General features: G+C 33.2%; 3 protein-coding genes across 3 annotated transcripts; 1 reads left to right on the forward strand and 2 right to left on the reverse strand.

Annotated features, from left to right (window-relative positions):
- Positions 1-39,368: 39,368 nt before the first annotated feature.
- On the reverse strand, positions 39,369-97,608 carry LOC123665371 (formin-binding protein 1-like). Its single transcript, XM_045599685.1, has 14 exons — positions 97,331-97,608; positions 61,498-61,613; positions 60,705-60,755; positions 58,510-58,654; positions 55,982-56,133; positions 53,476-53,632; positions 52,310-52,447; positions 49,431-49,634; positions 45,626-45,724; positions 45,032-45,125; positions 43,949-44,102; positions 42,887-43,173; positions 41,868-42,041; positions 39,369-40,142 (listed from the first exon to the last, which is right to left on the reverse strand). The coding sequence occupies exons 1-13, from the start codon at positions 97,352-97,354 to the stop codon at positions 41,872-41,874; spliced, it is 1,791 nt and encodes a 596-aa protein (XP_045455641.1). The 5' UTR covers positions 97,355-97,608; the 3' UTR covers positions 39,369-40,142; positions 41,868-41,871.
- Positions 97,609-98,108: 500 nt separating this feature from the next.
- Positions 98,109-101,795, reverse strand: LOC123660793. Its single transcript, XM_045595832.1, has 8 exons — positions 101,728-101,795; positions 101,110-101,297; positions 100,877-101,024; positions 100,622-100,799; positions 99,496-99,709; positions 99,229-99,362; positions 99,056-99,139; positions 98,109-98,260 (listed from the first exon to the last, which is right to left on the reverse strand). The coding sequence occupies exons 2-8, from the start codon at positions 101,279-101,281 to the stop codon at positions 98,141-98,143; spliced, it is 1,050 nt and encodes a 349-aa protein (XP_045451788.1). The 5' UTR covers positions 101,282-101,297; positions 101,728-101,795; the 3' UTR covers positions 98,109-98,140.
- Positions 101,796-107,608: 5,813 nt separating this feature from the next.
- LOC123660804 (myotubularin-related protein 2) lies at positions 107,609-116,311 on the forward strand. Its single transcript, XM_045595843.1, has 13 exons — positions 107,609-107,734; positions 108,101-108,289; positions 108,570-108,644; positions 108,716-108,901; positions 109,188-109,403; positions 109,902-110,038; positions 110,119-110,244; positions 110,783-110,864; positions 112,044-112,214; positions 112,638-112,845; positions 113,599-113,816; positions 114,928-115,113; positions 116,206-116,311. Exons 1-12 carry the CDS (start codon positions 107,609-107,611, stop codon positions 115,072-115,074), a joined length of 1,881 nt encoding a protein of 626 aa, XP_045451799.1. The 3' UTR covers positions 115,075-115,113; positions 116,206-116,311.
- Positions 116,312-121,876: the final 5,565 nt, after the last annotated feature.

A 121,876-nucleotide genomic window follows, 5' to 3' on the forward strand; every position in this document is an offset into this window, starting at 1 on the left:
GAAATTCTTTTCATATAAATAAAACTAGCGACCTGCTCCGGCTTCGCACGGGTATAAAATATAATTATAACCTATGTCATTCACTGAAAAAATGATTAAAATCGATCCAGTGGTTTTGATTTATTCATTTACTGCCGTGGTACGCGTTAACTTTAGAGTAAAAGCCGGCCGGAACCGCCGCAAACGCTACGTACCGCCGCAATTTTTAAATCTGTAATATTTTTGAAAATATTCATTTAAATCATATGCTGTAAAAGGCCATATAGATCTATATTAAATCAAAAATGTATTTAAGGTATTTAATTAGATAAGGATTAATGCTGTGTTTGTTAAAATCACTTTGAAAATTAGCCATTATTTGTCGTAAAAAGTAAATGACAAAAAAATGTTATTGTGGGATATCCATAAAAGATAGACATATACCATAGTGGAGTTTTCTGTAGACCTTTTCAATGTGTGCAATACTTAGTACATTATTTTGATAAATCTCGTAGGATTCAGGCTGCGTATGCAATGTAAGCTGAAATAATGTAATTATTTACGACATCACATTAGAAACCTCAAAAATAACAGTATTTCTTCACTATTTAATGGATGTTATTATACATATAAACCTTTCTCTTCAATCATTCTATCTATTAAAAAAACCGCATCAAAATCCGTTGCGTAGTTTTAAAGATTTAAAAGCATACATATAGGAATATAGGGACAGAGAAAGCGACTTTGTTTTAAACTATGTAGTGATGATTAAATGATCCTCAGATTAGCATTCTGATTCATTTGTAAGTTATTCGTCTGGATAATGACTGGATATAAACGTGCAATTTTTGCTTATCCTACGGTTATACATTCATTTTTTGATATCAAAAGTATATAAATCTATTCAATATATATACATATATGTATTTCATGTTATGTCTGTATCAATCATTGTGAGAGTATAATATTAGGTACTGTATGGTAATTATGTACATTCAGTCAACCTCCAAATACAACCCGCATTAGACCAAATTTGTATATAAAACGAAAATCTTCAGGAATCTTCCGAAAATCGAAAATGGATCTTTATTCAGCACTTATACTATTTATACAAGTAATCAATACATATAATAATAATGTAACGGATCGCTGTCTGTACATTTAAGATATATTTAAAAAAATATTACTGGGACCTTTATCAACGCAAATAGCACCCAAAACATTGATTGTCAGAATTATTGTCTGTTCGTCTGTGCATTTATGCACGGTAATCTCAGAAATGGCTTATCCGATTTAGATGTGATTTTTACTAATATATTGCGGCAAGCTCAGCTTAACATTTAATGTTTGTTTAATGTCAATCGGTTCATAAATAAAAAAAAGTTATGCTAATTTAAAGAATCACGTTGAATATGTAAATTCACTACTCCACGCGGACGAAGTCGCGAGCACAGCTAGTTGCAAATAAATTGCCGTGTGGTATCCGGCGTTAGAATGGAATCGGAGCCATTTGTGATTTTCTGCAAGAACCAAATCAGTTGATTAGTTATTATTGTTCTATGGTCGATCATTAGTCCCTAAACAAGCTACTAAAAGGCGCTACCAAAGCTATAAGCAGCAAACAATAGTTTTAACGGAATGTGAGGAGACGCGCATGCAGTTTTGAATTTTCCTAATTTTATTATTTGGTCACAGGTGACTATGTGTATTAAATGTTTTACGAAAATTCAAAATCAAAATCAAAATCAAAAACAGCTTTATTCAAATAGGCTCCAAGAGCACTTTTGAATTGTCATTTTACAAATTAAAACTTTAAAAATAAATTATTACATTTGTACAAGTAAAGCTACCACCGATTTGGAATGTAGATTCTGCAGAGAAGAATCAGCAAGAAACTCCGCAGTTACTCTTTTGAAAAATAATATATAAACTGTGTTTTAGCACAAAATTAGTAACATGTTGCATGAAATACAGCGTCACTAATAGTGTTGCCCAAATGCAAGAACAAGACGAGACTTAGCCAGTCTTGGTCTTGGTCTTGCGCCAATACACCAGCCGGCCTAGCATGCATACAACGAGATATCTCTTAACGAGAGAGAGAGATAATGTCTACATCGAGTATTTTCTCGATTACCCTAACATGCGCACTACGAGAGACAAAATTCTCTTCCGAAGACTTCGCCTTGTCAAGTAGAGAAACATTATCAACCATAATCACAACTGAATATCATTCTTATTTCTTATAATAATAATAATAATAATAATTTATTTCAGACGTAGTCCATATTTTTGTTAGTTACATTTTTTTTTTCCTTAACTATGTTAGTTTCAATAATTGTGACAAAACAAATTATACTAAATCAAAAATTCAATTAAACAACACTAAAATTAAAATCATCATCAATTAACTAAAATTCAATTAATACCGAAATTTAAATCATCACCGAATTCAATACCAAAATTCAATCAATATTATACAATATTTAAAATTAAAAACTAAAACAAATGCTAAAATTCAACCAAAATTACAATATTTAACATTAAAAACATAATCAATACTAAAATTCTATCTAAAATGCAATTAAAATCAAAAACCAAACAAAAATTAATATTAAAATTCAATGAAAATTAAAACTAAAAATCGAAATTCAATCAATACTAAATTTAAATAACAATTTCAACTAAATTAAAAAGTAAAATTCAATCAATTAAAAGCTTAAAATAATGACTTACTCAATTTAATTCAAATAAAAATAAAAATATGTCAATATAATAAATTGTCTCAAATTATCACCGTATTGAATATAAATTCAAAATTAAAATCATAATCAAATATCAAAACTAAAATCACGACTACAATCAAAACTTAAATCAAAATTAAAATTAAATAATAATAATAATAACAATTATAATTTATTTAAAATTTTCATGCATAAAAATTGTTAGTAACATTCTAAAACCTAAAAAAAAAAAAAAAACCTAAAAAACTAATGTTAGTACGACACAGTCACACAATTCGGTCTTTTGTGCAGTTGCACCCACCGATACATCAGTGGCGATTCCCAGCGGTCAACAAACACATTCAGCATTCCGCTGGAGGAGCCGCGGAGGCGGGCTAACATGGAGGCGCACCGTTTTCTCATAATGGCGTAAAAGTCATCTGTATGCGCCTCCGCAAACATGCCTGAGGCACTGCACTGCCGCGGCAGCCCCATCAGAATCCTGAATGCGTTATTATACTGGACCCGTAGATCGCTGTATGCCCGCTGTGTGTAGTCTGCCCAAAGACTGCAGCCGGCCTAGCATGCATACAACGAGATATCTCTTGACGAGAGAGAGAGATAATGTCTACATCGAGTATTTTCTCGATTACCCTAACATGCGCACTACGAGAGACAAAATTCTCTTCCGAAGACTTCGCCTTGTCGAGTAGAGAAACATTATCAACCATAATCACAACTGAATATCATTCTTATTTCTTATGTCGTAAAGTTGAATTTACAAGGTTATTGACCAATTTCAAACGAGTGACACATGTTTTATTTAACAATGTTCTCGGCCTATTGGGTAAGATAAAAAGTGTATATCTAATTTAAAAAATCTAATATGGAAAATAAAACGGCGTAAGTAAATGAATTTAATTATATATGTAAAACAATATGCTCGTGTTGTGCTTTATATCTTGTCGCACATTAGATAATTGTAATTCTATCACGCATTGTTTTTTTTTTTTTTTTTTAATTTTTAAAATTTTTTGAATTTTTGAATATTTTTTTTTTTTTGATTATTGATTTTACTTTTATTCTATCTAATTTCATTTTTAGTTATTGATTTTTTTAATATAATTTTGTTTTGTTTTTTATTCTGAATGTTGTCTTGTCTTGTTGTACTAACCCAATATGGACTTATACTTTGGTCTGAAATAAAGTATTATTATTATTATTATTTAGAATAAGAAGCAACAGGACGCAAATACGTTTTTTGTGTCATTATATGGCACACTTCACTCGACTTTTCGCATTTCCCGCTCTTCGTATACCGAAATTATATAATTATAATAGGGAAACGCCATGGTATACAAAAAATAGGCACCCGGTTTTATTTATTTTTTATTTATCGTCTTTCTCGTCGATAATATTGAAGACGAGAAGTTTCTCTTCCTAAAACGACAAAATTCGACAAAATTACGATGTCATGTTAGCTTCCGTAGAGATAAATATCACAGATCACTAAAATTTAATGATTATCTCTTCTTGACGTAACGAGAAGAGTATCGCGTGCACGCATGTTAGCTACTGTAGACATAGAGAGATAATACGAGAAAAGGGGTAGACAAAATTTTGTCGTGGCGCGCATGCTAGGCCTGCAGGTGTAAAATGACTGCTATGCTCTAAAAAGCGTTAATTTAACCGGCTTCGTACACCTTGCAAATCTACGTGCTAACATGTTGCATCGGACAGACAGCGACCTACGTTCCCTCTCAATATCACAGTCATCTTTTAAACTGTCGGTAACCCAGTGGCCCAGATATTTGAATTTATTGACTCGGCGCAGCGGTGTGCCACAGAGTGTGACTCCCGGTATCTCCAAATAGCTCTTAGAACCAGACTTAAAAACCATAAGCTCACTTTTCACTGCATTATACCTTAGCCCGTGAGCTACCGCATAGGATTCACAAATTGCCAATAGATCCCGAAGAGCGCCAATGGATGGGCTCAGCAGCACCATGTCATCCGCATAGCTGATATTGTTCATACAAACTCCATCAACATGACATCCGACCTTGGTGCTACTGAGCTCACCAATCAGCCGGTTCATGTAGAGATTGAAGAGCCGGGGCGAACTCAACCCCCCTTGCCGCACCCCGCACTCCAATCTGTACATGTCCGAGTACGCTCCATCCCACCTCACACAGTTTGTTTGGTTTTGATACCAATATGCAAAGACAGATATTATTTCAGGTGGCAATGTGGTATCATTAGACAATTTATCCCATAGCACATCGTACGATACAAGGTCAAATGCCTTTGACAGGTCCAAAAAACATGCAAAAACTGGCGTTTTTCTAGCTGTGTAGTATTGTACAGTCTGCTTGAGACACAGTATGGCACTTTCCGTAGACAGTCCGGGCCTGAACCCAAACTGAGCGTCATGGGGTTCAAAGTGCTTAGCCATCTGTTTGTCAAGCAAACTGTCCAGTACCTTAGCAACAACAGTAGCCAAGGATATGGGCCTATAATTGGACATGTCAGAGGCATCCCCAGTCTTGTTTTTAACAATAGGTACAACTACAGTATGCATCAAATCCCGCGGTAGGTATCCGTGATCAAGACAGATATTAAAAAATAAAGCAAGGACCCGTGGTAAATGCGTGCCAGCGTACCTAAGGTGCTCAACGCTGAGACCATCGTGTCCTGGAGACTTTCCTCTCACCATAGTATTAATAACAGACGCAACTTCCTGCGCCGTGAATATGTTAGAAACCCTCTTAGCTCCGGACTCAGCGCCGAGCATCCTTTGCACGCGTAGCAAGGGTGACTCGACTTTAAAATGCCGCTGAAATAGGTTGGCAATATCTTTAGGCTCACTGAAACCCCCAACACTCACAGGTAAGCTCGATTTTACATTAAGTTTACTGGTAGATTTCCAGAACTTACTAAACTGTTTTGCTGCATGACATTGTGCTAGCATGTCCATTTTTATCTGTTGTTCATTATTTAAACAATATTTTAATTTAGCCTTAAATACTTTTCTAGATTCACACATTTTGTTATAAACATTTCCTTTTGTAGGTTTACCATACAGAAGCCATTCCTGATAGCATAATCGAGCCTCCCTGTGAGCTGTCCCTACATGTCTGTTCCAGCCTACCACACGTTTACGTTTTCCTATTTTATTATTTCCTACATACGTACAATATGAACCCTCCCTCAGTATACACACTATATTTTTATACATGTCGTCTATTAATTTATGATGACTAGGGTTTTTACATATGTTAAATGAACATTCTATACATTCAGGGGGAAAGTCAATTAATTTTAATTTTGAATTACAAAATTCTTGATATTTATTGATTTGTATGTTGTCTCTTTCACCCCATTTCACCTTATCACAAATAAAATTAGTAGTAAATACTTTCGGTTTAACAATAGTAATGTCACATTCAAAAGTAACAGGATAATGATCAGATGCGTAAACTCCGTATAAAACAGATGCTTTTATAAACAGATTTCTCGCTGCACATGTTACTATACAGTGATCTAACCACCGCTGAGACCCACTAGCCTGACAAACGAAAGTGTGTGTATCACAAGGTAAAAGTTCCGAGTCTATACAACACCACGATTGATCAGCACATGTACTCAGCAATTCCCTCGAAAATCTTTCACCAGGATGTGCGTTGAAATCACCGACCATGATAACCGAATCCACATTCTCACTGTCAATTATTGCGGACATTTCACTGAGACATTCACTGAATTCTATTAAATTATCACTCTGATTATTATCAAATGGCATATACACGGAAAACAACAATAATGTACGGTTCTCATGCACAATTTTTATTGCAACTAGGCGATTACTATTACACGTCACCAAGGACACAGACTGGAAAGCTCCTTTTCTCCACAACCAGGCCACTCCACCGTAAGGCCTCCCCTTGACGACTCCCACCGTCGTGTCCATAGATGACTTGCCCGTGTATGCAAAGTTGTCATCCAGGCTTCCCAGATATGGTAATTCATGAGGCCAGAGCCAAGTTTCCTGTAAAGCGATGACGTCAGATGTTTTGCATAATCTCCGTACACACTCCGTAGATCTTATAATCGATTTACAGTTAAAAGTTGATAGAATAATTTTTCTTGTATCCAGTTTATCCATTATGATGGTGAAATATCATTCATAATTTGAGTGTTACCTCTTTCCAATTGTTTCTTAAAGAAAATAAAACGTCGAAATGTAATACCTTCTGGCCATAAATTGTCATTAAGATAAATATCTAACTTATTTTTAGACACAAATAACTTAAAAGCATTGTAAGGCTTTTCTCTTTTCATAATAATCTTTTCCAGGTGTACAAGTTCCTGTGTTTTACTCTGAATATATTCACAGATGTCGTGTTCAGTAGTTTGCTTATTTACATTTGATATTAACAAGGGAATCTTCGTCTCCGCCGCTTTAAACTTTCCCGAGGGAGATGCCGCTGCCTTTCCTGTTTTGCCAGTAAAACGATTCCGCGACTTACGTCGCTGGACTAAAGTCCAACCATCATTATGTTTGTTCTCAATAAATACATCTTTCTTTAATATAGGAGTTTCGACATGCGATGCAGTCGGAACAACGGTATTATTATCGTCGTAATTCGCTTGAGAGCGAAAGAGAGAACGATACGTAGGCATATTCATTGAAACATTGTTTTCATCGTTGGTGTGAGCACTCGTAGCTGCGGCCGACTCATTGCCCTTGGCAGGCGCTGTGACGTGCGTATCAGCTGTTAACTCCGACGTCACGTGCGGTAGGCCTATCGGTCCGCTGTCTCTGAAATACCCTCCTCTTCGCGTATTAATATTATCGTCGTTTAAAAACGATAACGGCTGCCTTGGTGTTTGAAAATTTTGTTTCATGCCCTCTAATAAATCTGTAGTTACATAGTTGCTTTTTATCTGCTTAACTTCAGCTTGTAAAAGTAACAAATCCTTCAATATTTTTGTGACGTCTACATGATCGAAACAAATGGGCGGTAATTTGTGTAGATCATAAGCCACAAACACTGGTATCTGCTCAGGATCGACTGTTTTAAATACAGTAATAATATCATCCAAATCCTTTTGCTTCTTTTGTTTCCGTCTAGACACACATTTTTGTTTTGTCTTAACGGATGTAAATAACAACTTCTTCGCCTTGTCAATCTCCTCTTCAGAAAAAGCAGACTCACAGATCCGAATTATACTCTCATTGTCCATAACATCGTGTTTATTGCGTATAAACGCCAATACTTCTGAAATAACCACATTACAATTTACACATTTAATAGTATTCACAGACATTTTTACAGACGTAACACAACATCGACCGATTCGCTGCGCACGCTCGCATCGACTGTCGACTTATGTCGTAAAGTTGAATTTACAAGATTATTGACCAATCGTGCCAAACCGGGATGAGCCAACGTTTGTATAATTTCAAACGAGTGACACATGTTTTATTTAACAATGTTCTCGGCCTTTTGGCTAAAGGGGCCTACTCAAAGCACTGTCTGCAGGGCCCTGCTTGCAGTACCACTGCCGATCGTATTGTATGTATGCATGCAGGGCCGATATTTTAATTGTTCACCCTGTCGCAGGGCCGCCGTGTCGTTCTGCCAGCCCGACACACGATCTCCCCACTCCGTAAACTGCAATCAGGGACATGTGTAGCTCGGTCGGGCCGATTTAGACCACCATTCTGTTTACGTCGGTACATTGCGACGTTTGTCTACTCTATTTGACCTGGGGTTTGTCTTGTCAGTGGTTGTCATTTAGCAATTAATCAGTTAGTTGGTGGTTAGTTGGTTTGGTTTTATTATATTATTTGTTTGGCTCTGTTTTCTTCAAGAAAAATGAGCCAGCGAGAAAAAGACGTGTGGAGGGACGTAATCTAATTGTATAGGGATTTGCCATGTCTTTGGAAAATTAACCACGATCATTATCATAACAAAGATATGCGGTCGCAGGCTATGTCGCTTTTACATGAAAAATATAAAACTTTTTTACACCAGTGCTTCCTTTTTTTCTTTTGAACGCTACAAGTACTCAATACAGTCAAACCCAATGCTATTTTTTGGTGTTTGAATAATGTAGGAGCCATTTATAAAAACTGACGAATTTAGGCAAGTACAAAGAGACCACAAGTGAACACGACAACGTATGCCGCGTAAATGATTTGCAGTGCTTTGTGGAGCAACATCCTCTGCGGCAGTAACTGCAAGCAGGCCCTGCAGGCAGTGCTTTGAGTAGGCCCTTTAAGATAAAAAGTGTATATCTAATTTAAAAAATCTAATATGGAAAATAAAACGGCGTAAGTAAATAAATTTAATTATATATGTAAAACAATATGCTCGTGTTGTGCTTTATATCTTGTCGCACATTAGATAATTGTAATTCTATCACGCATTGTTTTTTTTTTTTTTAATTTTTAAAATTTTTTGAATTTTGGAATTTTTTTTTTTTTTTTGATTATTGATTTTACTTTTATTCTATTTAATTTTATTTTTACTTATTGATTTTTTTAATATAATTTTGTTTTGTTTTTTATTCTGAATGTTGTCTTGTCTTGTTGTACTAACCCAATATGGACTTATACTTTGGTCTGAAATAAAGTATTATTATTATTATTATTTAGAATAAGAAGCAACAGGGCGCAAATACGTTTTTTGTGTCATTATATGGCACACTTCACTCGACTTTTCGCATTTCCCGCTCTTCGTATACCGAAATTATATAATTATAATAGGGAAACGCCATGGTATACAAAATAGGCACCCGGTTTTATTTATTTTTTATTTATCGTCTTTCTCGTCGATAATATTGACAACGAGAAGTTTCTCTTCCTAAAACGACAAAATTCGACAAAATTACGATGTCATGCTAGCTTCCGTAGAGATAAATATCACAGATCACTAAAATTTAATGATTATCTCTTCTATTGACGTAACGAGAAGAGTATCGCGTGCACGCATGTTAGCTACTGTAGACATAGAGAGATAATACGAGAAAAGGGGTAGACAAAATTTTGTCGTGGCGCGCATGCTAGGCCTGCTGGTCTTGGTCTTGGTCTTGGTCTTGCGCTCCCAGTCTTGGTCTTGGTCTTGGTCTTGCAGCAAGAGTCTTGCAAGTCTTGCAATTACCTATTAGTCTATTACTATTTATTAAAGTTTACTTTAAATCTTAGAAAAACGTATTAGAATTGGAACATTGTGAGCTTTAATTAACATAGCCATAGTAAAGATCAATACTTACGTAAGTTAATGGCGTTTTTGAAAGTATCGCATGAATAGCTACGCAGAGTTAAAATTCTTTTAACTGTTAAAAAAATATTCTTACCTGTCCACTTCTTCCAGCGGTTACTAAAAAGCTTGTGATATCTCCACTTAATTTTGGTTTAACAGGAAGAAATATTTCTGATTCCTTTTTGTGGAAAGATATTAGATGTTTCCTTAAGCCTGAAGTGTTTCTGTTTTTCATTTTTATTTCAATCTTTTTATGTTGGCACAATTTACAGAAGGCAGTTTGGGATGCATGAATTATTTCGAAAAACTCCTCAAATTTGCTTTTGGGTCTTTTAGATCTGTGACTCAAACTCTCGTTACTCGGACTAGAATAATTTGAATCTTCGTCACTCATATTAAATTGTACACGTGATACGTTTTTAGAAAACAACGATAATTAGTAAAAACAATTATTAAGTTAGACTCGAAGCACAGCTCAATTGGAAATGACTGGAATTAAAATAATTCCTTTATTTATAGTACGTTTCCTTGCTTTCTACCGCGCCGCCTCGCCACGTGCCGGCTCTATGAAAAGGATGCCGCCGCAAATCAAACAATGCCGCGTGCGGCGTACAAACACACACTAAATATTACCTACTTGTACAGACGCGACGCGTGAATAAAATATATGTAAAGAATTAGTGCCAATCACTATTCTTTACATATAAGTGAATGTTTTGGCGGACATCTATACTAATATTATAAAGCTGAAGAGTTCGTTTGTATGTTTGATGACAGAAGTTTTAAAATAAATAAATAAGTCCTGAACGTCACTATACCTCCAAAGTTACTATTCCTCGTGGACGAAGTCGCGGGCACAGCTAGTAAATACTTACTCTCAACATCTCTCTCAGAGATATTCGGGCTGGTAAGTAATACAAAACTCTTATCGCAGGCTTTTTATTTTATTAGTAGGTAAGTACCTACGCTTTTTATATTATTTTATTAGTTTTGTAAAAAATTTTTACACGTTTCAAGTATATTTAAAAGTGGCTACAATATTTATTAAACGGGTGATATTTGAACACTTTTTGTTATTTTTTTTGTAAAAACTTAAGAAATATAATGACTAAATGTACAATAATAGTACCTAAGTAATTAGTTTAAAACCATATAAGTAATCAATATTATAATATATACTTACTAGAATGAATTAATATGACATCTACTACCTATCCTTACCATTTTATCCTAATCATAATACTACTTGCGTGATCAGTATAATGTATTCATTTTCATTCTAAGCACTCTGAAACTTATTTATTCTTTGGAACACCTGTAGGTACTCTTAAAATTCGAAATTATTTTGCATGAGTATACCTACGCCCTATGGCGGCAATCAAATAGTGTCAAATGTTATGATTTCGGCGTGGCGGCAACGATTGTTTTAGATTTCAAAAGAAGCCGCCGGCGCGTGTATCATAACCATGTACTTCCGAAAAGCGGCAAATTTCTTTGAGAAGTAAGTACAAAACCTTTGATGCCGCATTATCAAAGTGCCGATGGTTAAAACATAACTATGCATGCACTCAGTTTGATTTTAATAGATATTTTTTTATTCGCTATCATCATCATCTTCCTGCCCTTATCCCACTTATGTAGGGTCGGCACAACATGTTTTTCTCTTCCATTCCTCTCTATTATTCGTCACTTCAGTGCTTACTCCTTTCTTTCTCATATCCTCACTCACACAATCCATCCATCGCTTTTTCGGTCTGCCGATCGCTCTTCGTCCTTCGACATTCATCCCTAACATTCTTTTACCGACATAGCGGTCATCCCTCCTCATTACATGCCCATACCACGCTAACCTATTGCTCCTTATTTTCTCTGTCACAGGTGCTACTTTCAAACTTCCCCTTATATACTCATTTCTAATCCGATCTTTCCTCGTTACTCCACACATCCATCTTAGCATTCTCATCTCGGCTGCGTGCACTCTTCTTTCATCCGTCACTTTTGTTGCCCAACATTCTGATCCATACATTACGACAGGTCTTATGATCGTTTTATAGATTTTCCCCTTAAGTTTAAGGGGCATTCGTGGATCACAAGCTGTTCCAGAGACCTGTCGCCATTTCATCCATCCCGCATTTATTCTATTTTTCACGTCACGGTCTATGTTGCCGTCATTTTGTATTAATGACCCAAGGTAGCGGAAGTCGGAGCAGACTGGTAGGGATACACCATCCAAGGCAATATGGGAAAAACTGGACGAACCGCTGAAATCGCAGAACAAGTGCTCGGTTTTAGACCTACTTATCCTCAATCCCGCGCCCTCCAGTCTTTCCTGCCATTTTCCCAGTCTGCTCTGTACCTCAAGGACATTATCTCCGACAAGAACAACGTCGTCAGCAAACAGCATACACCAGGGTGCTTCCTCCTGTATGTCTGATGTTAGAACATCCATTACCAGGAGGAATAGATACGGGCTTAAAGCCGACCCCTGGTGCAAACCTACAGCCACACTGAACTTGTCAGTTACCCCGGCTTCGGACCGGACGTGGGTGCTAGCTCTATCATACATCGCCTGAACAAGTCATACATACTTCTCTGGCACTCCTTTCCTTTTCATAGCCCACCACAGAACCTTACGGGGGACCCTATCGTATGCCTTTTCCAGATCCACGAACACCATATGCAAGTCTTTTTGTGCGAGTCGATATATTTCGCAGAGTTGGCGGAGTGCAAATATGGCGTCCGTAGTTCCCCGGCCCGGCATAAATCCAAATTGGTTCTGTGTGACCTCACATTCTTCTCTCATTCGTCGCTCTATCACTTTCTCCCATATCTTCATGCTATGTGACATGAGCTTTATTCCCCGATAGCTGCTGCAGTCCTGTATGTCACCTTTATTTTTAAAAATGGGCACCAGTGAACTGTAGCACCATTCCTCGGGTATAACCTCTTCTTGCAGCAACTTATTGAAAAATAAAGTCAGCCACTTCCATCCATCCGCATTCAAAAACTTCCACACTTCCGCTGGTATACCATCTGGCCCAACTGCTTTTCCATTCTTCATACTCTGCACTGCCATCTTCACTTCCTCTATACTTACTTCTTTCACCATTCCTTCATTACTTCGTACATTTTCCAACACTCCGCTCCATTCATTTTCTTCGTTCATCAAGTTATTAAAGTATCTCTTCCAGCGTTCTTTTATTTCCTCACTGTCCGTCAAGATCTTCCCCGCTTCGTCTTTTATACATTTCATATGGTTTACATCTCTTGCATTCACCTCTCTCTCTCTCGCTATTCTAAAAAGATTTTTTTGACCTTGTGGGCTCTCTAAAGAATCATACAACTTATCTTGAACCTTGGCCCTTGCGATTGCGACTGCTTTCTTAGCCTTCTTTTTACTATTTTGATATTCTAATCTTTTTATTTTCTTTTCTCTGTCATTTCCATCTTCCACTCTTTTCCATTCTTTGAAAGCATTCTTCTTTTCTTTCAAAATCGCCTGTACTTCCTCATTCCACCACCATGTATCCCTCTCTATCTTTCTTTTCCCTTTCGTTTCCCCTAGGACATCCCTTGCTACACTTCGCACCCACGTTGCCATCTCACTCCAGCACTCGTTTACTCCCATCCCCACCATATCTCCCATCTCTATCAGTTTACCAATCACTCTTTCCCGGAATTCTGCAGCCATCTTCCTATCATCCAGTCTGTACCATTTCGTTCTAACTGGGGGCTTCGGGCTCTTATTTAAACTCTGAACTCTCAGAGTTAAATCCAGGAGCAGTAGCCTATGCTGGGAGACAAGACTCTCACTCGGTATTACCTTGCAGTCCTTGGCCGATTTTAGCCTGTTTCTTCTTAAAAGAATGTAGTCAATTTGGGTAGAGTGTAGACCACTACGGTATGTGACAAGGTGTTGTTCCCGTTTTTGGTAGAATGTGTTGGCTATTGCTAAGTCAAAGGCCAAGGCTGCTTCCAGTAGAGCTTCACCGTCTCGGTTCCTGACTCCGTGACCTCGGCCCCCATGTACTCTTTCATACCCGTCATTCATCCTTCCTACATGTCCATTAAAATCTCCTCCAATGTATATTTTTTTATTCGCTATGTTTATGGTATTAGTCGTAATGCGCATAGGTCCAGTTTTTCATATTCTTTGATACAGTTTTTTGCGTCTCATAGAATTCCTAAGCGTACCTACCTATACACCGAACTGTTACACCTAACTACTCAGTGAAATAGCGCTAAGTCCTAGCTGCAAGACGCAAGAGTCTTGCAGGCTATGTCTTGTTCTTGCTCAAGTCTTGCACGGTCAGTCTTGGTCTTGGTCTTGCTAAAAATACGCGGTCTTGTTCTTGGTCTTGGTCTTGCAAAAACGCAAGAACAAGACCAAGACTGCAAGACCAAGACTGAATTTGGGCAACACTAGTCACTAAGTCCACACATCTTTATCAACTATGTAATTCTGCACCGAGTAATAAGCTTTATCTATTAATTTTTTTTAAATAAAAACTTTAAATTTATGTTGAGATAATTCCAAAATCATTTGTGGGATTTTATTATACATGCGAATACCATGACCCAGAAAGGAAACGTTTACTTTGCGCAGCCTGAAACTTGGAGTTACAATTTTGTTATTCCTTCTCGTGTTTACAATGTGATTATTACTATTTATTTCAAAACAATGAATATTTTGTTGAATATACATAATATTGTTATAAATATACTGCGACGCAATTGTTACTATGTCTACCTTTTGGAAAACATCCCGTAGGGAGACTCGAGCTCCAAGATCCTAAATGCCGCGAATAGCCCTTTTTTTGCAAGAAAAATATAGTCTCAATATCTACAGCATTACCCCACAGTAACAGGCTGTTAGACATAACACTATAAAAATAGCTAAAATATATTAAGCGTGCTGTTGCAACGTCGGTCAGTTGTCGTACTTTTCTAACTGCGAATTCTGCGGAGCTGAGTTTACCATTCAAGGATGACAAATGGGAATTCCATTGAAGTTTTGAGTCCAAAAATGTATCCTTAAGAAAACTGTAGTATCATTGACAATAAGCCTCTCGTTATTTATTATAAAATTATAATTTGGATGCTTAACATTGTGTAACGAAAACACAACGCACTTAGTTTTTTTCAAAATCAAATAGGCTCCAATAGCACTTTTGAATCGTCATTTTAAAATTTTGGAGTTTGTTACGTACAATGCCTACAAGGGAATCGCTGACACCGCGCGTCGCCACAAGTCGCCGCTGCAATATATGACGTCAATCAAGACCATCATCAGCATTCTCATATTTTAATTTTACATTTTTAATAAATAATAATTCAATTGAGCTTCTAGTATCGAGCACTATTGTTTCTTAGATTAAGTTTTATTATAATTTAAACTCTATTAATAAAAATTTATAAAAGTAACTGGTTTTTTTTGGCTCCATCGGCTGTAGTAAACGTAATTGGTTCAAAACCAAGTTGTTTATTTTAAACCAATCTTGAATTCGCGACAAAGAAGTGTTCACTTCATCATAATTTACTTTTTTCCTATCAACTTTAAATATTAGTGAAGTGTCATCTGCAAATAGAACTATGTCACAAATATATTTAACATAAAATGGCAGATCATTTATAAATATTAAAAAAAGAAATGGACCCAGAATCGACCCCTGTGGAACGCCCATTTTTAGCACAGATCCAGAAGACTTTTTTCTGTTTATTGATACATGTTGAATTCTATTAGATAAATATGAAGCAATTAGATTAAAAGCTTTACCATTAACGCCGTAATACTCAAGTTTACTTTATAAGATCCCGTGGTCTACGCAATCGAATGCCTTTGATAGGTCACAAAATGTATCAATAGCATTTTTTTATCTCTTCCAAGCGTCATATATATGTTTGTGAAGTGCCACACCAGCATCTGTCGTAGAGTGACCTCAAATCTCAATTGGTTATAGTATAATGTTTTATAGCAAAAAAAAATATTATTAATAAAGTCAAAAATTTTATAACTAAGACACACACATAGTCCGAAAATATAATTTTTCATTCTTGCCTTTTTAGTTGTATTTTACATTATTACACAAAAATATTTAAAGATTAATAATGTGGGACATCGCGGTACAGATAGTTATTCTATTTTTGTTAGTTGGAAGCATCATGTATATTTCCCTAGATGTACCATTCGTGAAATGAATCATGTAAATGTGTACGATCATATCTAGTTTAGAAAGCCCTAATATGAATTGTTAATAAGTTTTATTTTTCTAATGTTAACGTACAATTCATATGACCCCGCGATATTAAGCCTACAAGGAAAATATAATTTGCCTACTTATGCAGCAAGTACATTAGTTAGGAATGTAACGCAGTAAACAAATAATATATAATGGATATTTATCTGTTTTGGCCTCCTTTCGAAATCCTTGATTTTGTTTTGCATTAAAGTATGCCATGGCTAGTCACTATTAAGTATAAACACATTAATTTATATCTAGGTTCAAGTTAGGTCTCCTCGTCCTGAATGCCTTTGCCTTTGCTCATTTTTCTTATTACTGCAACAGTATGTTACAACTTAGAAATTAGACATATTTGTCAAAATGTTTCTTTTAGACAAAGGGGATACACATTTTATTATTGCTTTTAAGAATGAAAGGGCCCTTCGTCACAAAAGAATTTTGTGTATCTTACGGCTGACCTGTGAAGGATATTAAAAATGGATTTAGGGTCTCGTAATTTTCTTTTTGTTGCTTCTTTATATAGTTTAGTATATATTTTTTTGTATATACTATAATGCGATGATATATATGATGCTATTGATATGGCTAAGGCTATGTTAAATCTATACATACAAATAAATAAAATTGGAGTGTCTGTTTGTAATATTAAAATAACCGCTTTTTACTAAATGCATATGGATGTATACTCGGTACATATACCAAAATGAATTTTTGTTTCAAAATTTTTATCTGTCTGTCTCTTTGTTCCGGCTAATCTCTGAAACGGCTGAATCGATTTTGTCGGGACTTTCATTGGCAGATAGCTGATGTAATAAGGAGTTACTTAGGGTACTTTTATATTTAGAAATTTATTTATTTTATGACAGCAAACTGAACAATAACTTTTTGTTAAATTCCACGTGGACAAAGTCGCGGGCACAGCAAGTTAATTAAAAATCAAGGAATATTCTTTTCAGTCTATTGCAGTCTGGACATAAGCCTCCCAAAGTTCGCACCAGACATTATGGCGCGAACTCATGTGTTTTGCTCATAGTCGCTTCGTCGCACCGAAGACACTCAAGGAATATTAAATATGGAAAGAATATGAATATTGTATATGTACGAGTATATTTCTATTTTATGCAGATGCATTATTTATGTACAGATACAGATACATTTTTTTAAGTGATTGCAAAGATAAATGTTGAAGTTGAAACTAAAAATCAAACTTTTTTTATTATCTACTAGCGACCCGCCCCGGCTCCGCACGGGTACAATGCTGATACTAAATATACAACAGAATATCTTTATTTATAGTGTGAAGCTAGCTTATAGCATTAAAATATGCGTCGTTAGAATACGCGTTGTTACAGAATGCGTTGAAGAAATAAAGGTTCACTGCACGTTCCCCGTAGGTGATAGTGTGATAATATGTAGCCTTTATATTGATCCGACTTCTTAATAATATTCGTGCCAAATTTGAAGTAAATCCATGCAGTACTTTTTGAGTTTATCGCGGACATACATACAGATAAACAGACAAAAATTCTAAAAACCATATTTTTAGCTTCGGTATCGATTGTAGATCACACCCCAAGTATTCTTTTAAAAAAATTATTCAATGTACAGTTTTGACTTTCCTATCATTTTACTATATGTATAGATGCTTACAAAAAGACGAAGATAATACACAATGCTCTGACTACGTTAGGAGGCCCTGTTTATTTTTCGTTTACTAGCTTACTTATATTTTATTTTACACTGCTTAAAAATTAAATATATTTAATATTACATATACTTTTTTCCGTTTTACCGCTCTGGTAAAGTGGTGTGTGTGCCATCTACGCGCGTAAATACCGGCGGTTTGCATTATATTTGTATTTATGGATATCTATCCTTGTGGGTCTCCTCACCTTGCCTCGGAGAGCACGTTAAGCTGTCGGTCCCGGTTGTTATCATATACACCTGATAGCAATCGTTACTCATAATAGATATATTATTCGCCAAATTGCATTGAAGCAGTGTGGTAAATTAAGTTCAGATCCTTCTCCTACATGGAGGAAGATCCCTATGCCCAGCAGTGGGATATCACAGGCTGAATCGTGATCGTGATCGTTGCATTTTATCCTTTAATTTAAACAGTGTTAACTACCAGACAAGAAGGGTCAGACTTATCTCTAAAACATCACCATCTCAAAGTAAAAGGTTAACAAAAGAAAAATTAAAAAATATATACAATTTTCTTTAATATTGTACCGCTTTTATTCGTGCTTTTCAAAGGCTTTAACAAAAATAAATATATCCGGTATCACAAAAATGAAAAATTCTTTTATTTAATACAGAATGAATAAAATATCAGTAAAATAAATTTACACTGAACATTTTCACATCTTGATCGACGTCTTATTTTTTTAAAAACTTCTTAAACGATTAATTACTGGAAATTATGAATTATGTAAAGTTATCCTGTGCAACTCTGGAAACAAAAGAGCTTTACGGTTCAGAATTAGTTCTCAAAATCAAGCATAAATAAAGACCAGCATTTCTTACCACATATCACTTTACAACTTGAAAAAAAAAAAACAAAATATTTGTCTACTTTAAATTTCTTATAATTATTAAGTTTTACACAACTTTTACCTGTTTCATGCAATAAATTTTATTATTTTCATTTCACTAAATTTTCATTTTTAATAATAGCAACATATAATTTAATTTATAAAGCCATACAATATAACATATTCATAATTGAAATGAAAGTCAAAGCGAACGTAATTTGTTACGACGACTTTTATTCCTTTGTAAAAGATATTCTAAATCGTTTTCACGTCATATAAAAATAATTCAACAAAGTTAACCAGTAAAATAATTTTATACTTTTGTATCAAATAAAAAAGTATTTTGAGCCACTTACTTCTACGGCCATCTTGAAACTTCAAAGGGACACCACGTCCGAGAAAAGGGAGACAAATTATTTTGATCACGCAAACGTGACGAGAGTAATGCTTTGTAAACACGTTTCATGTACGCAATCAACGCGAGAGACATAAATAGCTGTGCCCCTCAGTTTTACTTTTACCCCTATTAGCCCAACATAATTTCGCGATAAAATGTAACCTCTGTCTTGATCAGGCTGTGAAAATTTTTTTGTACCAAAATTTTATTAACGCTCGTAACTTCCGCACACCTATACCGAATTGGATTGGATTGGAATTCTTTTTTGAAATGTATTAAAGAAAAAAAAAGAAAACTATATATTCACGAAACAAATTATTGCTATGGCTTAACTTAAAAACAAGAAGAACTTTAAAAAAACATTTTCTTTTCTCGGTAATTTCAATTTTTATAATATGTACTAGCGGACCTAGCAGACGTTGTCCTGCCGGAAAATAGGTATCAAATTTGATTGCTTATATACCGATAGCAGTGCCACCTATCGGGTCCAATTGAAATAAAAACTGCCCTATCTGCCAAGTTGGAACAAATTACAGATTCTTACAAAATTTGATAAAAATTGGTTCAGTACTTTCGGAACATATCTGGAACAGTCATCGTGACAGGAAATTTGTACTATAGAGTATATATATATATATATATATATATATATATATACTAGCTGACCTAGCAAACGTTGTTTTGCCATATATTTTATTAACCCCCTTAATTGTTAGCCGATTCTTAGTCCTACCCGATATGCACACAAAATTCCATAAAAACAGGTCCAGCCGTTTCGGAGTAGTATTATAACTAACATTGTGACACGAGAATTTTATATATTAGATAAAACAAATTCTAGTAGAGTCGAGTGATATTAATAGACAAATGCCTCCAGTTGTAAACAAATCGTTTTTCTCTTATTTTTTCAGCTTCACAGATTTGCGGACATCATTCCTCCTCCTTCCTCGAGATGCCTCCTCACGAAGAGGTTTCTTACGATGTTTCCCTTAACGTTGAGTAAATATATGTATATACATTGATATAACATTCATGTTACATAAAGAATTTTATTAAAAACTAAGCTGACCTAGCGAACTTAGTATCGCACTTTTTTTCTTAAATATAGTAATTACATATATCAAAATAAAATATAGCCTATCTTTCAAGTTGGATCAAACTGCACACGGTATGCAAATTTATTCAATCAATCAATCATTACAGCCTATACAGTCCACTGCTGGACATAGGCCTCCACAAGTTTACGCCAAAAATAACGTGAACTCATGTGTTTTGCCCATAGTCACCACGCTGGGCAAGCGGGTTGGTGACCGCAGTACTGGCTTTGTCGCACCAAAGACGCTGCTGCCCGTCTTTGGTCTGTGTATTTCAAAGCCAGCAGTTGGATGGTTATCCCGCCATCGGTCGGCTTCTTAAGTTCCAAGGTGGTTGTGGAACCTTGTTATCCCTTAGTCGCCTCTTACGACACCCACAAGAAGAGAGGGGGTGGCTAAATTCTTTAGTGCCGTAGCCACACAGCACACACTGCAAATTTATTAAAATCAGTTAAGTGGTTGAGGAGTCCATCGCGGACAAACAACGTGACTCGTAATTTATAAATATTAAGATTAACGTTGTTGTCATTTTAAGTATGTCACGTTCAAGAAATATTTGAGGTTTGAGAACGACCTTTTATACTGTACTAGTGAATTTTACATCAAACAATCATTTAATATTAAAAACATTATTTCTTTACTATGTGTATTAATTTGAATACTAAACATCCCACGTGGCTTCAGCGTCTTTCAGTTTCGACATTTGACAGATTTCTTCTGTTCGTTGCAGAGCAATATTTTAAATCCTGTCTCACTAAACAAGCTATCAGGCAGAGTGATACAAACGTGATGTCTAACATCGACATTATTTCTAACATGGCCAAGATTCCGCATGTGCATATTTTTATATTTAGGTGCAGATGTAGACATTAGTATCTTCATTTATAATAAACACATAACGTTAAAGTATTAAGGTAAAAAAATCAGACAAATAAATAATAATAATAATAACAAATTTTTAAATGACTCTTATGTATTTATTACACGTGTAACAAATACTACGATTAGGTACATGTGTTTGTGTATGAGACGGCTTATTTGAGATATTTTTTGTCATGTTTTATATATATATATATTTGGTATTTTTTAGTCGTTGAACGCCAGTACCTACCTAACGAGGTCAGATACGCCTCGAGCGGGTAAATGCCAAAAATGTTTGTTATAATAGACTATTTCAGCCATTTTCGCTTGTATGAGGGAAATTCCTTTTGATTTTGATTTGATTTTGATTGTAAAAGTATTTCTACTGTTGTTTGTATATTGTGATTACTATTATATTGTGATTGTGAGTAGTCTGCTTTGATTTTTTTCTCACTCTTTTTAATACGCGTGCTACGGTTTTCATTTTTTTTACGCACAGATAGACTCGCTATAAAAACTCCTCCGAAACATAATAAAGAATTAAAGACTCCAGACTCTACATTTTTTGATATTTATTTCTTGACTTTTGTAGGTCGTTGTGTATAATTTTCCTAAGTATTTCTTTTTCATAAATATTTCTTTTGTACAGCCATCGGAATTTTATTACATACATGTGTATCACCATTATATATTGAAAGTTATTGAATTTTCTAGAATGATCTATAATAATCGAATTTAATTGAGAGACCCTAAAATACTTCAGAATGATCGGTCATCATCTAGAATGCTCTTAAACGTTCTAAAATATTCTCAAATATTCTGAAATAAATTAAATTCAAAGACTCTAAAATGATTTTAAATAGTCAATCGTCACTTAGAAGGCAAATGTTTTAGAATATTCTATTGTAATCCAAAATGAGGTTGAATATTCAAATATACGCATACAAATGGTTTGATTTTCATGAAATCTATTGGATTTCCGAAATTGAGCACATCTGAAAATTCTATAGTATTCTGATACAGGAAAATTTGATTTTCGATTGTATATAAGCAAAAAGTCAGTGAATTTTCTTCAGTTTCATTTTGGTATTAATCGAACGACAATCAGCGGGAATCAAAAGTGAAAAGTGAACAAATTAGAGTATTTTCTGGAACATGGTAAAGAACTAAGTACCTATCTGACTATATTCTATATTATATAATTGTATTTATGTGCTTTATATAGACCATTATTTCATAGTAAATAGATCTCTATATATCCGAGTTAAACATTTGTACATCTAAGTTAAAAAGGTGTCTTTTTTTATATAACTAGGTCAGCATACAAGCCTACGGCTCTCTTGATGGTAAGCGATCACCGTAGCCTATAGACGTCTGCAATTACACTACACTAGAGACATCGCAAGCGCGATGTCGACCCTATTCTCTATTTCCCCAAAAGCTCTGGTCTCTTTACTCACCAACAGGAACACAAGACTGCTTGAAAGCAGTATTATTTAGCTGTGATCTTCTGTAAGATCCGAGGTACCACCACAGTCGGGCTGCTCCATATTTTTAGCAGGTAATTTCCTGCTGTGAACTACCTCAGTCTGTGAACTAGTCATACCATTGAACATACGATTTTTTTTGCCAAAGCAACACCGGGTTTCGCTGCTAGTTTATGGAACAAAAAAATAATTGATTACGGTAGGATTTTTAGATATTTTGAGATTCTGATTAAAATACATTAATATAATTTTAGCATTGGTATGGGAGGGATTGACAATTAATAAAGTATTACGATGACATCCATTGTAATATATATGTGTGTGTGTGTATTAATCAGTATTTCAACATCTATTATTGCATTCAGCCTGTAACATCCCACTGTTGGGCATAGGCTCCTTTCTCAATGTAGGAGGAGGTTACTTATGTATTTGTTACATATTTATAAGTTAAATAATTAACTTGCTTAATTTATAAATATGTAACAAATACATAAGTATGTAGTAACCAAATATTTTACATAACTAGGCACTTATAAATGAATTGTAATAAAGTAACACTTACATTGCCAAATAAAGATTGCAATAAGCGATGGGTATCCCAGATTTAATATCTTCGAAAGTGAAATGTAAGCCTTGAAGTTTCAAATAGTGTAGTTATTGCAACACGCTATTAATGACGTGATATCAATTACTGTTTTAGTGAATGCCCGTTGCTTTAGTGTCAAATTAAGTAATTGAAATCTTAACCTATATGTAGTACCTGTATAATTATTATAGATTTTAGAGAGGCTGTTTGTTTGTTCTATCGAACTATGCCTAGAATCTGCCTATTTAAGGTATTTAAAGGTTTTATTTAGGATTCTTTTGAATGGAAATATTTTGTAAGACAGCTAATTTAATTTAAAAAATTATATAAGAAATTAATATTTACGATTTTTATTTTTGTGTTACCCACACATTAGGAATTCTAAACATTTTTGAATATCATATCAAAAATCCCAACAGGTCAATAAATTTTTGATATGATATTCAAAAAGTCAAGTCAATTTTTGATATGATATTCAAAAATGTTAAGAAATTAATATTCAACATGGGTAAAAACGCCAGGATATTAATCTAAGTTTATTAATTATACACATGTTGCCGTAAAGAATACGATTTGACTGAAAATAATTATATGACTGAAATTTTTAATCTCTTAACAGAGCTGAACAATAGATATAAATAAGTATATAATATTCGTGTTGAACAAAATAATTTCGATTGTTAAAAAAAGCAACAGTTAATATTTTATTTTCAAAAATAAGAGACTCTTATTGACACATAATTATTTTTTATTTAGTAAAGTTATTGTCAATAACGTATAAAAAAAATAGCAGAAAATTATATATAGACACGGTTACTCTAGATATATTAAATATATTCGTTACCAAAGGATTAAAATCAGTTGATAATAAATATTTGACGATCATATCCGAAATAGAAACAAAAAACAAAAACAAGTATAACTTAATTAGTTCGTAATAAACTAACCAACAACCAAGAATTCATGTTCCTGTGCCCAAAAATATACAACCACTAATATTAGTATTATTTAGTTTCCAAGCGAAAAGAAGAATAATTTCTTAATTAAGTTTATTGTCAGACTACAGCCAAGATGTAGATTAGCATGACAATAGTCAGTTTGGAACTCACAGGCTCAATTATTGCGGTGAATACGGGATCAACATGGAATACGAAACGTGATTAGAACCTAAAATAAGGCTAATAAACTGTTACCTTCCTGATATGCCAACAATTTATACGTTTGTGTAATCGTATTACTATTTTAGTCGATCTAGATAATTATCAATGGATAACTAATTCCCGACACATATAAATGTTGGAAAACTATCATTTAGGTAAATACATTTCATTGACAAGTGATATTGATCTAATGATATTAGCATGAAAGCTCGTTTAATTGAATGGGGGTTTAACTGAATTATTGTTATAGGATCGTTAATGGTGTACAATGTTTTTCCACTTGCGTCACATCGTATGTATAAAGCATAATAAGTCAGTAGCATCCCTAAATATAATTAAAACATTAATATTTAGGGATGCTACTGACCCATTGTCAGTTGAGTGACCAACGTTGTGATTAAATCAAATAGTGATAACACCTACTCGTATAAGTTGAACGCGGACGCGTTAATGGTTAATACTCCTACATCACCTGAAGTATCAATCGCAATGTGTAGCATCGTTTTGAATCGCTTCCTATTGCTTACCTAGGAAAGCGCCCGAGAAAAAAATGCAGACATTTAAAAATAACATATACCTTTAAAGTTGTGCTATATTAACGTGTTACTTTCTATCATATACTAGCTTCTACGCGCCACTTCGTCCGCGTAGAACCATTAAATATCATTAAATGTCAGAAGTTGAACTCGAATATTCTTTAATATGTCTACAACAGAATCAGGAGTTATTGCAATACCACCAATGTTTCATGTCGAACAATCTAGACACCAATAATGCATTTACAAGCTAGTGCTCACAAGTATTTGCAGGTTATTATCAATACGGCTAGTGATGACATTTTCAGCGGTGCGGTTTGTTGAAATCGCAATATTCAATGCGTTATTTGACCTACTTGTCATATAAACGACAGACGGTTACCGGTGCCCGCAAGTGCTTCGACGTCCTGACATTTGCATTAATGCGGCATCGTGTATGCTTTTGTCGGAAAACGTTAGAAAGGGATAGTCGAAATATGACAGGTCGATACGGGTCCGCGGCAAAATTGATATATTTGGGAAATATGAAAGAAAATAGATTTATGATCTAACATCACAGCATTTTTAAACATAATGTCTATACATATATAGGCACAGTTTAGAAAAGTTAGTAATTTCGATAAATACTCGTAGCATAAAGAAGTTGGTACGCGTAATTCATCTTGCATTCCACAATAAAAAGAAAAAAAATGTAAAGATACTTTAGTATATGCCAAACATTTTGAAGCTGTGATATAATTTCTATTTTCACGTTAAATTGGTTTATATCGAACGCTACTGAGAAAGATAACTTTACTCTTGTATAAAATTTTCTGGAGTTTTTAGTAAAATTTCATCTTGTATTCTTGTTAAAATTTTATATGAAATATTTGCATATCACTAATGAATCTCAGTCTTAAAAAGGTATTCTTGTTAACTTCCTCTTCTGTCTATTTTGTTAACAGTATGTTCTAATTTAAGTGGCAAGTCAAAATAGATAATATACTTTTCGGAAAACAAAGAAATTAAGACTGTATTAAATAGTCATACTTTTAATTTACTAGTCCATTTGAGTCAAACAGTATTAGATAGGCTAAGAATGCTACTTAAGAGAATCGAAATGTTATCTTTCGCATTTTCAAACTACTATTTATCAAATAGAGAAATTTATAAATATAATCATTAATTACTGTTTTTATTTAAATCTGTTATCATGTCCGTCTTTCTCTTTACGATCCAGTCATCCTTGAGAATTACGAAATGAATAAATTGTGAAATGCAAACAAGTAAAGTCCGGGCTGGCACCTCTCGCTAGCTCCAATTCGTAAGAATCGCATATAAATGGTGGACTTACTCTCATTTGCATTTTCATTTACTTTTTAGTATGTAGTATGATTTAAGTATGAAAATTATATTTTACTCATATTTTTTTGCATAGTTTATTAACTCTTAGTGAATTTTACAAAAGTTTCGGGAAGAAGACTAGTACTGTTAGTGATTTTATTGTACACTTTTACGAAAACGATTCAGCCTGTAACGTCCCACTGCTGGGCATAGGCTTCTTTCTTCATGTAGAAGGGTCGCTTAATCAACCACGCTGCTCCACTGCGGGTTGGATTATATGATGATATATCCCTACTATGAGCAACGATCGCTATCAGGTATTGACGATAACAGCCGGGGCCGATGTCTTAACGTGTTCTCCGTTGCACAGTAGAGAGACCCACAAAGACAGATATCCAAACTAGAAACAAAATATTTGTACAAATCTAAATATCGATCGCAAGCGGGAATCTTAAACGTTGCAAACCGTCGGCGTTTTAAGCAACTAATCGCACCACTACGCCACAGCGGTTGAATAACGTTTATTTTTTTTTTATTGGAACGAAGTTCCTTACGGCAGGCTTGACATTTGGCTGGGCGACCGAACTGAAAAATATGTGATACTAAAACCGTAAGAAAATATAGAACGGAAGTGACGTAATATCAGTCACACGACTGTATAATATGACGTTTGTCAAACTAAAATATTACAAGTAAGCTTTTTTAAATTATTTATGTAATTTTTTATTTCCCTTAATAGCTTGAATTATTATTATTATTATTTTGTTTGATTTGTTTTATTTTACGGTATTTGTTATTTTCTAAAATATTAAATTTCCTAAAAACTTATATGTACTTAATTAAAAACCAATCAACAAAATTAAAAATAAATCAAGAACTAGAAAATATATATAAAATTCAACATTTTTTTTCAAGTTGTGTTGCTTCTATACCATCCGAAGGAACTTCGTTACTACCTGGTGTTCCATGTTTTATTTATTTATTCTTTATTGTACACCACATAGAGTAATTTAATAAAGAATTGTAAAGAAAAAAGTATAATGCACAATGAGGCGGCCTTATCGCTGCATTGTAATTTCTTCCAGGCAAACTTAGGGTTAGGATTAATGGTAAAAAAAAGAAATAAGTAAGTGGTGTATAATAAAGGTACATCAAACAAAATAAGATACATATAATACAAATAAATTATATACAATAAACTATTAAATATTCCTATAGGTATAAATATACACGTATGACCGAGAGGCTACAAATCCACGATAGTGTGCCTCATGCGGTAGTAGCGTTAACAAGACACACTAACACCTGTGTCTACTACACTGACGACGGTGATGACGCAATCGGCAGGTTCGTTAGCCGAGCGCTGGGTGCCTCGACAAAAACAATCTTGGAGCACAACCTGAAAAGAACCATCCACAAGCGTGATATGTCGTTGGCAAGGGCTCTGCTCAAGATGCTGCGATCAGCCGTGGCTCATGATATAGAAATAAGAAAGTAGATATATAAATATATAAATTCTTATATCCTTTTGGTTTATCAAATAGTTACAAATAGCAGTTTATTTTGCATGTTGATATATTTATTTAAATTTTAGTTAAGCTAAGTTTGATTATTAATATTATCTCAACTTTACACTTTATATAAATTTGATTGATGACCTTTTTAAATGAATTTTATTATTAACAAGTAGTATCTTTACTGTTAATTTTTTATGCGAAGTAATTTTAATTATACTTGCTACACGGCATTAATATATTGTGGAATGTTGTGTACCCCGTGATGGGATACATATTAGATAATAATGTAATAGTGAATTATATGTAATGTTCCATATGTATTTTGTGGATGTACCTATAAAAAAATAAAAAATATAGATAAATAAATAATTATGTAGTGAAATTTAAGTAAATAACAGAAATAGATAACTTATACATAGATAAACAAATAATAACTATATAAAAAATAATATATATATAAGAAAAAACCGTCGGCGTCGGACCACGTCCTAGTTTTACTAGGCAGTCACAGGACTGTCGATCTGTAGTATAATAAGTAGAAAAATCGCCTGTAGTATTATAATGCATGCATGATAAACAAAGGCACGGGCATTTTGAGCCCGTGGATCAAAATTTATAAATAAAAAAAAAAAAAAAATATATACTCGTATGTACATAACAATAATATATGTACACGGTAAATAATACACACGTTTACGAAGTAGTTACACAATTACAAAAAAGGACTATATATTTACGTTACAATTATACTAATTTTATAAGTTATATAAAAGTCTCTTATATACAAGAACGTAAGTTTTGAAACTACAAAATACATGTAAAATCCTAAAGAACAAGACTTCGCTAATGAGTTTTTTTTTTTGTCTTTTTAATTTGGTGAATATATTAATAAATTGCAGCCGGCACAAATGTAAAAGCTCTACATTTCAATGGAAACAAACGCAAGAGACAAGAGCAATATGAACTGAGGCGTATATCTCTTTATAATAAATGAATCTTTCATGAACGGGCGGAATCGTGAAACAGCAGTTTTTAATATCTTTAGGCAAATATCTTCTTTGAACGATCGAAGATTGGATCGAGATGTTGGAAATGTTTTTACGTTAATTATCCTCATTAAACATCCTTTAAATTTTCTCTTACGTAGGAACTTTTAAAATATAACATTTAGTACAAGATTTTAGCCTACTTAATTAAAACACAAACTGATTAATATGTACGAAATTAAAGAGGGTTCCATGAAAACAAAATCAAGTTTCACAACGAAGAACTTTGACTACTACTATAAAGTTCTAATATTTCAAGTAATTCAATTATTTGATGATGTACAGAAATCACCAATTTCAAAACTTTGTAAGAAATCAATACCTTAATTGCCTGTTGCCATTGTAATAAATTGTTACCCCATTTGATTACTTTTTTTTTAAATAAATGTTATATCTAGTCAATAACAGCGCAATAAAACCGCCTATTTTTCTAATACTTCGATTTAAACAAACGTATTCAAACAAGTGTATACTAATACAAACAAAAACAAGTATCTAAAGCGCTGATATCTTTAGTGATATGTGAAGTAAAAGTTTTCTTATGATGACATGTCAAAATATTTATATTCACATAGAAAAGTTCATTGATCGTGCTTTGATTTCACGCCTAATTTGTAACGTCTAAAACCGACCTTTTTGTTCAATAATAATGTCTTTTTATTCGTGTTTTCCTTTTTGTTTTGGGTTCTTTCTCGTACCTATAACTCTTCATTTGTTTTAAAGGACCCTTTTAACCCATCCTTTCATAAAAAATACAGTAGGATCAGGGCAATAAAAGTACACAAACAGTAATAAAGTGTAAATATTTAAAATGTTCCAACGCTTCAATGAAAACAAATTTATTTTTATTTTTATACAGTACTTTACGTGTATGACATAAATTTTAACTTTTTGAATATTAATTGACATAACTTCACCACTTTCTAAAGCTAATATTTCAAGATCAAAGGTCAGTGTCGTTAAGAAAGCTCCGTTATTATAAAACTAGCTGTACCGTGCGATAATTTGAGGGAAAATAGCCTAGGCATAGCCTTCATCGATGAATGGTGTATCCGACACAAAAATAATGTTTTCTATTTGAACCAGTAGTTCCTGAGATTAGCGCGTTCAAACAGCAAACAATCATATCGGGTAGGTCTGAGAATCAGCCAACATCTATTTTTCATGCTCCTAAATTATAAGGAGAGGCTTTAAGGGGGTTAATAACATATATGGCAAACCAACGTTGCGGGGTTAGCTATTTTATCAGTATATATTTGCTCGCAAAAATTGTCTTATTTCATGAAAACGTTTGGTTATTAATATCTATCTGCGCGGTATGTAAGCGCAGTTTCAGTCAGGAAATCCGGGATAAAAATATCGTAAGTCTTCTAGTGAAAGTCGCATAAAAATCGATTAAGCTCTTTAGAAGATTAGCTCAGACAAAAAAAGAAAGATAGACAAAATTTTTAAAATTGTTTGTTTTAGTATCATGTAAATAACTAAATGTATATATATTCAGTTGTATAGATGTATATATGCATGTAGTGTACATTACAACGGTGAATCATAACGTAATAGAAGAAAAATATTTGTTGTATTTGCCGTTGGGAAATAAGACGAGTTATGTTAAGTAAAACGATATACATATGTACACGACTACACGCAATCCCTTGGCATTCGTAAACCTATCGAAATATACGAAAGTATTCAAGTTTTATAAATACCGGAATAAATAGATCAAATGTTTCTGTTATTTAAGTATATATTATTCATGATGCATAATACTTTATATTAAATAATTATATTAACAAATGTTTGATATTTTACTCATATGTTAATTCGGTATATAGGTACTAGGTACTACAATTTTAAATTTAACGTCGTTGTTGCTACAATAACAAGTAGCAACGTACAAAATAGACAATAACAAAAAAGGACGAAATGTCAGTAGATTGGATGTCCGAAAGGACAGCTATAGGCTGAATGTGCGTAAAGTTGCAATCAATCGTCAAGATGCACGATGTCGTAATTCATGGAGCGCGAGGGTTCGAGTGCTATCGCGTTAATGGCGTTCATCGCTCACTGAAAAACCGATTTCTACGCCTCCGACTTACTATTACATCGATATCGTACAGTGAAATTTAACGACCTCGACGATATTTCACACAAATAAGATGTGCTTAAATAGAAATCTATATACCTCTTGTGACATAAATGATGTAAGAACCGTGTCATACCCGGCAAAGCTAACAAATGGTGAAAGTTCACCGTTGTGGGCTCGCCTCATATCTACGTTTCGAGGGAATCACTTTTACGCGTTGCTACCATTTATACCATTTATATCGATACTCGTAATTACCTACGTCGTTAACACATCTCTACGGACGTGTAAGAGATACGGTGCGTACGAGTAGGTCGTTCGATATTTTCTTCGAACTCAATGTTACACTGTACTAGAGTACATATCGTCTGAAATGGAGCGGCAATTTAATAGGACCAGTTCTTTTGCTTCACTTACGCAATTAAGACGATGCAATATTTTCGCCTCGATTCCGTAGTACCAACTTATTAATTCGGTTATGATAATGCTACCTATATTTAATTTGTACTTTTACAGTCGTACATAATGTTCAATTTACTTATTTTTTATCTATACACATTTTTATTTAACTAGATTATATATTTTAATTTCAATAAATTATAAGAACGTAAATATGTATTAGGGAAATAATTTTTCATTAATAATGAGAAAAACACGAGGGAGTCCACACAGTGTTTCTCGTTCATATCAAACATGTCAAAAATATTTTTTCTACATTTCTTTATGTATTATTTTTTTTTATTTCATTTTCGATTAAGGGTATTTAATCGACTTCCAAAAAAGGAGGAGGTTGCCAATTTGACTGTATTTTTTATGTATTCCGTCCGAACTTTTTACTGGGTGGACCAATTTTGATTCTTTTTTTTTTAATCGAAAGGTGGTTGTTGTCATGTGGTCCCAATTAAATGAAATCGAGATTTGACAAGTACTTTTCGAGTTGTAACTAATCACGCGTATTATCATTTACTTGACTATTCTTCTATCTACTTACGTTATATTACGTGTCGATGTATTTGAAGTCGTTTTTTTTTTTCGATTGCGAGCAAACACAATTATTAGATAAGAAATTCTCTTCCATGTTAAAAGAAATCCTTTAAGCGTATGTAAGTAAAGTTAGTTAACCGTCTAATTGAATTAAATTTTACATAATTATGGAAATTAATCATATCCATATTAATTTAAATATATGTTAAAATAAAGTCTTTTGTCTAAAATTCAGTAAAAATCAGTTATCATGCATGTTCAAAAAACGAGATTTGAATTTTTCATTAGGTTTAACTTTGCGAGTAAAAACTATCAAAAGAAAAATATGTGAGCTGCTTATATTATTAAAAATATATATATTAAAATGTTTAAATATAGAAAAAAAAAAACGTACAAAACTACACAAACCTTTTAAATAATCGTCCAATTATATTAATACAATTTTGTTCAACTCGATTATGACACGCGAACAGCACTTCCTTATAAACTAAGCAAGTTGTTTGAAATAAATATTTCGCGAAGAAAATAAACGAATCGGATGAGCGATCACTGGGCACTGAGGTGCGCAGGCGCCGGTTGTGCGGCCACTGAGCCACCACCTCCCGACCGGTATGAAAGTATGCTGCAAGTTTCAACAAATTAATTTGTATTTACTTTAATGTCTTAACATTGCCGCTTATTATGACAAGATATTTGAAAAAGGATCGACGTTACGATTTCGAGTTTTTGACTGATCTTTGCGCCCTCCACGACAAAAAGAAAGCGGTACTGATGCGACGGAACCGTGGAATTCATCGCCATACGTCAACGATGTTTATGCGTACAAAAAAAATTAAATGAATTTAAAAAATCGCGTATAAACTCTTTCGTTTATTTTTATAGAAGTAGTCTTTGACAACAAACCTTAATAATGTTCAAACATATAATTTAATATAGGGGAACACCGGGCAAGACGGGGTGGTGGGCAAGACGGGGCATCAGGCTTTTCAGGTGATTTAAATTGATCAATCTCATTCGCTCTGCCATCTCGCTACTGGCCGCCACGACAGCTCTTAGTCACACGAGTACTAACACGGTGGCTATTCATTTGTTTTAGTTATCATCGAAAAGTAGATTTCGTTTGTTCGTATTAAAATTTCTTATATATACGTTTCGTAGTACATGAAACTTGTATTTAGTGAATTTTAAGTGGCACCTCGGTTAATCCTATCTACAGTACATTGCAGTATCAGGTAATAACTTGTTTTGTTATGAAACATTATTCATTTTTTTTTTTGTTTGAATATTAATGTTGAAACGAATCAACGGGCAAGATGGGGTATCTGATACCCCATCTTGCCGACACGATTTTGACTCTTTATATTTTTTTATATATTGTTTTAGGATGGTTTATATTAAAAAAAAGTCATATATGTTTATAAAAGAAACCCAGGAAGAGGAAAACGGTCAAGGGAAGCACTGAATAAGGCGATAGAAGTTGTTTTGAAGCGAGAAATGGGATATATGTTGGCTGCAAAATTTTTCTTAGTCCCACAAACTACATTGGAATGAAAGGTAAAAAAGGCAAAAAAAAAGAATGTAAAGGTACCTTTGGGTACCAGTATTCTCGCAAAAAGAAGAAGAAGAGGATGGGCTTGATGGATTATTTATTAGACATAGAAATCGGTTTTTTTTAACTGTAGATACTGTGGCAGCACCTCTTACAACAACAGCAACGAGCACTGCAGTTGTTGTTACAGATCCTGCTACTTCAACAGTTGTGACAACTAGTACAACTGAAATTAACACATATTTAAATTTGAGTCCTTCCCCTAGATTTTCTTATTGGCCTAATTTAGTGCATTAGCCAGCCCAAAGCAACTATTGCCTCTTCCAGTGACCAAGAAGACATTAAAAGTGACGAAAAAACGCGGTAAAACTACTAACATAACCTCTTCACCCTATAAACAGAAGTTGTTAGAGTTAAGTTAGAAGAAGTTATTTAAAAAAAATGTGACAAAAAAGTTAAAAAAGCAAAACAAGGAAATCAGACAGAGAAAAAAGGAGCGAAAACAGAAAAAGGAAGAGTAACAAAACCTATTTCAAAACTAAAACCACAAAGAAATATAATCCAAAGAAACGTATTAGACAGTCGTCTTCTGAAAAGAGTGATGTTGAAACCGAAAACACTCCATGTCTACATTCTACAGGGTTATATTTCGGCTCCAAGAAAGGTTGGATTGCTTATTCTTCTTGTGGTAAATGGTTACATTATGGCTGCGCAGGAGTGGATGATAATGATGCCGAAGCAACATTCATTTGCGAGTTCTGCACTCCTGAATAGTCGAGAGAATGGCTATACCCCATCTTGCCCATTAGGCCCACCCCATCTTACCCGACCTATCGGGCATGATGGGGTGATATGTCATATTTTACATTTTGTTATATTATTAACAATTCTGTGGTGCTGTGTTCCTGATTTCAATTTAATATGTAAGATTGATAACTACAAGCCTGATTAAGAATAAATATGATTATGAAACCATTAACCCCTACGATTTCTGGAGCTTTAAACCTTAACTACCCCATCTTGCCCGGTGTTCCCCTAATTTAAATTTAACTCTGTTCATTATGATGATATCATGATATTTTTAATACAGATTATGACATTATAGCAAACGTCTACCAAAAGGCGAAAGGAACTTCGTTCGTCCATAGCCATACCCTTATGTCGTTTTTCTTTTTGGCAATAACAAAAGCGTCTAATTAAGGTCTCTGGAAGAACAATAAACCAGAACACTACAAGTATTCTTGTTCCATAAATACACGTCTTCAATTATCTTTTGCGGTCGCAGCCTGGTCCCACATCGGACACGACACCGACACGATGTATTTAATTTACAAAATGTTTCATGTTCGCTATTTATATATTAGTTTCTGGAAGCGATGAAATATTCACTTTTTTTTTAATTTAAATGCCCATCTCAACTAATAATAATTATTTCACGCACTTTTTTTATTTACTCAACAATAGGAAAAACTTTTTGAGGTTCTTCTGTGGTTTGTTGTTCTTTGAATTTCAAGATTCTATTTGACGTATATTATATTAAACATTATACATATTTACAATTCACAACTTAAGAAATATTTACAGATACCTAGTTATGGTAGAAATTATGTCCGCGTTGAATTGTGCCAAGTATGCTTGAATTTTTCTAATAATTTTTTTAAAGTGGCATTAGATTTTTCGGTCAGTCCAGGAAATTTCCAAATTGGGGCTACGCGCAAAATGTACATTAATTTCGGGACACATAGAGAAGATTTTTCCTAGATTTATATACAATAAAATGATTCACACATAAATCTGGCACTGAATACGAAATACACATATTAAAAAAATTAATTTATTATATAATAAATTATTTTTATGGTAAGCCGCGACTACACTACGACTTTAAAACTTAACTTTACCTACAATAAAAAAAAAACGACCGTGAGGGATGACTATCTTCTTTTATGCTTTATTTGAATCACACATTTTAGTATTTGATTAAAGCTTGGTGTTAGTTAAACTTTTCATAGAGAAATATCAAAAAATAAAACACAATAAATACAGTGACTTTAAAATCTTAAGGTGTAGAGATTCAAACTGTTTATAATAAATGTATTCATTTGTTCTTTTTCGGTGTACTTTAATAAAATTATTTCAGAATAGTTGATAAAAAAAACAAATATTACCTACTAAAAAAGATGTAATCGGTGTAATACAGGCTTTCCTACTTTAAACAATGGAGACATGATTGTGCATATTTACATAACATTGTTAACCTTTCCGTAGGATTTCTAAAAAAGTTCAATTGCGCTTGTAATACGCGTAGCTACTACTTTCCGCAAAATTTATGTAAGACGTGCTCACTATTTTTGTGCACAACAAAATGTTCATAAGCGAAATCAGGTGTAGGTAAGAACCCTATATTATTAAAATTTCTGTTGTATAATTTTAAATTTTAATAAGATATTCGAATGTCAACGTTTTCGTATTATTTATATTAGTGTAATAACATTTCTCCTTTAAAAATAAAGTCGTTTACTTAAAAGGATAATTCTTATCACGACGCTCATCACCCATTAGATGATATAAATGATTACGACAAAACCATGTTTATTTTGTTACAACTTTATGTAATAACTGATTTCTCAAACAAGAAATTTAACCTAAGTAGTAAATTCCAGTATCAATGTTTATCGTGGAGCGGTGTGACTAATTTCAATTTTCTGTCTCCATCATCTTGAGCGGTTAACCTAACGTTAAATGATCATTGCTGGGCATCCATGAACATTTGCAACACCAACCACAAACGCGTTGCCGGCCTAAAGGAATGAAGGGTAATTGGAAGAAGCGAATAATGAGAAAGGGAGAGATGATTATGTTTCTGGGTCAGTTTGACATTTTTACATACATCGTAAGGACTTTTATGTCATATATCTAGTTATCTAACATCTGAATGAGTACACCCCACGATCGGTGGGTATTGATGTACTCTATAGAAGCTAATGTATTGAAATGATTTCAGCATTCGAGTCACGCGGGCTACAATTGGCGCAAAATGCGTAGAGAATTGCTTATTTCCAAGTGATCAATTCGTTCTTCAACGTTATTCTTTGCCGTAGTTCTAAAGTTTAATAAAATTACCTTATTACATTACCTTAGTTTACCCTCAAAGATACAATTATTATGGGATATCAGCGTTTTTATCCGTCAATACATAGGCACAAAAAATCATATGCGAGCGAGATGAAAAATAAATATGCTGCGTATTTTGAAATAACTATTTTTAGAAACTTTTTTATTTTTGTATGTATTTAGTATACATAAGGAATTCAAAAAAATTGCCATTTTACTTACGACAAAAATGCGATTTTCTTACGGTGACAGGATTTAATATAGTTACCTACTTACAAAATACTTTCCCATAAATTCCTTTATTTTCTTGTTTATTGAGAAAGGTTACAAATAAAATATTTCGCCACGGATCGTTTAGCAGACCAGTTACCCTTAATTTTAACTCTGGTACTTCCCGGGTTTGTTCGTTACTAATGTAGTGTTTACTAATTGTTTTGTTTGTACAGTTGAGAATATCTACTTATAAAGTATTTGTTTGTATTTGACTTCAATGTATATTAGTAGAATTATTATTTATTTAATTACTAAGTTTTAGTTTTTAAAGTCTGTTGGACACCCATTAAGATTTGTCTTATTTCAACTACTTCAAAATAATTCCAGATTTATGAAAAAAAAATCTACGTACTTAGTTTTTAAATAATTTTTCTTTGCATTTAATAAAAAGTAAATAAGTTAAAAGTCAGACTCTCAAGCCGTAAATTACCGGCGGACACGTGTATTGTACTAGGACCGACCCGCTTTAACTTTTAACTTTATTTTATAAAAAAAGTAGATATAGTACATATATATGTATATACATATATAATATATTCCGCAAAAATGTCAAGTGTCTACCTATTACGATTAATGCTTGTGTCACACGAACGGAAAGCGGAACCTTAGTACTAATACTAAGGTCCTGTTGGTTCCTTTTCGATACGGAACACCAAAATGACTTATTATAAAATAATCATGTATGTTTTAATTACTTAACGTAAAAATGTTAGTTAGAGAATAAAAACCGAAATGCCGTAAAATTTGTATGAATGTTTTTTTTTTTTTTTTGAGAAATTAAATTTTAAACATAGAAAAATAATTCTGTAAATGATGTAATGATCAATACAATATTAACCAAAGCAGGAAACCCATTTTATATTTGCGCAAGAACAGCTCGGGATGGCGTTCAAATCCCGCAAAACTCGTTTCATATTTAAAGCCCAACTTGCCGCTACTTTCAGCATACGGTTTGATTCGCCAAATAAATGTATAGTTATCCATCGATTCGCGTCTTTCTGTCATGTTATACACGTTCTATGTAGAACAGTAATGTATGCGAATATAAGATAGGCGGCTTGCGGTTGTAGCGGTTTGTTACGCAACCGTTGCGTGGCGCGACGCGGAAGGCGCTGTACTCGGCCAATGGAGCACTGCGCAACATAAGCACGACTCGTGCAGTTACCACGTTATAATGGAAAAAAAATATTTTCATCAACCTCTACCACAATTTACAAGTAATTTTAAACATTAATTCTTCGTCACTTGTTTTTATATTTGCACAAGCGAAAGCTATACAGTATCGTTTTGTTCCTTTATGCTCAAAGTACATATTCCGATTGATTTCTTACACTCAAGTGAAATCTAGTGTATAAATTATTATAGCTTCACTATTGTGTAAGATCCGAACTAGACACGATCTTCAAACATCTGTTTAATTGATAATAATTATTTTATATCTTCTTTAGTATAATAAAAAATTAATCGTAAACGCATTGGCTGATAATTCCTGGCCAGGCTATATTATTTGCACAAATCTCCATTCAAACTAGATTTTTAGCAGTCAACCCTATATCATCGTATTTGCAATAAAGCTTTCATTTTACTAAACACATCACATCACGCCCCGGCTTCGCACGGGTATTTAACGAAAATTTCAAAATATTTTTTCCCTAATTAAAAAAAATTATAATATATATAGCCTATGTCACCAGCGGATATTGTAACTTCCCAACAGTGAAAGAATTTTTCAAATCGGTTCAGTAGTTTCGGAGCCTATTTAATTTACAAACAAACAATAAAATCTTTCCTTTTTATAATATAAGCATAGATGTGGGTGAAAATTACTAGTATCAATATAACTGTATATATCTGCAAACCCGGTATTTATGTCAGAAAAATACAAGACAATCCAACGTTTGGATTTGCTATAGGCTTCGTACTGTCGATTGATGCAATTTCATTCTTTAAAGTCATCAAAAGTAAGTTTTCAATATAGAATTAATCATAGCCTGGTCATGAATTTTTCAGTCAACTCGTTTGTGATTTTTCCTGAATGTAAAAAAGTAAATATAAAATAATTTTTATCCATTAAAAAGATGGGTGAATGTGATCTCTAGTTCGGATCTTCTACTATTAGTACAACACGAATTCATTCGCTGTAAACAGACAATTAGTGCGGGTCTTATTTTATTTATAATGGAATGGATCGCAGACGGTCGCTCTCGTTATTTTTCCGAGCAAATGAACTTATTTGCGAGGCGGGTGTTAGTTTGTGCAATCCCCTTTAGAAGTGGGGTAACAGCCAAGGCTCTTCTCGACGTACTTGACCCTAATGATCGCGCAAACATGTCCTTTCGGTATTAAAGCAACATAATGCTGCTCAAACGCTACACGACTGGTTCGCTTTACTAGAGCTTTGATAATTCTAGACTTTTGCGCACCATTTATTTGGCTCCTAATATTTGTTTTGTTTTTTTTTTGCTATTTTCTCTGCGAATGTTATTTAAGTTATATACAAAGTTTTCTTAATTAAATACTACTTTTTTGATAAAAAATACAACAGCGCATCATTGTAGTATATCATCAGACAACAACAGAAGTTAGGTAATAAGGTGTAAAATAAAATATTTTTTAAGTCCTCATATAGTTTTATTTTATATAAAAAATCAAATGCATTCATTCATCCCTCATCTCACTATATATAAATACAATAGAGTTCTTGCATACAGCAAATATTCAGAAAATAGCATTGGCTAATAACCACATTCAGCTAGCATTTAAAACTACATAAGATTCATTTAACATAAGCAATTTATAATACATCATGTGATACGGATACTTTATTCCATTAATACTAAACGATAAGTCGATTTGATATTACTTTTTCTATTTTCAGATATTTTCAATGTTTACATATATTACACGTATAATAAAATCTATTTTTGCTATAATTTCGAATACTTAATGGCGGGATCACATAAAAGCAGTAATGACTATTATAAGTACGAAAAAATCTTAACACGTAAAGAGCTGGCACAACGAAGATCTAAATGTGTTATAATATTAAAAATAAAATTTTAAAACTATTTTGCACGACAATACATGAAAATATGTACGCCACGCAACAGGCAATATACACAATAAATAAGATCATGGAATGTTATTATGATTTCCTCTTCTTCTGATTCTGACCACTGCCGCAGGACAATCAAATACACGATAAAAAAATAAGTCTAATTTCAATAATGATAAATTATAGCAAAAATACTTGTAAATATATAGGCCACAAATAACTGATAGACAATTGCACAAAGTCCGAAGTGGCTATAGTCCGCGAACACTATATCTTCACACTGAAAGCTTAGTGTTATCACAAGAACGCCACCTTTTTCTGAGTACACCTGAAAAAAATATACCAATTAATATTTAGTCTTGATCACCAATTAAATCTTAATCATATATCATCATATACATGTCTATAAACGTTATTAAAATAAATAAAGTTTTATTAAAAAGCTAAAAAAGGTAGATTATTTACGTAAGACCTCATTACGTATAAATGTATTTATTGCAAAATATAGTATACCATACAAAAAGACAACGCATGTATAAGAAATCTTATCTTTATCTATACCTTTGATTTTTGATCGGATATAATTATACAGCACGAGGTTATGATTTGTTGTTAGGTAATCTCACGTTCAAAAGTTAAACTATTATTTATTTGAGCAATGATTACTGCTGCCTCGTTTCACGGCATTATCATTATAATAGAGCATGCGTGATGTATATTGCAAAATTGATAGTTGCGTGAAATAAGTATGAATAGGTGCTTTATTCGTTAACATAATATAATATAGTGGTCATACATAAACAAATTATTCTGAAAGTGGGACAAACCATTTATACTCTGATTGTTTTAAAGTACGAAAACATATAAAAATATATTGCTTTTTTATTGCCGCATCTGAACGCAGTAACAATCGATTTCTATTGTTTCTGTATTGTTTACATTCGTGATTGATATACGTATTTTTTAAAGCAATAAGAGTGGACATTATAATGGAAATTAAAAGCAATAAAAACTAGGAAACTTGTCTTAGAGAACATTTGCGGTTTTAAACCACTTCGGTACATGTCATTTTAGGCCAAGTGAGGCTTGCCCTTCGTTTCGTTTGTCGGTTAGAACTATCCTAAATTCGCCACATTATGCCATTATCTAAAAAATAACTGTTAAAAATATACGTGTAGGATTATTTGAGGCTTTCGTGGATTTAACACTTGGCCAAAATTGAATTATTTGAAAGTAAAATATTTTAAATTTGACAAGCGTTCAGTTTCTAACAATCTTCATTTCTTGTTGAAACATCTGAATTCTTCTCACGGTAGTCTTTATCGAGTATAGGTTACAAATTCAATAATAAAAAAAAAAATATTTATAGAAGCCAGTAATTTGCAATATTATTTACTCTAAGCTCCAACATTGAGTTTTTTTTCAGTCTAATTAATCACCGATAAAAATAAATATGTGTATTTCGATGTAGGTGTAAGATGGTGGGCACGAAGCGCTCCTCGCGTGTGTGTGTGCGTGTGTGTGTGTTCGTGTGTGTGTGTTCGTGTGTGTGTGTTCGTGTGTGTGTGTTCGTGTGTGTGGGTGTGTGTTCGTGTGCGTGTGTGTTCTTGTGTGTGTGTTCGTGTGTGTGTGCGTGTTCATGTGTGTGTGCGTGTTCATGTGTGTGTGCGTGTTTGTGTGCGGGCGTGCGTGCGTGCGTGTGTGTGAGTGTGTGTGTGTGTGTGTGTGTGTGTGTGTGTGTGTGTGTCTGTGTGTGTGTGTGTCTGTGTGTGTGTGTGTGTGTGTGTCTGTGTGTGTGTGTGTGTGTCTGTGTGTGTGTGTGTGTGTCTGTGTGTGTGTGTTACTGTGTGTGTGTGTGTTACTGTGTGTGTGTTACTGTGTGTGTGTGTGTGTGTGTCTCTCTGTGTGTGTGTGTGTGTGTGTGTGTGTGTGTGTGTGTCTGTGTGTGTGTGTGTCTGTGTGTGTGTGTCTCTGTGTGTGTGTGTCTGTGTGTGTGTGTGTGTGTGTCTGTGTGTGTGTGTGTGTGTGTGTGTGTGAGTGTAAATGCCTGTACCGTGCTAGTGGCGCGCGTCGGCGTAGAGCGTGGTGGCGATGTAGGTGGTGGGCACGAAGCCCTCCTCACGCGTGTGGTGTCGCCGCACACGCGTCCAGCCGTCGCCCGCGTCCGTTTCCAAAACCAGCAGCCGCTCGCCGCACTCCATGCGCATCGTCGACCCCGTGCCGTTCGCTAAAAGAACCATATTTTATTTACTTATTTATTAATCATTACAGCCTATACAGTTCACTGCTGGACATAGGCCTCCACGAGTTTAGGCCAAAAATACCGTGAACTCATGTGTTTTGCCCATAGTCACCACGCTGGGCAGGCGGGTTGGTGACCGCAGGGTTGGCTTTGTCACACCGAAGACGCTGCTGCCCGTCTTCGGCCTGTGTATTTTAAAGCCAGCATTTGGATGGTTATCCCGCCACCGGTCGGCTTTTTAAGTTCCAAGGTGGTAGCTGTGGAACTGTGTTATCCCTTAGTCGCCTTTTACGACACCCACGGGAAGAGAGGGGGTGGCTATATTCTTTAGTACCGTAGCCACACAGTACACTTATTTATTAAAAACAATTATAATTTTGATAAACACATAATTTTATGACTCAACGTAAGTTACATAGGCTAGTTTACTTTGCTATTGATAGCATAGTGTATAAAACACATTTTGAAATTCCCCACCGTCTTTTTCTTCTAAGTTAAAACAAAATTTAATCAACTGATCTACCTAGCTACCCTGGGCACAGCTAAAACGGGTGCTCAAAAATAATATAGGAATAAACTCTTCCATTTAATTAAATTCAATCCCAAAACCTATATTCTGAAATCGTTGAGTTTTGGTGTTACAGCGGAGAATGTCATATAAAATTCAGGATTTGTCATAATTTATGTTAGTAATATTATCTACTTAGATATTTTTTGGCCTTTACGTTTAACTCATAATTTTGTCTCCAAAATTAAAATATATCGAAAGTAATAAAAAATAAAATAGAAAGTATGTACTCCTAAATTCCTCGTCCTAAATAGCGACAAACCTTCGAACGCATAAAGTGCCTTGCAATAGCCCAGCGGCTGTAGATCCGGCTCATAGTAGTAGTCGAAGTCGGACTCGTGGTCGTTGTCGTGGTCGTGGTCGTGGTCGTCGTGGTCGTCGTGGTCGCCGTTGGCGTGGTCGGCGTGCGCGGCGGCGAGCTCCCCGCCGAGGCCGGACTCGGGCGAGCCGCCGGCCGCGCGCCCGCCGCCGCCCGCGCCCGCGCCCGCGCCCGTGCTCACCGACGACTCCGACGCCGAGCGCGACAGCGACTCGCTGTTCGAGCCGATGCTGTGCGAACGTAACTCATGTTAGACACTCATCTACTGATGCAGATTGTGATAGCGTTTTAATTTACAACTAATGTACACCCCGTCACGTGAATAGAACCACCCTACTTTTCTGTTTTTATTAATCATGGCTGCGCTGGGGGGAAATTCGTTGATCGTATTCAAGCGACACCAGTGATCGTAGTCAAAGACACGCTGAGTGATTGAGATGTTAATCATAAATACTTTCCTAAATATGTTTATATTAATACTGTGAGACTGTGATAGGCTGAAATGATGATAAATGATGAAATATGCGATGACATAGACATAGTAAAAGCAAAGTCGCCAGAATATTTTGTCGATTCGGGAAAGGTATAAAAGATAAAACCAACTAAAAATTATTAAAAAAAATTATATTAAAAATACTAAGAATATTTTTTTAAGAACCTACTTTAAATGCCTCAACTAGATAGGCGAAGGATAATCAATTCTATTTTCTACACCATAAACGAATTATGTAAGCATAATACTAATAATAAAAAGTATATGGATCATAGACGTATCCATTTCTCTTTGAGAATTAGTTTATTGATTGAGATACTTAGTAATTTAAAACTGTTTTTGTCCAACTGTTTCCTGTTAATTTTTCTGATTTTTAGTAACTTGTTAGTTAGTGTAAGTTTTTACATTGTAATCTTTCTTACTAATACTAAAAAAAAAAAAAAAAAAAAAAAAAAAGCATCAATTATTTTTTCACTATAAAGTAAACCCTTCCCTCCCGACCCCGCACGCACCTGGTGGCGGGCGCGGGCGCGGCGCCGTTGGTCCGCGCGGCGGGGTGCGGCGGCGGCGCGCACACCTGGCTGTTCGCCTCCTCGAGCAACTCCTCGTACTTTCGTTTTTGCGTGAGCAACTTTTTCAGTTTATCACAGCATTCGTTCAATTGAACTGTCATAAAAACACAGTGACAAAATTAATATTATTTTTATTGGTACACGAATTTTATTGAAACGACTAGGGTGGGAACGAGCGTACGGCCCACCTGATGGTAAGCGGGTACCGCACTAGAAACATCGCAAGTTCGTTGCAGACCCTACCCCCGACCCTCCCTAGGAGCTCCAGCACCTTACTCGCTACAGTAACACAATACTATTTTTGAGCGGCATTATTTTAAGATCTTGTGTCGCGCTGCTTTAGATTTTAAAAAGGATATTATATCCTGCAGTACCCCACTTTAATGAAATAGTGACTATGACAGTAAGTTTTGTGACTTTCACGATTACTATGAACACTTTTACTATTACGGAACTCACCGCGATTGTCACTTTTTTGAAACTCCCGATCTCATTTGATATTTCGTTGACGTTGCAAGCACCTAGGTCACGAGTGAATCAATTGTCAAAATAACAATCTCGGCAAAACCCGTAATAGTGGAACTGTATGGTATAATAAATCACCAAGTGTCGGTATATATTCCTTATCTTGTAAAAGTTAAATATCAAAAAAAAAAAACTTGTGATGCATAAAAATATATATATTTAGGTATATAGAGAGGCCGTACAATGAGGTAGGGCACAGCAGGAATTTCCTGCTCAAAATATGCTCCATATTGCCCGACGAGCCCGACTGAGGTAGTATCTCGACCTTACAGAAGACCACAGCTAAATATGTTACTAGCAGTATCGTGTTCCGGTTGGTGAGTAAGGTGACCAGAGCTCCTGGGGGGGGGAATTGGTGATTGGGTCGGCAACGGGCTTACAATACTTCTGGTGTTGCAGGCGTCTATAAGCTAAGCCGTACGCTCGTTTCCTCACCTAGTTGAATTTAAAAAAAAATGCAAAAAAATATTCTAAATAAAATTGTTGACGCGATCAAACCTTCTACCGTCATTGGATTTCCTAGACTGGGATTTGTTTCGTATACACCTTTCATTTTCATAAGACCTTCCTTCGCAGCTTGTTCCTGAGTAACCTGAAATATTATTTCTATGTCAACTATAATTGTCTAAGAATAAGTTCGGTTCACTTAAACCGAATATAAAAATCATCATATCAAAAATTTCGATCTAGTAGGTACATCGTTCCATAGCCTAATTGGATAGAGCGCCGACACGGTCAGTCGGAGACGCGGGTTCGATCCCCGCTGGAGAGATCAATTTTTGATATGATATTCAAAAATGTTAAGAATAAATTGTTTCTTTATTCACTAAGAAATTTTTCAATTAAATATACGAATAACTATATCGTAGTTGCAAAACTCGAAAAGTTTTATAATTTATATCAAAACAATACAAAACAATGTTACCTATTTTTTAATTCCCGATTGCTGAATTGCGTTTTTATCCGTATGTACTCATACTTTTTTTGTATACAACCCTCAACAAGCTCAGTAGATATAGAAAACATAGATTTAATAAATATTTGCTTTTTAACTAGGCAGAAATTTTATTTCGTTACTTTGTAAAATATTACCTGCTTGGTCAATTCATCCACTTTCGCTTGAAGTTTCTTTTTCTTCTGATTCGGGGGCAGGTCTGAATAATCCTCCTTTCCGTCCACAGACATGTTGTTCTGTAGAAATTATATATCATTGGTATATCTCTACATAAACCGACATGTCCAAACAAATAACTGTTTTTTTTTATAATTTATGTATATATATAATATTAAAAAATATTTTCGACACAAAAAAAACATCACAACTAAATTTGCCATTGCAATTTAAAAAGAAAAATTAAATAAAATCCTTATATTATTGTACTCTATACAACTAGTCTTATTATTTGACAAGAAAAAAAAATTTGACGTTTAACAATAATAATAAAAACCACAAACAAAATAAAATATCAATTTTCAATATTCCCAAAGATAACTGTTTAAAAAGATAGCCTTTATTTGTGCAAAATACTCGTGTATTAAGTCGAAGTTCAAAGAGGAAACATGGAGACACAAGTATTAATAAAGCTAGCTAAGCAACCAAGGATGGATTTAAATTTGTTATTATCAAAAAAGTTAGATTTTTAATTAGTGTTATTGTTTTATAAATACACCCTATCACATTTAAAACAAAATTTAACTATATATAACTGTTGGTGATTCATTAAAAAAAAATCTCCCTTCCCATCAAACTGAATATCTTTAATGAAATAATAAAAATCATTAACAATAAAATCTATATTTATAAGATAAAATAATTAAACCATCTTTCCTCAAGGATATTTTTTCCAAAAGATCCTTAAGGGTCTCGGAAAAAGACATTAACCATTTTTATATTTATGTAATATATTGATGATCCAGTATTACTATTACTACTAAAAACAATTTTAAGTGCCAAATTTAATCCACTTTTACTTAGTTTCGGCTTTTATCAAATTTCTTGTAACCCACAAAATAAATTTATTATTAAGAGCCATTTCACAATTTTACGCTCTGCAAGTTTAGGTAAATTTGGTCGCATCGCGCGAGTCGTACGAGCCGCGCGATCTTTGTGCTAGTACGTATAGTGTGACAACCAAAAGACCATCGTGATCATTTTCTGATGTATAATAAATATTATAACTATGGTATAAAATGTTTTTTACATAATTAATTTGTTAAAAATTTCAAGTATGTTATATAACAACAGTCAATAAATTTAAAATAAAATTAAAAAAATCAATTTTATGAAACAATTTTTTTAAATTGATTTAGTTTTTTCAGTTTACGAATGAATCTAATATTTACGATATGAATAAAAAAGCATTCAATGACACCGACACCGACAAACATATTAATTAACAAATAACAAGACAAACAGATTGAAATGCCTATTTGTATTGATAGTGTGAGAAAAGAAAATTAAATTATACATTTGTTTACAGAAATTATCATTATATTATTTTACAGTCATTTTCGTAATATGTTTATTTTATTTATATTTTATTATGAAAGTATCAAATGCGTTTTATCCGCTATAACAACAGGCGCTTGGCGCGTGTGAGCGAAAGAGACGGCTGCTCAGAATTTGGCGTGGACCTTACCTCTAAGAGCGCTAGCGCTCGACTGATTTACCGGGCTTGATGCGTTCCAATATATACTATCTTTTTATTATTTAATATAAAATGTATTAAAAATGATTACATCTTTTAATTATTTTTTTTGTATTCCTTAATGATGTAAGTTTACTTTGATGAAGATAGTTCGTTAAAATTTCTTAGTTTTCTAAGAGTAATATCGCTTTTAAAATTGTACTTATTTGGAAAATATTCGTAACTTTAAATTTTTTTTATCGTTTAATAGAGATACAAATGGAATAAAATTCTATGATAGTGGACAACAAAATTATATTCCACATATTATGATATTTTTTTAAAATGGTTTCAACGTAGAGGTTATTGAAAAGTAGGACTTCAAAGTATACATTGCGACCGTTTACCCAGGGAGGAGGCTGATGAAAAGGTTAATAATTTTGTACACATAATATAAATCAAAATTCTGATCTGACTATGGACTACAACAAAGGTTGCTCTATTATATTTCAAGAATATAAATTACATTATTGCATCCAACACTGAGATTAACGACGTCAAAATATTACAATTTCGCGGATTGTTACCGATTTTTGTGAAATGGCTCTTAAATATATAAAGAGTATCATTCTCGTGTGAAACATCATTCACTATCCTGTGCATTTTCTTGTGCGTATACGTGACAGAGTTCTGCCAGTTGAACCCGGTAATGTGCTATAAAGGTACAAAACAAACACTCCATTATATTGTAAATATCTTAACCCTAAAATTGTCAACAATTTTAATTAGCCACATTCTAAACGAAGTGCGTGTGAACAATACATTACGCTAGTGACCAATAGCCGATATACCGACACACAAGACTGACCTTGAAGGAGTGGCACGCCTCAATAATCTTCTGTAGCCAAAGCATTAGGCAGCGAGCACGAGACGAGGAAGCAAATAAAATATATTAAATAAAGAATAAGAAATAATAGAACGAACGACTTTAACCGCTCCAGAGGAAAGTAGTCAATTAATTTAAAAAATAAAAAAAAATCATGAGGTTGAAATTTGGAAAACATTTTTAGGGCTTATCGATACGCTCAATGTTAGTGTTTATATTTCATAAAAGTTTTTATATGTACATAAATCATATACAGCTTGATCTTAGATTTTTTTAAATTCCTTTTTATAATTTGTAACTAAATTAATTAAATCAAAATCAGAAACAACAAATAATAGATTTTGGGGATTTTTATTGTCGTCATCGTATCGTAAGACGGCTTAAAAAAATTAGCTATAAATGGATTTCATTAACATTTATACGTCGTGTCTACTAATTACTAAAGATTAGTATAACATGTTATTTGTATAATTTCACAAACAAACGAGCGTATCTCAAGGCAAACAAAGTTTAACAAAAATGGGTTTTAATCGTGTTGTTACAATGTTTTAATTAAATTGAAAACGAAATATGAAAAAATATAAAAAGCCTGGTGTCATGCATAACTTACATCCCCACCACCGCGGGTCAACTTACTTTATTCCGTGTTAGACGGCCGCCGCCAGCCAATAATATGTATGGATGTTATGAACCCGAGTTAGGTAGGGGTCGAGGGATAAGACAAAAATATATTAGTATCTCCAAAGTATAACAAACAAAATAAATGTAAAACATATATAATAAACCGAACATATTCCCAACATGCAAATATAATATATCATTTAAGCACTTTTAAGCCCGCAACAGCTCTTCAGCCTAATATTATAAAACGTAAACAATCTCAATTTAAAATTTCAAACATACATTACAATAATCTACACTACACTTTTTATAAAAACTAATTAATGTTAATTAAAATATAATACTTCATTCAAAATACCTACCAACAAATACAAAAAAAATGTACTTAGATGAGAAGGCAGTAAATAAAAATAATTAACATTAGATTTTAAAATTCGTGTAAAATTCAAAAAATACATATAGCTTAATAATATAAGTTAAATTTCAATATGCCATTTTATTTACATACTTCTCAATCGAATAAAAAAATCTACATACAAATCTACAACGACGCGATACAAATCGATCAATCATACTAAAACCTCGCCTTATTGGATCTAAATGTAGATTACGCTAATAGGTCTACACATTCGAATCTAGAACATTCGCTATAATCCGATTAAATAAACAACCTCATCGCTTGTACCTGAATATCGATTACATTATAGTCTGCGTAGTTAGGTATAACTTTCGATATGATCCGGTCAAATGTAAAAGGTCTCACCTTATTGGAGCTGAATATAGAGAGCAGGCCGCCTCGCTTCTTGATCCGGTTGCCGGAGACGGTGCCGCGCGCGGCGGTGAGGTGGTTGTGCGCGTGCGTCGTCGCGGCCGAGTCGGTCGCGTCCGCGCCCGTCGCCGGCTCGAAGCGGAAGTCGTCGGGCGGCACGAAACCAGATTTATACCTCTCTATCACTAGCTGTGTATCCTGTAATAATAAGACAATATTTAAAAAAAAATTAATCCATACCACGCGACTGTTACCTAAGAGACGAGTATTATATTATCTACCTTAGTACCGTATTTGTATGTTAAGCCTATTTATTTATTAACTCAAGTTATACGAAAGATATGACATTTTAAAGTGAGTAAATTCGATATAAAAAGTCTTTCCATATAAAAATACAGAAGTATATTTAGTGTATCTTTTTTTTATGTCACTAGGTCGGCAAACAAGCGTACGGCTCACCTGATGGTAAGAGATTAGCGTAGCCTATAAACGCCAGCAACACCAGAGGCATCGCAAGCGCGTTGCCGACTCAATCCCCAATCCCCCAGGAGCTCTGGTCACCTTACTCACCAACAGGAACACAATACTGCTTGAAAACAGTATTATTTAGCTGTGATCTTCCGTAAGGTCGAGGTACTACCCCAGTCGGGCTGCTCCATATTTTGAGCAGGAAATTCCTGCTGTGCCCTACCTCAGTTATGTGTATCTATATGTATGTGTATGTATGTCTATAGATATAGTATCGCTTCAGCCTGTAATATCTCACTGCTGGGCATAGGCCTCTTTCCCCATATATGACAAGGATCAGAGCTTAATCCGCCGCGCTACTCCAATGCGGGTTGGCGAAGATATTCCCTACTATGAGTACCGATCGCTATCAGATGTACATGATAACAAGTATATATCTGTATGTAACATACAAATGTCTAGGCTTGATATGACACGTGTATAAAACTAATTTTTGTCGTATTTAAATATGTATTATCTTTTATTTATCTTATGAAGAAACTATTATAGTTTTCTATGAATAAGGAAACAAATATCAGATATATATTTATATTACAATACTAGCTGACCCGGCGAACTTCGTATCGCCTAACACAAACTTTATCGTATGGTATTAAAGTTCAAATTGACTTTTAAGTATTATCACAAATCTTTTGTATGGGAGTATAGAAAAGTGTTGTTTTTAGACTTCTTAAGGAAATTTAATTTTTTTTTTTTAATTTTTCTCTCCGTAAGAACCATCCTCGTACTTCAAGGAATATTTTAAAAAAAGAATTAGCGAAATCGGTCCAACCGTTCTCGAGTTTTGCGCTTAGCAACACATTCAGCGATTCATTTTTATATTATAGATAGATAATATTGAGTGTCATGAAAATCCGTGTTTTTAATATACAATCTACGTAAATGCGCTTTTGATTTTTATCACAATGATAGACAATACAACTACTAAAACAATACAATACACTACACTACAATTTTAAAATAAAAAATAGCAAAAATATTTCTTGTAAAGATATAATTATGAATGGACAACATTTTAAATATTATTTATGTTTATGTTATGAAATAATCGATAAATAAGTTTATTATTTATAATGTGAATTACAGTTAGAATAATGACAATTGAAATATAATTATTATATTGTCTTGTCACTATGTTTACTGCATATATTCATTAGCATATCATCATCAGATCATGTAGAACAGTATGGGTGCTATTAATTTATATAAATACTGGCTGACCCCGCAAACGTCGTTTTCTATATACCTATGTTCTAAACCCCCTTAATTCCGTCTCCCTTAGGGGTATGAAAGATAAGACTTACCCGATATGCACACAAAATTTTATAAAAATCGGTCTAGCAAAAAGAATTGTAAACAGAAAGAAAATAATTGTGATATACGCACTATTACGCGCGAAACGTACATTTACTACTAATTGGATAAACTTCGCGGCCACGCCACCATTTTGGCTTTCATTTTTTTATGCAACTGATGGTAAGCGATTACCGTAGCTTATAGACGCATGCAACACCAGAAGCATCACTAGCGCGTTGCCGACCCCAAATCCCCCAGGGGCTATCCCAAATCTCCCCAGGAACTCTGGTCACCTTACTCACCGACAGGAAAACACTAGTTGAAAACAGTATTATTTAGATGTGTTTTTCTGTAAGGTCGAGGTACTACACCAGTCGGGCTACTCATATTTTGAGTAGGAAATTTCCTGCTATACCTCAGGTAAATATTTATTAGTTAGATGTAAATAAACAAAATGTTGTGATTTCAAATATTTTCTTTCTATTTACTTGTATTTTTCTTACTTCTTAAAAATGTTATAGTATCTTAGATCAAATCACATCTTTTGTTTACAGGGATTATTTACAAATTTACAAGTATTATGTGAATTTAAACAGACTATAATATTGTGTTAAACATAAAAACATTTCAAATATATTTTTTAATAAAATTTATTTTTCCTATTCTAAATAATGTCCTAATAATAAATCAGACATACCATGTACGTCGTAATATTGGATAGTTTAATTTGTTATAAGTCGCGATTAAATACGTATCAATAATTTTGTAACTAGTTCTCTAAGCATAAATGTAATTATTTGAATAAATAATTCCCCAATTCTTAATTATCATTTATAATGCAGCTTGTTCATAATGGGCACTTTCAGCAGACGAGCATTATGAATAATGACAAATTAATTACCTAGTCCATAAAATACACATCAAGCTATCTACCAGTAAAAGTACGTCAAATTTCACGATAAACTAAGTACAAATATTAGATAATAATAATACAAAGAATAGGTGAATGAAAAATCATCATATGTCAGGAAGAAGTGAAGAAAATTTACCTCTTTTTCATTAATACTCTTAGCCGCTTGCTCCATTCCGTCAAGGCACTGCATTATAATGGGGAAGACCTTTCTTTCGACATCCACTGAACTTAACATGAAATTTTTTATATTCTTTATCCTTTTTTCATCTAAATCCTGTAATGAAAATAAAATATTTTTTAATAAATTATTCTTAAAATAAAAAAATAAAATAAAAATAATTACGTGTCACAAATAATTTATTTAATTCGTAATAAGTACTAAGAACACTATTATTATTAACTAGCTGCTCGGACATACTTCGTTCTGTAAATATATATCTGTATATGTGTGTTATAATAACCTTTCATGGGCTTTAAGGAACATACAAAAAAAATGCCGAATTGGTTGAGCCATTCTCGAGTTATGCGCATACAAACATTCATTTTTATTTATATAAGATAAAAAAATAATCATAAACGTATATTATATTACAAAACGTTTAAACAAGGCGACAATGCAGTTTTGTTATGGTCCAATTATATATTTATTTCAAATGACTGACCCGCTTTCGGGTACAAGTTTAAATTTCAAGATTACCTTTTATATTTCTATGGTAGCCCTACAAGTGACCTAGTTGGCGTAGCGCCAGAGTGCAATCCGTGGGCGCCTCCGAGACATTTCACAGAATCGTGTCAAAGTTTAAATTACTTCCTATTATTAAACATTGTTATGTAAGCATATGATTCGAGCCAAATAGGCCGTCCAATGGAAACGGAAATATTTTATTTCTAAATTGTTTACTTTTGCTTTTTTATATGAAAAATAAAATTGAAATTAACTCTTCGCTGTCGTAAAACATTAATATACGTAACATTAAGTGACGGATATATATAGATGAAGCTTCAAACTCTTCGCTTATCGTGTCTGGCGACAAATTCTTTTGCGTCTCTTGGATGGATGTAAAAAAAATAAAAAGATATTTCAACGTAAAGTACTCAACAAAACTTTTATAAGTAGAGTTAACAATGACGCTGAATTCCGCTAAGCACTCATTTTGTTTAGGTAAATACCAAAGGGTAGTTGACTCATTTACCAACGAATGCTGTTTATGTAGTTCGTTTTTTCCTCAAATTAACCCGGGTGAATCTGCGGGGCACAGCTCGATCGATTCGATTATAACAAAGCTACCGAAGGCGACGCACCTGCAACTGTTTGAAAACGTGCGGTAGCCTCTGTTCATAGTGCTGCCGCTGCGCATCGTTCGTCTTCCGCAGCTGGTCCATGTACTCCTGCTTCGCGTCCTCGCACGCCTGGCTCCGGAGCTTCATGTTCGTCTTCTGTTTCTCCACTTCCGCCCGGCTGCAACGAGAAAATAAACATTTGTACTTATGTACTTAATTATTACTCAGTGGCCGTGCAGTTGTCATATCGAAATCTCGACATCGACGTCATACAATTGTTATAATACATAGATTAAATTTACAGAGCAATGTGTTTGTTATCCCGTACTTCTATTGTAATATAAACTTCTATTCATCGTATATTGAACACGAAAATTATTATCACTTACATAAACATAACGTCTGCAGAATATTTTGATAATTACATAATATCCGGTAAAATTATATACTATAAAATTAAGTCAGGTGGAGAATTAAATAATTAGAAAGGTAATTATTTAATTATATAATTACGATTATTACGTAACCAACGTCATGCCTATTTAATTAATATACATTATAAAATTATTATTTTTTTGACCATTTAATAATGGATCGTTACGTTAAAAAATTGTATATTAATTACGATATTAAATTAAATTAATTTAATAATTTTTGATAAATCGTTCGAATGATAAATTCAATTTGAGAATCAATTTATTTACTTTATAGAATAATGTTACAAGTGTGCAATAACAACTTGTTTTTTTCTTTGCGACGTGTTCAAGCGATTACCTTTTCGACTTTCACTCGTATTTCGAAATGACTTTTTTCCAAACAAAGTCGACTTTTATCGATATAATATTTACATATGCATTTGTTTGGTGTGTTTGTTTATTTGTTTGAATGCGCATCAATATCTAATGATTCAATTTTAAATATAGTGTATGCGTTATGAAGCCTTATTATTATGAGTTAAGCTTTGAAATATAACATTACAACTTATGAAAGCGGACAGTAACTGTAAATATTAACTTCCATACATAACCAGATAAGAGTCAGTAATAAGAAAAAGTTTCTTATCTATAAATATTTAAAGTACTTTTATTTCTTACTTACTTAATCTATCCACAATTGATAATTCCTGTACTCATTGATAACATCACAATAGTCACAAAGAATTTCTTTTATTTATGAAGCAATCTGATTTCTAAACAAGATAAAATTTCTATCAAATCTAAATAATTATAATGAAACATCTCTCAATATGCCTGTAGAAAAAGTAATAATTAAAGTTTCACACTTTACTCACAAAAATACTACGAAACCTGTTAAGAGAACACATTAACCTGAACTCAATATATACTTATTTTTTAACGCGGTTAATGAACCCTACTGTCATAGTAATTATTATTGTAATAAGCGCAGGTACACACAAGTGTACTAGCTGTACTGCGTGTTAAGGATACGGTAAGCGGGTCAGTAAGCTTTTGTCTTCAAACTGCATGCTTTATTAACGTCATACTCTTGGGACGTAGAACAAATCTTGTCATTAAGATACTAACTATGCAAAGAAACTCGATTGAGATTAAAAATAGGCGTCTACCCTCTGTAAAACCTCGAGTGCACTCGACTCCCTCGCGCGTTTTATTTAAAGAATAATAATTTTTCATCGTGTCGCCGTTTTTTTTTTTTTGTACGTTGATGAAAGGAGGCAAACGAGTTAACGGATAAATCATACGACAATATTATGCAAGTACGATGACTCGCATATCCTCAACACCGAAATAAAATTTTAATAGCTTTTCTTTAAACAAATTGTATTTTATACAGTGACCAGACACGAAGAGTGCTTGTCAAAATCAAAAAATAACCAATACCTCATGTGTAAAATATTATTGAAACTACATAAAAACGACAAGACTAAAGAAATAACTGGAATTTATTTTCGAAATATCTGAACACAAAAATTACCTTTGTTTACACTTTTTTAAGCGACTTCAAAAAAAGGAGGAGGTTACTAAATTCGACCGTATAATTATATATTTTTTTAATGTATGTTCGGGGATAACTCCGTCGTTTATGAACCGATTTTGATAAAAAAAAAATTTGTTGGAAAGGAGATATCCCTAGTTTGGTACCATGATAAGGAAACCAGGATCTGATGATGGGATCCCAGAAAAATCGAGTGAAACTCTCGAAAATCCGCATAATTTTTTACTGGGTGTACCGATTTTGATAATTTTAATTTAATCGAAAGCCAATGTTTATCACGTGGTCACAATTAAATTTCATCGAGATTTGATTACAACTTTTGGAGTAATCTTTGATAATGCGTATTTACTTGAGTATTTTTTCGTCTACCTACGTTGTATTACTTGTCGATATAATTTAAGCCGGTTTTTCTTCGTTTGCCTACAAACACAATTATTGTTCATTTAATATTGTGATAGCGGAATTATTTTTCAATCCGATTTGAAGTTTTTCATTAAAAAAAATCGCAACAAATGCGGCTAAAACAAATCTTAGCGTATCTAATGTTTATTACCTTAGATTGAAATCGGCATCAGCCTTCTGGAAGGCTTCGAGCGCCCGTTCGGATTCCCTCGCGGCGCGCTCGTAAGACCTCCGCGTCCTTTCTAAAGCACCCACCGCCGTACTCAGTACCGCCATTTGTTTCGCGCCCTCGTTTAAATGTTGCTGAAAATTAAAAATGACTATTTTATATTATTCTTTATTTCTATTTAATATTTATATAGAGTAATTGATAATTATTTATTCATATTGGTGTGATCCTTTCTTATGATTCTAATCTTTTTTATGAGGAGATCCTACTCCGCGATTTCAGTAATTAAACACAAATAACAATTCTCAGACTACGACAAGCCATCGGGCATCGATCAAGCAAAGAGCCAGGTGATGTAAACACGGCGCTATCGCGTCATAAAATCAATATGATTCATGGAAATGAAACAGTAATCGTAAATGACAAAATTTTAATCCTAAACAAATAACGAATTAATATCGGATCTAAGGAATGATTCATAATTAACAAATGAATCACAAACATGACAATAAATACAAAAACTACAAAAAATTCTCTTCAAAACTCATTTAAAATTTCATCTGTAAAGTATATAGTAAATTATATAAATAACAAACAACTTTAAAACAGACGTGACTCTTTTAAATATTTCCATGTTGTTTACGTATAATTAATATAACATTATCAATAATGGTGTTGAATATAGATAATATACTGTAATTAGTTCAAATTACGCCTATATTTTACTGAAATAGATATGTCTGTATTGATTACTATAAATAATTTATATTAGTAATATAATATATAATTATATTTTGTATTTAGTAAATATTAGGACAGGGAAAAAGTTTCTCCGTTATTCAGATTAAAGAATTTTGTTCGATATCTTGCCGCCATCTATTAGGCTGTTATAGGTTTCCCTTGCTGTAGAAGTTTTTAGGTTTCTAATTAAACAACTATGACAAGTAGTTTTCCTTGACGACAAGACAGCCCTCTTTTGATTTTAGCTTTACACTATCTAAAGAATTCTGAAGAGATGGAAACAGATCTGACAGTTTAAGCTCTCTAAATAAAGACGTCTACGTTCTACTAGTCGGGCGTGTAATGAAAGACCACGCCTTTCTGTTGATCGATTCTGGCCGCTTATTCTCAATTTCTTGCTTAATTCTCATCAGCTGTTGACAGTAGAAATCCGAATCGACGGTTTTGCACGGCGGTAAAAGCTCATAATGAAAGATGGCCTTCAAATACCACCCTGAACTCAAAATCGCCTTATAGCGTGTCAATGCGGGTTTCGCGATAGTCTGTGCAACTTGACCGATCTTTGACTACGATCTCTTTCGTACATTCTTATCGTTGGTAATCAATCCACTTTTCGTCACCAGTGACCAAAAATCTCTTCAAAAATAATTCGATATCATAATATCGCAAATGAGTACATGGTTCATTAGGTTTCTCTCAGTGAGTTCATGTGGCACTCATTTAGCTTTTTTGTATAGCCAGCCAAACGGGTTTTTCAAATGGGTCAAAACTGTTTTATGGCCAATTCTCAGATCTTCAGCTACATCGTAACTACTCAAAAGTCGATCATAATTATAGTGAGATTCGCGTAAACATTAGAAAAAAATATTTTTATATCATTTTTAAAATGTAATCTTTTCATGATCAAAAATACAATCAACAAGATTTCATTGCAACTTTTTATTATAAAATACGAAAAAGACTTTTCCTCCGACCTATCTATATATAAAAAATGAATGTTTGTCTGTATGTCCTTTATAGAATCGTAAACTATGAATTTGACTATGTCATGATCTTCAACAAAGTGTTGTGCATGAGCCCACAAAGGTTTCTGAGTTGGTACAACCAAAAAAAAAGCGTAACAATGCGCGCAGGGTACAGCTAGTTACAAATAAATACTGTTTCTTAGGCATTATTTGTACCGTAAAATTAATAAGAATTTCGCTTATAAAATAATTTAATCCCACTCGGACCAAATTGCGGGTAGAACGGCATAAAAATATTCCGTTTAAGAGAAATAGTACATACTTCCGTTATAAGAATAGAGGATATGACTAAGACGTGAAGGGACAATTGCATAAGCTTATACGTTGAGATCAATTTACTCGTTTTAATACATATATGAAAAACCAATTTTGTCTACAGATATAACCTTTATGCTTAAAACTGTAAAAATATTATAATTAATACATAATTAACAATTGTCTAAAGTTTTATACATATGTATGTATGTTGCATAAATGTATAAAATTAAAAATAGATTTTAAAATTTAAGCACATACATAACTAAAACGCAACCTTATAATTGTAGATAGTAATTTTCTATATTTAGTATGATAACATACTAACGCAGCGTATTGTAAAATTAATTTGTAATTATTTTTAATTGTTTGTATAAGCTAGATTAATTAAGAGATCGATGGTATTTTGAATTGCTATTATTTTTTTTAAGAAATGAACAATAGGTTAGATTAGCGTTCATTCTGTTTTATTTAGCAATCAGAACAAACCTTTCTCTCCTCCCGAAGCTCCTTGGCAAGTAAATGCAGCTCACGAACAACATTGGACTGTAAATTTTCCGCTACCACTTCACGTTGTCCCGCAAAGTCTCCTAACTCTTGAAGGAGCTGCCTGAACGCTTTGCATCCTGTGTACCTGCGCATGTACGTACACGTTTAAAAATATAATAACACAAATAATGGACTTAATTTTAAATCACTGTATCAGTATCAAAGCTATTCTTAATACTTTAGAATATTAAAATGTCTTATTTATTTAGTGAAATCGAAGCGAGGTCAATTTTGTACATTATCATTTTTGTAATTATTATTTTTATGTGTTATGCTAATATTAATGTGTTCAATAACATTTAGTTAAAATTTGGCCGTCTGTTTGGTATAGCGTTTATTACATATCTAAAAAATGCATAGACGATTTAAATCAAACTTAGCATAATTATGATGATGACTATGTGGTGACTATGGGCAACACACATGAGTTCACGCATTTTTGGCGCGAACTTGTGGAGGCCTATGTCCAGCCGGCCTAGCATGCATACAACGAGATATCTCTTGACGAGAGAGAGAGATAATGTCTACATCGAGTATTTTCTCGATTACCCTAACATGCGCACTACGAGAGACAAAATTCTCTTCCGAAGACTTCGCCTTGTCGAGTAGAGAAACATTATCAACCATAATCGCAACTGAATATCATTCTTATTTCTTATGTCGTAAAGTTGAATTTACAAGGTTATTGACCAATCGTGCCAAACCGGGATGAGCCAACGTTTGTATAATTTCAAACGAGTGACACATGTTTTATTTAACAATGTTCTCGGCCTTTTGGCTAAGATAAAAAGTGTATATCTAATTTAAAAAATCTAATATGGAAAATAAAACGGCGTAAGTAAATGAATTTAATTATATATGTAAAACAATATGCTCGTGTTGTGCTTTATATCTTGTCGCACATTAGATAATTGTAATTCTATCACGCATTGTTTTTTTTTTTTTTTTTTTTTTTAATTTTTAAAATTTTTTGAATTTTTGATTTTTTTTTGATTATTGATTTTACTTTTATTCTATTTAATTTTATTTTTAGTTACTGATTTTTTTAATATAATTTTGTTTTGTTTTTTATTCTGAATGTTGTCTTGTCTTGTTGTACTAACCCAATATGGACTTATACTTTGGTCTAAAATAAAGTATTATTATTATTATTTAGAATAAGAAGCAACAGGGCGCAAATACGTTTTTTGTGTCATTATATGGCACACTTCACTCGACTTTTCGCATTTCCCGCTCTTCGTATACCGAAATTATATAATTATAATAGGGAAACGCCATGGTATACAAAAAATTGGCACCCGGTTTTATTTATTTTTTATTTATCGTCTTTCTCGTCGATAATATTGAAGACGAGAAGTTTCTCTTCCTAAAACGACAAAATTCGACAAAATTACGATGTCATGTTAGCTTCCGTAGAGATAAATATCACAGATCACTAAAATTTAATGATTATCTTTTCTTGACGTAACGAGAAGAGTATCGCGTGCACGCATGTTAGCTACTGTAGACATAGAGAGATAATACGAGAAAAGGGGTAGACAAAATTTTGTCGTGGCGCGCATGCTAGGCCTGCAGCAGTGGACTGCGATAGGCTGAAGTGATGATGATGATGATGATGATAGCATAATTATAGCTTAATAGGTATACGAGCGCTCGATTACGGTGAACAAATTGTAAAATAATAATATATACATACAATAACCCTCCTCATTTTAAGCTAATATAAAACTACCGATAACATTCAAGTTTTTCAAGCTTAGTAGCAATAAATTGATTGACAAACATAAAGCATAAAAATGTGTACATAAATAGGACTAAAAATTGAAAAAATAAACAAGGTACACATTTATTTAATGATATTTAAATATATTTCATAACCACAGTGAACCGGATTATATTCCAAGAGCTAATACAGTGTCATTAAACATGCAAATCAGATAGCGAGCGGTAAATACACAAATATATAGCAATATACAAGACGACATCAGTATTTATACAGCATATAATAAGGAAGACGATCAATAAAACACAAACAGGCGCCAAGCATCGAAAACATAAACGACTATAACGAGTTGATATTAAATGCTAATAAAATATATTTATGGAAAGGACCAATAAAACAAACGGCTACTAACTGGTACTCATCCTCTTCTTTTCTTTTGGGTTGGTAATTTTTGACTAGCCTCCTGTAAAAAAATAACATGTATAAAAAACAATCCAGAATTGTTATTACAAAATTAATATTTTGGTGGATATTTCACTGTGGTAGATATTAATAGTATTATATCCTTTCTACTTTTATCTCACTGTCGCACAGTAATTACGCGACAAGCGATTATTACTGGCAGTTAAAACCATGCAAATACGTCCGCTACAAATTAAAATAATGACCAAGTCATTAAGATCGTTTTTACATTTTTCGATCAAAGCGAATTAAAAGATTTCGCTTTTCAAACGAATGAAAAGAACGAAATTTTCATTTGAAATGATAAAATGCACATATTAAGTTTATACGAGATCAATACTTTGCATGGTGATATAAAATGTTGTAGTGAAAGTGAACATTCTACCAATTTACATACAAAACTGGCTAGACGAGTTCAGATGACATCCTGTTAATAAACATAATATTATGTCTATCCTTTTTTACGTAAGCTGATTTCAATATTTTCTCATATACGTAATAACCAAAATGTTACTTTCATAACAGAATCATGACAGAAGTTTGTATCGTAATGAAACGTGACGGGGCTCGCAAGTATCAAAAACATTGCACATTTTAAATGACGCACAGCAAAGAAATATTTAGTTTACAACAAACACTTCAAAGAAGGATATGTATTATTTTGTAGATATCAAAGAACTATAAAAAGAGAAAAACTAATGTACGTAACAATGAGCAAGGTTATTAAAAGAATATATAATTACCTGAGTTTCCCTGCATATTCTAATTCTATCGCACACCTGTCCTTGACGAAATTTCCATATTTGTCTAAGAACTCAATTCCTTTATGCGTGTGGGCGGCTAAGTTATCATATTGATCCTGCGAACAAAGAAAATCATCCTTAGTACATGTGTGGTCATCGTAAAAACTGGAGGATGCAGATCGAGATACCGGGTCATCAGGAACTGACGCCAAACTGATAACGAGTTTGCCGGCTACTGTATACTGTTTATATACAATTTTATGAACGTCCGATGAGTAATTTTAAAACATATATAAAACAAAGGGCTATTGTTTATGAGGAATATAAAATTAATTAAGGAAACGTTGTCCTCCTACTGCAAAAATCACCATCGTTTCATTTTATATAAACTGGGTATAAAAATAGTCAAAGCGTCCAAAGTGTGTCCAGCAGAATAATAAATTGAAGATATCAGCGTCAAATCTGTCGTCGTGAACTTTCCTACGGTAAATTCGATAATTTTTATGTTCTACTTCATGGATAATCGGGTGTACCGAGATAGCGTGCAGAGATGCGCACGCGACGTCTAAGTCGATACAACACCGCCCTTGACTCGCCTAGAGGTTTTCTGAGTACAACGACACTTAAATGTCCGCCTCCGTTCCTCCTAGTTAACACGGACACCTCATTTTGATTAATAAGCAGAGATCCGCAATTGAATTAGCTAGATTAATACCTCGATTTAATCTACTTTAAAAATGACACAAAACTCAAACTGCAAATGTTTAAATAATAATAATAATAATAATTTTTATTTCAGACAAAGTCCATACAATTAAACAGCAGAATACAAACATAATTAAGAAACAGAGAAAAAACCAAAATAAAACATAGGAAAATAACAAAACATAGGATAATTATATCAAAATACACACAAATATACAATATTTAGTAATCGATTAAATAGAATTCAAGTCAATAATTTATTAATGTCAATAATAAGCAAAATCAATCTATTAAATTAAATAATTAATTAACAAACAAAAAAAAAAAGAAAAAATAATAATAATTTTTAATACATTCAGAAATTATTTAAAAACACAATACAATGTCAAATACATAAAAGAACAAGATGTCACCCTTTTCCTATTACTACGCACATCAACCTATGTTGGATCGGACAATCCGTGCGTGAAGCAATCATCTTGAGGATGCCATTGCTGCTGTCTCTCAACCGTCTTAATAATGACCCAACCTTTTTACGAATTAGTGCATCGTATCCATCTGTATGGGCTTCGGCAAACATAAGCGACGCGGAGCAATGTGGAGGCAGCCGCAGTAGCATCCTAAAGATGTTGTTATATTGAACACGCAGGACTCTGGCGGCCCGACGGGTATAACTCACCCATAGACTGCTCGCGTACAACGATTGGCAATATGCCTTAAACAAAGTTATTTTTACTGGCACGGAGCATCGAGCGAATCTACGGGCTATCATATTCCCTCGGACCGCCAGAGCCCTACGCTCACGTTCCAGATCCTCGTCGTCGGTCAAACTATCGGTCACAATGTGCCCTAGATACCTAAAACTGTTTACCCGCTGCAGCTCTACATCGTTTAATGTAATCGGAGGAACACAGACTGGCACGTATACACCAGATTTACCCTTGAAAAACAATTAAAACATTCTAGACAAAAATCTTTTTAATATATTATTTGTTGGCTTTTTGGATTTTTCAATTGGTAAACTATGGGACAGTTAAAACATTCCATAATATATTTTTAACCGACTTCCAAAAAAGGAGGAGGTTCTCAAATGTATGTTACATCAGAACTTTTGACTGGGTGGAGCGATTTCGACAAATTTTCTTTTACTCGAAAGGTGGTGTGTGCTAATTGGTCCCATTTAAATTTATTTGAGATCTAACAACTACTTTTCGAGCTATATCTAATAATGCGTTTTTACTTGACGCTTTTTTCGTCGACCTACGTTGTATTATACCGCATAACTTTCTACTGGATGTACCGATGTTGATAATTCTTTTTTTGTTGGAAAGGAGATATCCCAAGTTTAGTACCATGATAAGGAAACCAGGATCTGATGATGGGATCCCAGAGAAATTGATGGAAATTCTTGAAAATCCGCAATAACTTTTTACTGAGTGTACCGATTTTGATAATTCCTTTTTTGTTGGAAAGAAGATATCCTTAGTTTAGTACCATGATAAGGAAACTAGGATCTGATAATGGGATCCCAGAGAAATCGAGGGAATTTCTTGAAAATCCGCAATAACTTTTTACTCGGTGTACCGATTTTAATAATTTTTAATTTAATCGAAAGCTGATGATCTGATAACTACTTTTTGAGTAATCTTTGATAACGCGCAGTTACTTGACTATTTTTTCGTCGATCTACGTTGTATTACACGTCGATGTAATTGAAGTCGGTTTTTTTTTTCGTTGCGAGCAAGCACAATTTTATTTAATGATTCATTGTGGTTAAATATTTAAGTATTTTAATGATAATATTAAAATACTTTTTAAAAGTGTTACGTTACATGCATCTAAATGACAAAATTATTTTAAGCTGTAGTGATTAATTCATTAAATTTGTAACATAATGCAAAAATATTATTTTTCAAAAATTTACTGTGCGTTAAAAATTAAAGCATAATAAATACTATTATCTAATAGCCTTTCCTCCCAGTATTGTTACATGAAACTTTTAAATTCGTATATTTAATATGATAATTGAAGCTACATAATAATTATGTTAAATAATCCTACTATCCTACTTTTACTAGTGTTTATATGAAAGTTTGTAAGATGCATGTATGGTTTGTTAAAAATCGTTTTCTCTTCATAACGTGTATACCCGATTGCGTTGAAACCGATATAAAGCTTATTGAGTGTAAAAACAATACACACAGGTTTTTATCAAGAAGTATTATACATGGGATCGAGAGTCAGGCGACATAAGCCGGACCCAAACAATAATAATATAGTGTTAAAGACGATTAACTTTAAAACGAATTCATAAAATATTTGTCAAAATGACATTTTTCTTTTAATCATAAAACATTTTAATAACTTTATTAATTTTAGTGCATATAAGGTAGTTAAATGAACTCAGAAAAAGTAAAATAGGCTATAAAAACTTCGCGCCGGGATTTATAGTAGAGGAAATGTCAACGTGCGAGTATAGTATGTTAAATATATTAAGACGTACATGACATCCGATATGCATGATTCATGGGTGAAATTTTGCCCTCGTGCATTATCCCTTTATTGTAAGTCCTAAAATAATCTCGTTAAACCAGAACATTAGTAAATAAGAGCTTCTCGAATAAGATGCGCGTGGCGAGCTACATATATCCTCTCACTCATGACAAATATGGTAAGTTCTTATTAAAAGTAGTTATATCCTTTGTTTTATTAAAAAAAAGGTAAAATTTAAATTTTTGATATTTTTTTACAATAAGTATGTTTTAAATAATTTTTATTTTTTTATTTTTCTCGGAAGTAACCGGATAAAATTACATTTAAGTATATTTTTTATTAAAAATAATTTAACAATTATGCAATCGCTAGATTACAAAAGGACTTTTATAAAGTAACTTATAATTTTAGATAATTACTTTTTTATAAAATATTTTATCCATCCATATTTATTTCAATTTGAAATGTACTTTTAACTAAGTATCTCACATTATTTCTCCTTTATTCATAATCTAATCTTATATAATAAGTACCAAAATTAAAATATATTTAATCTTAATAAGTTGTACAATGATCTCATGGGACCCATTGTATACCGGTTCTATAGCATAACGCATGTTATACTTCTGATTCCAACGTTTTGCGTGCTACCAGTCGATACTAAAATATGGCTAACATCGAGCAATATCCGCCCGTGTATTGTCATTCTATTACGGAACACTATACAAATACGATTTGCATATATTGCATTGTCGTTTTTGATTAAGACTGAGTGACCGTCTGACTTCTACAAGGAAATAGATTTCGCAATCAAACATCTTTGCAATTGTTGCGAATATCCTTTGCGTCTGAGCATCGTTGATACTTCCTCAAAGGGGTATATCATACCGGTTAACGACAATTTCGCTTTAATTACACCGTGTTTACCGTTGGTTTTAGTCCAGGTTAATGAGATCTCCGTTTGACATAATTATAATATGTTAACGTCCACGGATCGTTAACTCCGATCGATAAAAACTGAAAGGCTTCTTATTATCTCCTTACTTTCGGCACAAAGTAGCGGTCATGGCCGTACGATATTGGTACGCCCGTTTCACTAGCAAATTCGACGTAATTTTATTGGTAAACATTAAGAGGAAAATTGCTAAGGCTTCACATATTTTTTATAAAATTATAAAGTGTGGTTCGTCGTCCTGTTGCTGAGGTAACTTCAACTGTGTGAGAGCGCCTCGACTGGACGTGGGAGAACTGGATTGGTGACTACTGCTTGCATTTTCCACTTCACTAAAAGAGTTTTGTATGACTAAAAGTGCATTTACTTGGCTGAATATTAACGCGGTAGCTATTCCTAGAGTCATTAAGCTGCCGCCTTCCCTCGCCGGGGACTTCATTAAGTTGAACATGTCATCTACTCTCCTATAAACGCCTAGACATTTCCATTAAAAATTCATAATGTAAGTAGATTATAATGATACAGATTTATATAATTATAATTAACATGTAATGTTTACAGTATTGTAAAAAGTAATTATTTTATTAGCATTATGAAATTGCAATAAAAAAAAAACTTGAAAATATTTATATCAAAAACAGCATTCGGTAATTTAATTTACACTTTTTCCCTTTGCAATAAGTTCTAGTATTGTATGAATTCGACGATTATTTAAGGTCACGTATGAAATGTCTGGCGCTACCACTGGAATGCGCTCACCGAACGTTCATCATCATCAGTATGCCGAACACACCCGTAGCGGCTACCAACACGTGTAAAGCCACCAGTTACCTTGGCTAATTATATTAGAATACTAATATCATATATTTATGAACGTCATTACTCCATGACTTGCCACTTCCACCTAACTTACTTTCTATTGCGGCGCGCAACATGCCAACACCATGATCGGAAAAACAGAAAAAAAAAACTAGAAGTGGCTGTAGGTATATAGCTATGTTTGTTGTTAACTATGTTTTTAGTTTTGCAATGTTAGTAAAAGGAAAACTGCTAAACAGTGTTACAGCTTATACTAATTCTTAATAGCAATCCCGATAAAACTTACTGACGACTTTGAAATTTAAAAATATATATTTATTACGTAATAATAATTTAATATAAACAAAGGAAACAATATTTACGAATAATGTTATATTAAAACAGCAGAACTTACATAAGTCACGTATTAATTGCTTTTGAAAACAATGTTTAAAATTAATGTTGAATTAACATTTCCAACTTAAACACATAAAACTGAAACTGACATTGAACTTGCTTATAACTAAAACAAAAACAGCTGTTCTTTATGCTCAGTAATATCAATAAAATCATGCTTTTGTCTGGTGTAATGATGCGTATGCCGTGTCGACGGCGCGTAAACACCGACGGTCGCGGGTTCGATTCCCGCTCGGAGAGGATATTTGTGTTTATGCAAAATATTTATTTTCGGTCTCTCCCGGTTGCACACCTGATAGCGATCGTTACTCATAGTAAGAAATATATCCGCCAACCCGAATTGGAGTAGCATGGTGGATTAAACTTTGATCATTCTCCTACATGGAGAAAGAGGTTATGCCCAGCAGTGGGATATTACAGGCTGAAGCGTATACTTTTTCATTAATTTTTGTTTGCCGTGAAATGCCGTAAAACTGGATTTACATTATTGAGTAAATGTTTATGGTTGAGGAATATTTCTCGATAGTGACAACACAACGAGCCTTTTGTTTAACTCGTTTCTCAGATGATATTGTCGGTAACGATGTTTAGTGATTACGAATGTTGACCTTGCGATCTAGGTAGTATTGGTATCTTGGCGTCTCAGTTGAATGGCAATGTCACACCTCGACAATAACAATTGTAAGGCTTTGTCTAGCGCACTACAGCGGAATCCTTAAAATTTATTAAGAATACTTACGTAGGCAAAAATTATAATTATTTTGTAATCAAATATATTAGTCAAAAACTATTCGTTATACCGACAGCATTTCAACATAAAATTTGTCGTGCTAGTTACAACGAACCGTTTAAGCGGTTGTGTGAATGAATAGCGTAAAAGGTAATATAATAACTTGACAAGTCACCTTAAAGTTTCGTAAACACGCATCTAGGTAATAACTGACCTATTTAAATAATCACAGCTTCACTCATCTTCGCCGTGACTGCATTGTACATGTGTTTCCCCATTTAGTCCAATTGTTTGGCTATTAAACAAGCACGACGTTCAGACACGTCCAACACAGCAGGCGGCTAGGTCTCCCCCACTATACTATGCAGCCCTACAGCAGAATTCCACAAAACGAATTCGAATGCGTACGAGTTTGTGAACGGTTCACACAGCCTATTGATTATGAAACAAAAAAGTGCGCGGAATTAATGACGCCTTTGTTTACACTGCGGTAACCTTTCACACGGTGTTCATACATAATTTTTGCTTCCGTTTCATCTTAAATACGTCGACATCGAAGTCACATCGGAACAGGGTCGCTGGCGACCATTTTGATCGACTGTGAGTCACACAAGAGTAACGCCCTGGCCTTAGCTAATTAGCTACATTACTCATCCACTCTTTATCAGACAACAATGCTGCGGTCATCGGTGATAAGATTACGATACCGTCGAGCTATCAATCAATGTGTTTAAATAATGAAATAACGTTATATTGTAAACATTTACATAGAACATTTACTATACTCAAGCAATGTTAGTACAATAATATAAATGATATATTAAAATTTATTTACTGACAAATAAAAACGTGAGATAGAAAATGACCCTAAGCGTCTAATGCTTACATTAAACGAACTCATTAAAATTACGTGGAAACGATTGTCTCGGACCTACTCACGTTTTTGTACGTATAATGAATGTATAATAAATTTAATCAACGCAAAATTTTTAATTAAAAATTACAAAGTATAAAGATAAGAAGAACTAAACATTATAAGCATCGTATATTGATTTTTACATTATCATGTTCCATCGTTCTATACAAACAGATGATACAATATTTTAAGCTAGACAATAGAATGATCTGATTGTGCTCGAATCGTTTCAATAGAATAACTTACTTAACTTGTTCTCCTTTATTGTTTCCTAGGCCTTTCTTTCAAATACAACAAGTATTATATTAATTTCGTCTCTTTGGCTATTATTCCGATGACATTTATCTACTTTCGAAGTTGTAATAACGTCGTAATAGTTAACGTTCGTTACAGTGTAGTAAACTACAATAAAATCTGTTCCATCGTTGCTAACACACACATACGAGTATACCAAACCTGCGGCGTCTATTGCGAGTGTCCGCGTAATTACAACTGAATTATATATTTTTATTGTTTTCCTTCAGCTGTATGTTGAATAAGTACACATTTTATATAATCTGTTACGAAATGTACACAGGTGACATAATTTAATTGCTAAACCAGATGTTGGCCAATGTAAATAAAGGTTGCTACACTTCCACAAGTGGGTGAAGATAAATTAACTACCTATAACAATCTTTAATGTTATCGTTTTACGGTTGAAAAAACCTGGCTACGTTAACGTAATATTATTTTTAATACCTCGATATCGTTTTTTATGCCTAGAGAGAACCTTTATTAGCTCATAAGCTCAACGCGAATTATCTAAGAGTTTATTGATAAACAGACTTATTTGGAAGTAATGTTTATTTTATCAAATAGCAAATTATATACGGGTTTTGTTAAAGGAATACTCATTTTGTCGATAATGCTGTTGTGCCACATTCCAACTATGCCGTCCTAGATAATTTAACGAGAATGTGAACATGTACCTATTAGAAGCAGATATCAATAACATTTATCAGTCTTTCATAAAGAAATTAAAAAAAAGATTGAGAGATTAACAACGCTATTTCGGGAAAATGGAAAACAACTTTTCACGCTCCAGCATCATGTAGAAAATGGAAATGATTTGGATCATTTGTCTAATATATGAACGATAAATAAATGCTTTCATTGATACCTCATGCAACAACAACGTTGCAGTCCATGTGTTAATAGCTAAAGTATTAATTAAATTGTGCAAGCAATCAATCAAATGTTGCGTAACGGACTCACTGACATAGTTTTCGTATGGTGATCTCGTTGTAGGAGACTTTCACAACTACCTGTAAAGAATTTTTAATAGCCCCTGCCCGTGCAATATGTAATGTTTGCAAAATAAAGATTTAGAAATTTTATATTCAAAATGTGTTAGTTTAAACGGCGACCTCTATGAGGTATCGGCGTTGTGTATTTATTATTGATCATTAAAAGTCATATCATAGCGTCACTTTCTCAGCTTTCCAATACTTTTACTTATTTATAAGCAGTCCCTAAAGATAGAAAACGTGTCCATTTAAATTTTTAAATTATATAATGGGCTATTCAATAGAGAACAATAATTACACGTCCGTAATGATATATCATAAAATAAGTTTCAAAAACGAAGTCATTGTGTTACTACATACATGGAAATCCATTCCTATAGAAAACATTTTAACGTTACTTACGTGGAAGCGTCATAACAGTCGGCTTCGTCAATATTTTATCAATAAACTAATGTAAAACCAATATCCGTATTGTGTCTCGGTTTCGTTTATTCGAGTGGTCGGTTGAGTCAGTCGGCCGCTGGGGTGTTTTCACCCTCGCACCGACACCCTGTGACGTCACAGTTCGTGACTCACGCCCGTCGAAAGAGCAGTCTGGGGCTAAAAATTTACGACTTGAGCGTCTCATAGCTAAGCACATGATCCTTGAACGTGACGAAGCTGATAACATCACCTAGGTAGGTACACTTTAGCAATGAAATGACAGTTTATCAGATTTTATGATAATTATCGTGTAGAGGATTTCTGGGAATAAGATTCATATACACTTTGAGTAATTATAGACACCGGTATGGTTAAAGTTATTATAACAAAACAATTGTGCGAGGAGTGTGCTTTAGACCACACGACTGAAGTAAAATTTCTTTAGCAATAGGCCTGCACTGTGTCTTAGATATACGTAATAACAATAACGTAATGACGAGACGTACGAGAAAGAAAATGTGTGCTCACACCTCTATCTCTTGCTCTGTACGCCTCGTTGGATCTCACTTTTCGTAACGCTCTCGTCACTCATTCACCAGTTTAATCCCCAAAGTAAAGCGTGTGTAGATAAGTTAAAGCTTGATTTTTGAAGTAAACTTCAAAAATGTTTTATAAAAGTGAGCGAGTCTTATAATTTTATTAAATTATTATTATTTTGCTATGCAGTAATTAGGTTCATTATAAAAATTTCATGATATCGTCATTACACAAACCAGTAGTACTCGAACGTATACCTGACGTGGAGGTGAGCGGGTAATACATACCACCAGCATTAAACACTAACGGCGTTTTGATAGATTTCGATATATCAACCAAAGACCTTCAAATATAGGTATACCTAATTGGTACCAATACTATAAATCTTTTTTAACCACATTGTCTAATTTTAATTCCAAAAATAATGAAAATCCCTGTACACCCACCCATAACCATAAATGACGTCACAAAAAGTGAAAGCACAAACATTACCTTTATCTTTTTAACATTAAAAGTAACAAATATGCGGTCATATTTATATATAAGCGGTTTATTTTTATTTTACCTTACCTTAAACATTTAAAGTCAATAAGCAAAAATTTCCATAATTCAATCACAAACGAGGAATAATTTGTGTATACATATAAAGCTGGATAGTATACTCGTATAAGGTATACACCAAATATGCAAAAGCATTTCACTCTGTATAATATAAAATTACACGTAAAGTAATATATTAATCTCACCAAAAACATTTTCATGTAAAATGTTGCCAAGACGAGATCATATGGCTCGCACTGTCAAAAAGTTATCAGATCTCATGTAGAGCCAAGCTTCTAACTCTACACGCCCTAACTCTACAAGCCCTAACTTCACAAACTCTACACCTTAGTCAAAATATGTGGCTTGGCCGTTTCGTTACTACCGGCTGCCAATGTTGTAGATGACGACTTACCTGTCTCATTTATATAAAATATATTTTCTCTTTTTATTTTTATATGTATTATATGTATATCAATTATTCTTCTTCTTTTTATTTTTTCTTTAATAGAACTATTGTATGACAGAAAAGTAAAAAACAGTGAAAAAAATTTCACCTTACGCCCACGTGACGGTAGCAAAACGGCCAAGCCACATATTTTGACTAAGGTGTAGAGTTTGTGAAGTTAGGGCTTGTAGAGTTAGGGCGTGTAGAGTTAGAAGCTTGGCTCTACATGAGATCTGATAACTTTTTGACAGTGCGAGCCATATGATCTCGTCTTGGCAACATTTTACATGAAAATGTTTTTGGTGAGATTTCACTTCTTTTTGTAAGTTGCTTATGACAATATTATAGTTGCATTTTACCTCCGAGACATTTTATACTATAAATATTATCCAATCTTCACCATATTCGGTTTAAGCACGCTGTTTTTGATTTTATGTTGAACTGATATGCAAACGGTGATCTCCGCCAAAACTTAAATACCAAAATTACAAAATGTAAATTTTCGACATAAACTAATAACCGATTTTTTATTTTTTATGTATTTTATTATTATTATTAATAACAAGGAGTCTCTATATCAATTTTCAGACCTCTAGCATCAAAATTTGCGGAAGTCTCATACAAACTTCCATCCCCTAGTTTAAGGGGTTGGGGGGTAAAAGTTCCAAGTTTTAGATTTTTTTTGTTGTTTGTGTACTAATACTAGCTTACATACCAAATTTCAGCTTTCTGGGACTTCAGGAAGTACTCTAAGAATTTTGATGATCATCAGTGTGTGACGAAATCGGGGTTTTTTAGATATCAATAAAATCTAAAGTATAAGAGCTATGCAATTGAAACTTTATATATTTAATAAGTCTACTATTGACACCATATCCCCAGAATTTTGTTTATCTGGTATAATCCAAACCCAAGTTATGAGGGTTCAAAAAAACGACGAAGCACTTCGAGAAAAGATAGGTAGTGCTTTTCGTTTTTTTTTTTTTTTTTTTTTTGGTTCGTCTTGGCGGGTGCACTATCGTGCCCCCAGATGTCAATATTTTATTTATTTTCTTGCGCTTTTTTGTTACTTATATATAATCCAAACGCAACACACTTAACCGTGCGACAGGAGTTGCAAAATGGAAAACATAATTTCTTCTCTTTTGTAAATAAGTAATAAGACAATCACGGAGGCAGCCGTTCGTTATGGAAATAACCAGAAAACGACCATATAGGTTACCTGATATCAAAATGGTCGGTTATTGCTCATGAGTATTGTAACAAATGGTTTTTCGTTAGTGGGAGAAGAGGTTTAAGAGTTGAAATGAGGGGAAATGTTGGTTTCCTGCCCTCTCACTAGCCATACGAAACGCAGCTGTAGTAGCTACTTCACAGCAATTTTTAAACCTGGCAAGCCGGCCGCGAGCGTTATTCAAGTCTCGCACTGACACTACACACTTTCAAGAGCGAAGAAAAATAAATAACATTTCGTGTCAGAGCAGTCTGTTTAATTAATTAATAATACTGCGTGAAAATTTCTAGTATCTACTTCTATTACTTTAAAAAATATATAACCATGTGACTGACGGATGAAAGAATAAGTAGAAAAGGTACGTTGTTCTGAAAGAAAAAATTTAAATACCCAATCGTGTAATATTTATGTTACCATGAATTTAAACCAATATTTATATATAATAACTAGCTGACCCGGCGAACTTCGTATCGCCTAACACAAAATTTATCGTATGGTATTAAAGTTCAAATTGACTTTTAAGTATTATCACAAATCTTTTGTATGGGAGTATAGAAATGTGTTGTTTTTAGACTTTTTCAGGAAATTTTAATTTTTTTTTTTTTTTTTTTTAGAATTTTTCTCTCCGTAAGAACCACCCTCGTACTTCAAGGAATATTTTAAAAAAAGAATTAGCGAAATCGGTCCAACCGTTCTCGAGTTTTGCGCTTAGCAACACATTCAGCGACTCATTTTTATATTATAGATAAACTATTATATGATATTTATTTATTATTAACTAGCTGTGCTCGCGACTTCGTACCCGTGGAATAGTGACTTTACATGTTCAACGTGATTCTTTAAATTAGCATAACCGTTTTATTTATGAACCTATCGACTAGAAACAAACACTAAATGTAAAGCTAAGCTTCCCAAAATATATTAGTAAAATCACATCTATATAGGGTAAGCCATTTCTGAGATTAGCGTGCAGAAACGCACAGACAAACAGACAAAAATTCTAACAATCATCGTTTGGGTGCTATTTGCGTTGATAAAGGAAGCCATAATACTTTTTGTCATATATATCTTAGATGTACAGACAGCGATCTGTTACATCTTTATTATATGTATTGATTATATATGTACACCTAAGATACGCAAAATATTGGTAATTTTATTAAAGTGAAAATATAATCAAATGTCAACGAATAAATTCTCAAGTGCAACGTTACGTACCTGTTTATTTTATATTTTATTTTAACACATTTTCGTTAGCGAGATCTTGTGAAAGTAGCTCTGGTAAGCGAAAAAACTGATGGAATCCGCTAACAAGATTCTGCCTGCTATTGCTGGCAGTTATTTATACCCCTTACTGGAAGATCGTTTGAGTCAAAAATATTACAATAAAAAGCTTTACCAAAAAGAAGTGGCACATTAAAATATGTATATTTACAGAAATGTGCACACTGGCAGCTTTATGTATACAAAGTTGCATTTTTGTTTCGTATGAGTCCCCCGGCCACTAGACAGGAAAGATCTCTTACACTAACAAGATCATGCCAAGTCTCCCAGCCATAATCTTAGTGAGATACTATAAGGAACGTACAACTGTATTGTGTGACCTAGAATCGCATCAAGCCGTATTTTACACAATGTTTTTTATCATTTTCGTACGTGTCGAACAAAAGTCAATAATTTTTCAATAAAACGTTACTATCTGCAACCTATTAAATCAATTACAAACCTCAAGTATTTCACTCAAAAATGCGTTGTACATTTTATGGCGCCTCCTTCATTACAACAGGTACCCATTCTCGTTGAATCTCCCTTTTAATGCCGGGAACCTATTACGTGGGAAGAAATGCAAGGCGCGGGCGTATTGTGTTCAGTCTGGATAGTGTATATAAAAGTTTTTGTCATTCTACTGCTCATTGTGTTTACAAAGGGCTCGTATCCTGTCATCAATTCTATTCGTACTTTGAACAAATGTACAAACTTTCAATATATAATTATATTAAAATCAGGTTATATAAAATGCACATCCTTTTTATTTACTTATACGAGTATATTAAATGCTTGAGATTTTCTAATATTTTTGAATTCTCTTCCCTAAAAAGTCTATGATTAGATTAGTAGCTCCGATTCCCTAGAGACCTTGATCGAAGGGTCACTTAAATAAAGCTATTCTAGGGCAAATAGTGTATTCCACGGAGTTGAAATCAACGAGACATTGCAGTTAGTTTCATGCGTTGGTACTTATAGGTTATTCCGAGAATAACATACAATAGCAGCATAGAATGTGGCTCAGCGCGAGCCTCGAGCCATTGTTGAGACACGCGCGTTTCCGCTTTCTCGTGGAAAAATGCATGCGCGATGTTGGAAAGTAAACGTATAAAACGATTTCGAGAATAACACATCATAATTGCCTACTTAGTTAATATGAATCATTGCCAATTGACTAGCTACTGTTTAGTTTAACCACTTCATTAACGTCATTTCACAGCACGATGTGTCTTCAATACTAGCGGAATCTTTCTCGCGACACATAAACAACGACGAATCATTTTTTTGAGAAATCATACACATGACACATTCGTTACTGAAATCGAAATGACACATTGAACGTAAAACTGGTTTGTCATCAAAACAGTAGCACAATAAAGTACCTGCCCACCGATGCAGTAGCCAATGCGTATCACGATTACAATTCAATCACGATCTCAAGGCAACACGTTTTGAATAGCTGTTGGTCATTATTCTTGTTATAGCGAGCGTTTGAAAGTTAGGAAGACATATTATGAGAATTAACAATTTTATGCGTTACACAATAGCGATATTGTCTATTATATTCGTGGCTGGTTTTACGCTGATACGTAACTGCAACAAACAATTAGAGATTTACGGAGTAGGTCATAAAGCAAGGAGGAAAGTATATAGTATTTTTTTATCTTTGAAATTAATTAGATATTTCTTACATCTTTATTTGTTCTAGCGTTCATATACAGCTAACAAAAAATAGTTATGGACTTTTGTCAGCGCTGGTCGAAGCGGCGGCAGACGGGCGCCGGGCTGACAAGAGGGCACTGTTCTGTACTTCTCAATGTGAACTTTGTAACTACATTTACCCTTCGGTCGATCAAACACGACCTCCATTCTAATGCGTCATTCTGTTTTCAGATTAAAGTTTCCTACTATGTAGTCTAATGTGTTAATTAATATCCAATAAAAATTGGATGGCGGGATAACCATCAACTGCTGGTTTTGAAACCGAACACAGGCCGAAGACGGACAGCAGCGTCTTCGGTGCGACAAATTCTCCTGTTACCAACCCAGCCTGCCCAGCGTGGTGACTATGGGCAAAACACATAAGTTCACGCCATTTTTGCTGAAGGCTGAAGTGAGTGAAACAACAATAGCTCATACCCATACTTATTGTCAATACCTATTTTTTTGGAAATCTATACAAATATATATGTAGCAATTTAGCCAAGTTTGTATGTTGATACCTTATTTTATATTTCATCTGGGGCTTATACGTAAATTACTTGAAATATTACATAATAAACTATTTGGTTATTTACGTATGCTTATATATCTACTTGAGATAAGCTCTTTGTTACCAAGTTTCGACAGCTGAAAATTGGCAATTGAGGAAATAATATTTATTGCATATCAATCACCATTACTTAATGCTCTAATTTAAATTAAAAAAGATTAAAACTTAAAAAAAAAAACCTAAATAAATATTCAAACACCTATTATGTCAAGATTTTGATATTATTAAAAAAAATATCAAACTATTTTATATTGTAACTTCTGCATCATTTGTAACATGACTGACTACCGAAATTTAATCCATATCAATTGAGTAATGTAGAAAAAAAAAAGGGTCCATATCGAATAGACAAACTTGACAAGGTGAGTTAATTTTAAGTAAGGTTATTTAAAAAAATAACAGCCTCTAGACATTAATATGTTATGACTTCTTGTTAACAGATTTTTCAAACAGCATAATATTACTTGAAGTGTAAATTAAAATACTTGGATATTGATGTGTAAACGTACATGACGTGTACTTAAAAACAAGAATAATTAAATATCACCATAATGAAACCAATAAAATATTTCTTAGCATTCAAGTAGCATTCTTAACTCATTTTCAATCGTAAGACGCTATTATTCCATTCATGAAAAACATAAAGGCAATACACACTCGCATGCAATGCATTTCAAATGCTCTAAGGAATACATTCAAACAATGAATGCAAGCAGATGTGAATATTTTCACAGTCCAGTGGAAGCGGTAGTGGAACCGGTCAGAGGGGTCGACCGCAGCAGGTGTAAGCGAGCGCTTCTCGTAATAATGATTACACCAGGGATCTTTAAGCCACAACCTACGGGGCAATAGTAAACTGTGAATTCCATAACTTCTCCCGACATGTGATGCATATGCATCTCTTGAAGATTGAGTAATTAACTCGAAAGTCACGTTTTTAATCTAATTCTTCAAAAAAAACGAGAAACATTAGTTTTATTTTTTCAACTGACCTAATTTGAATTTTAAATACTTATTACTTTATCATGTGTCAAATCTGTGTCTCTAGTCTTTACTGTTATTACTAGGACATAAACTCGCTAATGACTCGAAACAACACTTTAACTTACGTTTTAAAATAAATTGCATCTATAAATAATAAAAAACCGTTGATCAAAATTCTTAGCTATAATATTGTGTATTAATAGTTTAAGAATATACAATGAAGTCATTAATCGCATGACGTCAACGCTGCTGATGCTGAAAATCCACTTTGTTATTTTCGGATTGTAGTGGCCACTAATATGATGACGGAACTGGCAAAAATGTGCGGTATTCCAAGTGGCGCCTTATAATAACGATCGCTAATAACAAAAGCATAAACACTAACAATCTTTAACAAAGATTTGTTTATAGACGCCGTTAGGTAATCATGTTTTTGTTTAAAACTTAAACTAATCAAAATGAGTCATTTTACTTTTTAACATCATGTCTCATCAACTGTCTCATTTTCAAATCAAATAGGTATAACTCAAAATTTAGTAACCGACCGGATTCAAATCGTGCAAGTTTATTTAAATTCGATTTCTTAATAAAGAAACAAGAAAGGCCAGTTAAATTGATGAGCTCGAGTGCATTAACCCATCGGTACCTGAAACTAAATGCGTACCGGCTCCCAAAATCCCGACCACTGACAGGCACGAAAGTAAACAAGCCCGTGAAAAAAAAGAGCTGAATTTATTTACGGAGTCGTAAGTTTTATCCGCTACAATCAATTCGCAATAAAACCTACAACGAACGGCAAAACAATGGCATGAGTTAAAAATATTAAAACAAAAAATATTGAGAGGAACATTTTGGGGAGTTAAACCTTTGAGAGATCGTTTTAGATTTTTCACTTGAAACAAAAACTAAACAGCGTGCAGTGCTTTAAAAAATGACTGCTTTTAGCTTACTGTAGAATATTTTGGTTAAATGTATGTTAAATGTTGAATATACATATTATATGAAACTATATTTTTTTTTACAAAATGTGACTGAATTTAAGACTAAGTTCGTAGTTCTCTCTACATACATTAACTTTTAAGATATAACATATTATGCTTTTTGCACGTGATCACATAATTTTGCATAACTACTCGTCGTTGCTACAACAGCCACACATAACAAATTTCAACATTCCACAAATACTCGTTTGTATACATTCAGATAAAGACCTTATTTTCAATCTATTAAATGTAGTTCGAAAAGATTATTCACGTTGAAATCTGACAACCGAAATTTTTCGTTAATACAAAACTGTTCATATCGACAACAAATAAGGTTTACATTTATCGCTGGATTTAAAACCTCTAATTACAAATTGTAAGCATGCAACCTATATTTGAGATAAATTCTTTTGTTTTTGTTCTAATTAAGTAAACTCTTTTTAAACGTTAAATTTTTATTGACTAACTAGCTGTGCCTGCGACGTCATCGGCGTGAAATTTAACAAAATAGTTATTGTTCAGTTCGCAGAGTTATAAAAGAAATAAATTTCTAAACTAAAAGTAGTCTAGGGTACTCCTTATTACATCAGTTTTCGGCCAGTGAAAGTCCCGTCAAAATCGGTCCAGCCGTTTCAGAGATTAGCCGGAACAAACACACAGACAGTCAAAAATTGTAAAAAAAAAATTTGGTACCTATATGTACCGATCCATATGCATTTAGTAAAAAGTACTTATTTTAATATTCCAAACAGACACTCCAATTTTATTGAATTGTATATATAGTATAGATGTATAAATTTTCACTATTTTTCATATATATTATAACATAAATGTTATAGATTAATTTTCTCATAACTCAGACAAAGTTAACATACCAATAGAATAGATTATTATTAAATAAAATTTTTGCTATTGACGAGTTCGGATACAATCACGAATTAAATCACGAACTAAAGACATACGTGACGCTATGAACGTCTGGAAGGCATGACGTGTGAACATTGTTATGAAGTTATGGTCTCACATTCAAACATGTATGCTAATTCTATTATTAATAGAAGTGTGCCCTGAAGCATGTTTATGAACTATCGTTTTAAGTTATAAACCATTTTGTTTTTCTAATGTTGTTTGAAAGGAGAATCAACTGGACTAAGTGATCTAGAAACATCGATACAATTGCTCTGTAGCTTGTCATTCAAGCTATCAACGTAACGTTGCTCCATCAAACGTCGCTCGAACCATTCATCCCGGCTGTGAATCACAAGACCAAGCGAACGCACTTGTGTAGTTAACAGGTGACGCATTCAATAGTAACTTGTACGAGGGGAAACTTCTCATTCTATATTTGCACGTTTATTTTGAGGGGGAGTGAAGTGCCAAAAATGGCGGATACGACTCGAGTAAAAAATTATTAGGTACTCAGATTTTTTAATTTCAAGTAAGTTGATACACACGGATATATGTAGGTGATAAAAGGTTAGTGAAGACTTTTAAATTCCTTTCACGCCGAAGCCTTGACTCGTAATTCCGATAAAAACAGCTGCGCAAAAAAATACACCCATTAATTTGATTTGCAATAGTTCGAGAGCGAAATTACCAACGTATACGCAATCGTAAACTGCCTAATTTAATTTAAGTTCACGTTTAAACGGTATTAAAGAGAAAAAAACGCAATTTAAAATTGTAAAGCAAAAGCAGTCGACATTATTAAAGTTTGTTGCTATCCATTCGTGACGAATATGTAGGTAATCTCTTGTAATAAGACGGTGGGCACATAAAGATTACTATAATAAACTGCAAGAAAGCGGCTGAGTAGCGAAGACGTGGCGAGTGGAGCGCGACTCATCACCCACTTGCTGCGAAGGTCCGGTCCGAGCGTGCAACTCACGCTGACACTTTCGCTACCGAACACTTGAATACGACTTAATGCCACTAACCTCATAATGTATGAAAATATATGTATAGCATAGCAGATGTATGATGCCTCGTCACTAAAAGTAATAGGATTTGACATAACATACAAGAAAAGTACACTGTAATTTCATGTTTTTTAATATTTAACATAATGAACTATTATACACTTATAAGATACTTGATTATTGCAACAAGTATGTCTATAGAACAGTCTTTTTTGTCTTTGATTGCGTGACAAGAATGAAAACATAAGAATTTTTTTTATTGCGAAATAAAAGAAAAAGGTAAGATTTAATATTGCTGTAAATAATATAATGCTATGTATCTTGCGTCGATTTCTTAATTTTAAGATGTGCTTCTTAACATATACATGTTTTAGCAAAGTACGAACCCTGATCATAATCTTTATAACGATTGCTCGTGTGAATACAAATGAAATCAACCGTCAAAACGAACTCAAACTATCGAAGCCTTGAGACGTTGTGGAATACTCTGCTATGACTTACGGAAAATTTGGTTATTTTGAGATACGCTATTACCTACCGCTAATGTGGTAGAAAACATTTAGCTAGATTCTAATAAGCTTATTACAGCACATTTAAGTCGTCTTTGCAATATTTGTATTATAATCAACTAGTTGTACCATGCGCACGTTGCTACGCTTTTTTTTTTTGTCGTACCAAATCAGAAACCTTTGTGGGCTCATGCACAACACTTTGCTGAAGATCATGACATGATCAAATACACAAGTGCGAGTTGGGCTCGCGCACAGAGGGTTCCCGTACGAACAAAATTATTAAAAATATTTTTATTAGGTATATGATGTAACTAAAAATTTGTGCTTTTCGCAATTTTTCCTTTATCTGTGCTATAAGACGTTACTTCGTACCAAATTTTACGATTCAGAGTTCCCTGTAGGTTTTGATTACCTTGCGAGTGTCGACAATGTGCAGCATAAATTAACGGATGTATCTTTTAATTGCGTTCGCTTAGAAATTAGATTTTTCCACAGCTTCAAGGGACAGTAGACCTGAGTATTTGATTTGAATTCCAGCTTGATACCTCCACGCGTTCCTGAGAAAAAGGGTCTTGACAGACAGATGGACAACAGAGCGATCTTATAAGGGTTCCGTTTTTTTCCTTTTGAGGTACGGAACTCTAATAATTAGATTCACACAAACATTTTATTTTTATGTTAAAACTAAAAATATTGTTTTATACACTGACTCACTAGTCGAGATCTGTCTCGTTATATTTTTCCCAGTATCATGCATTAATGAGAACTGAAGCAAGATGCAATTAAAAGGATAACAAATGTTACTTTGAATATGAATATACCTGCTAACGTTACTACGTATTTGAAATGTTGTACAATATTCAATTTCGTTTCAAAAAGTAAGCACCATGTTTATTTATTTTGATTTGTTCAATGACAATTATTGTCATTGATATTCGCGTTATACGTTACCGAATTAAAAATAAGATACAGTTGTTGTTATTAAATAAGTATAAATTGATCCAGATAACGGTGATACACACTACACGTGTACACACACTTTGACGTCTTATCTCAAAGCTCGTTCGTGTCTTATCGTATGGCGAACGTACATTCTCACGACAGATATTTTTTTTAATAATATTTATAAACATGATTTTAAAAAGTTTATTTTAACTTTTAAACCATTTTCAAGATACCTTGTACAAGTTTTTTTTTTTTTACTCTAAGTAACCTATTATTAGTGATATATATTTAAAATATGATAAAAATGTAACTGTTTTTGTACTGATTAAAAAAGCGAACGAGTTACTTTTAAAGTTATAATATAACAAACAACTATGTACCTGAAATATGTGTAATAATTTTGTGAGGAGATAATAATTGAAACTCGACTTGTGCGCTATAGAAACGACATTCTTTGTTGATTGAAAATATGCAAGCGACCTTTGCAGCTAAATCAGCTTAAACATTGGCACAACATACCAATGGCGGTATTTACGTCTATAGTACCACTATCAGTAATAAACCTTAATAAAACATTTGCATTAAAATTAAATTAAGAGAAAGAAACGTCTATCAAAGTATATATTGATGGTCTGAATAAAATTGACATTGAAACACGCAAAAAAATTAACCCAATTGTTGCGAGCAAATATTCCGCAGTGAATTTATTCGTTCGACGTTTTAACGTTCAGTTACTCTGCGAAAAATAACATTAATGTTAGTGTTTACGAATAAAGTGGACAATCATAGTAACAACTTTATTTGACACCAATATGCTACATTCGTCTAGAAATTGGTCGCGATGCTTTTTTTTTAATTTAGGAATATATATATATAATTGACTTAACTTGTTGACTTTACTTATAAGGTTTTATTTTACTTGCTGCTGCTTGTAAAATGTGTTCACACCTAATTAAATAATCGGATTAAACATACCAACCATATTTTACATACATTGTGATTTTGTCGTCAAGTATTGATTCAATGAGCACCGATATTCTATTTTAACGATCGAAACCATCGTTGTAGGCAAGTGAATGACCTCGAACTTGAACGTACTTCACTCTAACGTATGTAAACACACGATCTGACGAATAAAATTTCTAACGAAAATCTCGCTTCCGCCTTTAGGCCGAGCAACACGTGCCAAATGGAGGAACCCGAACGCTATACACATAAACACTAGGAGTAATAGTAACATAAACCAGAATCAATAACCACATTTAATTTTAACCTTTCGAAAACATATACGGAACAATTACAACCACGAACGGATAAACATCTTCGAACATCATATCGATGGAGTTCGACAGATTTACGGATTGATCGTAAAATATTTTAACAATACATATCCTCAAAAACATTCGAAGCTTGTTTATACTTGACCCGAATTCACGAGATTGAGTGTGTCCGCTGTCTGAGATCGGGATTATATCGACTTTGACATGGTTAGGAATAATTTCATCCACTTTTTTAGGGAAAATATTAAATTAAACTAAACATAATAAGAAATACTTTTACCACAAGTAATCTATAGTCAAGTAAGTAGGTAACTTGATAATCTTATACGACGTGAGTTGCAAGAAGGTAATATTAGCCCAGGTTACGAGCTACGAGGTCCGATAAATATGATTAACCTATCTAGTTGGTTCACATGTCATTTAAGACTTCCTGTTTTGAACCACTAAGAAATGCGCTAATAACGGTAGTTAAGATATTCTTCACTGATCTTAGCGTTTATAATTATTCTATTTAAAGAATTAAAAGAAAATATTACATTAAAACACATTATACACTTAAATTTATGTTTAATTAGCTGCTGCCCGCGACGTCGTCTGCGTGAACGCGATGCAGCACCAAAAATACCTACGATTATACCTTTTAAAATAACATTCATTTACCCGTTTCTTCTTTACATTTCATATCTACAGAAAAATCTCATAGATGGCGCTGCTTTAAAATTGTCTTGTCTACTTATATTCATTTCGTCGCTGAATAGGCAAAACTGCTAACGTGCACAAGGGCTGTTTTGAGAAAAAACAATTTTAAGTTTTTTTTTTGCTTTAACCTGTCACAACTTTTTTTCTTTTGGGTGAAAGTAAGAACTGTTAAGGAAACATAATCATGATTTAATTTTATCTACGCAATTAATCTATTACACTGTTCGTATTTTAACTATTTACGGAGTTAGCTGTCACTTTAGGATAAATCCTCTGAGTCCTGAAAAAAAACCAGCAAGGGAAATTTACTAACCTCCACGTTAAGTTCACGGTTAGGGAGTCGCCAACTACTAAAGACTCGAGTGTGTTAACATTCTCTTTGGAAAAAAATACTAACATTATTTAAAAAATATAATAGTCGTAAACGAAAATTACTAAGAGATAAATCTACTACAGAAAGACATATAGCAAAAAGACATTCAGCATCGGATACCTACTAGAGAAATCTCGAAAGCTTTTTACTTTCAAGACATAGTTGCCAATTAAATAATGGGATGATTATACTTTCATCACTTTTTATCTTGTTCCAGCCTAAATATTATTACTAGTGTGAGCAACAAAAATGTTTATTATGACATATTAACCCGTATAATAATAATACACTTTATTGTACACCAAAAACAGAAATAATACATATTTTTTTTTTTTTTTTTTAATATATAGACTAGCGCTTGACTGCGATCTCACCTGAAGTCAAGTGAAGATGCAGCCTAAGGTGGTGCGCGCTTGCCTAGAAGATGCCTATTCACTCTTGATTTAAAGATACCCAAGTTATAGTTCGTTGGAAAAACGGAAGCCGGAAGGGCATTCCAAATTTTTGCGGTGCGTATTAGGAACGAGGAAGCAAATCGTTTAGTGCGAGATCGTGGGATTTCAACCACATAGCGGTGCAGATTCATGCGATGCCTTGCGGTTCGGTGGTAAAAAGGTGATGGTGGAACCAAATTGTATAGTTCTAGAGCACACTCTCCGAAATATAACCTGTAAAATATCGACAAACAGGCAACCTTGCGCCGATGTTCGAGACTTTGAAGTCTAGAGCGAACCAGCGATTTGTCACCGATGAGTCTTCTGGCGCGTCGATCCACAGAATCCAAAGCAGCGAGCTGGTACTTGGCAGAGCCATCCCATAAGTGGCTGCAGTACTCCATACACGATCGAACTTGTGCTTGGTAGAGAGTAAGAAGCTGTTCCGGTGTGAAGTACTGCCTGACTTTATTGAGGATACCAAGTTTCTTACCAGCAATTTTTGCCTTGGATTCTATGCATTGTCCGAAGTTCATATTAGACGAAATATTTATGCCTTAAGAAGATCAATACTATCGGTGATCGGAACAGATACACCCCGGAAAGTTGGGGCTAATGGGAATGGACTCCGTTTAGCAGTGAAAAGACACGCTTGTGTTTTGGAAGCATTAAACTTGACTAGGTTGGCGTCACCCCAATCGGATACCTCTTTCAAAGCCAAATTCATGCGTTCAACCAGGGCCTCTCTATGCTCATGAGTTTCAGCCCCACCAGCTCGGGGACCGGACACGTATCTCTCCGTAACAGTGCTGTCATCCGCGTATCCAAAGATACCGGGCCTGAGGAGGTCATTTATGTGAATCAAGAAGAGGGTTGCAGAGAGAACTGATCCCTGAGGGACACCGGCATTAACCGCCATCAACTCAGACGAGGAGCCATCTAAGACCACCCGAAATGATCGTCCACTCAGGAAATCTGATATCCAGTCACACAAGCTCGGGGGTATTCCGTAAGCTGAAAGCTTGCTCAATAGGCTCTCATGCCAGACCCGGTCAAATGCCTTCGATACATCAAGTGAGACAGCTAGCGCTTCTCCGTGCTTGTCCAAGGCTTCGCCCCAGATGTGCGAGGCGTACACTAAAAGATCCCCCGTGGACCTGTTACGGCGGAAACCGTATTGCTGGTCCGACAGGAGGTCATTCAACTCGAGGTATGCTAGGAGCTTTTCATTCAGTAAACGCTCCAAACTTTTACACAGTATGGAGGTGATCGCGATAGGTCTATAGTTAGCCGGGTCGGCACGACTACCTTTTTTAGGTACAGGTACATATCAAAGAAAGAAAGAAAATATTGACAATATATTCATTAGGTACAAAGGGCGGCCTTATCGCTAAAAAGCGATCTCTTCCAGGCAACCTTAGGGCAAAGGAAATGGTCTAGCGTCAGCATAGGTGTACAAGTTACAACAAATTTATTATAAATATTCAAATAATTAAACATATACATACATACATAAATACATACATACATACATATATACCCACATACATGCATACATACATATAAATACATATATGTATACATTATAATTATGAATTACTTGTTTATTGTTGAGTTTGAAGAAAATGCTTCCAAACAGTCTTTTTAAAATCTGCAGGTGTTTGTACACGTCTGATATTCAAGGGCAAGCTATTCCATAAGCGAGAGGCTTGAACTGTAAAAGATTTGTCATAAAAGGAAGAGGATTGAGAAGGAATTTCAAGAAGAAAATTACTGTCAGAACGAAGACAGCGTTTGTGAGAATCACCAAGGAATTTGAAACGTTCTTTCAGATAGGAAGGGGTAAAGGGATTAAATAAAATGGAGTAAAGTAGGGTAAGGATATGAGGATTCCTGCGAAGGCGAATTGGGAGCCACTTGAGTTTTTTGCGAAATTCTGAAATATGGTCATATTTGCGTAGTCCAAAGATAAATCTTATACATACATTCTGAATGCGCTCAAGCTTATTAAGCTGCTCCTCTGTAATGTCAAGATAGCAAGTATCAGCATAATCAAGAATTGGTAATAGGAGACTATGTGCAAGAGCAATTTTAGTAGGAATGGGCAGTAGATTACGCAATCTGCGGAGAGACCCAACCGAAGCGAACAGTCTGCGACTAATTTCACATATTTGAGGACCCCAAGAGAGATGTTGGTCAAAGATAACACCTAAATTTCTCACGCTTTCGCTGTATGGAATGGTGAATCCATTAAATGTAACAGGAGATACCTCAGATTTATCAATGCGGCTGAGCAGTCTGGAGCTTCCTATAATAATAGCTTTCGTTTTATTTGGATTTATATTTAGGCCATAGGCTTTACTCCATTTACCAATGGCTAAAAGGTCATTGTTTATACGCGATACACACTGAGATAAGTTATGAACAGTGGAGTGAGAGTATATCTGGAGATCATCTGCATAGAGGTGGTAGAAAGAAGATATTACATTACAGATAGAGTTTATAAATATTGAAAACAAAAGAGTGGAGAGCACGCCACCTTGCGGGACACCGGTATTGACCATTGACCAATTGGAGTATGAGTCATTCAATTTAACTCGCTGCCGGCGACCCTGCAAGTAACTAAGAAACCAATCAGCAACCTCAGGAGATATGTTAAGAGAACGTAAAATATCACATAGTATATCAAAGTCCACAGTATTAAAGGCGTTACTAAAATCGAGTAACGTTAATACCGTGACCTGTTGGTTTTCCATATTTGATCGTATATCATCAGTTATTTTTACAAGCGCAGTAGTCGTACTGTGACCTGGACGAAAACCGGATTGCATGGGATTCAACAGACGGTGTTTCAAAAGGAAACTGCTGAGCTGTTGATGCACAAGCCGTATAATAAATAAATAACACCAATTTAACATAAATCTTTATTCAATTAAAAAATTTGTTCAAACAAAATTGACATTTTCTCAGATTATAAATAAAACAAAAATCACCTTCCTCCGTAATTTTCCACATTTGTTTATAAAAACGTACTAAATAAAAACATAATGTGGAGTTTCGCTATTGCAACTAACACAAATAACTCCCTCTGGAATCACTGTTCAGTTCAGGCGCTATATTGTTCTTTTATACTAAGCTTAGTTTAAAATAACAATATCACGCCTGTCGTTCAAAACAGTCATCCTAGACGGAGTTACTTAAGTTAGTTACAATTACAAGACTCCATTTTAACAATAATCAGTATACTTATTGTAATTTAAATAAGAGATCAAAACTGAACATTATTAACTTCTAATTCTAATAAAATATTGATTGAGAAATAATAATCTACTTAATCCTCATTAATCTCATCCTCTTCGTCAGTGTCTGGTAGCGTGTCCTGAATGTTCGCTATACAAGGCATGTTTTTGTATTCATCGTGGTGTTCTTCTGCGATTACTTTTGATGTGCACAATTTCCATAAATCATCGTACTTCTTTTTAGAAATAGGCAGCCGAGTTTTATATATCTTTTTTAACACACTTTTGTTTTTTCCATTGACAGTTAACTCTTCTGCTTCTGTTACATCAGCCGCTCAAAAATGCTAATATCCTGTTACTTAAATTACTGAGTAAAGCAAAAATACTAAAGCGCCATGGTTGATGATTCTTGCTGAAAATATATTTACTTATAAGCTTGAGTATACGTGATTTCAATCAGCAGAAACTATTAAATCACCATATCTTGTGGTTTTTTCTTAAGCTCATTTGACTTAAAGGACCCGTGGTAAAAAAATAGATTCAAGCGAAAGTTATATAAATACCATCGGTTATCAAAAGTATACTTTCGAAAATTACTAACAAACCTGAATAGGGCTTGTTGCAGCGAGCATAATACTAAACCGACAATTATACGAAAATGTGTCGAAGTAAGCCACACATTAGTAAAAAGTCGCAACACATCTTGTGAGATTTTAACCCCATTTTGAGTGCTAAAGCGCCAAAAAAATGCTCTGATCGCCACGAGACCCGGACTAATAGGCAGAGAAAAAAAAATGCAGTCGAACCATATATATAACTCATTTTGACCAAAATGGCGCTTTAGTAGTTTTGCCTATTCAGCGACGATTTAATTATATTTATCGGCTTAGTTACTTATATTGCGTGATTTTTATAGTATGAAGCTAGCTTATATAGCATGGTTATTAATATAATAACAACAAGATTCAAATATGCGTCGTTAGATTACACGTTATTACAGAATGCGTTGAGGAAATAAAGGTTCACTGCTCGTTCCCCGTAGGTGATAGGTTGCCTATATGTTGACCCGACTTCTTAATAATATTCGTGCCGAATTTTAAGTAAATCCATGCGGTACTTTTTAAGTTTATCCTGGACATACATACAGACAAACAGACAAAAATTCTAAAAACTATATTTTTGGCTTCGGTGTCGATTGTAGATCCCACCCGAAGTATTCTTTAAAAAAAATATTCAATGTACAGTTTTGACTTTCCTACCATTTTATTATATGTATAGATATAGATATAAAATATGGACTATATTTCGTAATTTACCTTTTGATGTCATCAATTTTATAATCATTTTGGGCTTCAGTAATCAGTAAATCTGTAGTCTTTGAAAATTATATTACCTACATTGCACTTAATTAAATTTAATTGTAAAAACTTTAAAAAAAGCTTTCAATCAGCTAGGTTTAACCTTTTTATTTCTGCTATTTCCATATTACTATCAAAGGATATTCATTTGATGATGATGATGCATGTGATGTTTTTCATGTTTTATTTTACCACCATATAACGAGTTTGCTCTCACGTTATTTTACAAATATGCAGACCGGAAACATGTAAAAAAATCTTATGTATAGAAACACCTGTAATTCGGCGAGGCAGACGACAAAAAAGTAAATGCATGTATACATTCAGTTTATATGAAACGCTGTCTACCTGAAAGCTTTTATAAAAGATCGGACAAGTTTTTATTTCTTGCCTTACCGCTAACGAGGCGTTTACATTTCTGAGTCCACTTGGGAGTCCTATGAGAGTATTAATCGAGCTTTATACGCAGTCAAGAGACATAAATGAAATAGAGCATGATTGTACAATAAAAAACCACTACCTCTTCTTGAGAAATATTATAATCGCCGTATGCTATTATGTGACTACGTCAACAACATTATTCGGTCTCACGAATAATACTTATTTAATAGAAAAAAAATAGGAGCGATAAATAATCATGTATAAACAAACTAGTTTTATAGATTTTTATGGAACTATAAATAAGTGGACCAGCCTTAACAAGTGACATTTGCAAACGACGTCCGATTACAGATGGCTCAACGGTCTCGACATATCAAACACGCTCGATAAGTTTGGTTACACTTTCTCTTCAAGATCAGAACTTCATATTTTTTATTACTTTCATAAAAAAGAATATTTTTGTTATTCAAATACAACTTCAAGCACAGTCTTTATTATACTAGAACTGTTTAAAATAATCTTCACTTTAATTGAATAACACAACCGTAAAGGATTTAACAAACTTACCGAGGGGATGTGTAGGCGATGAATGGACCGGTCTACTTTGCAGCATACTATGCCCTAATATGGTAGAAGACCGAAGTCGACTGTTGATTTACTTAATAAAAATACTATTCAAATGGCGTTCTTGTCCATTAAAAAAAACACGAAGATATGGACAAAAGTAAAGCAGTAATGTTAAGATTTAGAACAATTTTATTTCAAACCATTCGTTTTAAAAATTAATAAATTGGATATTATGGATTTTGTAATATCTAGTTCCGTTGGGGATAAAGGTGATAATTGACCATAGCAAATCGAGTTTTACAAATCCTGGAAATTTGCGTAGGATGGCGTAGGACGATGGCATATTATACCATGCAGAGTTACGTTAAACAAGCGTTTAGGGATACTCGGAAATAGCCCAACCAGACGTTTTATTACCGCTTTAAAGTTATAAAATATTAAAAGCGATTTGCAGCCTTAAAGTTATGATTTAAGCGTTTAGTATTGTATGTACAATTAAGTATTCGACGCCATTTTATTTTATACGGCTCGTTGTGTTCTGGTCAAACCGGTTCGACGCTGAAGTCCACGAATGGACCTGCTGCCGTTTGCCAAATGAGGCACAAGCTTGCATTACAAATAATGGCCACTCTTGCTGGATGGATGCCAAACTACAAGAAAGAATTCTTACGTTCGAACGAAGGACTATCAGTTTATAATAAATATGTAATTTTTATATACAAGGACAAATCATATACAAACTTTGAAGTAATAACTACTTAACTTTAAAGTATTTTAGCAATAACATATTAATTTTTTTATCGTAAGAAACATATAAATAAGGGTGAGGAAAAATTTAATTTATGTAAAGATATTTTATAACTGTTAAACAAAGAACAGAGGTGCGGCAGCAATCAAAATGTTTTGTAGCTTCGAACCAAAGGTCACGCCTAGCGAAATACAATCTGAGATTATACCCTAATTAGTTAAAAGCATTCAGTCGCTCCTATTTTTGCAAAGAATAAGAATTCATGATAAATTGACCGCATGAATAGGAGACGTTTTATACCAAACAATATTAATTAGGAAGATGACAAATTTTATTGCTAAGATTTACTTTTATATAAGTAAGACATTTAATACCAGAGCTTTGTGTTTAAGGAAAAGTTGCGCATTTCATAAAATATTTCTGTCAAAGTCCGCTAAATAAGTTACAAACAACACAAAGTATAAAGTTATATTTTAGCAATGATATCATCGTATCACAAGAAATCCATAACGGATTAAACCTAACCTTTTTTCTATTCGCATAGAATTTACGACGTAGACCTACACATGTGGTTTATGAATATTAATTTAAAATCGCATATCATTTAAGTATTTGGTCACATATTATATCTCTAAATGCGTGTAGTTCTCTTCTAATGGGCAGTAAAAAAGATATATTTATACATACGCACTTAATCTGGGGGCACGGTAGTGCCCCCGCCAAGACGAAACAAAAAAAAAAAAAAAAAAAAAAAAACGAAAAGCACTACCTATCTTTTCTCGAAATGCTTCGTCGTTTTTTTGAACCCTCATAACTTGGGTTTGGATTATACCAGATAAACAAAATTCTGGGGATATGATGTCAATAGTGAACTTATTAAACATACAAAGTTTCAATTGCATAGCTCTTATACTTTAGATTTTATTGATATGTAAAAAACCCCGATTTCGTCACTCACTGATGATCATCAAAATTCATAGAGTACTTCCTGAAGTCCCAGAAAGCTGAAATTTGGTATGTAAGCTAGTATTAGTACACAAACAACAAAAAAATTCTAAAACTTGGAACTTTTATCCCCCAACCCCTTAAACTAGGAGATGGAAGTTTGTATGAGAGTTCCGCAAATTTTGATGCTAGAGGTCTGAAAATTGATATAGGGACTCCTTGTTATTAATAATAATAATAAAATACATAAAAAAATAAAAATCGGTTATTAGTTTATGTCGAAAATTTACATTTTGTAATTTTGGTATTTAAGTTTTGGCGGAGATCACCGTTTGCATATCAGTTCAACATAAAATCAAAAACAGCGTGCTTAAACCGAATATGGTGAAGATTGGATGATATTTATGGTATAAAATGTGTCGGAGGTAAAATGCAACTATAATATTGTCATAAGCAACTTACAAAAAGAAGTGAAATCCCACCAAAAACATTTTCATGTAAAATGTTGCCAAGACGAGATCATATGGCTCGCACTGTCAAAAAGTTATCAGATCTCATGTAGAGCCAAGCTTCTAACTCTACACGCCCTAACTCTACAAGCCCTAACTTCACAAACTCTACACCTTAGTCAAAATATGTGGCTTGGCCGTTTCGCTACCGTCACGTGGGCGTAAGGTGAAAATTTTTTTCACTGTTTTTTACTTTTCTGTCATACAATAGTTCTATTAAAGAAAAAATAAAAAGAAGAAGAATAATTGATATACATATAATACAAATAAAAATAAAAAGAGAAAATAGATTTATATAAATGAGACAGGAAAGTCGTCATTTACAACATCGGCAGCCGGTAGTAACGAAACGACCAAGCCACATATTTTGACTAAGGTGTAGAGTTTGTGAAGTTAGGGCTTGTAGAGTTAGGGCGTGTAGAGTTAGAAGCTTGGCTCTACATGAGATCTGATAACTTTTTGACAGTGCGAGCCATATGATCTCGTCTTGGCAACATTTTACATGAAAATGTTTTTGGTGGGATGGTTTTGACACATTACTTACAAAAAATAGCAGTTCATTCGCATATTAAAAAAGACAGTCTCCGCGACGTTACTCATATACGTCTTTTCAGTTACATTTTTTCTTAAAGTAGATAAAAATATTGAACAGTTCATACACTAACATACTACGATTCGCTTAATCATGTAACTAAATTAGTAACATTATAAAAATGAAAGTCTGTGAAGATGATTAGCTTAATATTACTTTTTATTGTACACGCAAAAAATGCTAAGCCTATTAAGAAGGATCATCAATATGTTGATAACTGCAAATGTAAAATAACAGCCTGTAGGCTATTTCTATCACTATTCTCTCAAAGGATGGAGAATTATGCGGGTAAAATTGAGTGGCACAGCTATCAGTCGTAAGTGTGGAATCGACGTAGCTTAAACTGGGAAAGTTATCTGAATAACGGTATAAGGCATCTCTAGCAGCTGGTAGAAATAATTAAAGGTATACGTCATTCAATGATTGCCGTCAAAATTAACAAATATTTTTGAAGATTTGAACTTTCTAAGTTAGCAGTACAGTTTCTTCTTCAGCGAAGGATAAGTAATAATTTAAAACATTTTCTTTATTCTCAGTAATAAGACATACGAAAGCTCTTCTCGAGCGTTTGGCGTCTCGCAGTTACCAAGAATCACGGTGCCTATCCAAGTATGGCGGTTTTCAGGTCGCGGTTACAAAACACCCAGCGAACTAGTTCACGGACGGCCTAAGATAATTCAATTGTGTGACACCTGCTCTAATATTAGTTACTTGTTAGCTAACAAACCAAGTGGAAAATTTAACTGTAACAATCAATAATTAAAAACGTGATATTACTCTTCATAGCATCGCTCGTGACGGTTATTCCGACTTGTATTACGTCATTTTATAGTTCGATCTACTCTAATGCATTCTCAATATTTACAAGTGCAGAGCTGTTTTTACGTGCAATAAATAAGAGAATATGGTTTTACCGTAGAACATTTCATATTCTTTAATGATACGTTGTGTGTATTTAACGGCATATAGGTAACAGATAGGCTCATTTCACAACTAGTAAGTAGAGTGAGGAATGCGGACCGGCCGTAGCAATCGGCCTTGCATCTTGCCAACTGACCATTCACAGAATACATTCAGTATGAACACAACGTTACTACTTCTATATTATGTTATAAATATTACAACAAGGGCGATGACCTGAAAGAGTCAAAAAGTCGAAGTTTTAATTGGAGCGATGTAAATAGAATTTGTGATAAATTAGTAGAGCATGTTGCGCGTCTCTGAACATAGCGAAAAACATAAGCGGCAATTGACATTATTTCAAGAAATGTTTTATGTATCTATACAAATAAATAAAATTGGGGTGTCTGTTTGTAATATTAAAATAACCGCTTTTTACTATATGTATATGGATGTACCAAACATATACATATACCAAAATGACATTTTATAAAATTTTTGTCTGTCTGTCTGTTTGTTCTGGCTAATCTCTGAAACGGCTGGACTGATTTTGACGGGACTTTCACTGGCAGATAGCTGATGTAATAAGGAGTAACTTAGGCTATTTTTATTTTAGAAATTTATTTGTTTTGTATCTGCGAACTGAACAATAACCTTAAATTCCACGTGAACGAAATCGCGGGCACAGCTAGTTTGTAAATGAAACCGACTATTCCTTTTTTTATTTGTTTTTTTTTTAATAACATTTGAAATGTTTCCAAGCATATAAATAAACACAAGATAAGTGTATCAAAAATATAATGTTGTCTAACGTTATTGAAAAATGTAAAAAAAGTTAACACTTTGTTTTTCCCTCTTTCTTTTAGCTAATTAGGTATATGGTTTCTTGCAATCAAAGTTTTACAATATTATATATATTCTATGTACTAAGTCCACTTAGTTCAAACAATCAAACAGGATAAACATATCAGTCACATTAAATAACATATATAAATAAGTACTACAAATAAAATAGTTGTTTCATCATTGGTTTTATGATAATATAAAATGCAACTAAAATTACTGTTATAATTTATACTGATATTACAGTGGACATATTGCTTTACTTTAATTTTTTGTAGCAATAAATTTCAGTTTTAAGACATTGATTTTTTATAAGAAAGGGTTTTTTCACTTAAAAAAAAAAAAACAATTTTATAATATTATTTAAAAATTACAACTGCAAGCTAATAAAACCAGGTAAAGTGGCGGTACTTATATAAAACCACAGTTAGAGAAAAGTAATATTAATATACATTGACAATCTAATTTTTAAATTTATTAACTTAAAACCAAAATTTAGTTTATTCAAGTAGACTATAAAAGTACTTTTGAATCATCACTACAAATTATAGTCAGGTCCAATCAGACTAAAAAATAAGAGTGAAGGTAGGTTCGAATATCTAGATTGACCGGACTGTTATTACTATGGTTGTTTTTAATAAATAATTATTGTGAAAGTATTTAAATAAAGTTAAAATAAATCTACGACGAATTTAGAATGTAGTTTCTACAGAGAAGAATCTGCAAGAAATGCTGTAAAAGTAAAGCTCTGTAAACTTTTGTACATGAAAAACTATACCCCAGAAATAACATGATCAATAAAAGTTCATACTGCTAGACATATTAATTAAGCAGAAGCTATTTAGATGTGTTTGTAACTGAGAGAGACATCCAGAGTAATTTCTATTAATTATCTTTATTCAACAATGAACAATGAAACCATAGTTCTAATTGTTATGAAGATAGATCTAAATATTTCCATGAATGGAATTGATATTGATTAGCTACTATCTTAACTCCGCTCATATTGATAAATAATCAATAAGCCAAGCAAAATTTTTACAGAAATGATACATATATAAAGCATTTAAAGGTAAATATCATAATTAATAAAACCTGGCAGAGAAGACAGCCTGAACTATTGAATCTACCAGACCATAGTGAAATACCGAAGGCAAAGATTCAATTAACTGACTTTGTATTAAAAGGTATACAATGATTACTTTAGCTACCAACTGTGAGAAACAATACATTGCATCATACAATATCATATTTCTAATACACATTGTCTTATGTTAATTCTAGTTCTTCGAATCTAACATTATAAAAAAATAGTGGACCTTAGTGTCCACGTCGGCTCCGTATATTAACACAGACAGGACGCATTACTCAAAGAGTTTTGTCTTCAAGCATTGTGGAATCTTCCAAGTGATAAATTGAAATAGCAAATATTTAGAAAACAAAAACTTAGATTTTTCAGCCTGTGGAGTTCTACGTGACTTTTTAAATTCTTTTATTCATTTTAGGGACAATACGTGACTTTTATGTTAGATCATTGGAGATCATATCTAGCTTCATTGTGAGAAAATTCTCAAATGCAAAATAAAAGATAAAGAATTGAAAATACTTGTTTTCCTTGTGTAAAAAAAGACATAGTAGTAATGTATAAATAGTTAAAGCACAATAAGAGTAGAAAACCGAGTATAAAAATACCACTGAGAAAATAAAAAATAATATATTTTTGAAAGTTAGTAAATTAATAAAATAGTCATTTTAAATAACAATACATTTTTTAAATTAATTCCTGCAAATCATCAATATTTCAAATTATAATATTGAAATTGATTGAATATATAGATATTATCAATCAATTTCACCAACTTTTTAAATGAATTACTACAATTTACCAATTATTTTTCTTAAAACAAATGGTGAACAAACAGCAAAAAATAATAATTAGTTTATACTAATATTAAGCTTATACTTTACCTTAGAACATTATATAATTTACTACATTTGAAAATAGTAAAATCTATTTGAATGTTTTAATAATTACTCAAGTAATAATAACTTAATCATAACAGCAAACTCTTAATGCAATTTATTCTTTTATGTAATATTCAGTTAATGAAAAACATCAATTAACATATTTCTCTGTTAGGTGTCTCAAAAACACAAGAATATAAATATGGAATTTTAAGACGAATTTAAATATTTGAATATTCAAATTACTCATTTCACTTTTTTGAAGTTTTTAAATTTTTTTGCGAACCTGGCGATTTCAAGCTCGACAAAATCAAAATAGTATAAAAATATATATAAAAAAGCTTAAACATATGCTAACTCTTGTGCACTTATTGCGTAAATAAATATTTGGAAAATGACTACTGTATGAAAGTTAAAGTGCTTAGTCTAAATATACGTAGTTACCTACTATGAGAAGTAGTGTAAGGTATATAAAGTTATTCAACTTTCTATTTGTTACTTTAAAATAATTTTTAAAACGAAAATAAAAATGTATACGAAATGAGTTTCATCATTTTCGCAGCTCTTTTTACGGCGACCGTTGCAAAAATTATAGTAAATTACAAAACTTGGCTAATTCAGTAGCAGTCGGACTTACCCAAAGCTCAACACCCCAGTTCATTGTCACGGCAGGTTATCACTCACTTTTCACAAAAAACATTGAAAACCCACTAGCACTTTGTTTAACAATAAAATAATAACAAAAATCTTTCACTACTATAATATTTTTGTCACGAAAGAAATAGAGGCACCACCATTTCAAACACTAAACATGGCTGACTGTTGGCTGACTGACCGTACCACAGACTACAGATCCGAAACAAATGTTTTCCTTGACAAGTACGAAGAAGACTGACAGTAGGCAAAGAGAAGACTGTAAACTTTTAAAGCAAGTATTACACTATGTATAACTTGAAGTAAGCATTGTCAATCGAGCAACATTATGAAATCGTTAGAAAAAGTAGTTAAATATTATAAATTTGTATTACTAAATGAGTTTTCGCCAAATATGTTTCATAATTATAAATTAAGAGAAAATTCAACTTTTTAAGCGATTTCCAGGTAAGTCTCTAGATTAAGACCCGTCGAATGAAAAAAAATTAACCTTACCTATCTAAGCTCAAAATTTTACTATTTATCGGCATAATTTCGTTACAAAAAAAATAACCCTAACATATATAACTTCAAAATTTGAGCGTTTATCGGCATAATTTCGTTACAAAATTAATTCGACGGGTCGTGTTCTAAGGCCTAGCCGATTTCCATACATTAGTTTCGGGTCGTTACAAATTGTGTATTTAAATTTAATGCATACAATAAATACATCATAATTATATTAAATTTAAGTTTATAAATAAGTAAAATATTATTTTATATTTAATGATTTATTACACGATTATTCTCATTATTATATATCAGAATTATTATTTGAAACATAAATTTTTATATGTCGTTCAGTATTATTACATCTTGGCTGTAAAAGTGATCCATCAGATTTGCGACGAACTAGAGTAGCACGTAGAATTTCCTGAAATTAGAACAAACATTTTATATGTTTTCGACTTTCACGATTGAACACTTTATTTTTATTTTATAACTCCAACGTGAACTAGTTCGTTCAGCTTTATCAATGAAAAATATTCTGGTCACTTAGTCTTTCTTTTTCTAACTTTGACAACATCGTACTTTCACTGACTATGAGATGATACCCTAAGGGCTACGCTATGGAAAAATCCCATAAACATTTCTTAATATCATATCAAAAATCGACCGTTCCTGCGGGGATCGAACCTGCGTCTCCGACTGACCGTATGAAAATCATCATATCAAAAATTTCGATCTGACATAAACATCGTTCCATAGCTTAATTGGCTAGAGCACCGACACGGTGAGTCGGAGATGAAGGTTCGATCCCTGCTGAATGGTCGATTTTTGGTATGATATAAAAAAAATGTTAAGAATTCCCTAATGTGTGGGTGGCATAGAAATAAAATCGTACAAATCTCGTAAACCTTATAAAAACATAGACAAATGGAGACTAAATTCTCATCACTCGGTATGAGAATTTGCTCTGCATTTGTCCATGTTTTTTATGAGGTTTATGAGATATTTTCCATATGGTAAGATTTACCCCACTAAACACATTTACTACACACTACTTGCTGCAACGAAAAAAATGTCTGCCTCCAAATATGACAGCGTAAGAGAGCCGAAGCAGCGTAAGAGGACCGAAGCAGAGAAAACTTTTATTCAGCATGTATTTAAATCAAATACCTAGTAATAATTTCACGTTTTGTATTAATAAATTTCAGAAATAAAGTACCTGGACAGGTTCCAAAATAACATGATGACTTGATCTTCTTGATGTAGGAGGTCCAGATGAATTACGTGATGACGGTAATGGGCTCTAAATTAATAGAAAAATAAAATATAATTTAACAGTAAAAAAAACCAAACTTAACATTCTTTGATTTTAAAAATATTTAATAAAATTACTTTCACAGAAGGAACAAAACCGAATTCTGTGGGAAGAGGTTGTGTTTGTACACTGAAATATCCTTCCTCAGATGCTATAGATACAATAGATGGTCTTGCTGATAGCTGTTGCGCTAAAAGTAATGGGTCGGCGTCTGTAAAAGTCACTTATATATTACTACTAGAAATTAAAATGTTTGTCACTTTTAACAGAAAATAATTTATTTAGGCATATATTTTGGAAAAAAAAATACTATGTAGTTGTATTGCAAGGATAATTCTTCTTACCGATATTCATTCCCTTAACAACTCTACGTGCTTGAACTAGTCTACCTGCACTTCGTCTAAATCTAATACCCTTTTCAGATTCTCTTCTCAATCTTTGAGCGGCCGCAGCTGCCTCGGCGATTGCCATAGGAATGGATCCCATGCCGGATCTTTTCAAGTTTATATCAATTAAATAGCTTAGACAAATTGCATTTGACAAATTACTGTCACTGGGCTAAAAATACAATATTTATAATTACAAAATTAAAATTACAACAAAAACATATCGTCCCCATACCCTGTAATGTTTGTTTGTTTGTTAAGTGTTTTGCTTTATAATATGTATATAATTTTAGTATTTTATTATATATGTACCAATTTTCAAAATTTATTATTATTATAGTTTTATTAATATATTTTATATAAGAACTGCTTTCCGTCTATCTATTTACAGGTGACGCTGAAAATCGGCTCCAACAAATGCCGAAGCGTCATCCATTTCAATGCTCCCATCAATGCATCGCTATGCAGATTGCCGGTTTTTTTTTCTTTTTTTTTCTATTTATTTTGTTCTTTTTTTTAAATTATTATTGTTGTTTTTATGTGGGAATTATAAAAGTGACAGCCGAAAGTTGTAAAAAAGCAAAGTTTAATTTAAAATTAAATTTATTATTATTAAATTATAATTAATAGACGTGACAATTGTTCGATGTGAGAAACAAGAGTGACTTAAATTTAGAGAAGCATCGTTCAGTCGGGGCTTTGAGTTGTGTTGCATTCTTCGTGTTGGGACGTTTTCACACGATGCACAGGTGCGATGCCCAGGGAAAGTTTCGCAAGATGCTCCGGCTAACGATTCGAGTCATGGGAAAGTTTCAGAGCAAGCTCCGGTCAGCAAATCCTGGCGTAGAGCGCTTCGTAACATAGTTAGTTACCTATTATTATTATTTTTAAATTTATTGTGTTTTATTTAAGTTGTATTTTATGCTCATTGTTTCCAATGTAATTATTTGTAATACTATCTACATAGTTATATTTTAATAGAGTTGTTATGTTGTGATTTTCATTTTTTGTCTAGTCTTTAAGTTGTATGTATGTGTGTGAGTGTGAATAAATGATTATTATTATTAAAGGTTTTTTTACTAACGGATCCAATTTCATTAACGCTAATGTCTAGATGCCTCAAAGGTGTTTTTACTAATCCTATTGCTCTTGCCAGAAGATCTCCACATGTAGGTGGATTTTCAGCATTCATAGTAGACCACACACCTGCTGGAGGTTTTTGTAATGGGGCAGATTTTATTCCACATCCTGAAATATTTAAACTGAAAATAGTAATAAAATTAAATATAGTAAAGAAATAAATTAATTTATTTTTCAGACCAAAAAAAAAAATACTTACGAAGTGAGATTGCATCCTCTTGCTATCGCCACTGCTATATGAGCAATCCCTTCAGATCCAAGTTTATTATTCAACCTTAAATCCAATGTACGTATACCACAACTAGTATGATTAAGTACATGTGATATATTTTCAATCCCATATGGACCTTTTACAAATTATATTAATTGAAATTCAAATTAGAACTAATTAAGTCAAGAAAATTTGTATTGTAGGTATTTTCAAACACTTACCAAACACATTATCCGCTAAAATTAGATTTCTTAATTTATCTTTTTTCGAAATAAACTTCGCAATGGATGATGCACCATCATCACCTATTTTACAATGGCTGAAGTCTAAAGTTTCAATTTTTTTATTATCTTGTAATCCTCGAAGAATATATTTTACTCTTTGACAATTCATGTCACTTCTAGTAATGCTGTAAGGAATATAGATCTTGTTGATTGGTAATCTCAGATTATACATACTCTTTTGATATCAACTCTGATCTGTTTGGTTTATGTATTATGTTTGAATTACTTTAAATTTGGGAGGTCAGTTTTATTTGTTCAGATTGAATTGTGTCCTAATTTAAGATTCTGTGAAAATCCCATGAAGAAGTAACATGTCTAATTATCTAACAAAAGTTTTTTATTTTATATAAATTTCATAATGATTACGTTTCATCAAAAATAAATTCAAAATGTTTAAGTTAAAATAAATAGTTTTCTAATCAGCCCTGTCAGCCCTTAAGTTTCTTTTTGGTTTGAAAGTGATCCCACTAGCCACATCTACCACTTAAGAGATGTAAGCAACAAAATGTTTTAATGATTAAAAGTGGTTGACTTGATTAGTTTTTGTGTACATACCGAAAAACTTTTAACTGGACGCAGTTTTGCAATCCACGTGCTAAATTTTTAGCGTCATTATTCGTAAACTGAAATTGATCTCTACGGTATTCAATACCAATGAATCGTAATTGAAATGTAATATGTAATTCTGTTAAATTAGACAAACTACACAAAGCTGCGTGTAAAGATATATGATCTGAAATAATAATAATAATAATTATTATTATTATAAAAGTAGTTATAGCAGTAATCCAAGATTTTGAATAGAAACCTATTTCTTGTTTGATGATACCTCGGGTTGGATTTTCGCTGTTACAATTTGTTTCTTTGTTGATACTTTCTCTTTGACCAGAAATTAATTCCGCCATTTCTGGTGAATAATTTCGTTTTTCTTGAATATCGGTTGGTATTAGACTTCTTATATATAACGATTGTATATAAGGTCCACAAAGTTTTACTAAATTTTTTACCTTAAAACAAATAGCTTTTTACAGATAAAAATAACTCCACGTAGTTAAATTGGAAGTGATCAAGATGCAAATACACATTTATGGAACTAAGTTTTAGGTATAATATCAATAATATTACCTTTTCAGGATCGTATTGGCGTGGATTCATATTTTCTAAAATGTCTGCATAATGACGTTCCATAAAAATATTTATCCAAGGTTTATTATTTTCATCAAGTGAATATTCAGACCACTTAGAATAATAACATCTTTTCCAAAAAGAATCACTTTTAACATTATCTACTAAAATTTGTAGTGGAATATCTGTTTTTAAAACTTGCAAAAAATACTCTCGGTCTTTTGCAATAAGTTCCTCTAGTTTTGGTGTCTCTTAAAAATGTTCCAAAAAAATATTAAGGTAGATAAATATTTTGACTCTGTATTTTACACTTACACTTCCCTACAGCTTTTACTGTGCCGTGTCCTATGCTCAAAGGTAGACTGGAAGAGATCGCTCTTCTAGCGATAATACCACCTTTATATACCGTTTTTAGGGTTCCGTAGCCAAAGGATAAAAACGGGACGCTATTACTAAGACTTGGCTGTCTATCCGTCCGTCCGTCTGTCTGTCAACAGGCTGTGTCTCAAGAATCACGATAGCTAGACAATTAAAAATTTCACAAAGTATGTATATCTGTTGCCATTATAACAACAAATACTAAAATCAAAATAAAATAAACATTTGAGGGGGGCCGGGGGATCCCAACAAACATGATTTTTTTGCCCTTTTTTGTTCGATATCAATAACGGCAACAGGTAGGCGCTTTAAATATTCAAAAAATACTCAGTTGTACTTTAATAATAAAAAATAAAATTAAAATAAAATAAATATTTAAGGGGTCTCCCATACACAAACGCCATTTTTTGTCTATTTTGATCGATATCAACAAATGGTAACAGGTTTTTTAGTTTTTTTTTTTTTTGAGTTTACGAATGAATCTAATATTTACGATATAAATAAAATAGCATTTTACTATGCCCCGGAAAATCTGAGTGTGAATGTGAGTTGTATAGTTTTAAATGCAAGTAGATAATCAAATTTTGCCGGTTTTAATTTTTTCATAAACTCAATGACACCGACAAACATATTAATTAACAAATAACAAGACAAACAGATTTAAATGCCTATTTGTTTTGATAAAGTAAGAAAAAGATTAAATTATACATTTGCTTACAAAAATTATCATTATATTATTTTACAGTAATTTTCGCATATTTTTTATTTTTATGAAAGTATCAAACGCGGTTTATTATACTATACAACAGGTGCTTGGCACGTGTGAGGAAAAGAGAAGCTGCGCAGATTATGCGTGGACCTTACCTCTAAGAGCGCTGGCACTCGACTGATTTACTGGATTTGATGCGTGGTATTATATACGATCTTTTTATTTTTGATACAATAAGTATATTAATTTTTTTTTATGTTCCTAAATGATGTAAATTTACTTTGGTATACATAGTTCCTTAAAATTTCTTTGTTTTATAAGAAAAATATCGCTTTTAAAATTGTAATTATTTGGAAAAATTTTGTAAATTAAAATTTTTATTACAGATTAACGGCGATACAAATGAAAAAAAAATCTGCATTATGTATCAATAAAAACATATTCAACATATTACCATATTTTTTATACAGTTTTAAGGTAGAGGTTATAGAAAAATAGAACTTCAAATTATACATTTCGACCGTTTACCCAGGGCTGATGAAAAGGTTAATAATTTTATAACAATATAAATCATAGTTTTGATCCATTATCTTACTACAACAAAGGTTGCTCCAATATTTCAAAAATATAAATTACTATATTGCATCCAATATTAAGAATACCGACGTCAAAATATTACAATTTCGCGGATTGTTTTGAACCATTTTTGTGAAATGGCTTTTAAATATTTTACAGAAATGTTACTTATATTTTTATATATATATTTCTTATGTGCGTGGGTATGTCACTGAACTCCTCCTAGACGGCTGGACCGATTTTGATGATTTTTTTTGTGTGAGTTCAAGGGGATTGGAGAATGGTTTAGATTTACAATTTGGTCCACTGAAAAATGTTTATGTAACTAATTTTTCATTTATAAGTAAGTAGTTGTTGATTTTGGAATGTTTTACATTAGATCCGGTAGACTGCTCTACCATTGCAGCATCAAATATTAAATATTATTCTATTTTAATTTCAGTTTGTCCCGACAGTTGGTGCTGCAATCAAATTAAGAAAAATATTTGAAATTTTGTGTTATGTCAAAACAACGTTTGCGGGTGTGTGCTAATATTTTATAAATATGTAATTCGTATTTAAATATGATTCCCAAAAAAACACGACTTGTTAGAGCGCCTATCAGTTTTTGAGAAGCAATTATTCTCAATCTTGTAATTAAGATAAGACGCAATATAATAAAAAAAATAATAACAATAATAAAGTCTTTTTGCGGTAAGATATCAATTAAGTTAGCATAATTTTGGTCGGTGGACTCACGTCAGCATTAGGGATACTAAAATAGAATAATTAGTTTTCTTAAAGTAAGCTGCAGTAGCGTACTAAGTAAATGATCACTAACAAAACAAAAGCACGGGCATTTTAAGCCTGTGGACATAACTTTATATAAAAAAAAATCTTGTAATTGTGTAATTTGTATCAATTTTTAATTTATAGTTATTTTTTATTTTTATTTTATACATTGCCTCGTTACAACACATCGTGCGTTAATTCATTATTAATAATTGTGTTTGCAGGCAAACGAAAACAAAAAACCGACTTCAATTATATCGACAAGTAATACAACGAAAAAATAGTCAAGAAATAGACATTATCAAAGATTACTCCAAAAGTTGTAATCAGATCTTGATGAAATTTGAATGTGACCACACGATAAACATCGGCTTTTGATTAAATTAAAAATCATCAAAATCGGATTTTCGAGAGTTTCCCTCGATTTCTCTGGGGTCCCATCATCAGATCCTGGTTTCCTTATCATGGTACCACACCAGGGATATCTCCTTTTCAACCAAAAAAGAATTATCAAAATCTTTTCATAATCGACGAAGTTATCCTTGAACACTCATTAAAAAAAAATTATATATATATATACGGTCGTATTGAGTAATCTCCTCCTTTTTTGTAGTCGGTTAAAAAAGACTTCATCCAAACCGCCATCACCGGAACCATTTTAACTCTCTTTTCTACTAATCCTTCACGATTTAATAAAAATACCGAGCTGAGATCGGTCACCCAGGTACTTAAATACCAGGTAATAATAAAGCGCGACAGCATATATCTATCTTTTAAGGTTGGCTCACTATAACCTTTTTTATGCTAACCAAGTTTGTTCCAAAATAATGCATTATTTGTGAAGATGTTTTTATAAACATGATATTAATCCTTATCTAAATAAATACGTTATTCATCACAAGTATTTAATTTAAAACAAAATAGCCTTTTACATTATTCGATTTAAATGAGTATCTCAGGAGATATCGCAGTTTTAAAATAACATCGCAGCAAAATAATGATCAAGTATTGCGCGCACCTCTGTTCCACGTGGACGAAGTCGCGCGCAGAAGCTAGTTTCCTTATAAAATTTTGTGGTAGCACTTCGGAGATGCGCAGGTGGCGCGGTGCGTGGCAAGTTGCTAGGCAACGATCCCAAGAGTAATACAATGATCGTTCGGGTAGCGATAACGTCACGAAGCAAGGCAAGCTAGTTACAATATGAAATTTGTTTAAATACTTAGTCAATGCTATATTATTGCGATGGTACGGAACCCTTCGTGCGCGAGTCCGACTCGCACTTGGCTGGTTTTTTATTTGTAACATGTTATTGTTTTTATTTTGTTGTTTTCAATAAAGAGTATTATTATTATTATTGTTTTACATACCTGTCCAATTTACGCTTAATTTTTCTACACATATTTTTACTAAACTTTGTGGGTGGTTTAAGTCCCATTGAAAATTTTCTGATTTCAATTTTCTTTCACTTTCAGTATTTTCTTTGCTTTTGTAAGCGAAATATGTATTTCTACTTACGCCTAATGGAATCATTATTTTATAGTAGATTTTAAGTAAGCTTCCATACAATATAACTTGTTAAGCTTTATAGAGTACGTTGCTATGGGACCTGTATAACACGTAACTACATATGTATATGATTGTATGCATATCTCTGACTGAACCACTATGTAATTACGTATTTATTACAATATTGATCTGAATCGAATCTCAGCTGTGAAGTATAGTATGCCAACAACTTTTTTATCCAGCAGATGTTAGTATTTCTCTCATTTGGTCATTTATGTTATATGAATGCCTAAAAAAAGATAAACCGCTTGTTTGTTCTAGAATTGCAAGATAGAAAATATTACATATAGTATATAATAAATAACTGTTTTAATTCATTTTATTTTTTACGTCATAAAAATAATATGAACGAGTAAGTTTTATAATATTTATTTTAAGGACAAAATTTTACAAAAGTACTATTTTAATCGTTTTTAGAAACTTTTTCATTAAAGTGTCATTACAACACATATATATTATTATATTATTGTATTGTGTAAATATTTATTTATTTATATTTATTTATTTATTTATTTATATATAATTTATGTTTCTGTATTTACTTATTTAGTAGTATATGAAGCTAGCATGTCTATTCTAAGCTTAACTATTTCTTTGGATTATTTTTTATAAGTGACAATACCGTCCGATTGTCAATTTTACTCAGATGACTCAGATCTTCAAAGCTGCGCTCCACTAAGTGTCCGCAACGCCCGCAAAGTCCATGCTATCATTCCACCTGAGGCCAGTGGTCATCGTGAGCGATCGCTCGACGTCATAGATGACGTCACTGTTTGCGGCCACATCGCCCACAAAATATAGATCGGTCAAAGTTAGCTAGTCATTGTCAAATTATGAATATTATCTCTCATTCGATTCTCCAAAAACGCAACGATAAATTGCCGGGAATCCAGGTTGAATTAAGTTTATTTCCAACCCATGCGAAATATTCACTCACAACCCCCACAGCTGCATGTTTTCACCATGCCGCCATATTGCGAGCACACAGCTGACACTTGACACTTGACGCCCTCGGTATTGTTTACGTATTAGTGCCACTAACGGTCCTTTTAATATTTTTCTACTCTATGCACTAAGTCACTAACGCTACTGGAACGGCAATTTCATCGGTCATGGTCGATGGCGTTGTGGATCGTAGGTGGAGCGCGCCCTAAATGTCATAATTTGTAATGTCTGAATTGTCAAGGATTGTATATTTAGTATTAAAACTATCAAATTATTAAGATAAATTGCCACCGCCAGTAACATTAAACGTTAATTTGTTAGTGTTATAACAAATTGTATGATCATTATAATAAACTGAAGATAGCTATGGATAAACACAACAGTTCTGAACTGTTGAACTCAGATTTTTCTCTTTCTAAAAATGCTAGTTCCGATTCATTGGATTCGGACTCCAAATCGAGTTCATTGAATTCCAAACACGGACAAGATTCCGTAAGTTTCCTAAAAGGATTAATTTATTCTTATTCAATTTTATAACTGTTCCTACCTATTTCCTGACGCTTTTTAAACTTCGAAAGTGTCGGGCACTAAGCCTGTTCTTTGATTGTTGGTATTCTTGAATCGCTATCAGTGTTACGGTCATTGAATCACGATGAGTAGAGATCGAACAATTCATATTTGTCTTTTTGTTAATTGTATTCTTAATCACAGAGAGCAGAATGAATTTTTAAAGGCTTGTATATATATTGTATTTTGTTCTTTTCCGTTTTTAAAAGTATTTAATATTTTTTTTTTATAAATTTTTGATGTTGCATTATTTATACGTTTTAAATATATAATAGATCATGGACATTTCAGAATCATGTATTGGGGGATATTCAGTTGTTAGATGGGGAAAAAGTGATGGGTGTGGCAAGAGATGTGACATACCTGTGTCCATACAGTGGTCCATCCCGTGGAGTTCTGAAAGTTACAAACTATCAGCTGCATTTCAGACCAACAGAACCAACATCGCTGCAGACTACGCTCAGTGTACCTTTGGGGGTTGTAAGTATTGTATGCTTTTCATTCTGAATTCCATAGGAATACTGTGAAGACACTGGAAACTATTTTAATCATCTGTAATCAAAACAGATTTATTCAGTTTGACTTATTTTTTTAATGTAATGTTTTACTTGTTAATTTAATTTTGTTCTAGTCTCTTGTTAATTGGTAATTCAGTACTAAAACTAGTACACAATACATGATGATTAGGTATTTAAAAAAGGAAATCTATATATGGTTTAAAGTTAAAACATGAGTAAAACAAACATTGTTCGCAAAACAGGTTTCTCGGATAGAAAAAGTTGGTGGAGCATCATCTAAGGGAGAAAACTCGTATGGCATTGAAGTATTTTGCAAGGTAAGTTATGAAACAAACTTATAAAAATTTTGAAACTCAATTGATCTCTAAATACTATTGTTATTTTCCAGGATATGCGTAATTTACGTTTTGCTCATAAACAAGAGAATCACTCTCGACGTGGAATATTTGAAAAATTGCAACAACTTGCATTCCCGTTGTCCCACAGACAGCCGTTATTTGCATTCAGTTACTCTGGAACTTTTCCAGACGATGGTTGGAATGTATATGAACCTATTGCTGAATTGAGAAGAATGGTAAAAGATTGAATAATTTATTCTGTATTTTAATAATTATGATTAATTATTAAATATTATATATATGAGCTTGTTATTATTAGTCAGCTAGCATGAGTTCCTTTAAAATTAATGTATTCATAGTACTGTGTAAACATTTAAAAGGGAACAAGTTTCTTTTGTTTTTTATATTGAAATCAATATTTTATGTCGTTTTATTATTAAAAAGCGTATTAAATTGTTCAAATTTTAATAAGATTCTGCATTGATGTGATACATTAAATATATGGTTATGTTACATTTCTAGGGTGTTAACAATGATATGTGGCGTATAACGCGTATAAATGACAAATATGAAATATGTGATAGCTATCCAGCTGTGTGGGCAGTACCCACCGCCGCAAATGACGACTTACTTCGATCAGTAGCTGCATTCCGTTCAAGAGGACGTATACCAGTGTTAGCATGGATACATCCCAGTTCACAAGCTACTATTACTAGATGCAGTCAGCCTTTAGTTGGAGTAAGATTATTGGTCATTAATATATGTCACAGACAGCACTTTCCCATGGTTTCGATTCTCATCTGATTATTTATTTACAAACACAAAAGTGTAATCTAAATGTGACTAAGATAATAAACTTCCTGCAATTGTAGTAAATTAAGATAGATTTATAAGTATAGCTAAATATAGTAATTAACTAGCTGTGTTTGTATAAGGTAGTCCTTACTACATCAGCTATCTGCCCGTGAAAGTCCCGTCAAAATTGGTCCAGCCGTTTCAGAGATTAGCCGGAACAAACAGAAAGACAGACAGACAAAAATTGTAAAAAATGTTATTTTGGTATATGTACTGTGTATACATCCATATGCATTCAGTCAAAAGCGGTTATTTTAGTATTACAAACAGACACTCCAATATTATTTATTTGTACAGATTATGTTTACTTAAATATGTACATCACAAAATAAACGAAAAATATTTTTTACATCAACTTTATATTTGTTTTACACTTTCTAGGTAAGTGGTAAGCGTAGTAGAGAGGATGAAAGGTATATTCAATTGATTATGGACGCCAATGCGCAAGCACATAAATTATTTATCATGGATGCTAGGCCAAGTGCTAATGCCATTGCTAATAAGGCTAAAGGCGGAGGGTACATATATATTTTTAATAACACATTTCCTATGGAACTACTGTACGTCAAAAATAATTACATTTTTATTCTTTTTGTAGCTATGAATCAGAAGATGCTTATCAAAATGCTGAACTCGTATTCCTTGATATACACAATATTCATGTGATGAGAGAAAGTCTTAGAAAGTTAAAAGAGCTCTGCTTTCCACAAATTGATCAAACCAGGTAAGAGTAGCAATATACTTTTCAGTACATTTTATTTATATTCAATAGTTTCTTTAAATTTATACGTCATGTGAATTGTGATTTGTGGCTGTCTAGTGTAATTTTGGGTCCTGTATTTTTATAATACAATTGTTTGCCCAATCACAAAAAAAAATGACTTCCGTAACATCGACACATATGCAACATAGGTAGTTAGCAAAACTGTCAATTAAATACAGATAGTTAGGGATGACTCAAAAAGTACGCGTCAGATTTCTATCAAATTTAAATGGGACCACATGACAAGCACCAGCTTTTGTTTAAAAAAAATAATCATCAAAACCAGTACACCCAGTAAAAGTAATAAGAATATATAAAAATAATTGAATTGTGAAACTCCTCCTTTTTTTGAAGTGGGTTAATATATTTCTTATATCCTTTTTATTTTCTTTCTATTTCTGTGGTAATATTGTTTCTATAACAGTGCTTTCATTCTTTGGTAGTCAGTTACAAAAAATATATTTAAATAATCTTAAAAAATATATTTAAATTGTTTTAGATGGTTCAGTGGCATTGAAGCGAGTTGTTGGTTGAAACACATAAAATGTATATTAGCAGGAGCCGTACGCATTGTTGATAAGGTAAATAGCGTAAACATTTTGTTCATTGGCTATACCCGCCATGATGTAACAGCAATTATCATGTTTTTTCTTATAAGTGAGTAATTTTTATGGAAAAATTCTCGACAAGTATCAAATTTCATAATAATTACGACCACAATGGGTACAAATTCTTGAGGTTGTTTAAATTCTTAGTAATTACTTATTTGTTTATATGTTATAGTTTTAATGTTTTTTAAATACAATAGAAATTAATTAAGTATTGTAGCAGCGTAAAATACATTTAGTAATTTGACGAACTTTTGAGTGACTCATAGAATATTGGTAAAAAAATTCACAAGTCTATTGTGTCTTGATTCTTATTACCCGCTAATTTGGTTACCTTCAACTTTATTTGTAAACATAAATTATTGAGTGTTTTTTCGTATTTCAATATATATAGGTATATTTTATGATTTTGATTTTAAGATCCAACATTAAGGATCTGTTTCACCTTTTGTGGATAACACTATTTGACGGATGACATTATCTGATACTAAAAAGTTTTTAATTATTTATTCTTTTCTACCATCGAATTCTATTCTATTTATTAGATACTAGCTGTACCTTGCGCGCGTTGCTACGCTCTTTTTTTTGGTCGTACCTACTCGGAAACCTTTGTGGGCTCACGCACAACACTGCTGAAGATCATGACATGATCAAATGCATAGTTTACGATTCTATAAAGGACATACAGACAAATATTCATTTATAGTATATATATATTAATCTTAATGTTATAGTTTATTAATTGAAAAGATACAGGTCCTACTGGCCTATTATTCCTCCTACTGTTAATATCTATTTGTATCGTCATCTGTCTAATAACGTTATCCACATCTGGTCAAACAGGCCCTAAAAATTGAGCTTTTTTTTAAAAATTCTGAGGTGTTTTTCAAAATATAATAATTAGGTCAGAACAAAATTAATAACACATATTTTATCTACTGCTTTACGCAAATTCCTCATTCATATGTTATTTCTTACCAGTTATAAACAGACATGTTTAAATAAACCTTTAAATAAAACCATATTATTCGCTAATGTAAATATTGGTTTGATATTATGTCACTTAAATAATGTATAAGTTATTAATTGAAAAAAAAAATCTTTATAATGCTTTCAGAATATAATAGTACTAGTTGCAATTTTTTTCTTTAGGTAGAGAACCATAAAACTTCAGTGCTAGTTCACTGCTCTGATGGCTGGGATAGGACCGCTCAACTGACAGCGTTAGCGATGCTAATGTTAGACCCTTACTATCGAACATTGAGAGGCTTCCAAGTTTTAATTGAGAAGGAATGGCTCTCTTTTGGACATAAATTCCAACTTGTAAGTATTTTTTATACATTTATATTTTTTGCGATGAAGTGACGCACAGGTCAAGGAAGTTAGAAATCATAGAAGATTGAAGAACATAGCAGGAAATATACCTATTGCTTGAACTTCGGAGCAGCTCGACTGGGAAAGTCTTAACCTTTCTATGTTAACCTGACATTGTATTGCTTAAAAAAGATCACTGATTTTTAATACCTTAATAATATCATATTAAACGAATCTATTACAATATTTTCGAAGATAAATCCTTAGTGTCAAAAAATAAAGCAGAAAATTTATTTATTTACATTTTCGCACCAATAAATAACTGTTAACATGACATTAGGAACATTCAAGATTTAATCGAAGTCTATCCGTAGCTTTTCATAATGTTGTCTCGGCAGACTTTATATTATTTTATCCTATTTTTAATTTCAGCGTATTGGACATGGTGATGAACGTCACTCAGACGCTGATCGTTCTCCAGTATTCGTTCAGTGGGTCGACTGTGTGTGGCAGTTGCAACAGCAGTTCCCGACTGCTTTTGAATTTACTGAACGACTGTTAATTACAATAGTCGATCATTTGTACTCGTGTCGCTTTGGTACATTCCTGTTTAATACGGAGCGAGAGAGGGTTAAAGAAGGTGTGTTTTATTAGTTATTAAAATTTTATTTGTATTTATGTTATAATGAAACAATATTGCTTTTATTAGCCAACTTAAAATAAGTATATTTTATGGCGCTAGTAATATTTGTATAACGTTTTTGCAAAATGTTAGTCTATTTTAATAAATGCTAATCCATTTTAATTATTAGCTAATATACTGGTTTTGAGCAGAAACGGTCTTGCGATGCATCTGATCTAATCGTTTACCATCAGGTGAACCGTACCGCTTGTTAGTCGACCTAGTGGTATAAAATATATATATATATATATATATATATATATATATTAAAAAAATTAGAAGAGATGATATGATATTCAAAAATGTTTAGAATTCCTAATGTGTGGGTACACAAAAAATAAAATCGTACATATCAAATTAGAAGAGGTTAAAAGGAGTTTACTGAAATCGGTTTATAGCATTAGAAATTAGAAAACAGCCTACCGATTATATCTTCTATGTCCACACAGGGTTGATGCAAATGTGAATTGAATTTTCGTGATATTATATTTATTATAACTCATAGTTTTTAATTTTAATGACATTTTTAAATTGAATAACTTTGTGTAATCACCTGTAATTGTGCTGGCATTTAGTTATGTTTCTGTTGATTATAATATTTTATGTAGCAACAGTGTACAGTATGTTGGTGATCATATAAATAAATAAATAAATAAATGACTTTCTCACAAATGATAATTTATAACAAAATATTTTATTTTACCTTTGCAGAAGTTAAAACAAAAACAGTATCCTTATGGTCTTACATCAACAGTCGACAGAATCTATATCTCAATCCCTTATACTGGGGACCCTCATCATTTAGCCCCAACTCACCTCCTTCACAGTATTCCAGACCACAAATGGTGTTGGTACCGATCGCATCACTGAGGATCATTAAACTTTGGAAAGCGTTGTACTGTAGATGGAATCCCACAATGCGACAACAGGTAAGCTATAGTTTTTAAGTAGGCTAGTCAGAGTTTTTCGATCTAAAAATTAGGATGGCTGATTGTTTTTTTATTAATATACGTATATTCCAATGCATACATTTTCAAGCTTCCCATTTGCGGCTTCGTATGCAATTACTACATACTTTTTTAAATGATCAGGGTGACATAAATGATAGGACCACCTGATGGTAGGCCAGAAACATTGCACCATAACTTAATCAAAATCAAAAACAACTTTAAGGCCCCATGAGCACTTTCGAATCGTCATTTTACAAATTAAAATTTTTAAGTTATTTAAGTATTATTTTTGTAAAACGTAAAACCCTCCACTGGAATCAATCTTAGTTAAGAAAACAAAATCCGTTGCATAGTTTTAAAGATCTAAGCATACACACATACAGCGGAAAGCGACTTTGTTTTATACTATGTAATGATTAGTAATATCTTGCATGAAATATAGCGTCACTAAGTCCACATATCTTTATCAACTATGTAATCCTGCACCGAATGATACGCTTTATCTATACCTACCAATCAAATTTAACTGGCAGCATTTGTATAGGTGCGGACTGGAAAAACAGCTATAAGCTGAGTCTACGCCCTTTTCACCAGCATTTTTTAGAATCTCTGTAAATAAGACTTAAAGAAATCTGTTTATTTTTATGTCATGCTTGGTGAAGAAACGTCTTTATTATTATATTATATGATTGAAAATACATTATATTAATTGTATAGATAGTTGTAGTAATTATGATATAGTCAGTTTTTTCTTTTTTTCTTTTATGTCACTAGGTCGGCAAACAAGTGTACGGCTCACCTGATGGTAAGCGATTACTGTAGCTTATAGACACCTGCAACACCAGAAGCATCGCAAGCGCGTTGCCGACCCAATCCCCAATCCCCCAGGAGCTCTGGTCACCTTACTCACCAACAGGAACACAATACTGCTTGAACACAGTATTATTTAGCTGTGATCTTATGTAAGGTCGAGGTACTACCCCAGTCGGGCTGCTCCATATTTTGAGCAGGAAATTCCTGCTGTGTCCTACCTCAGTCGATATATAGGTCTATAGTAGATAGTAGATGTAAGTGCGAGGCGTGTCGCCAGGACCCGATCTACCAGCGCACGCGCGAGCTGGTGGCGCTGCGCGCGCAGCTGGAGGCGGCGGCGGCGGCGGCGGCCGGCGACCACGCCGCGCGCCAGCACCGCCTCGGCCTCACGCCGCCGCGCGTCGCCAGCCCGCACCACGTCTAAGCGCTGGGGCGCGCCGCCGTACCTTGGCCTTTATTACCAGTATGCATTTTTGAAGTAAAAATCCTTTTTAATACAGTTGCTCAAAAGTGCCGTATTGCAGGGACGTATAGCGTTCGGGATGTGGGCTATTACATACTCGTGCTTTTTTTTTACCTTTCCCGAACTCGTGCGTTCTCTTTCCCAACTGTCAAAATAATGTCTATTAAAAAGAAAAACCAACCATGAAGTTTTTATGATTCATGCAAATACGTATATTTCAAAAAAGAAGCTACTAATTTGTTTCAATATCAAATTTAATGATTTGATTGAATGATAGGTTTCATTTCATTTCATCTCATTAAATTTCATTTTTATTTCATATCAATAAAAAACTTCTACTGAAGACTTGGCTGTATGGGCATAGTTCCCTTTGCCTACCAGAATGGGTGAAGAAAAAAAAAAACTCTGCTTATATTCTACGGTTGGCGCCATTTTCAGAAATTTTCTTTTTATTATTTTATTAAATTGCTTCATTTTTTCGCAACTGTATTAAAAATAGTCGTTCATTACAAGTGTGGATAGCCTGTCATTGCAAAGAGTTCCGACAAATGTCTACCCGAGCCGAGGCGCAGCCGAGGGCGAGGGTTGACAGTCGGAATAAGTTGCAATGACGGTTCCGCACGTGTACTGAACTTAGGGTATCTCCTAGCGTGATCGCACCTCTTATATACGACAGAGTGCAACGTACCACGTTACTCTGGAGAACTTTTTTATACAGTAAGAGGGGGAGACTACAGGACCTTATAAGTGTTGCACTACTAAATCTTTTAAACAATAAGTGAGCAAGTAGCGGTAATAAAGTCTAGCAACAAGTGTTTGTTTTCTTTGTTTAAACTTTTCTATATGCACAGTTTAGGAGCTGTGTACAGTTGATATTTGATATAGCCGATATAGCAGTCGCTATGCCTTTACCCATCCTACTTGTCTTTAAAAAAAATTGCCGTACAGTGTGTATAACTGTAGCAATGTAGTTATTACGCTTTTTTGTTAATGTTACGTTTTAAAAGATATACTTTGTAATTAGAGATAATTATTATATTACATTTTTAATATAATAGACTAAATATAATACAACAAAATCTATTGTTACAGATGAACATCGTTTTTGGTGTTAAAAACAGAAGTACTGCCTTTATTTGAATTATATTCGTTCTATTTTCTAATATATTATTATATTCTAATTTTAAGACTGTGCAAATAAACAAGTTTTTAATTTAAACAAATAAATGTTAATTTTATTAATTATTTTAATAATTATATTTTTGTCGTAATGTTTCATTATCAAAATATAAGTTTATGTTATGTTTATATTCTAAGAGAATAAAAATAAGATTCCTCCGAAAAATTAATACTTTTTTTATCTCCGCCTTTTTAATGACACCAGAAAATTATTTATTTTCGATCATCATCAATTAATCTTTTTTTTTAACCGACTTCCAAAAAAAGGATGAGGTTCTCAATTCGATAGTATTTTTTTTAAATGTATGTACCTCAGAACTTTTGATTGGTTGGACCAATTTCGATGATTTCATTTGGTCCCATTTAAATTTAATTGAGATCTGACGAGTAATTTTCAAGTTAATGCGTAATTACTTGACTATTTTTTCGTCGACTTAGGTTATATTAAGCCGTATAACTTTTCACTGGGATTACCGATTTTGATGATTCTTACTTTAATCGAAAGTTAATGCTTGTTGTGTAGTCTCATTTAAAGTTGATTTTGACTATTTATTCGTCTACTTATGTTATACTTATCGATGTAATTGAAGTCGATTTTTTTCATTTCCGAGCAAACAATTATAACATCACAGTTTGAGATAAAAAAGTAAAAAAAAATGCATGCTATATAAATCTGTTTTCATTTTTATGCACGTAGAAGCTATCCAGCTATTCAAGACAAACTAACCAAAGTATAAATTGTTGGTTAGATTTTTTTTTGTTGCGTAATTTTTGCTTTTGTACCGTTACCTGTTTTTGAAATTTAAGTGACTTAGAATAAATGACATTCATCGTAATAAAACTCCAAAAAATAAAACACACATACACAGTCAGTAAAAATGAAAAAAACCTATACTAGATATGTACCTAGGGCGTTGTCGTTTTAGGCTGGTATGTTACCTATTAAACTGTTGACATGACGGTCGAAAGTTTATTACATAACGATCAGGGAAATTTTTTAAAGAAAATTCGATGAAAATAGTTTAAGGTGTAAACACTAATGGACTACTACCTCTATTTGTGTAAAAAGTCTCATTTCAAAGCCGTTTCCCGACTCGTGAGTCGTGCCCTCCCTTTGTAATTATCAATACTACCAACGTATTATAATAGGTACAGAATAAAGATATACAACGCATAATTATGTAAGAGTAACTATCTATAGTAGTAGAGTAGTATCGATACAACCTGTAACATCCGACTGCTGTGCATAGGCCTTTTTCACCGTGTCAGAAAACGGTCGAAGTTCAGTCTACCCCGCTGCTCAACTGCAGGTTAGCCGATTCCTTACTACGAGTGCTATCGCTGGCAAGCGTCTGCGATAACAACCGGGACCAACAGCATAACGTGCTCTCCGACCGGAAACAGATTTTATATATTTGTACATATACAAATATATCATCCTAAGCGAGAATCGAACCCGCGACACCGGTGTTTGCCCCTCTACACGCACCACTACACAAGATAGGTCGTCATCGAAACTTATCTTGAAAAATCACTTATAAAAGATGATCAATGTGATTTCCCTTGCGAATTTCAATATTTTTATACATCTTATACTGAGGTGGTTGAGATTAGCCTCGACCTTAGAGAAGATCAGATGCAGATCATTACAGTTATTTTATATTATAAATATACTATTTTTATCATTATTGATAAGTCCGTTAGACAGTACCTAACGGTGTGTCCATAAACCACGTGGTCATATTTTAGCTCTTCTTAAACCCCTCCCCCTTTTTTTAATTCTTTTTATTAAAGGGCGAGATAGGGTCGCGCTAGCATTCATAGTCAGCACAATGGTGGGAGTCAGAGCTCAGACATGTGGGGTCGTATCGTCCGGCCGGCCGAAGTCCCCCGACTATCCCACTATTACGAGAGGGGTAGGAGGTGGGCAAACCGTCTCCTTCTTGCCCCCGTACGACTGCGCCGGTGTGGGTCAGCGGAGTCTTTACCCCTCCCTCCCCTCATTTAGCCTAATGTAGCGTTTTATTTTACATTAATAAAAAAAAGTTTATTTTCATCGAAAAACAGCATCCGTGTTTCGAATCAGGGGCGTAGCAACATGTATGTATATATGTATGTGTGTATTATTTACCGTGTACTTATATTTTATTGTTATGTACGTGTATATTTATACCTATAAGAATATTGAATAGTTTATTATATATAATTTATTTGTATTATTTGTATCTTATGTTGTTTGATGTACCTTTATTATACTCCACCTACTTATTTCTTTTTTTCCTCTAATCCTAACCCGAAGGTTGCCTGGAAGAAATCGCTATCGAGCGATAAGGCCGCCTCATTTTGCATTATTTTTCCTTTTTTTTTGTTTACAATTCTGTATTAAATTACTCTAGTGGTGTACAATAAAGAATAAATAAATAAATAAAATAAATAATATTACTTAGGAAGACTTGTCACTATTGTCTCTTCTAGGAAGAAGTTATAACTTGTAATCAATAAATATTTATTTTAATTTAATGCAAGCATTTTTGTTTCTTTAGTGAGAAATCTTTACCCTTCATTTGGGCCCCCCATCTAATTTTGATACAGGGCCCTCCAAGGTATGCTACCCCACTGTTTCCAATAAAATGATTAAACAATTATAAATTTATTTCACAAAAAAAGTCTCATCTGAAGAAAACTACGTAGCTTTACTTTTTCCTCCCGTTACGTAGGTCAGCGTAGCATTCAAACTTACCCCTACCCCCTCGACCAGGCTACGTGCTTTATGGACGCTCCCTAATTTGATAAGTGAGAAAAAAAACTTTGGCGGTGAAGCTGTTATACCAAATAGCAACCTTCGACAACTTTTTATAAGTGGTTCACGTTTCTAGAATTATTAACTATTACATAAAATATGAATAACAAATCTTATCTCTCGGCACAATAAAGAAATATATGAGTTTAAAGTACGATGAAAGTGATATTTTTTGTGCATATACTTATATGTATACGGAATAACATCAATGATAATACATCAAAGAACAATGGAAGATAAAGCCGACGCGTAAATTTACCTGTATATCATTTTTCAATTTTTTTTATAACAATCAACCATTGAAGATGAATCAACTGGCTTACCTACCTCCGTAATTTATTTACTTATTTATAATTAATTAAAGTTGTCTGGGCACGATTTCATCAGGCAGCCTATTAGGTATATATTCATATACCTATTATCTTGCATATTTACTGGATCATTATTATTAAGCACAAGAGGTTATATATTTCTTAATGATCTCGTACTAAAGGTAAGTTAAGTAGTTATGCAAAAACCGTTCTTTTATTGTAAATTTACAACCGTGATTACGCGCTTATTGGACGGTTCATGCTGAAGTAACTTACGTTTTTAATTTTTTTTATTTTATTAATTATTTAACGAAGTTTGGGCCAGATACCATTATGCAATCTATCATATATGTATATATCCATGGATATGTATTGTCTTACTTAATATATATATATGTATAGCTTGCTTATTTATTATATATGTACTTGATCATATTCGTTAAATAGATGAGTGTATATAGGTACCTATTTCTTATACCGACCGGATCTTAGACCACAATTTTCAGAAAATTCACTTATGCCGTATGTGAATTGCAAACACATTTTTTATTTTATTTTAACCGACATCAAAAAGGATGGGGTTCTTCATAATTATCACATCAGCCTATCGCAGTCCACTGCTGGACATAGGCCTCCACAAGTTCGAGCCAAAAATGGCGTGAACTCATGTGTTTTGCCCATAGTCACCACGCTGGGCAGGCTGGGATGGGATTCTTAAATCGGGTGTACCTATTTGTTATGTGTTTACTGATTACTAGTTTTCGCTTGACCGATAATCTAGGTAAGATACCACCCGGTGGGAGTTGGATGAGGTCTGCCGGGACCGAGAAGCTTAGCGCGAACTCAGGATGACCTACACCCAACAGTGGACTGTGATAGGCTGAAGCGATTACTATTTTACAGATTTAAACTATATTATATTTACTAGCTAGCTAGCTATATATTTTTTAGCTTTTACCCGCGGCTTCGTTCGCATTGAATTTTTTAAATGATAGAGATCTCAGTTATAAACAGGTAAATTAGCGTAATTAATATATCCTTTATGTTACTCGTAGGTGTTTAACTGAACTCGTGGATATAATGAAAGGTATTTTAAGGTATTTTCTTCCGCGTGGAATTTCACAAAAAGTTATTGTTCAGTTTGCAGAGTTATGAAATAAATCAATTTTTCAAATAAAAGTAGCCTATGTTACTTCTTATTAAATCAGCTATCTGCCAGTGAAGGTCCTGACAAAATCGGTGCAGCCGTTTCAGAGATTAGCCGGAACAAACAGACAGACAGAGAATAAACAGTATAAGAAAAATTATAAAAAATTAATTTTGGTATATGTACCGTGTAAACATACATATGAATTTAACTGAGGTAGGGCACAGCAGGAATTTCCTGCTCAAAATATGGAGGAGCCCGACTGGGGTAGTACCTCGACCTTACAGAAGATCACAGCAAAATAATACTGTTTTCAAACAGTATTGTGTTCCTGTTGGTGAGTAAGGTGACCAGAGCTCCTGGGGGATTGGGGATTGGATCGGCAACGCGCTTGCGATGCTTCTGGCGTTGCAGATGTCTATAAGTTATGGCAATCTCTTACCATCAGGTGAGCCGTACACTTGTTTGCCGACCTAGTGATATATAAAAAAAAAGAATTTAATAAAAAGCGGTTATTTTAATATAACAAACAGACACTCCAATTTTATTTATTTGTATAGATTTTACCGTATTAATTTGCAATATTTAAAAGTTTAATTAATCTGTGGTCCCTAGGGTTTAAGTGAACACTTTGTAAATTGAATGAATGATAGGTTTAATGTCTTTCAGTGGTGATAGTGGACAAAATTTGTACCGCTGGCTTAAAGGGTAAGAGTGGCAAAGAAGCACGCGCAACTCTGTAAGGTGAGCATTGAACAACGACGCCGAATTTTTTTTCTTAGTGGTTGGAAAACACTTCTTACAACATTGCCGAAAATCACGTCACGAAACGTAAAGAAGAAGATTATTCATATCAACATGAAGAGGCGGATAAGTGGATAATGTTTCATAAGTACCTATATCAAAAGAGCCGCAAAATAATAGTTTTCATTTTAGATATTTTTTTTTCAAACAAATAATTGATGTTATGAAAAAACCGTACCGTTGATAGGTTTTATTTAATGAAACATCAAATATTTCAAATTAAATAAAGCTTTACAAACTTTAAATTTCTCTGTAACTTGTAGTGTGTGTGTGTGTGTCTAATTTTTTTCACAGCTATCCAATATGATTCCCTTTTTTATTGTTACAATACATACATAAAATAGAAATCTCACTAAATAATATTTTGGACTAATTTATTTTTTATTTCTACTTTTTAGACAGCTTCCAAATACAGAGCTAGGCTTGACTGTTTTGGTATAAAAATGTTATAAAACTATTATTTTTTAGAGTAGTGGTTACTTTAAATTAATTCATTACATTTTTACTGTCCAACATTGTGAA

Source organism: Melitaea cinxia, chromosome 2 (assembly GCF_905220565.1).
Source record: "Melitaea cinxia chromosome 2, ilMelCinx1.1, whole genome shotgun sequence".
In the NCBI taxonomy this organism is placed as follows: domain Eukaryota; kingdom Metazoa; phylum Arthropoda; class Insecta; order Lepidoptera; family Nymphalidae; genus Melitaea; species Melitaea cinxia.

Coding starts and splice junctions, on each gene's coding strand:
- LOC123665371 (XM_045599685.1), bottom strand. CDS start 97,354: ATGAACTGGGGTGTTGAGCTTTGG. Junction 58,655..60,704: donor AAAGAAGAGGATGAGTACCA/GTTAGTAGCCGT, acceptor GTACATGCGCAG/GTACACAGGATGCAAAGCGT. Junction 53,633..55,981: donor GATGCCGATTTCAATCTAAG/GTAATAAACATT, acceptor TTCTCGTTGCAG/CCGGGCGGAAGTGGAGAAAC.
- LOC123660793 (XM_045595832.1), bottom strand. CDS start 101,281: ATGAATTGTCAAAGAGTAAAATATATTCTTCGAGGATTACAAGATAAT. Junction 101,025..101,109: donor TTTAGCGGATAATGTGTTTG/GTAAGTGTTTGA, acceptor AATTTGTAAAAG/GTCCATATGGGATTGAAAAT. Junction 99,140..99,228: donor GTTTTGTTCCTTCTGTGAAA/GTAATTTTATTA, acceptor CTATTAATTTAG/AGCCCATTACCGTCATCACG.
- LOC123660804 (XM_045595843.1), top strand. CDS start 107,609: ATGGATAAACACAACAGTTCTGAACTGTTGAACTCAGATTTTTCTCTT. Junction 108,902..109,187: donor TTGCTGAATTGAGAAGAATG/GTAAAAGATTGA, acceptor TTACATTTCTAG/GGTGTTAACAATGATATGTG. Junction 110,039..110,118: donor AATAAGGCTAAAGGCGGAGG/GTACATATATAT, acceptor TTCTTTTTGTAG/CTATGAATCAGAAGATGCTT.